Genomic DNA, 141637 nt, shown 5'->3' on the forward strand with positions numbered 1-141637 from the left:
CTTTAATGGGAAATAAAATAATTTGTCTCATGTAGGTCCTAAAACCATCTCTCATAAACAGAGCTTAAATCTCAATAATGTACAGCTGTTGGTCACAATAACAATAAACAATGAAACTGCTTAAAATGAATTACTATATATTTTTATAACATAGTGACCCTTATAAGAAACATCACATGCCACAAGTGCAGATAATAGTACCTCAGAACAGATTAAGACCAACTACAGTTACAAAGTACTTTCACATGAAAATATAGGTGAAATAGAATAAGGTTAACCGACCCCTGCTCTTGAGCAGCACATGGGGATGGGGAAAAGGGAAGATCTCTTATAATAATTTAGTTCAGTTAATATAGGAACAGCTCCAAAACCAGACCCTACATTTGCTGTTGGCTAGCTCTGAACAGCATACAGACAGAAGCAGCAGTTCACAACAAGTGACTCATGGTAGTCTTTGTAAGGTAAGCCCTACAATATGAGAGCAATAACCTCAGGGATCATATCATCCCATGTGGTAAAATACTTGGCAAAAATAGGGAGGACAAACATCCTTTTAACAGGAATACACATCCAAGAGAAATAGACGCCTGCTACGACTAGCTAGGATGCTACAGAACAGTGAGACGCAGCAATGAAGAGCAAAGGAAAACCCAGACAACACACGATACACAAAGAAGACTGGGGGTTGGACTGAAGTGAGAAACAAGTAAACAAACAAATAACAAACCCTACAAAAACCACAAATCAAAAACATATACCTCCAGAGCCCGAGATACCTGACAAGGCAAACAACTGCCTTGGTGGAGCTGAAAAGGTGATCTTTAACACAAATCTTAAAAATAAAGAGTCTGTCTATGTGCCAATAAAATAAATCATTCATTTACAGTTACAGTGGTGAATAATCATATTTAATATTTACAAAGTTTCAAATATTGAGGGCATTATGTGTGAAAGTCATCTCTATGAGCCAGTGCTCAAACTGTTTTTTGTTGTTGCTCATTTCCATATTATGTCAATGACAACTGATATCATTGATATGGCCATCTCATGGCACACGTCTATGGCTGTGAGTTCAGAAGAAGCCCCACCCAAACGCTGTTCAAAGCTTTTGCATGCTAGAGGCAGCCAGTCCAAAGGAAATTAATTTCAAGGGAGGGGGAAGGGAACTGAAATTTCTTGTTGCAGACAGGAAATGAACTTGAGAGGTGCACCAAGACCACTATAATAAAAATAAGGATTTTAAACTGCATCATGCAAAGCTACTCTAGTAATCCACAAATAAAGATGGAACTAGAAATTAGCAAAATAGTCTTCTTTGTTTTGGTCTTATATGGCCTGCAGTTACTTCATAAATGGTGGTTAATGTGAAAAGTGGAGCTGTAATGCATAGCTGTTAGTCTTTCACATGGAGCTGAGGACATAAAGTCAAGAGTAGAAAGGATTGTGGATTTGTAAATGCTGTTAACACCTGTGTGGGAGTGTCTGCAAATCATTGACGATAAACTGTTGCATGTTCATTTGACATGCTAGTTACAGAAATCACAGCATTCATCTGTGCTACAAGTTTGTGTAGAGGAGCGTTATTAAAACTTGATTTATTGGCCACATGGGGGGGTGGGAAGCATAATATAAAGCAGCAGGCTTGTCCTATAGTGTTTATACTCAGATGCAGCAACATCATGCAATACAAATGTTCATGTTTTATGCCAACAGAATCTGAAATTTGCAAGCCAGTTACATGCCATAGATTTTTACATTTCCTCACTTTAAGACCTGAAAAGGAACTACTGTATGGCAAACTAGTAAAGTGAATTCTGTGTAGTCTCACTCCCAACATGACAGATGTCTTAGTTATCTCAAGTGCTTTAATTTCTGTGGGAAATTAAATACCTAGAATTATTAGCTTGTCTTTATCATGCCAATTAGTTGATCAGGGTTTTAAAAAGTTGCCTAAATCTGCCCAAGTTTGGAAATCATTGGGGCCTTACACTAGGGTCTTGCTTTTTGTATCAGAGACCGAAGATATACTAGAAGCTATAGACTACTGAACCATTAAGTATCCAAGGCTGACTACAGCAATTGGCATTTATCCACAGACATATGAACAGGCACTAGAGCCTTGCCGGAGTAGCAAGGGAGGGTGGGTGTAAAGCTTCATTACCACTCACTACAGAGGAGACTGAAGTCACTGTTTCAAAACACTGAAAACCAAGTTTATTGTATCACATGGAGTCATTCACCAGTTCATTGTGTTGCCCAGTTCAGTAAGCCGATTGGATTCAGCTAGTATTTTATCTGAAAGACAAGAGGGAAGTGTAAGTACAATTACAACATGCAGTTGTGGTAAAATTTAGACATTAGGAAACATACCTGCGAAACACCTGTGTAGGAAGAAGCGGGTACCATTTGTGCTCCAACCTGGTAATAACCTCCCACCACTGGACTGCTCACATACAAGCTGGGAGTCTGAAGGCTCTGAGCTGCTCCAACAGCCCCCACTGACTGTGCAAAGCCGGGGTAGGGGTGGTCTTTCAGGTAGTGAGTGCTGTGAGAGTAGTCTCGTCCCTGCTCGTAGTCCTGGCTGAAGTGACTGACTGTGCCCGCAGGGTACTGGCCAGTCAGGAACAAGAAGTCAAAGGATGGATACGGACTACCCCACAGTCCACCCATTCCAAACTGTCCTGTGGCAAAGCCTGGGGATGCCAGTCCACCCGCAGCAGCAAAAGAGTCCATCGTAGCTGGGACAGTCCTGCGACCTAGTTCTTCTGTCTCCGACTGGTAGTCCCCAGCCTCAGCAGCCTTCTCATAGTGGGACAACTCTCCTGGTTGGTACGCAGGTACTGGTGGTAGAAGCGCACCAGGCTCAGCTGTGCCAGAGGCAAGGCTTTGAGGGTTGGGTGATGATTCCTCACCGAGCTTGGGAGGTGGGACAGCCCAGTTGATTTCTAAGGAAAGCAAAATTTAAGCCAAGGTTACCAAGGATTCGGGTCAGGAGATCCTAATGATTGCATTTATACTGCATCATCACACTAGGTACCAGCTGCAGGTTGAGAAGTTGCTCCAGTTTGTGCAGAGCCAGCTGTGCTTCCTCCTGCCTGAGCAGGAGCGGAGTAACTGGAGCCGGTGTATGGTGCTGCCACACTTTGAGCAGCATGTGAGAAACCAGGCTGCTGCACTGCAACACCTCCATATGGAGCACTATAAGGCACAGCTACAGAGGAGGGGTATGGATAAGGTCCTCCCTGGCTTAGGGCAACATTAGCACCAGTATTTGCGCTGCTTCCTCCAGTAGAAACACCAACATTTGAACCTTTTGAAAGAGAAAGCCACACAACACTTGCTGGTAATGTTCACAATAAATGTTTGTAGTGCATCATGAAATATTCCATTATTTACCAGCTGCAGGTCGAACAGCACCTCCACCCTGTGTGGAGCCAGTCGTGTATCCTCCAGCCTGGGCAGGACCAGAAGAACTGGAGCCAGTATATAATACTGGCACGCTCTGGGGAGCATATTGATAGACACCAGGCTGCTGCACTGCAACCCCTCCATACTGAGCATTATAAGGTACAACAACAAAGGATGGGTATGCATAAGGGCCACCCTGGCTTAAGGCAACATTACCTGCAGTGTTTGTGTTACCTCTCCGGTAAGGAGTGCCTGGATAATAGCCTGAGGGAGAAGGAAACATTAATAAAAGTTAAGCACTACAGTTTGTATATATGGAAAAGTTTCACCTACCTTTCTCAAGAGGAAGGCTGCATATATGCACAATCAGCAAGACAAGGACTGAACCCCTAAAACATTTGTAAAAGATCATTAACTATAATAGGCCAGAAGATCAGAAATTAAAATACACTTGCCACATACCCCAAGAAGTAGTCTGTTGTCATCATTCTGAAGGCTACCAGCAATAAAGTTGACTGAGGTGAAGGCTTATAAATGCTGCCAGAGAGCAGTCTTAACCAATCAGAGCCTAATGACTAAAAAAGAAACACCTGCCTGAAAAGTGAATCACGCTTCAGCGTAAACTGCTCGGGTGTTTGAATGAAGATAACACATTTTAATTTGTGTTTGTTCTTTTTCTTGTTGTTGTTGATGATGATTATATTTTTTGTTGAAAGCAAATGCAACTTTAATCCAACCATTAATGCACCTTTTTCTCCTCTCACTGTTCTGTTGATCTTTGTTGTGAATTGAGGCACAGCATCACCTTTGATCAGATTTCTAGTCTGTTTGAAAATTTCAGCGTCAATATAAAAAATGTAAAACAAAACACAAATAATGTATCACAGTATCACACCAATGTAGTACTGGTGATGGAGGGAGTGGAAGAAATCCCTTTCAATAACTATTCACTGAGAGGACCAGAGAATTGGAATTAGAGTGAGAATGATAAAAGAAGTAAACAACTACACGCAAACAAAAAGATTCACCAGTAAAAACATTCAGCTATGGAGCCGGAAACAGCTGGAGAACGGGGAGGAAAAGGACACATAAACACCAAGAGGATGTTTCAGCATCACAGTACATTACAATGTATGTCAGTGGAAGAAGTACTCAGCTATAGTTAGAGATAGAGGGGAAATGATCAAATGTGGTTTCAGGCAATCATCCGACTTGTTTTCTTAAGAGAAAGTAGGTCGTTCAAGAAGAAGTAAACATGTCAGTATCAAAAACGCAAGAAATGATTTGTTATTTTTGTTTTTATTCTTAATTTATGTATTCATATATCCAGTTTTCCCACACTTTTGATGACTCTCATGCAAACCAGTGAGGCTTTATTCTTATTTACATGTAATCCTATATCCTATAATCCTGCGGAACACAATATTGTTACGTTTTATTCAGCGCATTTTTTTCCTATGGTCACACGGTGGCGCAAAAGGACCGTAGGCACACTTCACGAGCTAGCGTATATCAAACACATAGCTATTAGTTCATCATGAGACAGATGAATAGTACAAGGAGTCGAATTTAGTGAAGACGAGCAAATGCAAGTTTTAATGAGTATTTAAAGTTATTCTAATTAAAATATTTGATTCTTTTTAAGAAATTAATTTTTGTAGAGGATTAAACCTGAGCAAAGACCAGAGCTGGGAGCAGCAAACCAGCTAGTACTCATATACTAAGAGGGTGTGTGAGAGCGCAGAAGCCTCCCGAGTCCTTTCTCCAGGCTGCTTTCATGTTACAGGACTAACAATGTGTGGATTTAATGGACAATGGGATCGCTGCAGGAGATCACAATATCACGTAAGTGTACATCCCCTCTTACAAAGACTTCAGACAAAGCTGCCGACTAAAAATAGACTCGAAGCTGTTTTCTAATGAGGGCAGGCCTGCCTGCAGTTTTGTGTGTGCACACAAACAGAGCATCAACATCATACGGGTCTGGCTGTGCAGACACTGCACCAAGCAAGATTACAGCTTAAAAAAAAACACACTGACGCCTCTTGTGTTTTTTAAGCGCATACAGCAAATAAAAAGAGTAAGAGCTGATTAGTAGAATCACATGCAACTACACTCATTGTTTTAAATGTAACGACTTTTAAAGTTGACCTAATCTAAAGATGTGGTCAGACTCATGTGATGTAAGTGCCTTTGGAGGTTGCGTGGTTGCTTGTGCCAGAGCACAAACAAACCATTAGCACTTTGTTGATGTCAGAGGTGAACGGTCATTCTGATGTGATGTGATTGGAGGGTAACAGTAATGCAAATAAACAGTGGTTATAAAGCAAGTTATGCAGAACCTTGAAGCAGGAGCAGAAGATCACAACAGGTACCACTCCTTTCACCTAAGAACCGAAAACTGAAGCTCAACAAAACTGAATGGTACTTATAGTAGATTGGAAAAACATTGCCTGGTCTGATGACTATCGATTTCTGCTGCAACATTTGGACTACCAAGTAAGCATTGTTTAAACACCTGGACGCTATTACTGACCATGTCCATCCCTCTACGACCATAGTGTTCCCATCAGAAGATGGGTACACTGTGGTCATAAAGGGATCCAGCAGGATAACTCACCATTTAAGAAATTCACTGTACTCAAATGGCCTATAAAGCCACCAAATCTTATCCAAAAGAGCATTTTTCAGATGTGGTTCAATGTAGGAGTGCATCATGGATGTGCAGCAGACAATTCTGCTGCCACTGTGTGATGCTGTGATGTAAATATGAACCAAAATCGCTGAGCAGGGATTCCAGCACCTTGTACCACAAAGAATTAAGGTAGTTCTGTAGGCAAAAGGTACTAGCATAGTGTAACTAATAAAGTGACGGTGTGTGAATGTATGTGTGCTTAAAGAATAGTTTCCTAATTTTGCAAGTCTGTCTTAAAACAACACCCATTTCCTGTTGTCACAAACAAAAAGGGCGACTATTGCTACTTTGCTCTTCCTGCTGTTATCGTTCTGGCTTTTAAGATAGAAGGCCGAGATATCTGTGTCCAAGTCTATATCAGTATTATTGATTGGGACAAAATCCACAGCTCCCTCTCTTTATTTTTGAACGTTTATCTGAAGAATGTGGTTGTGGTCTTAAAAGGAATTTTAAAAAATGAAATTAGAAGATTCTTTACCGTCCTATAAACTTCAAGTAACTGCATTTTTATGCATCAACTACATCATCGATCATGTGTGTGGAAGGGTTTTCTTGGTGTTCAGATATGTCCACCGAGTTAAACGAAAAATGATTATCATTAATTATGCATATATGAATGCTTTGTTGTCAGTAAACAGATTGTTATTTAGAGAGAAACTCAAATCTTTCATCTTTAGTGATTTATACTGAAGTGTGAAAATTCATCATTAAGGGTGGGCGGGGAAAGTTGTCAGATGTCATCTTTACGGGGGAAAGAGTTAAAAACGCCTGTTCTTTAACTTTTAAACATTAACTAGGTCTGTGTTTGTCCGTTTGCCAAAGGTCACATGGTCATTGATTCATTCATACCAGTGAACCTTCACATTCAGTCATAGGTACTCTCATTCACTTCAATTTTGACTCCCTTCGTATGCAATAACAAAGATTTGGTCTCTTGGTGTGAAAAAGTGAAGCTGTTTCAACTGTGCAGGAGTCTATGACAACATTACCCTGCTGCTCACTTGATTTACGAACTCAGTAGATACTTTCCTGATTGGTTATGGCTTCAGTTGATAGTTTTAAGTCTTATTTACTACAACATGATCATCATTTTGTTTTAGGTTCGAGCTCACTTGTTATTGAGAAGTTGCCGCCACATCAACAGTCAGATCCACCCCCTAACTCGTGACTGATGGCTCTTAAAAACATCCTGGTGGCAGGCAAAATGCCAAACTTCAGGTTTCAGAAGTCACAAACAAACGTCACACCTGTTCAGTTGAGGAGCTTCCTCATCCAACCTGACAGCCGCGCACTGTGCAAGCCAAAACTCGCCAGCATTTTTGAACAGTACACATAAGCTAAAGAATAAAACTGTAAATCTTGTGACAAAATCCTATGTTTAGAATTTTTGTCACCAGCTAATCTCATAAGTCACATGTGGCACTAACTTTTTCTCTTACCTAAACGTTTTCAGAAAGAGGAAGTAGTGAGTGTGATGTCCCGTGGTTTCTCTATTTGGGGATCGAATTTTAAAGAAATATAAATTCGATGACATGTGACAATTTCCTGTCCAACGGTTTGCTGATGTTGGCACTTATCAGACTGGCACGAATGAAGAGTGTGTCTGACTGCCCGTTATGCAATACAGCACACACACACAGATTTCCATCACTTCTGAGGATTGATCACAGTCATTTTCTGCAGAAGACTCACACTAAAATACTGATTTATGCATGTATGTATGTTTATGTCCAATCACATGAATAATCATATAGATGCATGTGTTTTCATATCAGAACACTCATTTACTTTTCCTAAAGCCCATAACCCTAAAGGCAACCATAATGACACCTGCACCTGGTTCGATTCATAATCAGACAAATTTCTAAGCTTCCAGATACACCCAAAAAGCTCCAGCATCACTTTTATGAAGCACATTATTACCAAAGTCCTCTTTGGTGATCTGATCTTATAGTGAAATGCATCCCTGTCTTTTTTTTTTTTTTTTTGCAGACTCAGATGAAAATCTAGCTTTGTTGTAGCCTAGCTTACAACAAAAACTGTAAGAAAATCCATTCATCAATACCTGTAAAGTTGTTGATTGGTGGGTGGTGGTCAAAGTTTGCAGTGACAGTAGGAGAGACCTTGACTCCCTATGAGGCCCCCACCTGACTCCAGTCACTCACGTTTTGCGATGTGCATGATCCTGTTTAAACAAACCAAAAGACAACAACAAAAACCAATGAGTGAAAAATTTGAGGATTTAAAGTTCTGTGAGTGAAAAAGAGGAAGAGGAGAAAAACGCTAGAGCAGACAGTGGTGAGTGGAGCAGATAATAATGAATAAATATAATGAAAAATAATTAAATGCTGCTGCCTTAACTTTTGGGGAGTGACACTTGAATAACATAACTTCTGGTCGCACAACATTGTTTCTTTTGTTTACTTTGCCAGTTAACATTAACTTAGCTGGCAGTCAGTCGACTCTTAACTCTTCCAGTCACTCTGGAGAGAGGAGCTTCTCATCTTTAAAACTCAAAAAAACCTCCAAAATCTGCCTCAGGTCAACCATGTTTTTGGGTCTTGAGAAAATAACAGTGGGCAGGCCAAAGGCTGTAAGCAGCACTGGTCGAATCAGCGCTCATTGCATGTTGATGTGGGTTTAGTTCTTTAAGAGAACTTTTTAATGTTAAGATTACTATGTGTATTTTTTGATGCTAATTAATATTTTTATTGCCAATCGAGTGTCAGCCTGTTATACTGTCCTGTGAACTCTGGCTGTTTTTAAGAAGAGCGCAGTTTACCTGCATAGGCCAGCCCGCCCAGTGTCATCCTCAGCCATGCTAGTTACCACGACTGCTGCAGAAGCACTAAACTACTTTTAACTGAATAATTATAACTGAGCTCACTTTTGTCAGCAATATGGATGTTTACGTTTTTCATTACCAAATTGTATTAATTATTGTAACTTAGTGTTAATGCGTATCAGTAGACTTCAGCTGAAGGGCCACAGTGACTTTACTGGGTGAACTTAGACCCATCCATAACTAAATAATAAAATTTCATCACTCCTCAAGACCTTTTGCTGATTTTCAGTCCAGTTCTTGTGTAATTTGGCATACCTCATCCTTTTTTCGACATTTCCCTTTTTTTAAAAATGGCTCTGTGACAGCTGCTCCTCCACTGAGACCATTTCTGATTACTATTTTATGCGCATCAAACTGTGTTCCCTTTGGCATTCCTCATAGATTTGACTAAAGGAATGGGAACAAAATATCTGTTTTGCATCAGTGCTTTAAGACCTTTGGTCATCTTTCCAGTGAGGCTATAGCTCCACTTGCATGCACATAGAAAGCTTTGGTTTCAGGAAGTGTGCTCAAGCTTGTTGTGTGTCAAGCCATGAGTGTGTGAGCTGTGTCTTGTGATGAGTAGTGATGATGATATATATGTGTTTTTATAGTAATACTTCCATTTACATCTCTGCCCTCTCATAACACCCTCTTTAACTTGTTGTAGCAGCAGAAACCCATTGATACAAAAACAATAAGGTAATAAGAATGACTTTAAACAGTTTGTTTTGTAACTGACATAGCTCACACAACAATATGTGCTGCGTTTTCTCGTTTGCTTTAGCAACAGTGACATCCTGGCATCCCACACCCAAAAATGCAAATACAAACAAATCACATGTTGGTGAAATTAAATTACTTTATTTGTTTGTTGTAATGTCACTGTCGCCATTTTCCATCCTTCCCAACAACCTCAAACTAAAGAAAACTGACAGAAAATCAATCACCATCTGGTTATAATCAATAATCTCTGGAGTCTGAGTGCAGGCTGTCTCAGTGACTGTAGGGGACCAAGCAGGCAAAGCTGTGCTGTTGAAAAAGTGGGTTTCATTTCAATCAAAATTAAATAAAAGCATTAAAAATAATATTTAATGCAAGACATATAAATTTAGCAAATAAATAGGGCGAACTAAATAAACACTGCTCATAAATTACTGCTTACAAAACCTCACTTTAACAAAGAGAGCTAAAACACACGAGAGCACCATGAACCTAGAGTAGTGGAGCAAACCATTATGGATGCAAAGGGGAAAAATCACAGGGATAACAACTAAACTCACCACAAAGAAAATCCATGAACCCCACAGGTATCACAACAAATGGTTTGGTCCATTAGCCTCTGTATTTCAAACAACTCAGCCACCTGCTTTGAGTAACCATGAAGACCTGGAGCAGTCGACGTTTAATGCCAGCAACAGAGAAAGAGTGATTAGTGCAATTTCTATAAAACTCATTGTGTCGAAAAATGGTTGAATCAAAATAATCAGGTAAGCTAGTTATCTCTTATAACTGCACATTAGCTTTAAAGTCGTAACAAGGCTGTGAAACCTCAAACCTGTATGAGGGATTTAGGTGAGTGCAGAGAATGAATGGATGTTACTGAACTTGTTCCAGTGGTGTGTTTTTTGAACTTTGATCATGCAAACATTTTTGATAGAGGGACCTAAAGAATATTTGGATGCTAAAAACAAAGGCCTATCCTTGAAGCTATAATATGGAATTTTGTCTCATGTGTTAGAAACCAACCACATATTTTGAAGGTTCACCTTCACTGTAGAAGATGAATTATTTAATAGGTGAAGGATATCAATCGAGCCATTATGTTCAGCTTGTCTAATTCAGGGTTGCACGGTGAATGGAACATATCTCTAGCACAGGGCAAGAGTCGGGGTACACCGCTCTAATCACAGGGCTAAGGCTCATTTACCAATTTAGAACTACCAGCAATATAATTAAAAAAAAAAAAAAAGCTAACGAGCAGCAGCTGGATCGAAATCCAGAACTGTCTTGCTGTGAGGCAATGGTGGTAACCACTGCTCCCCTGATACTAAGGATACTGTACAAAAACTGGGATGTGTAATGTGTGTTTTCTGGTGTTTTATGACTGCCTTTTGCAGTAAGCCGGAATATCTGCAAAATGGCACACTGTTGGACGAAAGCACTTCTGATTTGAAAGGAGCGTGACACTTACTTTTTTACCGTGCAATGTGGTCCACTCGCATATGCGTTGTGCCAGAGTTCACACTGAGGAATCGAGCACTGTGGAATATTTGGATGTAATGAACAGAATTATGTGAGACAGAAAGAACTCCAACAAACCTGAACTTGGTCAGAATCTTTGAATAGTCCTTTACAGCAGCGGTCCCCAACCTTTTTTGCGCCACGGAACCGTTTATGCCCGACAATATTTTCACGGACTGGCCTTTAAAGTGTCGCGGATAAATACAACAAAATAAAACTAGTACCGGTACCGAAAAAAAGATTTATTCATAACACACGTGAAAAGACCCAGGAAAACAGAGTTAATGACAAAAAAAAACGATAACAAAATAACGCTGAAAACCGACAAAAACCCTGAAAACCATACATTTCACACTCGAGCCTCAACTCTCGCGGCCCGGTACCGAACGTTTCACGTGGTCCAGGGATTGGGGAACGCTGCTTTACAGGACTGGGCACGTCTTATTCAGGTGAGTGAGTGGGTCAGGCAAGTTTTACAGGTTTTTCCCATGTTGTCTTCCTAAAAGGGGAAAATCAAATCCGAGCAAGGGATACTAAATAAGCAAGTTTGTAATATTTATGGTTTCTCAAGGGATGAAGCAGTGTTGCTTACACATAACGGACAACTTGGCATGAACCAGCTTTAAATTGTAGCTTTAAGCACTTTGTTTTTGGAACTGGCTGTTAGTAACACAATGTATTTCAGTTTCTATCTTTATAATCTATAAAAAGTGCCAAAGAGAACAGGTTGATAGAAAAAAAATAGTATTTTGACCTAACAGGATATTTCCAAAGTGCTATTAGCCAAAACCCTGGAATATTTCAACGTGGTGTGCAATCTTTAGAAACTAGACAAGCTGAAGATGGGTTTTTAAGTCTGCCAATAGCCTTCCATCTGTCACTAGTATCAACTTCTATTTTATTTATATAGAAGAACAGTAGTTTCTACAAAACTACAGAGAAAACCTCAATAATCGGATGACCCAACGAGGATGCACTTGGCGACAGTAGGAAGGAAAAACTCCCTCTTAACAGGAAGAAACCTCCAGCAGAATCAGGCTAGTGGAGGGGAAGTCATCTGCCGCGACCAGTTGGGTGTAAGGGAGGAAGACTGGATAAAAGACAGGCTGTGGAAGAGAGCCAGAGATGAATGACTGGGAATTCATCTCTGAGTGAGTGGGAAAGTTCCTTTTCCCACTCACTCTGGTGAGTGGGAAAAGGAACTTTTTAAGCCTAATCTTAAAAGTAGAGGTGTCTGTACCCTGAATTCAAACTGAGGGCCATCTACGAACATAGCAGAGGCTTTTGGCCTGGAATCTTTCAGTGTGGTGTGCAGCTTTCTTTGACTCTTCGTTTAATGAGTAAGACAGAATCAAACACTCCAGGCACTTTACTCTTGACTCATTTCACTCCATTGTAACAAGTTATTAGAGTAGTGAAATCTTTCTGTTCTGACTATCTGTGCTTTTTTTTTTTTTTTTTTTTTTTCTCTCTCTTCCCCCTCAGTGTCACCACTTGACTTTGCGTTCTTGTTGGATGACGTTTTTTGTGGGGGGGGGGAGTTGCATGCAAAGTTAATCCCTTATGTAGAAGCCTTATTCTAACCCTCTCCTTTTAATTTTAGTGAGGGGCTAATTATGCATTTTCTCATCAGCCTGGAGCACCGTGGAGAGTCATGAGTTACTGCAGCATCTTTTTTACAGCCTGTCAAGGAGAGAAAACCCATCACACATCCTTTTTTTTTTTTTTTTTTTTTTTTTTTTTTTCTCCACGTGCACCAGCTGTGACAAAGAGGGTTCCACACGCACTCACGTTTTTTTGTTTTTTTTCCCCCTCCCCTGTCTGAGTCACATGATCTTTTGGCTAAACTGTCTTAGCCTCCCAGCATCCACATCTGTCCTTTCTCCCACAGTGTATGTGGCTCTGCTATCTGGCCGGCTATACGTGCGCAAGTGTTTGTTTTCTTTAGCCACTAGCACCGCGAAGAATATTTTCTCTCCTATAGAGCAGAGAGGAGAAAAAACCGGAGGGAGGGAACTGATGAGGAAGAGGAAGGAAGAACTGTTCTATATAAAGCAAGCGCGAGAGGCTCAAGCTTGTGGTTTAAGAGCATTTGTAGAGACGCTTGGAGGCTGAACTGTGAGTACAAGACGGTAATGAACTGGAAATCATTGTAACTGAACAGCAGAGCGTTTTATGTGGAATACGAGGTTAATCTTAGTAAGAATAACTTCTTTTTGTGTAACCTATGAATTCATGCAATATGTGTCTCTGGAGGTGTGACCTAAACTTGAGCAGGGCATTTTATGTCCAGATGTTTTCAGTTACAGCTCTTACGCAGCTGAAAAGGTTTTGATTTAAGGCGTTCTGTTTTGGGTTTTTTCATTTTCTTGTAGTAGATTTCTTGTAGTCTTTCCCTTTCAATTTGGAAGGGATGGAGAAACAGGGAAGGTGGGTTAAGGAAGAGCTTGGCATGCAGCAACAGGCCTGAAATGGAAACAAACCACGACTGCTAGACAAAATAAATGACTGCTGTTATATGGTCACATCATTCTTATTTTTCTTTAAACATAAGAATAAAATGCAGTATTTTGGTTTGGTTCTTTTAGCAGGTGCTGTGAGTGAAGCCCCCTCTGACTGTGTACAAGTTTGTGACGTACTTGTGAGTGTGAGCTGAGCCTGTGCGACCATGCCAGGGTCTGGGAGCGGTTTATCGGTGCAGCGCTGCCTCACCTTCACCACAGGTCTGGTGGAGTGCCTGTGTTTCGCTGGAGCCGTGTTTGGTTGGGCTTCTCTTGTGTTTGTCCTCAAGGAAGAAGGCTACTTCAGCTCTCTGTGTGTCAACGGCACAGGAGTCAATGGAACACTCGTTTTAGGTCAGTGTGATGTTCTTACCTTCACAACTTTGAGCAACAATAAGCTTGAAAATGGCTGAAGGATGGAAATTAATCAATCACCTGTTCCTTCTGTCTTTTCTAACTTTTGTTTCTGCAGATTGCGCCGGACAGGATGAACAGTTCTCGCTTACTTTTACCATTGCGTCTTTTATGAACAACTTTCTGACGCTGCCGAATGGTTTCCTTTTTGATCGGTTTGGTACTACAGTGACTCGGCTCTACGGAATGTAAGTCCAGCACCTTAAATAGTCAATGAATAATTCTAATCAAGAACATTCATATGAAAAATGTACTCTTATGTGGCACTAAAAGCCCAACAATCATGTTAAGAGAAATGAAGTGGTAAACTATTAAAGAGCACCAATAAGATGTCATAACTTTTGAGCAACAACTGCACAGTGCAACTTTTAATTAGTTTTTCCTCGAGATGTGATGGTTTATTGAAATTCTGCAGGTAATTCTAATATATCCTGCCCACAAATAAAATGGACTTAAAAAAACCCACAAAAAAAAAAAACCCTCCTAACTGCAAAGATTGTCTGTTTTTTAGATAAACAGGCATATTTTGACTAAAATGTTATCCCAGATTTTCCTGACAATTCCAGAGGAAGGATCCACTCTGTAATAGGACTTTTGCAAAACTTCTGGTCCTTACTGTCATGTTGAATTTCAAGAGTTAAAGTTGGTGGTTAGATGTTTTTATAGCATCTGTTTTTGAGAGTCCACTTTTAAATTCCATCATCTAGAAAACTACTTGAGAATTTTCTTTTAGGGAAGATATCAGGAATTATTGCGCGGCAAATGTGGAATTTCAGGCACATAAATCGGATTACCACAGAATGATGGATGCATGACTTTCCTGAAATACTTGGATATCTGATCTGACAGCAGATTTGGAGGCTTGAGGAACCACAGTATTTCAGCTTCTCACAAGTTAGGGACGTAAATAAAACAGTCCAAATTAGGCGACTAGTGTCACAAATATTAATATCTGAATTTGACCCCATGACCTAAATCGAAATGAGCATTATTTTTCTATCTCTGTCTGATCTTTGAGTTTCCTCGTGATTTCTAACAAAAACTCACATTAATGTGCGATAGCCAAAGATTGTTTTGAAAGTAGAGTAAGGGGAAATATTTTCTTCTGCTGCCAGAGATGCCGTCTAAAGTTCAATTAAATGTCAGATTTAGCAGGGAAGGCAAGAAAATGGAAAGACGGTTAATCACAGAGTAATGTTTTCTTTTCTCCTCCAGATGCTCAGAATCCAACACTAAGCTGTCATCCCTCCTCAAAGTTAATCATGTAATGGAACACCAGACATACCTCTGCAGGGTTCTGCCCCAAATATCTAAATCCACAATAACAGACTGGCACTGAACAGATTCATGTTTCCAGTTATACAGGGTGGGGTGAAAATAAATAGCCAAGGAATGCTAGTAGTTGTAGAAGAGGCACCTAGTGCAGATGAGGATGCTTAGGCCAAGAAAAGGAAATTAAAGCTCTCCAAACGGCACCAGAAGCACATTTACTTGGTTGTGAGTGATGGTGTGTTAATGTAACGCATCTCAAAACAACCAGTTTGCCAAAGTGCTGCACAGTTATTAGGACACTAATGATCAAGAATTCATCAAATTGTTTTAGCAAATTGTGTGGCACAAATAACAAATGATACTTTTCAATTGCAGATTTCTTTACACCATAGGTACAGTGATGGTGGCCTTTTCTACTTCAGGTGAGAGTTCTCAAATAAAGATCAGAGTAAATAAATATCAACATGAACACAAATGTTACAGCTGTTATGTTTTTTTTTGTTTTTTCTTTCTCCTTTTTAGCTCTGGCCATCCTGCTCTTCCCAGCTCTCTCCCTCCTGGCTGTGGGTGGCATCTTATTTCTGATGACCAACATGCAGGTACTGGATCAGTTTAAGATTACTGCTGCGACATCAGGCAGTTTTAATAAATTTTATTATACATTTGACTATTTCTGTAAAAAAAACTCTTATATATTTTTCTAGAATGTCGGTTTGATCATTTTCCTGTTTGGGAAAGTAAAACCTTTTTTAGACCTGTCACATTTTAAACCTTTAAACCTCTCGACTTCTGAAATGCGCTTTTGCTTGTGAGCTCTGTGTGTAGATCACCAGAAAGAGCTGGAAAGACACATGATTATAACTTGCTAACTGACTCATCTATGGCCCACTTTGTCAGTAAAGCACTGTGTGAAGAAAGAGGTTCGACTGTGTGACCTTTTGTGATCTGTGTTCTGTGAATGTAAGACGTTCCACTCTTTCCTCAGGCTATCAGCAAACTGCAACAAAGCCAAAACACAGAAACCATCTTCACCACACTTTTTTTGCACAAATCCCTCTTGGGGAGGCCACGATGATTTATGAATTTGAACCACATTCTACATTCCCCCTCGAGCAAGACCTACAGCCAAGTGTTTGGACAGTGACAGGTTTTGTAGTTTTGCCTCTGTACACTGGATTTTTAAATCAAACAACTTGGGTGTCATTTGAAGTGCAGACTTTCAGCTCCAAACCTAACTGACAAACATTAAGCTGTCTCAAGGTTCAGGAGATGGATCGGTGTTCATGCTGTAGCTCACTGCTGTAAGGCAGCTGCATTTTTCACATTTGGTTTGACTTTGACACGATTTTCACTAAAATTACGTCGGCTCGAGCTGTTATCTACCATAGCACAGAACTTAAAAATAATCTTCAGCTGTGCACACTTGACTCCTAACTGAAAAACTGAACCAAGTTTATCTATTCTCCCCTCCCTTCGTGGGGAAAATAGATAAACTTGGTACAAATATTGAATTTGCATTTGGTCGCTGTTCACAGGAACTCTCAGTACAAGAGACGTAATCTCCTTCAGTTGTATCTATCAGTGATAGCAAAAACTTTAGGTATGCCCAATGTGTGTTTTTTGTCCAGAAACTTACAATAGACAACAGAAAGATGAATGCAGAGGGGACCAATATCAACTAAGAATTTTAAAGAGCCCCCACAATAACATTTAATTCAATTTTCCTAAAGGTAGGAAACCTGTTTGGCTCACGTCGCTCCACCATCATCACTCTTTATAACGGGGCCTTTGATTCTTCCTCGGCACTCTTCCTCGTCATCAAGGTGAGAAACATTTACACACAAAAGAATCAGCAGGATATATTGATGCTGTCTCGTGTAGCAATGATCACCACTACATCTCTTCTTCTCCTGCAGCTGTTGCATGAACGTGGCATCGCTCTTCGCTCCTCCTTCCTGTTTCTGTCCGCCTGCAGCGTCGTTCACCTGCTCAGGACTTTCTTCTTGCTGCCTCGGAAATTGATTCCATACCCGCTGCCGGATAACTACACATACGGGTATGAATCCACGGCAGACGTCTCAGACGAGTCTGCACTTAAAGTACAAAGTGTCCTTTTTCTAAAATGACAAAGGACCATAAGGAGAGGAGGGATGCGCAGTTTTAATCAGTGGGAATGCTGGATAGAAAGCACCTGGATGCAGAAAAAGTGTGACTGGGTGAATCAGAAATGTTATGTAGTGCATTTCTGCTTGAGCTTTATGCAAGGACCAGTCAGTTCACATTTACAATAGCACTAATGTGTTTGGAAAGTGCCAAATGTACCTTGCAGCGTGGTTGCTAAAATAAAAACTGCAGTGAAGATGCATGAAATGATCATGCATGAGTTTAATTTTACTTTGATTAGTTTGTCTTGTGTTTGTGTTGCTGCCAATGAACAAAACCTGGAGTGGACAAGGAGGGCAGAGTTAGTGCTAAAGGAGAGTGCCATAGCTAAATCAAAAAGAGGAATCAGTGTAGCACTGTGGTCAGAATAGTTTCCTCATAGAGAGTTCCTGTTTTCATAGGAAACAGATCAAACATGCATCCAGTGCTTACTGAGAAAGCTCTTACTCAGTAAGCTGAGTAAGAGAGCTCTTTACAGCCAATGATGACAAAGGCCCAATGATGAGGACATCAGTTGTATTAAAATCAACAGAACAGTTAAACCTCAGTATGAGGACAGCCTTTTTTTCTTTTTTTTTTTTAAATGCACTAGAGTCCCCGCCAATATAAACACAAAGTCTAAAACTGATCATAAGAGCAGAAATTTTATAATTGTGCATAATTTTCCTCACCTGTAGCTCAAAAGGTAGAAACGTTTGTCTGCTTATTGACATGCAGACTAGAGGTGCCAGGAATCAAACCACCAAACTTCCAAAGTATCCTTGAGAAATATACTGAACCCCAAATTGATGCATGTGTCTGAGAGTGAATGCTATGTTAAAGGACTTAGAGATAGGAAAACTGACTTGTGTGTATTTGTGTTAGTGGCTGAATGAGGTTTGTAATAAGAAAAAGCTTTGAATGCTCAACTTTTACCTCCCCCCCCCCCCCCCCCCCCCCCCCCCCCCCCCACATCTCCATGCAAACATCCTGCATAATTTAAAATTCCAATAAACTCAATTCATAAAGTAAATGTAAAACAACTCGCTCGGTCCATTCTGTGTGCCGTTAACCCCGCTGTGACTTTGACCTCAGGATAACCTGTGGTAAATCGGACAATCGTATTGGTGAGGTGGCGGTAAACGGAGATGCACAGAAGGTAGAGGAAGTGCCGCTCAACAAGGATGCATCTGCAAAGCAAGGTCTGTGCCCAACTTGGAAAGAAAAAGAATGAACCAATCATACACAGTGCACTTATCCACTGTGATTTTTTACCTATCTCTTTGCCTTCTTTCCTCATCTCTGTGATCTCCCGTCTCTCTCAGAGAAGAGTTTCCGTGACTGTTTGCTGTCCAGGTTCTTCATGTGGCATCTGCTTTGGCTGTCAGTGATGCAGCTCAGGCATTACCTGTTCATTGGCACCCTAAACCCCATGCTGCAGAGGCTCACAGCTGGAGAGTCCTCACTGGGTAATCGCACAAACACCACATCACTCAGTCTCAGCTCTAAGCACTTGAATGTAATTTTACTAAATCAACATGCGTTAGGTACTTTGAAAATGCATCAGTGTCTAAATTCTGCTTCATTAATAAACTGGCTTATCTTACACAGTAAGTGCAGTGATTTACAAACTAAAACTCCATGTTTTTGATGCCTTTTGAACCATCATGTCTCATATTTTGGTGGACTCTGCCTTTTATCCATTTTGTTTGTGTCCCTGCAGTGAGTCAGTACACCAATGCCTTTGCGATCACCCAGCTATGTGGCGTGCTGTGTGCTCCCTGGAACGGCCTCATTATGGACAGACACAAGGGCAAACCACGAGCTGAAGGTAACACCATGACTCTAATACTGATGTAGAATAAAAGACAACACCTCCCATCCCTGTGTGGATTGAATAATTTTCATGAATTCATTCAGTGATGGGTTTACATGAGATGCTGTCATGGTTTAGTTTTTGTGCATGCTATTTAAACTAGTCTTTTTATACCTTGTTTGAAGTTTTGTTTAAGTTTTACTTTATTTCAGACTAATGATAGGGGAGAAGAAAGGAAACTTGCATACAGTATATAAAGATTTGTCCACTTTAATCTTCAGTCTCATCTGAAGAGAGACCCTCAGGCTGGCTGCAGATTCATAAAGAGCGACATGCACACTTCAGTCATTATTGTGTTTGTAGGGGAGAGCGAGCAGGAGGTGGACCTGCGGGCGACGGTGCTTTCTCTCTTCCTGACGGCCCTGCAGTGCCTGTTGTTTTCCATTTGTGCCTCCACCCCATACCTGCCTCTTCAGTACCTCACCTTCATCCTGCAGGTGCTCAACCGCTCCTTCCTCTATGGCGGCAACGCGGCCTTCATCAGTGTGGCGTGAGTATCAAACATGCACGCTAATCAATGAATAGTTTACATTTCACAGCACTCTTTCAACACAACTGTAACTCCACGAAATATTTCTGATATTTAATGAAACACAAAAGATAAGAAATCTATGGTTTAAAAAAGATAACACATAAAACACATATCTTAGTGATGACTCATCCATCAAAACAGTGAAAAACAATAACAAAAGAGAAACTTATCAGAAAGAATTGTTTTTGATGAGGCATGTAATTTTTTTTTTTTTTGTTTGTTTTTAAATAAGCTAACCTCTATATACACATGTGCATAGAGGCAGGCAGGTTTACACACTGGTCTTTAAAAATGTTTAGAGGAGAGCATTACTCAGCATTTCCTCTTTAGATCACTAGATGGCAGTATATAACAGCTGTGTTTATAACATGAAGCATTTCATTCATCCAAATTTGGGATATGCTTTTGCTACAGCAGTTAAAATGAAGTCAAACACAGCAAATTAAAATAAATTATTTTAGTAAGTAGAGTAATGCCTAAAAGCGAAATCTTACAAAATAGCTAGTTTGTATTTTGGAAACTTCTGGGATTTTTTTTTTTTTTTTTTTTTTTTTTTTTTTTTTTTTTTTTTGGGGCAATCTTGTCTCTGGTTTACAAAGGTTGGTCAAAGAAAGGGAAAACATCCATTGTGCTGCAGTTCTCTGGGTGAAAATTAATAAAAAATTAGTAACCCCAGGTGTGTAAATAGATCTAGATCATAAGAGGAGAAAAGTAATTCAAATACCTCAAACCTCTTGCCACGGCCAAAGTACTCAGAAGAGCATCTCAGCAGCAGCAGAAGACCACGCAGTGGCCTCTCCTGTCAGCTAAGAACAGGAAGCTGAGGCTGCAGTTTACAATAGAAGAACACAAGACTGGAAAAACATTGAGTCTAAACTCTTGAAGTCAGAATTAGATGTAAACAACATGAAAGCATGGATCAGCAGTTCAGGCTGGTGGTGGATTTTCTTGGCAGACTTTGGGCCCATTAGTACCAGTTTAGCATAATTTAAATACCTTGTTAGTAGTATAAATCTAAATTTAAAAAATGAATGTATTTAAAAAAAACCAAATATATTAAATACTTAATCAACAAAAGTGAAGTCAGCAGAACAAATAATGCATTGTAGGAAGCTGCTGCATGAGTAATAAGTGCTCAGTCTGTACAGAGGGGGACCAGGATGGTCTATAAGTTTGTTCAGTGACATCATCTCTACCACAGCTTCATATTTTTAAATGCATCAAAGGGTCTTTAATGTTAGCTGCTGACAAGTAAATGTATACAAATGCTCTTAGACTGCATGTAAATATAGTATACTTGTAATAAGTAATTATTTCCACATTATTGCTGCCTGTCCTGGTTAAATAATTCTTGTGTGATCTCCTTCCTCCTTACTTTCTCGCTCTGTGTGTTTAGTTTCCCATCCTGCCACTTTGGGAAGCTGTATGGTCTGGTCATGGCTCTGTCTGCGGTGTTTTCGCTGCTGCAGTATCCCTGCTTTGCTCTGGTTAAAGTCTTGGATGGGGATCCATTATATGTAAATACATTTTTATGATCTATCCTTGCTCCTTATCTCATCCTTTCTCTCCTCACATCTTCATCATTTTTTTTTCTCCATTTTTTTTTCCAGGTGAACATTGGTCTGACACTGCTCAGCCTGCTGGCCTTCATCCACCCCCTCTCAGTCTACCTGCACTGTCGAAGTGTTTCCTCCCAGCGGGTCAAGAATAAAGCCATGACGCAGTCTTCTTAAAGTCTGTACAGTAACTCATTCTTATAAGTTTACTACCAGTGAGAATTACCTCTTCAACTTGTTTCATGTGGTTAAAGTGCTATTCCCACATTCCTGACAGGAAGTATTTGTTTGCTCTTTAGGCTCTGTACTGAAATAATGATAGAAGCTGATTTTTCTTAAAACTACAAATGGTCTTTTTCTTTGAGGATCACCAAAGTTTGCATCTTATATTAGTGAGATCTCCTCTTAATCAATGACTGTGCTTATATAATTATATGGGGCTTTACTTTCACCGCACCAATAATCTGCTTGTCTGCATTTTGGTTCTATTGCCTGTTTTTCCTTTGCAGACGTTCATTTTAATAATTTCCCCAGCTACTGATTTGCTCAAATTAATTGTGTGTTTTGTTTTGTTTTTTTCACACTCACATGATTCTCACTTTATATTAACACACACCTCCACAGCAGTGCAAATGTAGCTATAGACCAGCACTGAAACAGCAACCAAACCTTACACATCTGTCAAACACAGTTCTTTGAATATTCATAAAAATCATCTCAAATGTACTTAAAACAAAACTGCTGCTCGGCCCGTTTTATTAATATTTGCATCGTTTTGCTTTAGATTGAATCTACTGAAAGACAGAGCCTGAAGAACAACAAAGCATTCAGATACTAACTTTACTGGCTGTTCTTTTTTCTTTTCTTTTTTTTTACGTACCATAAGTTGGCTGTAAATGAATTTCAGATTGTAAAGTGTGCATTCGCAAAGCTTTGTGTATGCCCAGTGCAAAAATGACTATCTGTCATAGAAAAGATTCTGCTCTGCAGCTTTTTAACTCCCTTTTGCAATTTCAGAGTTTAAGCAGGCTCTGAGCTGCTGTCTCTGAAGCATGTAAACAAACCGATGGTGCTAATGTGTCCTTTTCTCTAATCCTGCTTTACCGTCCGTTTCTGTAATCATGCTGGCTGCCCTAATAATATATGTGCAAAAACTATGACATGTCTTGATTCTTGTTTTAATGCACTTTTATTATTACATCCTTTTTTTTTCTTTTCTTTCAAACAATTGCTAGATTGTTGGCAAGATACTGAAGGTATGCATGGATTTGCATAAAAACTAAATGAAGTTACAAAGTTTTCTATGAAGTTACTATAAAAGTAAGGATTCCATGAAATTGGGGGAGATTATAATTTTGCAAGTACACATCAGATTGAAACAAGGTGAAATATAATTTTTATTTTCCTGAGCAAATATGAAAGTAACTTGGGTCCAGATGAAGTCTTGGATCCAGGGGCTCTGTTCACACATTGTATGGAGGGAATTCCAGCCTTGGCAGAGAAATGCTTTCAACAAATACACTGCTTTTGTTTTTTGTTTTTAAATATTGTGTCATTGCTCCAGTGTGAACATCTTCAACTTCTCTCTCTGTGTTGTGTTTTATGTGTTTTTACCTCTAATGAGTAAAGGACCAACAGTGTGGCTATAGTGAGAACATAAGGGACATTTGGGAACAAAAGCAATAATTGTAAGCTCGTTCTTGGCTTTGAGCTATTTAAGGAATGTCTTGACAGTACGTCAAAAACATGGTTGATGAGGGAAGTGGAGAGTATAAAAACTACTTTGCCATCTGCTTGCTTCAGTGCACATGGTACAAACTGCACTGACATCATGACAATAATCAACAGTAAGGGATGCTTGTTTGCGTCCAGGATGTGAATTTTCAGGTGTTCAGTGTGGAGGAGCGTGGTTTCCTTTTTATTTTATTTTTATTTTTTTTAAATGTGTTGTACCTGGTAATGTTGACATGTGAAGGATGTTAAAGGGAATGTCTCCTATAGTATTTGTTTCAGACTCTAAGTATTTTTCTGAAGTGCCAAGTGTTAAGAGGTAGTAATAATATTGAAATTTGCATGTAAACAGTACTGTGCAAAAGTGTTTACCCATCGCTCGTTTCTTTATATTTTGCAAGCTCTTCTTTCAATATCGGCTGCCTTTTGCTCCTTTCTCTGTCAAGATGATCCCACACTGCCTCATAGTGAGGTTCAGGCTCTGGGAAGGTCAGTGACTGACAGTGCTCAACTGTGCCTTTTTTTTGTTTTTTCACTTTATCAGGTATGCTTTTACTGCACTGCCAGTGTGCTTGGAATCTTTGTTTGGCTGAAAAACGAAGCTGTTGACAAGATGTTTTCCAGATGTATCGCACGTAGGAATAAAATAGATTTACATTTTTCTATGGTCAAAATTTCACAAATCATGACAACACTTCACCATGCCGAGATGTGCCAAGTTTTTACATAGTAACGCTAGGGTTTCCTTGTTGGTGCAAATTAATTTTTTTTTATAAATATACCTTATCAAACCATTATCTTGGGCATTTTATTTGTAGGTTAGACTGCTCAAAGCCACCTTTAAAATAAATAAATCTGAGCTCTTGGAAGCAATCTAAAGAAACTACTCCAGACTTTGCACTGTCTTAACCTACAAACTTCTTTTTTTCAGCAACAAAGTCTTTTGATATTATCTATAGTATAGTAAAGGGAATTCATATTAGCCTTGAATGCAGTTTCAGTTTTTAACTGTGGTGAAACTGTTATATCCTCATGTGCAGGTGCCAAAGAGAAAGTGCAATTATGATGTAAAGAAACCTATGAGACATGTCCAGTATATGTATATTTTACATGCACATATCCAATACTATATTTCAATAAATGTGACAATTAGTGGCTTTTTGTCCTTGATTTATTGAATGTTTTGTCTGTTGCTTGAATACTTGACCAAATGATGTATTATTGCAATATGTTTCTAAAGGTGTGTGTGTGTGTGTGTGTGTGTGTGATATAATTATACATTATTTAGGATTTAAAGCAACAAATAAACCACTAGATATATTAAATGAATAATTGAAGACCATCACTGAAGATAATTGGCACCTGCTCAGCCAGGTTTGGTTTATTTATGGTGATGAAGACTGGGTCATTGTGTGACCTTAGTCTTTTTTTTTTTTTTTTTTTTTTTTTTTAAGTTTGAAAAACTAAACATGCTGCCATCATTGTGGGTGCGTTGTATGGGAGAAAGGACCATCTACCAGGATAGGAGGCTTCTGTTCCACATATTTTTCTCTTTTAATTTGACAGATGTTGCGTGCTCCCCATCTCTATGGCACTGAAAGGCTAAGGAGGTGGAATTGCCATGTGTAAAAACATGAAGTATTGAGGCTTTTCACATGCGATGGCTCTGTGGTTGCCTGACAGCAAAAAGATCATTGTGTTTTAGCTTCAAAGCATGCTACCTTAATTCGCTTGTCACTGCTGTGCACTTGAGGAAAGAGAGCTGCAAAGTTGCTGTTCTGTTTATAAAACTCATGATGCATTAAACAGCTTTATAAACTGAATATTAGATCTTCAGTTTGCTGCTGCAGAATTAAAGACTAACATTAGGAAATCAATCTCAAGACTACACACCTGGAAAGAATGCTGTTAGTCCAAACAGAAGACAAGTGAAGGGTTTTAACATGAAATGAGACAGATTCTTACAGTATATAGTAACCATTTGTACATAGTATAGGATTTTGGCTTTTTGTGCACAGTTTTCATTTATTTTTTCCATTTTTATTTTTAAATCTAATTCACTTTTTCTTCCTGTCCATGTGCTGCTGTATGTAACAAGTGAATTTCCCAGTTTGGGATTAAATAAAAGCTGCCTATTCTGCTAATTTAAAACATCAAAGCTAACAGGTGTGAACCAGTTTGTGTGTAAGAACTTTTATGAATCCTTGGTTTCAAACGGCCTCTGTTTGGATGAGATGCATCCAGAAATTTGGGACGTGCTCAAAATATGTGACCAGCACAATATGTGACAGAACAGCATAAAATAGAATTACAAATAGTGAGCTCATCAGACCTGTAAGGGTAGACCGTGCATTACCTGCTGCCAGCACACATCCTGAAGCCCCGAGGATACTGTCAGAGGTCAAACGACAGAGTGAGCAATGTAGTTGCCATCTTTAGAAGAAGGTGGTGCATGTTTGCATGAAACAAACCAGACAAGTCCTCAGATTCTATAAGCTGTATCATTTCATGTTCTTAAAACATTGTTGGATGTGAGTTTGTTAATGTCAGAGAAGTGTTGTGCTCAATCTGTTGAAAACAGATCTGATATCACTTCACACCTGCAGGATTCACGGCAGCCTTGGAGGACAGCATGACTTCTCCAGTCATACTCATACTGTTGGCAATCCGGGTGGCAGTTGCCATGTTTTTGTGGGAAGTGCTGAGATTTCAGATGGGGAAGAATACTTGGGGAAAATCTCTGGCACCTGAAATAACAGGGACACTCCCCCACACCTGCTGTGCCCTGAAATTAAAAATAAAACTTGATGCTACTGAACAAAGTCTTTCACATCAAGTGTGTGTGTGTGTGTGTGTGTGTGTGTGTGTACGCAGTGTGTATGCACATGGTGACAGGTTCTTCCCTTGCATCCATGCATCTGCGTCATTGATGATCACAACCTCAGCATCTCGCCAATTTAAAAATACAGACTTGCATAAATGAGTGACAGAAATAGGAGCGAGAGCGGGAGGAGTGGAAGATAAAAATAAGGTTGTCTGTTAATGAGGTGAATTGTGTGCACTAATCAATATGAATATGTTCTCGAGACAGAGGATGTCTTATATGAACACACAGATTTAATAGGCGACCTCAAGCTGTGCCAACTAAATTGTGTCGCTCTCTGTGATTGGTCCAACAAGAGAAAAACATGTTAAGGCCTCACATTGTCAGCCTTTATCTGCTGTCTCCCATCTGCTATGGCAGCTAATAGGAAAACAGTTTATGCCTGAAACTGAATGAATAAGTGTCTCATCAGGCTCCATCATCTACTCTGAGCTTAGAGTTGCAGCACTAAACAAACTGTTCAAGGCTGTGAGGTCCCTGGTCTCTTAATGGGACATCAGACATGGCCAAAAAATGATGGATGCCTCTGTTTATATACTCTTTATGGATGGAAAGTACATTTATTTAAGTGCTGTACTAAAAGTATTGAGGCTCTTGTGGCCAGGGGCGGATCTACAGGGATAGCATGGGGTGGCAAGTGCCATCATATAATGATCTCATGCCACCCTAGTTTTGCTTATCACAATGCTGTTTACTAAAAATAAGCTAGCATTAACACTTTGAGCCTGGCTACAATTAACACTGAATATAAATTCTAAAAGTGAATATACTGAATGACTGATGTAGGATGACATAGGAACAAGCTGCAGCCAGGCTGAGTCTTTTATTTTGTTTTTTAATTTTATTGATAGACCACTAATATATATATATGATTAAAAAATCTATATACATGATGATCTTTTTTGAATACTGTTGACATGTTTAGTGCAGGAAGAAACAATAAAAAGGGCATTTTCAGTTGTTTTGTTTTGTGTGCCAGTGAGGGTACCAGTGAATGTCACAGTACCTGCCAAAAAGCCACCAAAGGCAACGTAAACACTGTCTCGAGGTGGAAACCAGGAGGAGTGATACACCTCCTGTTGTTTAGGCCTCCGGTGTGCACCTCTGTCTTGTAGTGGACAAACTAATTTTGTGTGTCATGTGTGGCATCTTATTGTGACAGACGATTGTTCTCTAATTTTAGTTTTACCTTGTGACTTACCTTGTTTCCTTTTTTACTTTCTCACACTCGTTGACTCTGGAGTTTGTCCCTTAATTGAACTCACTTGGAACACATTATATAAGGACTGCACTCACGTTCAGCTCACTCTTTTCACTCCCAGGGGCAGCAGCTGAGGTGTGTTTGGTTTGTTCTTCTGAGTTTAAACCTTAAGTGAGTGACTTGACCGTGGTGCAGGAGGTTGGGAAGCGCATCTGTAACTGGAAGGTTGCCGGTTTGATCCCTGGGCTCTCTTTCCTGGTTGTTGCGTCCTTGGGCAAGACACTTTACCCTACCGCCTACTGGTGTTAGCCAGAGGGGCCGATGGCGCGTTATGGCAGCCTCACTTCTGTCAGTCTGCCCCAGAGCAGCTGTGGGTACAACTGTAGTGTATGAATGTGAGAGTAAATGAATAATGGAATTGCGCTTTGGGTGCCTTGAAAAGCGCTATATAAATCCAATCCATTATTATTATATTTTGACACACCAGTCCAATCTGACATTCCATTTGGTGCTCAATTGATCTGTCAAATGTATAAATACATGCGACTGTGAGATTTGTATAGAATATTTGTATATGCCACTTAGTTCAGAGGGTCAATGTGAGATTAGAAATTCTATCAAAAATGAAATTATTCAAAAATTGTCTGAAATTCAGCCAGTTCCATTGATTTTAATTATAATGATCAACACATTTGGTAAAATGATGACCTCAGAAAAAGAGATTCAACAATGAAGCAAGTAACAAACTACAATATTAACAAGTTGGACAAAAGTAAGCAAACCCATATGGGGCATAAATTATTTTTACCACATATGTTGATGACGACAGCACAGTTTTCACAGAAAAAGGAGATCCAAGCCTCACTTTCCCCTCATAGGTTGTCCTGTCTCTCTTGTGATGTCACTGACAGCAGATGTCCTTAATATGGTCATATCAGGCGTACAGCGCTGGCAGTGAGCACAACAGCCCCACCCACCTGCTGTTCAAATCTTTTGTTTGTGAGAGGCATTCAGTCTACAGAAAGATTGGCTTACAGAAAGAGGAGCTTAAAAAGACTTGTTTCAAGACAGTTGTTGAATTGAAGAGCTTCAAAAAGACTGAGCATGAGATCAATTAGTTTTGTTATGAGGTTTAAATCATGCTTACTGCCATCCAAGGATAAAAATGTTGAGATAGAAATGAGTATAATGGTTCTATTTAATGTATATTTAATCTGAAGTTGCTGATCACTTGAATTGTATGCGTTTTCATTACATGCATTATATATTGTGCAGAATATGTATTTCCATGAACAGTATGCCTCTGTACAAAACTACAAAGGCATTTAAATCAAACACTCGAGGTGTGATTTGAAAGTGTTTGACTTCAATTTTTAGTAGGTCGCAACTAGGAACAAGCAAAGGCTCAACTAATCTCAGTGACCCCAACAAAAAAAAAAACCACACCCCAGTTTCAGTTTGCCACTAAGAATCATTTCTTGTTAGAAACTCTTGTTCCTTTTCCTGCAAAAAAGGAACAAAAAGATGGAAGGAGTCTGGGTCCAGCCACACCATGGGCCAAAGGATTTTGTCTCCCAAAATGAATGATGAACAAAAACTAAACTATCAAATAAAACTGCAAAAGATAAACAAAAACCAAGAGATATCAGTGCAAGTGAGGGAGGCAATCATTACAAACCTGCCAGAGACAGGAGTGGTCTACTCAACAATCTTGTTCAATAAATAAAGACAAGATCACTCGCTGGTCATCTCACTAAGATCCAAAGTTCTGAAAGGCCACAGAAGAGAACTAAAGTGCAGATGCACAAATGTATTTCCTTGCTTGAAAAAAATCAACTTCACAACATAGAGAGCAGTCTAGTAGAAGAAGGTGTATCATTATCAGAGTCTGCAATGAAGAGACTCCCACATGAATGTAAATACAGGTGGTCTACAAAAAGGTGCAAACCACTGGTTACACTCAAGAATAAGAGGGCCAGACTGGACTTGGCTAACAAATATCTCAAAAAGTGACTGCTGGTACATGTAGCAGGATGAATTGTGACGTATAAAGGGATGTACTCAGATTCAGCCAGTTGATGTAGAATTGATCTGACAGAGCTTTAGAGTGCAAAAGCATGTCTGAGTGCATATTACAAAAGCATTCCAAGAGCTTCTCAAGGTGAAGAAAGGTGATAGTTTTTGATAACCAAGTTATTCACCTGATCTCCTACAGAAGAGGCCTATTGCGTGCCACAGTTTGTGTCTGTCTTGTTTTAAACATAATCATTGTGGCCTAAACCTCATGCTTTTGGAACTAAAAGAGTGAGGGTGAGAAGTTATCACCTAACAGCTTTGTGAAGCTGAATGAAAACAAATTCCTTAAGATTTTCTGCAAAGGCTTAAACAGAGGTTTTTAAACCAGAGTAATAAAAGTAAAAGTAATTACTTATGTTTGTATGAGATGAAGTCATGATTTTGGCCTGTTCCATGTCCACATACTTTTAGTCCTAAAGAGGGCCACTTTCCACTTCAGTTATCAGTGACTAAAGCACACGTTACACAACTACACTTTAGATTTCTCTTATTTTGCATCTCCCAGTTTTGCAGTGAATTTGGTTTCAGATACATCACGTTAATTACACAACTAAACATGAACTTTACACGCTGAAGCTTCTCCACTGACACTGAAACAAAATATCAAATGATTCATTGTCTCGTTAGCTAAGTCTTGTCAGACCTTTTCTGTCCCAAAAGACACCCACATTTTGTCTGATTCATACATTTCTTTCAAGTTCACAGTGCATTAAAAGGCAGAGATTTGAAAACGATTCTTGGACTAGCTGTGCTGACCAATTCAAATGACTTTTTGCAATACCTCACAGGGTTTAGGTCCTCAGATGCCTTTAATGATAAGCTTAACCTCCCCCATACCAAGAGGTCGAGAAATACAAGGAGCCTGACGTAAATGAGACAAACTTTGAGAGAGCGAAGCCATGAAAGCAAAGTTTCTGGAGTTTTCTCCTTGAATTTCCACCCTGTGGGCAGAGATCCGCACTCAGTCCTCACACAAGGTCTTCAGCTGTGTGTGTATGTTTGTATGTGTGAGTGGGGGTTATGGACAGAGTCACCAACACTTTTTTTAGGATCAGGACAGATCCTTTGAACATGCTGTGTTTACACCAGTTCAAATGCCAGCGTTCCAGTGATTCACTTTGACACAGCAGGCAAGTGAGAGAATGTATCTGGGAATGGAGATAGATGTGTGCCTGTGTGTATGTCCTTGCATACATTTATCCACTTTAATATTTTGTTCTGATTAGATGGGCCATAGCTTTGGCATCTCACACACACATACTCAGGTAAGTCTCAGGTAAGCGCCGATGTAAACACACACACACAAGAATGAATCATAAATTGTCTCAGTCTGCATGGATACTAGATCATTATTGTAGAAGGGGCACCAAGAGCCGCCCACATGCAGGTGGGCAGACACACACTTGAAGGTGGACACTTGTTGGTGAGCTGGCTGCCTCCCCCACTCACCCTGAGGCCAAGAATACCCTGTGTGCATTACATGTGCACACACACACGCGACCTTATCTATTCCACAGACCCCCGCTGAGGCCACTAATGCCTCCTTGTTGAATTGCCTCCCCCAATCACTATACCGACGCCAAGAAATCGTGTGACTCCAGACGGTTTTTATTGCCTGCGCTTCGCTCACAGCTTGGAGTTACAAATGACCTTCAAGGAGCAGGTTTTGGTGAGCGTGTGTTCACTGGGGAACAGATGATGCGCATCATGCTGGACCTGGGCTTGACCCGTGCCACGAAGGAAGGACTCACTTGTGAGTAAACTCTGCCCACCCCTGCCCTGACACAGTTAATTTCACATGGAAAAAAACAAAACAAAGCTCCATGTCCCCTGTCATCCATCCCACGTCCCGCCCGTGCGCGCTGCTTCGCGCCTTTTCTAGCAAATCATTTGTTCTGCAGCCAAATTGGCTCAAGGATGCGACTTATGGGACCTATTCAGTCAAATGGGTACTCTGTGTCCCTGTGTCATTGTTACTGGTAGTCATCCCATCATCTTTATTCACATCCACAGCGCAAAGAAAATCCACATTTCATCAGTCCACTGGAGGATTAATAATGCATTGCTTTGGTAAATGTGACATTTGCAAAGAGGATTGGTGTGAATAAATGCAGCCTGATGTGCAGGTGTTGTACTACTACGATATGTCAGTGGTGTTATCTCTCCCTTTCACACACACTAATATAACCAGGTCATATGCTGTGGTAGATGATTTCGCTCCACCGCTGGGTTTCCCTTTCATGTTCATCTGTTATTCTGAACTGTAGGCGTCTATCGGCTTCTTTCTAGCCTGGCCTACACCGAAGAAGAGAAACGATAACTTGACTTTAAGGCCAGATGAGTTTTCCCACCTCCACCTCCCCAGAGTACATGTGCCACGAGGCTACACACGAATTCGTTTAATGTGCAGTAGTCATGCAGCAATAATTCTTACTTTTTTCTCAGTAATTAGTTTTTTGTCACCTCCATCCACCTCCAATCCTCCCACACTGCGAGTTGTCTTAAACGATGAACAAAGAAATTATTGCAATAGTTAAACTAAATACTGGATATTTGTATTAAACGTTGGGGAATGGTTAGAATATTTAATACATGCTCAGAAAGAAAATGTAACGAATTATAAAAACAAATTATAAAATTTCTAGTTTATGTTGTGTTTCATTATCACAGCATAATAAATGATTAATGTTGAATTATATTATTTTTCTTTTGACAGCCAGTGGAGGTCTGCCGCCAAGATGACAGTGGCAAGCTTTGCCATTGCCTTTCTAGTCGCTTCCTCCGGTAACTCCTCCTCCCAGGCTGACGTAGAGGATCCTCCGCTACCCACGGCAGTGGGCGAAGACCGGCCACGGGGATAAAAAGCTCCTCGGGACTCCGGTACGTCACTGCCTGAAGCAGCAGTGACTCGGTCACCAGAGCTGAATCTCAGCAGAGATAGCATCAAGCAGGCACTTCCACGCCGTGCAGGCTAACTCGCTTTCGGCTTTGGTTCGAGATGGAAACTCGTCGCACCGTGAGGGGCTCCAGCGCCCGCAACTACAAGGGTAAGTTCCTCACCATTTTGCATCTGCAGATTCTACAGGTGCATTCATGTGCTTATAGCTGACACCTTTTTACTTACCTTTGAACACGTTTCAGTTTTTTTAGTGTTTTCAGGGAATATTGTCGTGTCATTTTGGGTTTAAGCAGCCTTTGTTAGACAGAAAAACAAAGTGTAGACTTCGATTTACGCGCAGTCAGTCTGACTGTTTTCTAATCATTTTACTGTGAATATAAACTGTATATGTCAGCTACATATTATGAGAGTTAAAGAAACGTGTCAGGGATGCTCACTCTGGGGTACAGATTTTGTGATCTGCTTAAAAAGTTACTTGGTCAAAGCTTTTTCCTCTGCTCTCCATACTGTTTTACGCATGGAGAGATAAAAGCACGAGTTTTGCGCGCACAATTTGTTACTTTAACGTTAGTGTAAATATGAAAGACATATGCCCTATTTGACTCCAGAGCTCTGGTTCCAGCTGTCTCTCAGCGTCCAGCGCGGCTAATAGTCCAACTTGTTAAGAGGTCAGGGGTGAGACGCTGGAAAATCTTGCGCACAATAGATGAAAAGGAACCTCGTTAATATTTAACGCATGTACTTTTCCCGCCTTGCCCACTTTTTTGTGCACCGTAATCTGAGCGATGCCAAGAAGCTGCTAAATTAATCATAAGAACCGAAACTGATCCGGGTTTGGTTACTAGTTTTACGCGTGCCCTCCGCGTAGACAACCTTTCAGCGGAAACATCCTTTTGGTTGAAACAGCCTGAGAAGTAGAAAACGGGGTAAATGTAACAGGGAGGCAATATGCTTCTCGTTTCTGCCTCTTAAATATATTTTGATTCTTGATTTGTGGCTAATTTATAGTCTAAACTGCTGAAATCCACGGTTATGTAACCATGTCACAAAATCCACTGCTACTTAGGTAAAGTGATAAGGTGGATATGAATGGGTGATTGATTTTTGTAATGTAAGCTGCTGAATTATATATGAAACCTAAGGTTCTGAATCCATCAACAGGTCACGGGTAAGAGCACAGCGATGTTAAAAGGAATCACTAACAACAAAACAAAAGTTTTGACAGACAGACAAAAAGAAAAAGAAATGGTACCTAAAGCTGAATCCAATCTCTTTTTCTTTGCCAGTCACTCTTTCTCACACACAATGTGCACGTTTTTCCAAGCTGCTACTCCTGCAGCTTTCTCATGCTAACATTGCCTTTTTCTTCTCTTTCCAGGTGGACTAACCCTATGGCTGATTCTGTGGCTGGTGGTGGTGAAGCCGGGTGGGGTCACAGCATGCCCCAAGCTGTGTGTGTGTTACCCTACGCCCATGACGGTCAGCTGCCAGTCCCAGAACCTCACCATAGTGCCGGCCGGTGTGCCCTACAACTCACAACGTGTTTTCCTCCAGAACAACCGCATCACAGAGCTTCGCGCAGACTCTTTTGGCTTTGAGACACAAGTGAGCAGAGTGACAACACTATTTATAGAAATTATGTGCAGAAATGTATTTTTCCTCTCTCATGCCATTATTCTTATTTTTCTTTGCTGTCCTGTTGAATTCCTCTGCAGGTGCTTTGGCTATATGGCAACAACATCACATGGATTGAGGCCGGAGCCTTTAGTAACCTCAGGGTACTGGAAGAGCTGGATCTGGGTGACAACCCTTCACTGCGCCACTTGGAAGGTGGAGCCTTCAGGGGCTTGGAGAAGCTGCAGAGCCTGCATATGCATCGTTGCAAGCTGGCCACTCTCCCCCATGATCTCTTCCACAAGCTGTACAGCCTGCAATTTCTCTATCTGCAGGTAAAGACAACATTCACACACACACACCTAAAAGATGACCAGTACGTTCACAGTAAGATGTTGGATAGTAATACATGGGTATGATCAAGGGTATGCAAAATTACTACGTTTAGTTGTGTTGTAGAATTGATTTAAAGCTTGCACAGGCTGCACACCCACACGCACGTTGATGCTTTCATATTGCACGTGTTGAAGCGTGAGTTGCACACACCACAGGCATTTATATGCAAACAAAAATAAGTTGTAAAAATAAAAAGATGCAGAAATGTATATCTACAAAGAAAATTAGAACCATTGAGCAGTTAAAAAACACTGAAACTATCGTATAAGGATAGATTTACAATATGACAATAGATTTATTTAATTACTATAAACTCAATGCAGATAATGATCAATGTAAGCTAAGTGGGTAGTTGACAGATCTTCTAATAATATAAATTGTAAAAGAAAAAACAAAACACATGTCCACACATTTACTTTCAGCAAGTGTATCTACAAGTCAGAGGAAGTAATATCAATCCAAACTTAAAATACACATATAGATGGCAAGGATGGTGATACAATCACCACTTGTAGAAGGCAGGAAAATTACTACAACACTTCATATTCATCCTTAAGTTAATTTTATTTAAAATAAGTGAAAAAGAAAACCTAAAGTCATCTTTTTAAATCACTTCAAAACCAGTACAATAGATCCAAATAGTTGTTGTTTTTTTAAAGTAGAGATATAATATAACAGGCAGTGATTTGATTTTAATGCATTGAAAATTAGCTTGCAGAGATGCCATGTGCATTATTTTTTTGGTTGCTGTCAGCTTTTGGCAGCTAACAGTGAGATCTCATCTGTTCCTGAATTTAAACTCTCTTCCAATCAGACAATAACTGCCTGCCAAGAAGCCTTCTGAGGGAATTAAAGAGAACACATCCCACATTCAGTGTGACTCAGACAATGCAGGTCACTTCTCAGTGTTATAAAGCTACTTTCAAACAGATCACTTCTCACGTGTGCATAAATTATAACTGCAATCAGAGGGAGGTGAGATATTCTTTTATTTATTTATTTTTACTGCTCATATTGATCGCTGACTCAAAGAGAAATGTTGGATGTTCAGTAATTCGTTAAAGGCAGCTTTTGTGTCACACATTGTGTGAGCTTCCAATCATTTCTAGATTTCAGGATTCAAAATCAGCTTTGACCTTTTGTTGTAAGACTTGAATCTGTTGTATGCAGTCTTTAACAAAAACCACCATACCCAGCTTCTTTAGTCTTTCTCATAGACTGCATATTAAAGATAGATGTAAACATTATGATGTTAATCATTAGTTTCAAGTTTTTTAAGACAGCAACTTGCAATCACGAAGTAGCCTTTTTATATATATATATACAATCCATCATCATTTATTTTAGTCTTAGTGGGATTATAATTTGAGCTGAGAATTAAACCAGCAGTCGCCCCCTTCTGACAACTAAACAGATTGCAAGCTTAAGTCACTTCTGCATTGGAGACTATGTGTATCTTTTATATGCAGTCTATAGTTTTACTTTTCACTTTTTTCCCAGCACTAAATGTTGCATTTTGACTTTGCTGCAGGAAAATCAACTCCATTTTCTGCATGATGACCTTTTCTCTGATCTGGTCAACCTCACCCATCTGTTCCTGCATGGGAACCGTATCCGTACCCTCACTGAAAATGTGTTCAGGGGTCTGGTCAACCTGGACCGTCTCCTTCTGCATGACAATCGCATCAGGCAGGTCAACCGCAAGGCCTTTCGTGACCTTGGCCGTCTTACCATCCTCTACCTGTTCAACAACTCCCTGGCTGAGCTACCAGGACAGACCATGAAAGATGTCCAAGACATCCAGTTCCTCCGCCTCAATGGTAACCCCTGGTCCTGTGGCTGTGAGGCACGTCCCCTTTGGGAGTGGTTCCGCAAGGCCCGCATCTCCTCATCTGACCTTGTGTGCACTTCCCCATCTACACGTCGTGGTCAGGACCTCCGATTCCTCCGAGAAATGGATTTCGCTCTCTGCCCTCTTCCTGACCCCGGCTCTCTGGCTGGATCCACCACAACCACCTTCAGTACCAAGACCCGCTGGTGGTTCTCCAAGAACAAACCCGAATCCAAATCAAAGTCCTTGTACCAGAAGAGCTCAGAAACAGTGAAGTCATTCCCTTTCCCTGCGGTCAAGCCTCAGTTCCCCTCCAAGTATGAACTGTCAGCTGATGAGGCAGCCCTCCCCAAACTCGACCAAGAAGAATACTGGACCAACTATGGCAATGAAGATTCCTCTGTCCGCTGTGTTGAGCTGGACTGTGCTCCAAGCTATGACGACCAAGCCTTCCCCTCATTCTCCTCCCTAGCCATCACTCCACGCCCACTCCACCTCCTCACCCTCACCATACTCTTATTCTCCTTCCATTTCCTTTTCAGCTGAACTCCTTTCTCCTTTCTACCTGTTTCTTTCTCTGATTTCTCCCTCTCCTCTTTCTAATACTAACAAAAACCTGGATCTTGAGTCCTTTCAGTTGCCTCCTCAACATGCAAGGGGTGCTACACTGAAGCAGGAGACAGGCAAGGCAGCAGGGAGCTGCTTAAAAGTGCCAGGTCAGTTGAGCTGATGTAGAGCCAGACACAATTGATCGTGAAATACCTGATCTTTCATAGTACAGGCTTAGGATGACATCAGAGCTGAATGACAGTGACAACACAAAGGCAGAAAACTACGAAGTTAGCTGGTGGGGTCTCCAGATGTCTTTTTTTTTTTCTATCACAGCTGTAAACAGCGCAGGCGTTGTAAAACTATCCAGCTGTTTTCTATATTAACTAGTACTCACCATCCAATTATCACTAACATTATTAAAGGAAGATTATTTGGCATTACCAGAAGTAGGATAAAGATGTGGATTAACAAGAGAGATCTAGGAGGAGAGAAGTAAAGCAGTTTGAGGTGTTCACTTCAATGCAACCAGGAGTGACTAACCTCCCTCCTTCAGATTCAAAACCTTGTGTGATCCCAGAGATGCCAGCAAACCATCTGTACATACCACACACCATCACTGTACATATGCATCCAGCACACTGTATCTTAGACTAGATGGATTTGTACTTTGATCGTAGTAAACAGCTGTTTGTGAAGATAGAAGAGATGCTTAGACTGTAAAAGGATGGCAAGCAAATTAAATATGCACCTCTTGATTTCCACTATTATCACTTTGCCCTTTATAAATCTAAAAGTTTTCGATATCCCAGACATGGAGTTATAACTGATTTGTGTGTGGGTTTCAATTTTCTGTTGTGGTTGTGTGAGTGAAACTTAAGTGATGTAGATAAGAGAGTCTAGAAAAGTCTGGAAGAGACGGATCTTCATCTATCTTAGAAAAGTGAGTGCCTGTATGCATGTTGTGTGGAAGTCCAGAAGTCCTATTTTATTACACTTATACCTGATATTGTTTTTTATTATTTTACATGTCTGTATGTGCTTTTTTTCTAACCTGAAATCTGAAAAAAAAAATCCTTCATACACACAAAAAATGACCAAGAACTGTATTTTAAAACTGCATGCAGCATTTACACTCTGAACCATCTCTTCTCTTTATAAGCTGAACCTTTCTAACCCCAGTATGTGTTTATGGAAAAGTGTATGTGTGTTGTTTACGACCAATGAAGCCTAACTGTGACATACAGTCCACGTCGGCCCCACATGTTAAATCTGAAACCAAACCTCGATGATGACTGTGAGTTTCAGAACAGAACATGAGACATACTGTGACATTCGTTAGAGTCTGTTTTTTTTGATGAAAAATTAAAAAACTGTTATGGAAGTGCTTTGCTTTATTAAAAAAAATAAAGAAATAATTACACAGAAGTGAGTGGGAGTTTTCTTTGTTCTTGTCTTTGCTCTAATCTCACTCTAAGTGCTCTCTAAGGATGATGCAAAAGAACAAAAAAATCAATAATGAATTTACACGAACACTTAATCAGATGAAAGCAGAGAGCAGAAACCTGAGTAGCAAAGCATAAGACATACAGTTATATAATGCAACAAGTCTTTCAGCAAGTCTGAAATTGATAACCTATTGAATAAGGGCTTTGCATGGAATATTCCATCCAGTAAAATGAGGGAGTCGTGCAAAAGTGAGGATATTTGTTTATAGAAGGGAGGGGATATTTATTATCTGTATAACTGTGTGTAGTAGACGCAGTGTGTGTTCAAGGTATCCAGCCTTGGCTATGTTAAGCCAGTCACTTTTCTCAACATGTGCAGAAGGCAGCTATATCAGGTCGCATTACATATACAGTGAGATGGATGAATAAGCTCTCGAGATGTGCGTGTGTGTGTGCGGGGGTTTGGAGGGAGGGGCTGAGGTATGATTCAGGGCAGAACGGGGAGCACACCAGGGATGAATATGTGATGTGTCCCGGAATCAGCACACCCCCTCAACAGATACTCTCACCATGCTAATGATAATGATGATGATGATGCACACACTCACGCATCTGTTTGCTAGTGCAAGGACACGTGCACGTACATAAACAGCAACATGTGCACACAAAAAGAAGTTTAGCTGAGTTGCCTCCAACTTCACACTTCGTGGTTGGCCTCCATGTAAATAATTATTCACAACTTTCACAGATTGCCTTGTTTTTATTTTAATATTAAAATATGTGATTGTTGCTTCTGGTTGTAGTTCAGATTCACTGAAAAGTGACAAAAATCAGTTTTTTAAGAATTGCATTTTACACAACAAATACTGTCCTTTTTTATAACAAAAAAGGTACCACAAAAAAAATACTGAATATCTGAAAAATCTGCACAAGTCAAGTTAGTCCTGTGATCCTCACACATAAAAATGTAAGCCAATAACTGACATTTGATAACAAATAAATGAGTCATATGTTACAAATATGGTACAAATAATATAATATTAACATAAAACTATGCATCTTTCTAGAATGTGTTTATTGAGCCTAAAACAAACAAACTATGCTAGTTCCATCTTTCTGCTGGGAACACTGGATGTTTTCCACTTGTGAAGAATCTCTCTCATTGTTTCAAAATTGTTTAAAAGTAGCCTTAATACGTCTTTACTTTGTGATATTGACACCTGCTGACTCTAAAGGAAAACCATTTTATTATAATTGACTTTACCCACCAGGGACATAACCTATTCCCCGCGGTTCCCAGTGATCTGCGGGAATAGCTTCTCTGAACCTTAAAAGTACTGAGAAGTTTGTTTGAATCTTTTTCTCCACTAAATAAACAATTACTGACTACTTTACATGACACCTGGTGTTACCTGTCCTCCTTTCTCCACAGGTGTGCCAATGCTGGCTCATTTCCCATTGAGAACTTGCGCAAAAGCACGTACAAAAAAAGGAAGAATCTCCCCTTACTGGAATAAAAATTCTAAATATCAGCTGTGAAAAAGTTTGTTCTTGATCTGAAAGGAAGTTAGATGAGAACATTGACACTACTCCCAGATAGCTCTGTGAAATAGCTTAGCTCAAAGACTGAAAAGAGGGGGAAAGGTGTGTAATAATTTAAAAAGTTTGAGGAATAAAACCTGCACTTTTTAAGATCACTAGTAAGAACATCATATCTGGTATGTTTGATTCTTAGAAACACTGTATAAATGTGTGTTTACTGCTTTACAGAGCGATATATGTCAGAGTATTTTTTTGACTAGGCCCAGGCACTTCCTGGAGTCTACTTGTTGCCTGGCAACTGCTCAGAGGCGAAAACTCAGTAAAAACTCAAAAAATATCAACGAGCAATTTTCACATGCTTTTACATTTATTTAAAACAAATAATAGTATTAAATTATAGAGCTTCAGAGATGCTGGTAGGTGGATTTTGTTACTGGGTCATTCGTGGAAAAATCCTCAGAGTCAGCAAATTTGTTTCTTTACTAAAACTTTATAGATCAATGCGAAATTTTACTTCATACCATGAATATTTTCAAATAAATTTAGAGGCCTCCAAAGTGTTAATAGGTGAGTCAGACCTTTGGTTACTTTTCAATTAACATTTTTGTTTTCCCCAGACTTTTTAGCTAACAGAATCAAAACTTGTAGAAATTGCAAATGAACCTGTACTTTTAAGCACTTTTACTACACCCATCATTACAAACACTTTTTTCTATGTATTAGTCCCTTATCTAACATTCAGACACTCACTCACAGATATACATCAAGAAACTTCAACATGTAGATTTGAGGAGCCAGGGATTGTTGTTCTGATATATAGATGTCCCTGTCTTCCTACACCTCCACAGCCATAAACCTTGAAAAATATTGGACTTACTTCTATGTAGCTTAAGAGCCTGTAACTAGGAACATTTTATACTGTTTAGGTAAGATTCTACGTGGCTTCATAAATTAAAGTTGTTGTAAAATATTGTAAATAAAAAATAAATCATTTGAGATTTATTACAAGGTTGTTGTTTTTAATTCAATAACCTACTAATAGGCAGAGGTAGGGTTGGGTATCGTCACTGATTTCTAGAATCGATTCGATTCCGATTCACAAGGTCCCGAATTTATTCGATTCGATTCGAATCGGGGAAATTTTGCCTCAGACAGTCATAAATATTATAATTCTGATCACTTATCAGTACATTTCTATATTTTTATATCTATAAAAAGAAAGCTGACACTTGTGAGACTTTATCAAAGGTGTAACCATCACAGCTGATTCCTTTGTGTCAAAGTAACTGAGGATAAAACACAGAAAAACACGAAGGCGGTTCGCTGGGTTTTTATAGCAGATGACCTTAAATACATTGTGCAGTCAAAAACGAAGTGAAGCAAAGCAAAGTTACAGAGGTTTGATTAGAGACACAGCTAAGCATTTTTGCAATTTTGCATAATTTTAAAAAGTTTAAATTTGTTCAGTATTGAACAGCAGAAATTAAGCTTTCTTGTCGGAAGTAAGTTTAAAAAAAAAAAACACAAACAAACAAACAAACAGTGGCCGACACCATAGACTGGTGGGTAATAAGTAGGAGTGGGTGACGAAGTTTATGTGAAAAAAGTAGTTTGGATCATCTTTGGCTGCTGGTTCAGTCAATATTGTTTGGAGAGAGATAAAAACCTGCAGCTTCAGAATCTAGTGCAAAAAGGAGGTAAACAAAAAGCGCCCGCTGACGCTTCAAAATCAGTGAGCTGTCGGCTTTCAGCGCCCACGGCGTGTCTGCGTCTGCGTACAGGCCGTCGGGTGAGAAAGGCGACATCTCACTGATTTGGATGCCTTGGGTCCGCGTTTTGTGTTTACGTCTTTGTGCAGAATCCGTGTACCTGCTCTCACTGACTGTTTTAGCTGTTTGGTGGTTGTAGAAATTTCGTGAGGTTTAACCTGAGATTCTGGCATTTCGGGCAAAATAAATTTATATTTAAAAATCGATTTAGGATTTTAATGAATCGATATCACGTTATCCAAGCCAGAATCGATTTTAATCGATAAATAGATAATCAAAACCCACCCCTAGGCAGAGGCAATGTGGATATTTCACCTTGTTTTGGTTTCTTGTTTGTTTTTTAGGTTAGTTAGCTAGCTAGCTAGTTAAGCTAAGCTAATTCATTGCCAATGTGACATGGAAGAAAAACAGGAAAAAGTTACAGTAAATATTTGTGTCTTCTATTTGTAAATGTCTGTGTAAGACTTAAATGCCTCTTAATATAATCAATTCATGTAATCATCATCTTTCATATTTAATCATGCAGCATATATTTATAAGAATTAAGTATGAGTGAAAAAAACATTATGTGGTATAAGAAAATACAAAAGGCCCTGTTTTAATGAGTTAGTGAGTTATATGTATTCACCGGTGCCTTTTTTCAGGTATGCCTTTTCAACTGCTTGTCTAATCAGTCAATCACATGACAGCAGTTCAGTGTATTAATGCATGTAGAGCTCACAAATCTGCAGCAACTATGTGATGCTGTCGTGCGAATATGCACCAGAATCTCTGATGAATGTTTTAGCACCTTGTTGAATTTATGTCACAAAGAATTAAGGCCTTTCTGAAGTACCTAATAAAATCACTGGTGAATGTATGTCTCATTAAAATTTGCTGTTGAATACTGAACTGAGAAGTAATACTTTATACTTTTGAATGCAAGAAAGAGAGAAAATAAGGATTTTTTGTAAGTTTAAGGGGTTTTTTTTTAAACTCCATTTATAGAGTATTCATGTGTTTTCTTAATTACTTTCATTATTATAAGAAATGTCTCTGCTGTTATGTTCAAAGGAAATACATCTACAATATGTCTAGATGCAGTCAGTTACCAGGTCAGAAAGTATTTCACAGTATAACTGTGACAAAACTACTTTAAAGGCAGTTTTGAGCTTTGGTTATGTAAAAGGACTTTTTACTGTGTGTCACAGTTTCACGCTACTGTTAGAGGAGATGAGATAGCAGTATTAAATTACTCCCCTCAGCTTTTTCCTGCCACTGATAACCACCTGCAGAAAAACTTTCATCGTGACCAATGTAATTACCCTTCCCATATTCTCAAGTCCCAATTTCATGGCAGAACTGTGGGCGGTTGCCCTCCATGGCGGAAAGCAGCTGCCTGGGTGGTCATGGGACATATTTAGTGTTTTTCCGGTGCAGGAACCAAGCCATTAACAGCCAGAATTTCTCTGATCGTCAGACTTTGATGATGTGTGCCCACTCATTCTCCCCCAACTCTCTATCTAACTTCTGCTGCCTCTGCTTTTATTCCTCTCTTTTGTGTGTTTGCATCTTTTTAATTTGCTGTCACTCAGTCTTTGTCTGAAACCCATCGCTCCGGCACTTCTCTCTCCCTGACAGTATCCTCCACGTGGCTGTCTATGCTTGTCTTGAATAAGCCTGCGTGTTGGCCCGAATGAGTTGGCGTTTTAGTTTGCGTTTTGCCGTCGTGTTTGCTGACGTTCACCTTCACACGTGGTATTTGCAGAGGATGAACCGAGACTCACACCCTGACGTCAAAGGAGGCCGGAAGGAAATGAAATGTATGGGGGAAGAATTTCAGAAGGATGGAGCCGATTAATTTCCTCCCACTGCGTGCTGGATATTTACCCTGCAAAAGAATTCAGTCGAATGGTTGAGAGTGCAGGGCTGCAGTCAACAGGAAAGCAAACCTATCACATCCATAATTGACAAACATCATTTGCAGTGCTGCTACACAGCAGTGCCAGCTTCTATTAACCAGCACGTGAAAACCTGAGCCTGCTGGACGGCAAAGCCTTCCTCCTGAACAGAAAAGCAAGACTGAATGAATAAATCATTTTAAGTGGAAACAACGAAAGAGAGAGAGGCTGCCTATGAGTTCACACACTGAACATCAATGTTCCTACTGCCTGTGGGAGTTTCACTAGACGAAGAGCTGCCAAGCAGGAGGGAGTCAACTGGGAAACCTCCCAAACAATTACTAAATATCAAAAAAGAAAGCTTTCGATGAATTTTGAATTAAATATGTCTTCTTTTAACTTTTGCAGTTCTTTGAACAGTTGTCCATGTATTCGGGTTCCTGAGTCAAGTACCCAGTTCCAAGCTTTGGGCTTTTTAAAATAATGTTTCCTGATTGTGTTTCTTTGCATTTGGTTCTTCCCTCTAATTCTGTTCTTGGTTTTAGTTCATATTGTATTCCTTGCTTGGCTTATTTTCCCCTATCTGGTCAAATCCCATCTCTGTGTTTCATCTTATATCACTTTGTCAAGTTTAACTGCCCTCTCATTATCCCTGATTTATTCCTGCTGTGTCTCCCACTTATTTAACCCTCACCTCATTACCATGTGTGTAAACTGTTTACATCTTCCTCTGGTCCTTTGTCGCATCCTCGAACACTGCTGTGTGTTTCCTTGCTCCATGTTTCCTGAAGTTATGTGCTCCCTATCTATGTTACTGTACAAATAATATATTATTAACATAAAACTATGTTTCTAGAATATGTTTATTGGGGCTAAAACAAACAAACTATGCTTGTTCAGTCTTTTTTCTAAATTCTGCCTATAACTGATGCCTGTGGTGTCTCACATGTAACTATTGGGGGTTTTACAGTTTCTTTGGCTTTGGGGTGAGTTTGCTGGGACGTCCACTGCTGGATGTTTTCCACTTGTGAATAATCTCTCTCACTGTTTTAAAATTGTTTGAAAATAGCATTAATGTGTCTTTCCCCTCCGTGATTTACCCCAGATTTCTATTGTTTTGTATTCCTGACTCCAGTGCTTCCTTCAATTTGTATGTTTGAGATTTTGAAAAAGCTCCTGCATCAAAGCGGTTTTTGAGTTCACATTTTTCCCTCTCCTCCATACTGGGTCGAAAAGCTGCTGCACAGCACATGATTTTACTTTAAAAAAAGAAACAAACAAAACAAAAATACTACATAAGGTATAAAATCCATACTTTACTATAAATTCTTTCCCTTATCAAGTTCTGGATCATGGGTGCAAGAGGAGGAGTGCACCGCAAACAGGCTGCCAGTCCCATTAACACCAACAGAGAGAATGCACGAACTCCAACACAGAAATTTGAACCCAAGACCTTTTTGTTGATAACCTATACTAGCTTCTTGTGGATGTAAAATGTAAAGCATTGATAATTTTTTGTTAGACCCTGACCCTAACCCTTCAGAACTTGAGCACGATTACCTCAGCCAAGGACGTAATAGTTCTGTCCTTAAAACACGACAGCTCCAAAAGTTTTGAACGAATTCTCATAAAATTTGTTGGGGTGTGGAATAGGGTCATGGAAAACATTCTATTAAAATTTGGTTTACATCCACCAAAGTTTTTAAAGACAACTTAATGAGTTAATGGTCAGAAATGGACAGAAAGCCTTATATTTTAGAAACTAAGGCTTCTGTATATAGCAGTTTATCAAAATATTTCTTACTGCCTTTTTATTGACAACATATATTCTAAATATCATGTTATTATGATTTTAAATAAAGTCAAACATTCATAAAATGTCTTTTATATTTAAAACTTTACTTGAAATTCTGCTGCCTTTGACTGTATTGGAAACATTCAGGTATTGCATACTGGTATATGGGTACTCCAAACGTCCAAATGTCATTTTATATTTGACCTCTGATCTCAGTTTTACATTTCGCATTTGTCGTTGTTTCAGGTTGACCCCAAAACGTGTTATATCTTTAAAGGGAGTATTACCTAGTTAGTTAGAAATATACTACACTATATTATTATAGAACAAGCTCAGGTTATTCGTGCCCAGTTATTTACAAATAAATATCTATTATCCATTATCGACTCCTACATAATGTTTGTGTAATCAAAGTAAACATCTCTCATGCTACTCTTGTCTGAGTTTCTTAGCTGAGGTCATAATTACACATTACCAGTATAGTTAAACGCACTCGAGTGTTACGGTAGCTAATCAGTAGGCTGCCCAACTATTATTAAGTATTATTTATTTTTGGAAAACAAACTTGTTTTCACTTTATGTATTTTTATGTATGTTGCTAAACATCAAAATAATTTTTTACTAAACAATGTAATGCATGCTACATATGTAGTATATCCACATAAAAAAAAGGCGGTTTCATAAATAAATTTAATAACAGTCACCGCAGGCACATTTTGGGACCAGGCCTTATGTTTGGCACCCCTGCTCTTAGTTTTCATTAAACTTGAAACAAAGAAACTACAGAGAATTTTTGTCACAGTAAAGCCCTGTGTGCAAAGATAGAACTGATAAGTCATTTTCGTTTCTGACTGACTGTATCGATTTGTTGAATATCTTAGGTTCATCAAAGTTGTACTGTCTGCGTTTTGCAGTATAAAGAGACAGACACAGATTAGTTAAGTGCCATAATAGAGCTTTGACAGCTGAAGAGGTTAGAAGTCAGAACAATAAGATGCAGCCATAAATAAGAATTGGATTCATGAATGAAACGTCAACCTTCTGGCACTGCTCCTCTGCTTGTGTGTGCATGCACAGAAATATCCATGAACATGCATGAGAATTTATGCGATGAGGCTTGCTGCCCTGTGCGTCCGGCCTTGCGTCACTTAGAAGCAAAAAGAGGAGAGCGGGGTGACGACAGGGCACATCTGTCTGAAGATCTGTCCACTCTTCTGAACATTTACGCAGACAGCTAAAAATATACTGCGACAGGCTGCATAGAGAGCCTGCTGGGAGCCAAAGAAGCACTCGAGATTTGATGCCTGCTTCTTTTTTTCCCTCTGCCTTTCTGATTCAGAAAGAGTGAAAGATGTCATCGTATGACAAAGACAACAAGAGTAAAACCCAAGAAGTGTGAGCCTTGAGTTTGTTGTAAGTAGGAGAACAAAAGCACAGTGATTAGATGAGCAGTTGTCGTGAGTCAATCACTCTGCCTCCCACTGGGAGCCTGTATAGCCCATTTTTTTTGGCACAGACGCAACTTGTGACGTCCTTTTGACAATTGCTTTATATGTGCCCAAAAATATGACTTCCAGAGCCACTGTGAGAGACACTGCTATTCCGGTAACACCATATTTGCTCCTGACTTTGGAGTAGGCAAACACATCCGTCTGGTGCTCTGCAGGGTTTTTCCTCTCACTTTTCTTCTTGTTTGTTTTGGATGCCGTCTCTCAGCCATCCCGCACGAGTCCACATTTGGGAATCGTACAAAACTATTAGAGAATATGGGACACGAGCCCCTAGGACCCGCATTCATCTGTCTCCCTGTTTACAGAGGATAACAGGAAGCGCTTTCTCTGGAAGAGCCAGAAAAGCGGATTTAATAAAAAACTTTGCAGGTTTTAGCAGAACGGGATGACGCAAATACAAGTCCAAAAAGTTAATCAACTTGGGTCCCAACACTTTATCAACGGCTCAGACAGCTCAGTAGGCTGAGCCAGAGATCTGTAGCCATAGATTAGTTATTTAAATTTTTTCATTGCATGAAACAATTTAAAAGCTTTTATTTAATTAAAAAAAAAACAGCAAATCTGTTACATGTCTTAAGCCTCTTTGTCTTATCCACTGAGCAACTAGGCCTGCTGAGCCGCTCATTGCACATTGTATGGATCATTGTACATAAACAATGCTCTAATGACCAGCCAACTGTAGAAGATGTACTATTTGAACAAAGTCCAAAAAACATCACACAACTGAATTCAACCAGATTGCAGAAGATGTTTCACAGCTATCTCAGCTGACTTCCATTTTCTACACTGACATTATACTATTTATAGAGTGAATGATCATCATCATCATCTTAATTGTTAATTAGTCTATTACAGCTGATGTAAACCAACACTGACCATGGGCACCACAGATACTGTGCAGCAGTTCATTGCAGTTCTTTACAATAAATCCACCACAGTACGACAAGCTGACCTCTTTATCCCATACAAACTACCCAGGATTTTATACGTGACACTTGAATAACACAAAGTTAGTATATCTTTGTTTGTTTTGCAGAAATATCCAGTCTGTGATTGAAGTGATGACATCACACGCAAGCTTTAAATTTGCAGTTTATAAAGTATCACTGAACAGTTCTTACCTTTAAACCTAGCCTAACACTTGCACTCCTTCCCAAGTATAAATGCTACAGAGGAACCTTTAAGCATTTGTTTAAAAAAAAAAAATGTAAGCAGTAGGAAGTTCAGATATTGTCACGTGGCTGGGTGGCCGGTACCGAACAGGACTCAGGTGCAGAAACAATGATGCAACAATTTATTAGGTTTAAGTGCAAGAGAAAAACGTGGCAAAGCCAAAAAAACAGCGAGACGTGGAGTCTTGGTGCGGCGTGGCCTAGGGAACGTGGCTATGGCGAGGGAATGAGGCCTGAGATGCGGAACGGAGCTGAGTGGGGAACAGTCACACTGAAGGAAGAGGATATAGGAGTTAGGTAGGTAGTGAAGGCAGCTCTGCAGTGGCCAGTTGTAAGAGCAGCAATTCTTACTTGCAGTTAGGGACCTGGAGTGTTGAGAGGGGGGTGATGAAGATCCAGGGGAGGCTGAGTGGCGTGGAAAAGCTGGCCTGAGATCCGGGGCTTCAGATGGAGTGTGATGGCAGGAGGGCAGGCAGGTGAGGCACAGAGAGATTTCCAGAATGATTACTAGGTATCCTGAGTCCAGAGGTGGAGTGTGAGCCAAGGTGGATACAGCAACTGTAGCACAAGAGAGTCGTGTTAACAGGATGAATCACAGCAAGAACTTAACGTATACGGCCTGTTACCAACATGTGTTGATGACGAACTGGCAGTGAATGAACATCAACGTGTGGTTTAAATCCCTCTGGCTTGATTGCCTGCAATAGGCTCCAGGTGTGCGGGAGCTGGAGTTGGCCCTGCCCAGGGGCGGATCCCAGGTCAGTTCAGGAGCCTTATGGAAATTCCAGTCACCCACCGCAGACCATGACAGATATTTTCTGTTATGGTGGCAAAGTGAGGACCTGCTGATTTACAATATGAGAAGCTATTACAGAGTGAGTAGAGATAAACAAAATAACACAATGACAGGCAACACAAAAGGGCTCAGACATTTTAGTGCACGTTTGAGGTTTGGATAATAATAATAATATTTAACACAATTTAGTGGGCTACACACTGAACTTAGAGGGTAAAACAAAGTATCGACCCTGTTGCACTAGTATCGAGCCGATGCCAGTACCAGCACTGGTATCAATACGATCAAAATTTGGGTCGATCCACCCACCTCTAGCTAAAAGCTTTTGTAACAGCGATGGCGCCGAAAGCAGGTAGGTGTGTGAATCCTAAATGCTACACTGCACCACTGAGATAAGTTTGTTTCCAGATCTTACACACACACTGCACGCTGTCTTATACAGTCTATAGCTACAGCAGCTGTCCGGTTTGGATTGGAATTTATCTGCGGAGTTAAAATCAGCAGGAGAAAGTTGGTCAAATGTTTACATTATGCGCTTTTTTTTTACGTATTCACATGAAATGTCTGAGCATTTAATAATGTAGCAGGTTAAGTTCACTCCCCTGCCTTATCCAGCATTACATTCTGCAACACAATGCAAGCCCCTTTGTGTTATGAAACCATCACGTAACAGCACGTGCGCTGTTCAGGTCGTCGAGGGAGGAAGCGCAAAGCGGAGGCAGAGGAGCAGCAAACACCAGCAGGGAAGAAGAAGGAGCGAGCAGAGGAGGAAGGCAAAAGAGTGGTCATTGAACACTGGTGAATACACTAATCACATGATTATAAGCGGTGTAGTAAATACCCAGATCAACCACTGCTGTTGTCCACTCGCTACTTATTATATGGTTTTATTCATTTTTAGTTTTTCCTTCTGAAATTTCAGTTTAAAAAAATCAGATGCTGTTGACTAGGTCATATAATCGTAAGACATTAATATAAATCCATTTTACAATATAAAAAACATCCATCCATTCTCTTCTGCTTATCCTTGTCAGGGTCGTGAGGTGTGTGGGTGCTTGATTGAAAAAGATTACTTTTAACAATGACAAATGCAACTGAGTATTTCATCTACAAAGTGGTACTTAAACAGTAAATTGTCTGTTTAGATTCTACAACAGTATTCTATGTTATGCAATTATTTTACGACTAATTCATAAATAAAGTAAAATCAAGTATAATTCTTTACTATAAAGAAAGAAAGTATTCTCTCTTTTGCATTCAAAGTTGTCCTTGGGCTTAGTACTTCCTTAAATGTACTTTTCTAATAAAAGCATCTTATCCGCCTGCACAGATGGCTACCTTATAGTTTACCTGTTGTTTCCTGCAGTAAAAGCTGACGAGTGTATAGGCATAATGCTGAGGAGGTGAAATCTGCCCTCCTGGCTGCCTGTCCTGCACTGCCTGTGATCCTCAACCCTGAGAAACCCCGCAAGAAGAGCTTCGAAATCACTCTTATGGATGGAGACAAAGGTTAGGAAGATGAAAAGGAAAATCCAAGATTAATCCACCCCTTTTAGTGTTGCACAGGGAAAATATTAATGTTTATAGTGGCGATTGTGGCTCAATAGTTGGGAGTTCGCCTTGTAATCGGAAGGTTGCCAGTTCGAGCCCCGGCTTGGACAGTAATGGTCGTTGTGTCCTTGGGCAAGACACTTCACCCGCTGCCTACTGGTGGTGGTCAGAGGGCCCGGTGGCGCCAGTGTCCGGCAGCCTCGCCTCTGTCAGTGCGCCCCAGGGTGGCTGTGGCTACAATGTAGCTTGCCATCACCAGTGTGTGAATGTGTGGATGACTGGATGTGTAAAGCGCTTTGGGGTCCTTAGGGACTAGTAAAGCGCTATATAAATACAGGCCATTTACCATATAGTAGCTATATCGACTGTACAGAAATTGTTAAGCATGTGATTTGGTTTTTCACTCACTCTGTATTATCACAGGACTTGCTTTGGATTGCCATGTTCACATCAAAAATATTTCCTACTTGCAGTCTTCTAAATGACATTGTTCCTCTTTTCTCTGATTCCAAAAGAAACATGCCTGTGGACTGGAATAAAGAAGGGTCCGCCTGCTAGGCTGAAGTTTCCTCAGCCTGATGTAGTAGTTGCTGCTCTACAGGAGGCTCTGAAAGTTGAGCGGATGCCAAAGTTTGTCAAAGCTGTTGCACAGAAAACATCAGCTACAGATTAAGTAAGAGATGTACGTTCCCCATAATTTAATCTGGCTGTCAGTTGAAACAGGTTGTAGATATTTCTTCTTTTATAATTATTTTATTTTGAGGCAAACATCCATCCATATTATTTGTGGAAAATCTCAGGTTACGCTGAGCTGTTGATGATGCTTTGCTTGTGTTTATCGGAAAGAACTGACTATTCCTGTCCAATGTTTATGTTTTAGCCCAGCGTTCAGGAGATGTGACCAGTGGAAGCACAAAATGATGAGGAGTGACCAAGGAGATGTTCTCAGTCCCTCCTCTGATGAGTCAAGTGCCAACTGTTGTCATCTTCTGGACACATGAGGTCATCTGGTGGAGCATAATGATGCTAATGATGTTTTTATATGTGTTTTGGTAAATTAGAGATTTTCTTTGTTACTTTTTAGATTTTTTACTTACTCTAGCCAAACACTTAATTGTTTTGTGCAAGTTAATTTTGCTGTGTTCAACTGGATGACTTGATACAACAATAAATCATGTTTTTTTTTCTGTCCATCCACTTTCTTTATTATGGTCACAGGGGGTCTGAAGCCCATCCCAGTTGTCCTTGGTAGAGGCAGGGTACACCCTTCACAGATCGCCAATCTATTGCAGGGCTAAAATGGAGATACAATCAACCATTCATATTCACATTTATGCCTACAGCCAATTTAGAATCGCCAGTTAGTCTAATTAACTTAACCCAATGAATGTTTTTGGACTTTGGGAGGCTGGAGACTGCTCAATTCAAACACTGGACATTCTTTCTGCAAAGCAACAATGGTAACCATTACTGTGTTGCACTTTTGACCTTTTCCTAAATGTAAATCAGCAGGACCAAGATAAACACAAAAAATATGTTTAATTTACTCAGGCAGGAACACACATAACCCTTTAAATCAGGTAACACACGTTCACTGCTTTAACTTTATATGCTTAAGTGTGTTGTCACCATACAAACACCATGTATTCCTGTTCATGTATAGGTACATACAAAGATAATAAAAGAACACTTATGCTAATGCTGTATGTGTTTAACAAACGGTTTGCATTTTTACTTTAAATGCAGTTTTAGTTAAATTACAGTAATTATATTAACACATTAGAAATAATAACGATAGATCTCATTTTCATTCATGCTCAGAAAACTTCCTACTAATGGTTTCGCCCAGCCAAACTGAAACCCCCTTCCCAAATATATTGGTACAGTCGACATGCGCGCGCCAAAGTTTTGTAACAGCAATGGCGTCCAAAGCAGGTGGGTGTGTGTTATAGGAATGTAAACAATACCGTATTTTTTTTCTACAACAAAAGCTGTAACGGAGTTTGTCTGAGGAGGAAGACGGTTGTACCATTTTGATCCAGCGGTTATCATCTCCATGACTGTTTCAGCCTGTCTTTGTAGGTCATTTAGCTGAATGGCTACATGCACCGGAGCAAAGTAGTAACTGCGAAGATATTTACATTATTCACTTTCTAAACTCGTTAAATGTAGCAGGAGTCGGCGCGCTGACCTTTCTGACCATGTTTATTATGCAACGACTCATTAAATGGGTCATTATTATTACTATTCTGTTGGGTTATGAAACTTCTGAGCTTGCACGTGCCCGAGTCCTCCTCTACTCACTCTCCTCCCACCAAGGGCATGACAGGAGGAGTTGGAGCATTAGGCATTTATAAAACAGACTTCTTTACTTCATTTTATAAGGTTATACATTAAATATGACATGTAGCACAGCTGCATCCGAAATTATTTTGTACTCGAGTTCTGTGACAAACTGGCGATCACAGTGTAAACCCCATGTCGCCCTATTTAAGCTGGGAGTCTTACAGCCCAACTGCAATCCTGAACTGAATAAACAGAAGAAGATGGTGGATGGATGATTGCTTTATTTTTGGGCTTTTGTAAGACTCTACTAAGGCCAAAGACACCTCAGGCTAAATAAGTAGGTGGGTGGGCATAGGACCGGCATTCACCAGGAAGGGGCCTATGGTTTTATTTAACCATGGCAAGGGAAGCAACATGTGCCAGCTACTTGCAAAGGATCAAGTAAATCGATGAACTGCATGTATTTTTTCTTTTGGGAAACTGACTTCTTTTGCCTACATACTTCACTTGCACATTGTGCATCACTGGCCTTTTGATTGTGAATTTGAATTTCACTTTTTGACAAGCAGCCACGAAAGATACACCCTTGAGTCCTCAATTGTAGCTTCTTGTGCAGGCCACTGTCTCCTCTGTCTTATTGATGTTTTTAGAAATTTTCCATTCAGTATTGTGCGGCCTGATTGAATTCTGGGTCATGGACAAAAGGACAGAGGATAAATGAGATATGGAGGCACAAATTCAAGAAACAGCCAAACACAAAACTGCGCATGTGTGTTTGTAGGTCGTGGTGGGAAGAAGCGCAAAGCAGAAGTTCAAGCAGAGGAGGAGAAACCCTCAGTGGAGGAAAAGAAGGGCAGAGGAGAGGATGAAAGCAGCCAGGAAGGCCTCAGGGTGGTCATTGAACACTGGTAAAGAAAAAAAAATGTAATCACGTTATAATCAGTGGTGAAGGAAATGCTAATTGTGTTTATTTAAAGTGAGTAAATATAGCCCCCATTTTAAAATACTTAATTAAAAATAAAAATCAAAGTGTTTAAGTATCAGAAGTGAATGCATTGATTAGGTGGAAAAAAAACAATAGTTCTCATGAAATCTGTTTATATTATTATTGAACCAGAACCAAAATAGATAACATCACAGTTCACTGTGTAACTCAACTCTTAAAATCTGCAAAAAGATGTAATCTTGATGTGTCACTTCTGGCAGTAAAAGCTGACGAGTGTACGGGCGTAATGCTGAGGAGGTGAAATCCGCCCTCCTGGCTGCCCACCCTGAACTGACTGTGGTCCTCAACCCTGGGAAACCTCGCAGGAACAGCTTCGAGATCACTCTGCTGGACGGAGGCAAAGGTAAACAGGATTTACTCAGCAATGTGGATCTTTCATTGTAAAAAAAAGAAATGATACAAATGACATTTTCTTCCTGATTCCTAAAGAAACATCTCTGTGGACTGGAATAAAGAAAGGCCCACCTCGTAAGCTGAAGTTTCCACAGCCTGATGTGGTAGTTTCTACTCTGCAAGAGGCTCTGAAGGCTTAGACACCAAGTGAAGGTTTGGCAAAGCGGTTTGACTGAATAATGAATGCATAAAAAAACAGAAAATAAGAAAATCCAGCTTTACTTCTTATTCACAGTAAACTGGTAACTCATGTAGCTTTGTAAATAGAATCAAGTCAAAATGCCTTATGAATTGCAATGCAGCTGTTCAGTGAACAACAGTTGTGTATAAGTGTCTTTTTAACAAAACTTTTCCCATGTTATTTGCAGCCCAACATTCAGATGCAGCCAGTGGAAGCAAAAATGATGAGAAGTGACCAAGGAGACGTTCTCAGTCCCTCCTCTGATGAGCCATGCTCTAACTGCTGCCATCTTCTGGGTGCATGGTGACACCTAGTGGAGCTTAGTCGAGCCAAAGCATTTCTCTGACACATTACTGCTGTTTACTGTTGTGTTTCACAAACGTTCAGTTGTGGTTTTATGTCTGTTTTGTTTTTGGGGTTTTTTGATAAATAAAATCTTTTTTGGGGTAATTGTGTGTATTTTGTTACAACTATCCAAACACTCAGCTGTTATTGTGGAAAGGTTTTCTTATTTTTATTCAGGAACCAAGTGTGGAGAAGAAAACTAGAGATACAATTTGTGTGTTGAAACACATTAATGCTCACATGCATTCAGAAAGTGTAGCAATGTTTTTGATTGACTCAATACTATAAAACCCCTATTAGCATTTATATTTTTATTAACAACATATTGCAACTCTTGGCAAATAAAGTACATGTTACTAATTGATAGGATTAATAGTTTTAAACAGCTGGCAAAGCACCTTGTATCATATTTTAGAAGGTTGTGCAATTACATTCACCTAAGCAATGGCCTTAATTAGTAACTTGAGGGCTCTGATCTTAGTCTTGTGCAAAAAAGTCATCTTCCAAACGTGATCGCAAATATTTGCTAAAAACGGTTGCTGGTATTTAAAAAGTTTTAAATCACTCGTTGGCCTTAAGAAATGAGTATATCAGAAGAACAGCTGAGGTTAAGCAGTTTGGAGACAAAGTTAGAGAGGAAAGGAGATGGTTAGAACATGTGCAATGGGTACATTGGATAAAGTATGTTCAATGTGGAGTTTCCAAACAGGAGGAAAGAGGAAGACCACAGAGAAGGTAGTGAAGGAAGACACGCAGAGGGTTTGCGTGACAACGGGGATAGAGTGAGTTGGAGACGCGATCCGTTGTGGCGACCCCAAAAGGAAGCAGCCGAAAGAGGAAGATTTGTTAATCTGTCTGTAATCTATAATCTGTCAAATGTCTCTTGTGTGAATGATATCAAGCCATTTTGATCCCCCCAAAACATTCCTGTCACAAGGTAGAAGCTACAATGAATTTCGTGTCATATGCCAAGCTAATATAAACAAGTCGCGTTGTGAGGACGTCACACAATGACACCGAAAACGCGATCGTCTGCCAAGTGTTTGCGAAATGTTGCTTTGTTTTGTTTTTGCCTTAAATATAAACAAGGATAGCAGACACACAAAAAGGATTCAAAGTCTTCCGTTTTTGGCAGACGAACATTTTGTTTGAATAATTGCCAGGATGTGACGTCATTGTCCCGCGACCAGGCAAGTCGACTCAACGGTTCCTCATGAGCACGGGACCGATTTCCTTCTACAATAAGTCTTGAAATTGGTGCGTAACTTTTATATATTACAAATTAATACGTTTTAGACTTTTGCTTGACGTTGCGAGAATCGTCTGGGCGGGTTTGTAAGCAGTGATTCGACCTTTGCTAATCTTAGAAAGGTCGAATTAGCCGTGGCTCCGCTAGCTGGTTTGTTGATTTAAGGAGTTTCCCTCTTAACTTTACTTGAACCCATCATTGTACGTAATCAGTTGTGTTTTTATAATTTGACTTATCCGTTTCACTTTACAGGTAGCCAAGATTAATTACGCCGCCGTGGTTTTAGGACAAAATCACTGAAGTGTGTTTCCATTTCAGAATATCGTGGGCCTTCTGCTGGAAGGGCTGGAGTTGTGTTGTATTTTATGATTGCTTTTAGCATCGTATATAGAAAACATTTTTCAGAGAATAAATATGTTGAAAATATATGGACCAACTTTGGAGCATAACATTTTTAGGGAAGTCGAAAATGGTCGAGCAGAAAATGTTCAAAAAATGACTCATGATCTCAGATTGACTAATCCTGCAGATGGAAAACACCGATCACATCACAGTATTTAAACAATTCCATCTTTTACTCTGTGTGATTAAGTTTATCTTTTATGCATACAATGTTAAAACACCAAATTAAAAATAATGTGAGGGGTAATGCTAGAGTTACAATTAGTGTTATTAAAAAGTTGTAAAACTACAGTGGTTAGCTTGTGACTTTAAAATGCAAATACTTAATAAAGATCCATGTTAACACACTTTCCTTTAAGCATTGCTTTATTAGAGAAGCTATGTGGAATGTTTTGTTGTATTACTACGCTATGTATGCATGTAACTTTTTTCTTTTCAGCATGCTACTTCTGCCAAATTATTGCAACCTAAAGTTTCTCGTTGACAGTCATGGCAACAGAGGGGGTGGAAAAGACGAGTGAAGATGCTCCAGCAGCTGGAAAGGCCAGCACCAGGTATGACCTGGAAAAGGAGACTGAACTTCGCTTTGAGGTGGAGTCAGGGGAAGCAGCTGAACAAGTTGAGCTGGAGCTGCTCACAGGAATGGCTGAGGTGTTTGGCTCCGAGCTAAACCGAAACAAAAAGTATACATTTGGACCAGGCTCTAAGATTGCAGTTTTCACTTGGCAAGGCTGTAGTGTGAATCTTTATGGGAAGCCAGAGGTAAGCACGTGGATGAGAATACTTGCAGATTTAGGAGAGTTCAAATGTGTCTGTTGTGTTACATTTAGTCGCATCATTGTGTGTTTCACTTTGGGGGGAAAAAAGACAAAGCCACAAATACCATCATCTTGCTTTCATCACCGCAGGTTGCTTATGTGTCCAAGGATACGCCCATGCTGCTCTACCTAAACACACATGCAGCCCTTGAACAGATGAGAAAACAAGCAGAGCGTGACAATGAGAGGGGGCCAAGGGTATGTTTGAATGGGGAACTACTTCATATAGTAACTTATCAGATCCCATGAGTGCTTCTTGGATTAATGCTAAATTATAAATCGACCCTCAGGTGATGGTGGTGGGACCGACAGATGTTGGGAAGTCAACGGTGTGTCGGCTGCTTCTCAGCTATGCTGTGAGGGTTGGAAGGAGGCCAACATTTGTGGAACTGGATGTTGGACAGAGTGGGGTAAGATCAAGTGGAATTACCATTATAAATATCAAACAGTCGGCTGGTATTTAAAATATTGCATATCACAGCCTGCAGACTCAGCTGTCTTGATTTTGTGCAAAGTGATGCTAAAGCATGTACAGCATCTACTTTGTTTATTTAGCTTTATAGCTGTGATGATCCCCCTGTTGGTCTGCCCATGTGGCTTTTTCTGTTTTATCAGATGCACAAGTTCTGGAAAAAAAATCTTGACATCTGTTTTAATATCTGTACAAAGAAAAAGAACATTAGTCTTTCAGTTGTTTAGTCACTGGTGTTAATTCAAGTCATTGCAGTAAAGAACAAAGAATTCTACACAGGATTGAGAGCACTGAATTCCTCCTTTCATTTATTAAAGGGAAAAACTATCCAAACGTACCTGGTCCTGTGTGAAAAAAGTATTTGCCCCCTAAATCTAGTGACTGGTTATGCCATCATTTTCAGGAAAAAACTACAATCGGGTATTTGCGATATCTGGGAATAACTTTCAGATTACTTTGGAGGAATTGTGGACCACTTTTCTTTGCAGTAGTTTTAATTCAGCCACACTGGAGGGTTTCCAAGCATCTCAATTTGATTTAAGTCCAGGCTTTAAGTAGACCACACCAAAGTCTTCATTTTGTTTTCTTACGAGTCATTCAGAGGTGGACTTGGTGGCATGTTTTGGATCATTGTTATACTGCATAAGCTAAGTCCGCTTGAACTGATCGACACCCTCATTCAGGATTTTCTCATAGAGAGCATAGAGGTTCCATAAATTACAGCACCCTAGACTATCGTACTACCAGCACCATGTTTGCTGATTAAAATAGTTCCACTTTTCTCTCATTAGTCCACAAGTCTTGGGGATTATTAAGTTGTTTTTTGCCAAATGTGAGATGAGCCTTTGTGTTCTTTTTGGTTAGCAGTGGTTTTCTCATTTTAGCAGTGGTTTTCTTATTTTAGCAGTGGTTTTCTCATTTTAGCAGTGGTTTTCTTATTTTAGCAGTGGTTTTCTCATTTTAGCAGGGATTTTCTCATTTGATTTCTCCCATGGATGCCATTTTTGCCCAGACTTTCTTATTGTTAAGTCAAAAACACTGACCTTAACAGAGACAAATGAGGCCTGCAGTTCTTTAGATATTGTTCTGGGTTCTTTTGTGACCTCCTGGATGAGTCATCGATGCGCTCTTGAAGTAATTTTGGTTGGCCAGCCACTCCTGGCAAGGTTCACCAATATACCAAGTGTTCTCCATTTGTGGCTAATGGCTCTCACTGTGGTTTACTTTGCAGTCCCAAAGCCTTAAAAATGAATTTGACCCTTTCCAGACTCATAGAAGTCAGAGAGTTTGTTTCTCAACTGTTTCTTTAGATTGTAGCACAATGTATTTCTTTTAGCCCACTTCACATTGTCATACAGGATCTATATTTCTTGATTCAACAGGTCTTGTAGTAATCAGACCTGGGTGTGGCTAGTAAAATTGAGCTCAGGTTTCCAGAAAATGTGGTTAATCATAGTTGATGATTCAATAAGGGAGCAGATTACTTTTTCACACTGGTAAGTTTAGATAGCTTTTTCCCCTTAATAAATGAAATTGTCAATTTTTTTTTTTTCATTTACTCAGGTTACCTTTGTCTAATATTAAAATTTGTTTAATCTGAAACATGTAATTGTTTACAATTACAAGAAAAAATTGTCAATATACCAAGTATTTTTTTTAGGAATGGATCACCTAATAAGTATACTTATTGGAACAATAAGGGGATAGGTGTTCGTGCCTTTGTTGGTAATATAGCATATGAAGCAGTTTGGTCAAAGTTTGTAAATTACAGTATGTCTGTTAATAAAGTATCTGTGTTAGTCATTTGATTGCACTCTATGTTGACTGTAAAGATCTGAACAATGCTGAACAGGACATTTGTTTTATGTGGGACACAGACAAAGTGGCTTTCTTCATATGATGCAGCATGATTAGTGCTTCCACAGATGGTATCATGTATCTTGTTTTTTGTTGTTTTTTGGGGGGGTTGTTTGTTTGTTTGTTTTAATCTGCTTTGGGTTTTCTGTTTTTTTGTGGATAATCTAAAGACCTTAATTTTAATTTAAAAAAATGCAGTTGTTATCAGTTTGAGTAGTAAAAGAAAATTCTGCTCCTTCAGGTGTCTGTACCCGGCACAGTGTCAGCGCTCTGCATCGAGCGTCCAGCGGACGTAGAGGAGGGTTTCTCAGTCCAGGCTCCTTTGGTCTACCACTTTGGCTCTACTAGTCCAGGGACCAACATCAAACTTTACAACAAGGTAAAAAAAAGAATGAGTCTAGACCCTTCCTGACATAGTCTGGAGACAAAACTCTAAATTTTTCGTACGTTGTCTTTACCTGTTGAGCATTTAAATCTTTTTGTCACAACATGCAGCTGACATCGTGCCTGGCTGAGGTGTTTTCCCAGCGCTGTGAAGTGAACAGGAAAGCCAGTGTAGGAGGCTGCATCATCAACACCTGTGGCTGGGTGAAGGGCTCTGGATACCAGGCTCTGGTCCACTGTGCGTCAACCTTTCAGGTGGATGTGGTTCTGGTATTGGACCATGAAAGGCTCTACAATGAACTCAAAAGAGACCTCCCTCACTTTGTGCGGGTTGTGCTCCTACCCAAGTCCGGGGGAGTCGTGGAACGCTCCAAGGAGTGTCGGCGGGATACTCGGGATGAGAAGATCCGCGAGTATTTCTACGGCTTCCGTGGAGTCACCTTCTACCCCTTTTCTTACGAAGTGCGTTTCTCAGACGTTCGCATCTATAAAATTGGCGCTCCATCCATCCCGGACTCATGCCTGCCACTGGGAATGTCCCAGGATGACACACAGCTAAAACTGGTGCCTGTTACTCCAGGAAGAGACCTCACATACCACGTCCTAAGCGTGAGCAGTGCTGAAGACGGAGATGAAGGTGCTAGAAAGGGCATAGTGGAGAGTCCTGTGTGTGGCTTTATTGTGGTGACTCATGTAGATACTCAGACACAGGTGATGAAGGTGCTCTCCCCAGCACCTAGACCCCTGCCCAGGCATACTCTGCTCATCATGGACATTCGCTTCATGGATATGAAATGAAGCAGGCCCTCAGAGGAGAGGACTTGGATCGAAGACGTCCTGCTGGGTACCCTTTTTATTTTAAGGCTATCTTGTTTGTACTTTACAGAGAAAACATTTTAAGTGTTGAAATTTGGAATGCATCATTTTTTGTGGTTCATGTGAATCCAGTTTTCAGCCTGTTTCATACATTTTATGATTTAATTTCTACTTATTCAACAATAAGATGATGGGGAGCAGGGTTTTTTATACTGAAGATTTTTCGTCTCATTGCACAGAAGAGGGAATTAAATAAGAAAAAAACATTACTCTCTACACTAGCCGTTGGTCAATTTGTTGTGTTATCAATTTTAGCATGAGCTGGGAATTGGTGCATCCCTAATAGAAATTGAAAGCAGCTGTAAATTCTAGACCACACTGCACAGATGTCTGTAGAAAAGGATTTTTTTTTATCAAAGCAAAGATAAAATATTTTTCTTCATAATCTGTTTCATAGAGATTTTTTTCTCTTGAGTAATAAATTTTTTAAATGTAAAAAGTTGTGTGAGTTTGTTTTTAATTACACTATCTGACTATCTATCAGTATGTTTCCCTTACTAACAAACAATAATTTAATTATCTGCATACCCAATATGTAATGAGCTGAGGATGGAACACACTTAATGAACTTAATTCTAATCCAATCAAACCTGGGAATACTTTGCAGTTTTATAACCTTTCCTAAAGAAATTTGTTTTATTCAGTAGGTCTTCTGTTTTGACAAAAGAAAGGCAAATAATAATAACCTGTAGGCTTCATTAAAACACAGCATGCTAGTGATTGTTTGGGAGCACTACACTAGCAGGTCATTTAATATTTGTTCTGTAAACACTTACCAGCTTACCAAACCATACCAGATGCTCTTTTAATTTTTTAGAGTAACAGCGTTTCTATGTATGACAACATGACTTATAAGCATACACAAAAACAACACTGTGTGATGCATAATACGTGCAAATATCTCAAACTAAGTATATAATAAATAAGTGTAGATATTTAAATGTAAGCACGTGGTTCAAAAAAATAATATTGGATAGATTTGTTGTCTTTGAATCTTTTCTTGCTAATATTTTGTGTTGTTTTTTTTGTTTTTTTTTCTGAACCTTTTTGTTTTATTAAATTACTTAATTTTTCTTTTCTATTCCCTGCCTGCCATATGTAGTGTTTCTTTGCACCTACTTTATGCATGTCAGTGTTAACCATTTGTCATAACCAGCAGGGTGTGGATTAATCGTAGGTGGGTCTTTTGTGGAGGGTTGAGATGGCCATCTGGAACGTAGATTGTGAATTTTGTGGAAAAGAAACCGTGTAAAACCATTTCAAGTAGGTGTACCGTCAAAATATTTTCACAAACAGCTTATGGCAAATAAAACTCCTTATTAAAAAATATAGAAATCAGTATCTGGTGTGACTGCTGTTTTCTTTTTAAACAGCAGTTGTTCTCTTTGGTGTATAGCATTTTTTTCCCCTAAGGTATGTTCCAGGTGGGTTGTTTTAAGCATTTTCGGTGGATTTGCCACACTAATGTGAATTTAGGTTTTAAAGCTGTTTTCAAGCAAAACTGCCCTTTCTTTCTTTCTTGTTTGTGCTCCTTGCAGCTTCACTGTTACAGCTTTATTCCTCTCATTCATATGCATGTATTCTATCTTGCTTTGTTAACTTTCCTCTTCTCTCTCCAGGCTCTCTTCTATCTGCTTCATACTTTCACTACAGATCACAATGTTATCTGCAAACATTATAGTCCACAGATACTCCTGGCTTACCTCATATATCAAAATGTCCATCACAATTACAAACAAGAAGGGTCTCAGAGCAGATCCCTGATATAAACCCACCCCGACCATGAACCCAACCAACTGATTCACTAACTTTCCGCAAAGCTCTTAAACTCCTTCTATCATCTCAATACACTCTTTCACTGATAAGTATCTTTCCATCTCTATTCTTAACCATCCAAACTGCTGCACATCCTTTCCAGCTTAGTCTCCAGTCTCATAAGCATTTTCCTTTACCAACTAGCCACTAGGAACTCCTGTCTACTGTCTGTCTCCCACTTTTTCTTCGCTACCCTCTTCCATTTGTTGTGCCAAAAGTGATTGCGTGCCAAAAACTGATTTCCAGCGTTACTGTGTATTTTTACATGTAATATCTTTATGTATGTTGGTAAATAGACTTCGGTGAACACTGTTTATATAAAAAAAATTATAGAATTAAAAATATAGAATTAAAAAATTATCTGTGTTTCAAGTATCTTTATAACTCTATTTTATTGTACTTACTTTATAACCAATCTGGTCCTGTATCCCCACTTAAAGTATTTTTACAGAACTATTGTAATATTTGCTGCTATTTCTGGAGTCCTCTTGGCCAACTTACATTTTTAATGTTAATGAGATTTTTTTTAACTGCATAAATAAAGGTTATATAAAAGTCACTGCCAAAAACTGATTGCGGCTTCTACCTTCTTGCACGAATGTTGTTTGTGGCTCAAGATAACTTTACGTCATCCATGAGGGACGCATTTGACATATGTTTCACATATTATAGCCCAACAAGTTACTTAAAGCAGTTTAAATACGAGCAATCAGTTTTTGACAAATACCGGAAATCAGTTTTTGGTAGACTATCACTTTTTGGCACAACATTTTGAACACTTGCCAGTACTTCTTCATTCCACCATTCAAACGCAGCGCTTGTTTGTTTTGTTGCATACAAATAGTACCTTATTGTCTTTTAGAAAGTGTATGAAAGTACTCACATGTTCCTAGAACATAATACATAATCGTTTTAGGGTTAATCTATATAGAATTACTTCTAGTAACAAACAAACAAAAAAATACTGGCCCATCACGCACAGTGTTTTTCTTTTCCCAGAGTCGACGCCTTCCATGTCTGTGATTGGCTGGTTGCCCCACCTGAGGCCTGACGGGCTACTTCCGGGATTCCTACGTCGGCCTAGCAGGCGAGCTAAGTAGGTTGCTAGCGGCTAACTCAAGGAGGACCGAATCGACCCACACCCTACAAGCAAGACACCTCGTGTGTTCATGATTAGGTGTGTGTTTTACCTCTTCTTTTTAGCCATTTTTCAGGTGAAATTCGCCACAGTTGTTTCGTCAGTTGTTAATGAAAATCTATTTGCTACTGTACAGCTCTCATGCTAGCCAGATAACTAATGTTAAGCTAACTCTTATAGCTGTGGTAAAGGATCGTACAGTGTCGCAAAAAAACTTTAGGCTAGGTAAAAAGCTCACTGTATGATTACCTACTCAGTATCTTGTGATTTCCAAGTATGGGTCGTGTTTTAATCGGTTTTTGTAGGTCGCATGGGCTACTACTTCTCTGCGGCTTTTGGATTTAAAACAGTGGTGTGTGTATTTTTATGAGGTTCACGGTGTTGGCAGCTGATTATGATAACGTTAGCTGGTCTTGACTGAATCCTAGCACTGCCCTGGCCTGCTGTTTAACGGTTGGTATGTGTAACGTTTCATTTTGAGATGAAGTCAAAGTCTGTCTATGGGTGTAGATTTAAAGCAGACGGCAAAAATCAAGCGCGAGTATGTCACTGTTACAAGGAAAATGTATTAAATTTGCTTGACCGGTTGTAGCATGCGATGTGTAGATTGTTGCGGTGACATGATAAGCAATGCTCGACACGGAGATTTTAGGATTAACATGTATTACAGTGGTGGTGGTGGTGGTGGTGGTGGGGGGGGTAGTTTTGGGGCAAGTGCGATTATTACCTACTGACACCTCTCTCTGCCATTTGTTAGTACGGATGGTTGTTGACGAGAGAGGTGTGTCCAAACGATCAGATTACACTGTTGCTTCGGATCCGTTTTCAGTGTACTCACAGACTAGTTTTTCTACAAGAGTTAAGGAGTATGAGCGTGATTGTGTGTGTGAAAGGCGTGCACCTTTTCCACAGATCGTTGTGTCTGTGTGTTGTTTTCAGTTTCCCTTCGTGGAAGGTATTTCCATCTGACAACCTGAGGTCACTGAGGTGGTGACGGGGTTATGGTGAAATACCCACACTGCTTAAGGCAAGCTTGTAGAGAAAGGAGGAACTTGGTCAGTGAGTCTGGTTTGTTGTGAAATCAAACTAAGACCTTTGGCCTGTGATTTAACAAGGAAATACATTGAAGGCTACCTGCAAAACATTGTAGTATACATGTTTTCAAACATATTTGGTAATTCTATATTCCACGCTTATGGTATGAGATGTATTATGCATTGGCAGTCAGAGATGCAAAGATTTAATTTGCCACCACATAGGACAAAGATAATAAATGTAATGCAAATATAGTGGTTATCAAAAACCCATTACTCTAATCCCGGGTTTCCAAAATGGTATTCCTAAAGGCAGTTAGGACTTCACTTCAGCATTGCAAGGGGGCTAATTCAGAATTAGGAATCAACCTAATCTCATCCTTATCTTTGGACTGTGTGAGGAAGGCAGAGTATCTGGAAAGAGCCCACACAGACACGGGGAGAACATTCAAACTCCACACAGAAAGGTCTCAAACTGGATTTGAACCCAGGACCTTCTTGTCATGAGGCGGAAGTCATCACAAATATTGTTCTAGCGACACAAAAAAATAATAAGATTTTAATTTGCCATATTTCTACAGGTCAGAGGGTCTGATTGATAGCAGGAGGGGCAAAAAGATTACTTTCTGTGTGATTCAAACTGCTAAATTGTAGTTGGCATGCTGTGTTCCAATGAAGCAAAATTGCAGATAGAAGTGCCTTGCTATATAGACTTTGTGGGACTATTAATGTAGGTGTACTGTGGGAACAAACTGGTTGGACACTACTGATCTGAACCAAGGGCTCATTAAAGCTTCAATTATTTGAAACAAATTCGTTCTGGTCCTGTCTTTGTTCTGCTCATTGAGTTTTTGTGTGATTTATTTTTCTTACAGGGTTGTCCAGCAACTTGCACAAAGAACCCAAGTGTGAAAGAAGAAAAGGAGCCAAAGATCTTTTTGTTTTTTTTGGGGAGGTTTTGGTTTGTTTATTTGAGGGGGAAAAAGGTGTGAAATCCATCTAACCATGTGACATCCAAACTCTACGTGGCTTTCTTTAGGAGACGCAGTATGGGAAAAGAGCTCAACCTGCAGAGAATTTGGAGGTGGAAGACCCAATCCCAGCAAAAAGTGGTGACACCTCGGTGACATACACGGGACTTCCATGTGGAATGAGTTGGTTTTGTGCCCTTAATGACACAGACTGACAACAGGAGTCTCAGAAGATCCAGGGGACTCCACTTGGTTTTTTGAGTTATTTTCCTAGTAAATAAAAGGCTAGACATTTTTTTTTTTTTTTTTTTTTAATGATTTTTATTTTCTTTTTAATAGCAGCTTTTTTTTGAAAACAAATCCCAGCTGGACTTTAGTTTGATGTTAAACGGCTTCCCACAACTGGTTTAAAACTGAATTTGTTTGTTTAGTTGTTTTCCCCTGTGGACTAAGTTTGAAATGCTGGAACTCTCCCTCCTGCCACTATCCTCAGTTTCTTCCACCCACCCAGTGCCTAAATAAGCCTTCTCGGGAGGATCACAGAAGTCATCAGCAGCTGCTGCGCTCAATCCTCTGCCTGTTCTCCTCCATGTGCTTCTGCTCTTGGCCTGTTGACTGTACACCCACTACCTCTTTAATTTTTCTGGTCTTTTCATTTTCACTGAGCGGGATAATCAGAACTGAAGCCCAGTGATGGAGCATTAATGTAAACCCTGAGCTGTTCCAGTGTTTTGTGCGTGAGTGCTGGTCCTTTCGCGTATATGCACAGCAGTGTTACGTTTGCACTGGTGCCAGGGAGTAACAGTAGAAGATTAGATTTATTTATATTGTTGCACCAAATACAGTTCCATTAAAGCCATACAAAAATATTTATGAATTACCTATACATATTTTTGTATCACACTGCTCTTGTATAGTTTTGCTTTTATAAGCTTCTATTAAGATTATGCACACAAATATTTACAACAAGCTGTACACAGCAGTTTGTATATTGCTATGTAAAAAAAAATAAATCTGTTTTTAGTGATTATATTAGTACTGGGAGACATTTAGTTTCTGGACACAGAAAACCCCTAATGTTTCCCTTTATTTGCTGCTTTGCATAGTGTTGGTTTTCTTTTCCAGTCAGTAGCTATGGCCCCTCCTCCCAGACGAACGCCACATATGCCATTTTGACCTGGAAAGCACCCCTTTACAGCAGGTAGACAGTAGATAGCTACCTCTCTCTGTCTTCCTCCACCCTCTCTCTATCTCTGATGCCTGGCTTCAGCAGTGGGGGGGTTGGGGGAGGAGTAGGTGGCGTTGCTTCTGCTCCTCCCCGTCCATTTCGACCCAGCCGGTACGTCCCGGTGTCTGCAGCCACCACTTTCCTTGTCGGAGCCACAACGCTCTTCTTCTGCTTCACGTGAGTGTTTCTTGGTTTTGTTTCATATCAAACATGGGTTTTAAAGGGCCTACATGTGTGTACATACACATGTGTTTGTACATGCTGGAGCGATGTTTAAACATCCACATGCATTATGTTCAGTGTTAAAATAAGTAGGGTTTTTTTTTTTGCTGTTCTTTTAATGTTTTTTCAAAGTAAGTTGACAGCTTTTCAGGAACATTTGTTCATAGTTTATCGCAGCCACACCTGTCACCTCCCCAACACAAACACAGTCTCCTATTTCTGCCACTGAGCAACTTCTGTGGGCAGTTGTTTAGCTTGCACATAAGCTTATAAGAAGTTGATGGTGGAGTGTGAAATGTTACTTGGTTACTTTTTTTCCTTTCCACATCTTACCACTAAGTGTGGGGATTGGTGGAAGCTTGTCTAACTGTAATTTTGTTTCCATCCTCCTTAACACTCTCCAGGTGCCCATGGTTGTCAGAGCATTTCTCCTCTGTCATTCCTATATATAATGCCGTAATCTTCCTCTTCACCCTCGCCAACTTCTGCATGGCCACTTTTATGGATCCTGGAATCTTTCCCAGAGGTGAACTTCTAGAAAGTAAAATGTCACGTCCTAATGATGCATGTGCAATACTTTTAAAGTACATGCAAAATAAGACTATTTGTTCGAATACTCACTGCCTATAAAGTAATTTAGAGAGACCGTGTGAGATGGTTATTAGGTGATTATGATACAAGTTTAATCTCAGGTTGTCTGTGTCTGCAGCGGAGGAAGATGAGGACAAAGAGGATGACTTCCGCGCTCCACTCTATAAGACAGTGGAGATCAAAGGCATCCAGGTGCGCATGAAGTGGTGCTCAACATGCCGCTTCTACCGACCACCGCGCTGCTCGCACTGCTCAGTGTGCGACAACTGTGTGGAGGTACATAATTATACATTTATCCCTGCTTAATAATGTTGACTGGGTATTCTTGTGGCTCTAAATTAGAAATGAATTGGTTGTATCATACAGCAATGAGTGAACTTCATTAAAAATTGGATAATGTTTTGTAATTATGTATGCTAAAAATCTTTTAATTAAAATTTCTGTTGTTGCCTTGGTTATGCTATTTCTTTTTAACCCATAAACTAAATGGTAGGGAAACACAATCTTGGAAATCTGATGTTTCCATGAGTTTAAGCACTTAATGTAATAAAATGACCTAAATGACTGTTATATATTCATGTTAAAATGTCTTTCAGTTTTAATAGCAAGTCCTAATTTCACAGTGGGCTTCTATACACTCCTGTGTGGTTTCACTACACAGCCTAGATCTGTCCTATTCTTAGTTTTCATGTGTGAGTGTGGGAGGTGGAAATTGTGTGGACATGCAATATGATGTACTGTAGTTGTTGCTTATTCTTATCGTTTCCCTCTGAGAGATATCTTTTAATCTTTTTATTTATTCTTAGGATTTTGATCACCACTGTCCTTGGGTGAACAACTGCATTGGTCGGAGGAATTATCGTTATTTCTTCCTATTCTTACTTTCTCTCACAACCCACATCATGAACGTATTTGGCTTTGGCTTGGTTTATGTCCTGCACCACCAACAGGAGTTGGACACGCCAGGTGCTGCTGTTACGTATCCTTTACTTGGCATAAGTCTGTCATAGAAATGCACAACACATTATGGAACTCTCAAACACAAAACACATCATTGGAATAGATTTTCCTGTGTCTTATGACAGGGGTTTTTCTTTTTGTGATTTCCTTGACAACCCCCACCAGTATGGGTGTGATGTGTGTGGCTGGCCTGTTTTTTGTCCCAGTCGCTGGTCTGACTGGGTTTCACATAGTGCTGGTGGCTCGCGGTCGAACCACAAATGAACAGGTACATACCAGAGGTGGTTGTGCAAATCACGGTCTGCATCACTGAGATAAGTCAGGCATGCTTTACACTGGTTAATGTGTTTTTGTTAGGTATGCAACTGTTTTATCTCGCTTCCTCTCCGTAGGTGACAGGGAAGTTTCGGGGAGGCGTTAACCCTTTCACCAACGGCTGCTTGAGGAATATTACCCATGTACTCTGCAGCTCCCAAGCCCCCAGGTCAGCAATCTTTCTTCTCTGCACTCATCTATTTACTCCCCCCCGTTTAACACTCAGCTCTGCAGTTATTCCTTTTCCACTACCTCTTTCTTTCCATTGCTCTCTTTCCCCTTCCACTTTTCCACCCTACTCTTTTATAGTTCATTCTGGTCTGTTGAGGTAATTAAATATCTAATGCAGACCTTTGGAGTGAGTGAGTGGGTGAGGTGTTGGTCAACAGAGCTGGGTTGTATCTTTTTGAATACGTGTGTGTGTGTTATAGATACATAGGTCGTTGGCGGGGCCGGCAGATGGTGGAAGTTCAGCCACCTTTTCTTAGACCTGCTCTCACTGAAGCTCAACTAGAAGCCAAGGTCTTGGACAACGGCATCCAGAATGACCGACATAGCACTAGGGTGAGTTATAATGAATTGAACAAACACATGCAGTCTGTACAGAGAAGTCTGGATATAAATGGCCTGATAAATGGCCTGTATTTGTATAGCGCTTTATAACAGCTCCACAGATATGCTATATGTCTATATTATTACTGTGGTATGAGTTTTAGAGAAGAGAAATCTGGTGCACAAAATATTTCATCAATTTTAATTTCATGTTTAAATATTAAAAGGTCAGAAGCAACACAAACTCTGGTTGTTAGCAGTCAGCTAATGTAGTTTATATTGGTGCTGCAGCTGCTGGAAAGTAGCAGCAGGTGTAGTTTTTCAGACCATACTATTAGTAGAGATTAAATAACTTAATAGTAGTCTTCTTCTTCTTTGTGTTGTTTTGTCAGTATTTTCCAACAAGAGTGGTTCAAGAGTTGTTGATCACCACTAGCTGAAATGCATGTGAATGGTTTAGGGCTGCATTTCAGCTAGTGGTATTGGAGATTTTGTTATAATTAATGGAATTATGATTGCAGAAAAGAATTGCACGATATTGAGCCACATTGAGCTACTTGTGGAAAGCATCTTAATGGTAGTGGCTTTGTCTGTGATAGTACTCCCAAAAACACTGCAAATACAGTAAAAAATATCTGGATTTAAAAGGAAACAAAAAAAACAAAAAAACAGCAGTGTGATACTATGAGTCATGGATTGGTCTCCCCAAAGCCTGGAACACTCTACATGTGTTCGGGATGAGTGGGATCATCTTGACAGAGAACAGATCAAAATGCAGCTAACATGCAAAGAAGAGTCCTTCAAGAAGCCTGGAGAAGTGCTCCTGAAGACTACTTGAAGAACATAGTAGAAAGCTGCCTGTGTTGAAGAATAAAGGTCATTGTATCAAATATTAACTTGTTAGTATTACCATGTATCACCATCTATGTTGTGAAACTGTGTGTTTTGAGAGAGGTGTGTGTCTGTCGTGACTCAATAGCATGGAGGGCAAAACTCAGAACATTCAAGAGTTTGTGTGATGGAAGATGCTTTTTTTTTTTTTAAATTAATTAATTATTTTACATTTTCCCCTCAGTCATTGGGTGTCAAACTTTCTTTTCTTTTTTTAATGTTTGGTTATGAGAAAAGATAATTCACTCCCACAGGATCCTGAAATTGTCTGCAACATTAATCAGATATCAAAACCTGGAAAACGTTACAGATGTAGCCCTCTGTTCCAGGCAGTCTGATTTCACTGAATGGCTTTTTGTTTTCGGTCCTCATCCTTTCCAGTCCAAGAGTAGTCTAGATCAGATGGAGAGCCAGTCAGCGGATGCAGAGGCTCCACCTCCTCCAAAGCCAGAGCTTCGTTACCCTGGCCTTCCCCGTGCTGACACAGAGGGTGAGATGCACATACAAATGCATAATTGAACCTAGGATTCCACTTTGTATGACAGAATATGCAGAGAGAGTTCTTAGCTTTTGTGTAAATAGATGAATATTTGTTTTCTAATCATAAACAGACCTTGTTCAAATGTCACTTTTGGTTTCTTGTCACTCAGAGAGCAGCTTGCTGACTGAAGCACCACCTACGCCATCAATGTATAAGTACCGGCCAACCTTCAACAGCCCAGGGAGAAACCACACTGCACTCACACATCCCAACAAGGTAGATCTTAGTTTACAGACACCTTAAAGTGCTCTGTGTAAACCATGTACGAAAAGGAAAAAATAGCTGAAGTTAATTACATTTAAAACGCAGACATAATCAAATCAAAATACCATCTGCACACAGCCTTGTTGATTTATACATAGCTTAATGAGGAAAAACTCACAGATGTGCTCAAGCTTAATGCGTGAAACAGGGGAAGCGTTGGTGGCTTATATGCCCTGCCCCTCTAAATCCTTAATGGTTAATACATGCCCCTTTTTTTTTTCTTTTTTTTTTACTTTAAATTGTTCATTCAGTGGCCATCGGTTGATCAGTAAGTCTCAGTACGTGTGTATACCTGTATCCCTTTGGCTGTCTCTGTGTGTTTGAATGGATCTGTCCTTTTCCCCTGAGACTGCATTGACTGCAATGTATAGTTCATGTTCCATATGTTTTTGTATTTCCATTCATTTGTTGACACACACAGTCTTTGACATGCAGTGTTAGTGCTTGTTGAAACCAGTCAATATTCCCAATCCAGTAGTGTGATGATTGAGTAGCACACCGGTCAAGCATCCAGTTCTCCCCACCACTCTTTTATTTATTTTTTTCCCTGTTTAAAAATCTCTACAAAATTGCTTTCTGTTCTCTGCTTTCTATTCCCACGGCAAGGTGGTAATTTTCATCTTTCTCCCTCCCCTCTTTACTCCTGCTTTCATCTTCATCACACTTTTCCTTACCCTCTCCCCTTTGGTCTGTTTCTCCTCCTCTCTCCTCTTCAGATGATCCGTGGAGAGAGTCTTGACTCTCCATCTCCTTCCATCCTGCAGTCCAGCCGCCAACCTAGCTACCGCTCTGAGCCGAGCAGCTTGGATGGAACCACAGTGGTGGGGGGAGGTGTAGGGGTGCGCAGAGGGGGAGGGGAAAGGGGCGAGGGCCCCGGAGGCCCTGGCGGGACTGCTGGTGGGGTGTTAGGGGGCATGTCAGGTTACTCCCTGACTGGGCGCTCCTACACCTCCTACCCATCCTCTCTGGTTCTGTCCACTGGTGGCTCACACTCCTCCAGCCTGCGCTCAGCACACACTGCACATAACCCGCTGGCCACGCTCCATTCAGAGGGCACCACAGACACCAGCTACAAAAGCCTGGCCAATCAGACACCTCGGAATGGCAGCCTGTCCTATGATAGCCTGCTGACACCATCCGAGAGCCCAGAGTTCGAGTCAGCCGCCCACGAGCTGTCACCACAGAAGCCTCATGCTCCATTTCTCTCTTCAGCTGTAAGGGGCCAGACTGAGGTGGTGTCACCCAGTACTCCGCTGCAGGGCTACACGTCGCCCTTTCTCTCAGCTCAGATTGCCCAGCAGAGGGAGGGGCAGCTGCTCCAGGGCTCTGCCACTTTCTCCTCCCCCCACAAGGCCTACCTGCGTGCTGTCAGCCCTCCCCTTCCCTCCTCCGCTGGGCCACTTGAGACCCACCACCTGCTTCAGCATAACCAGGACTTCTCTTCCCGTCCCCCTCGTAACCCTTCCTCCTCATCCTCTTCTCCTGGGGCTCGATTGCTCGAGCCCCCTGTCTCCCCGCCTCCTCGTGGCCTCTCCCTAGGCAAGTCCCTGCCTTACAATATGGAGGCAGGGCCTCAGCACAAGCCTCGACTTGCAGGAGGAGGCGCTGTGCTGGGAGGGGGAGGAGGGCAACAGGCTACACAGTGAGTAGTGATCCGTCGCCAGATCCGTCAGCCTGCTACTCTTCTTCCTCCTTTTCCTACTACTCTTCCTTCCTGGTTTGTGTCAGCCCTCCTCTTCTTCCATGATCTGTGTGAGTCTTCCTTTTCCTCCTTCATGTTTTACTTACAGTCTTTACCTGTTTAGTGCTTGAATAGTAAACTGTGTCTGTGTAAGTCTTTTTGGTTTAGTTGTTGGAATGTGACATGTCTGCCCATGCTGCTGTGTTTTGCCTTGTAGCCTTTTGTGTCTTTCCCCTGTCCTCACTCAGTGTAGTTACCGAATGCCTTACAAGATCTCGTGTAAAGAAACTTCTGCGGTTAGTGCTTTATTTTCGAAAAAGAACCACTCACCTGCATCTCCCTCTCTTCTCTCTCCTCTACCCTGATGTGGCTCCTCCCCTCCCGATGGCTGTCCAATCAGATCCACCTCTCGCCCAGTCTTGGCTAATCACACCACATCCAAACCAGGGGGAGGGGTGAAGAAGGTAACCGGTGTCGGAGGGACCACATATGAGATATCAGTTTAAGTGACAAACATCCCACATGATCTGCCACAAGGATGGGAGAAAGTCACTGGACAACTTCCACTTGTCTTTTACCCGAGCTGGATATTATTCATGACTACAGGCTCCTGCTGCGCTGGACTAAGGGAGCAGGCCTGTTTGGTACTCACTTTATTATCTTTGTAATGCCACTGGCCAGTCTTATCTGCCAGCCTTTCAGATTTGAACAAACAATTAGCCACTTTGTGAGCCATAGACTGATGCGACTGTATCATCACAGCTGGGTACAGATTTGTCTATAGAGCACGCATAGCTAGTCAATGATTTGCCATTTTACTTTGGTACATTAGCACAGAGTACTGACAACAGTGTCTGACACTCATAGAAAGGATGGCCTTTATCCAGTGGATGTAAAACTTTAAGAGGGAGGATTTCGGACTGTTGACCAATAATAATGTCTGAACGGACCACACAATCTGTATATTGATAAGAATCATGGAGTAAAGAGTCCAATCTATAAAGACAGTATCATTTTAGTTTTATAAGTCTTTTTTTAAATATTGTTTTATATAAATGTATACAGATTATTATTGGGTGAAATTGTCAGGTATTGGAGATGACTATTGATAACGGTGGCAGTTATACTGTATGTAATTATTCATGAAAGCGATTTAAAAATCAGTTGCCTGTTGAGAAATGATGGCTGCATCAGCTATTCAAAGTTTTTGCTGGAGTTTTCACTGTCCAAAGAAGATGATGATGATGATCCTTTGGTGGACACCTGAAGTGGCAAAAAATTACAGGTTGTTTTTTTTTCTATTCTTTCTTAAAAGCCACAAAGAAATGTTAATTCTCACAATCGCAGCACAAGCATCTTTGTGGAATGTACGCTTGTAATGTTTATGCTAGAGACATTATGCAAAATCTGTTTGTAGCTTTAAGATCATCGTATGTCTTTTTGGTGTTTTTATTCTCTTTTCTTTCTGAGAGGTTTTTGTCTGTCAGTCAGTCAAGATGCTAGCAACCTTATACCTTTAACAGATGGCCAGCCAAATAGGAGCAGCGGGGAAGGGCTTATTTATTTCACCAGTGGAAAGAAACTTTGTAGTTCTGTACATGATTTCAAACCAGTCCCAGATAGTTTGTTTGTTTTTTTTAAAGAGAAAATAGAAACTATGGTTATATTTCATTAAATTTTAATGCCATGCCACTGAATATGTAAGAGGGACTGGTTTGAAATTGGCCAGTGTGTTCGTTGGGGTTTGTTTATTTTCCTTGCCTTGAGACCATTCGTAGTGAAGCATGTTTTTATTTTTTCTAATTTAATTTTTTTTACACTTTTCTTTAAGTATTTAGAATTTCTTGCTTCATTTGCTTTTTTTTTTCTTGTTAAAAGGAACACTTCTCACTTTGATACCCACAGCCATGTTAAGAAAGGGATTAATCAGAAGAGGAGTGTGTTTGTTTTTCACGATTGGGCATTACAGAAAGCTTATTTATTTATTTTTTTTCTGTAAAGGCCCACAGCAGTGTTTGCAGAATGTTAAAGGGAACATGGCACATCATTTTGGGGGAGAAAGTACATGCTTGAAGCACACAAATATCACTGTTCAGTACGAGTTTTATACCCTACCAGGCTGTGTCTTCAGTGTGCATGTGACTCTTTAAAAAAAACTTTATTTTTCGGTTCATTGCTGCTTCTCTGGCGTGCATTCTTGTGAGATTATTGTCAAACGCCCATCCGGTTTCTGTGCGAGTGGCATCCAGAAAAAAAAAAAAAATCACAAATGGCACAAAGCAGCCGTCGTACAGAGAAATAAAGAGAACCTGTGTTGACTTTTTTTTTTTTTCTTCCCGCTCTGGCCAAGGGATGGTGGCCACTGAACAACCTGAACCTATGTGAGTATAGCAAGTAACTTCTATGTGAGATAAAATATTGCTGTTGTTGGCTGTGATGAATGGAACGAGTTTCAACTATCTGTAATGAGAACATTTAAAAAAAAAAAAATTCCAAAATGGCCTTATAAAGAATTTTTAAAAAGATGTCGTGTCAGAATAAAAAGGTCAAACTGTTGAAAGAGAATGTGTCTTGGATTTTATCATTGCACGCAGTCTTACTTTGTTTCACCTCAAGCTTTTACTTTGGCTTTTCTGACACAAAAGTAAACAAACCAGTCAATAAATACAGGCAGCAAAAGAACCAATGACACGTTGACAAAAGTGGAAAAAAAATTAGCAAAAATCTTTTTTTGTTCGTCAATAACTTAGTGTAATAAAATGCTCCAAAATCGCTGCTGCTTCAATCTGCATCACACACAGATCGTTTAAATAAGATCAGCGGTTATGGGTATTTCCCCACAATAAAGACTTACAGTGTAGAGACTATTTCTTGTGGTAGTGGAGCCTGTTTTCTTCCCTTAAACTAAAAATATTTGGCTGTTACAATAAGGAAAGTAACAGAAATGTTAAGAGCAAAGCAAAGACTTGATGCAGCCCCTCTCCTCTTCACTGGTCTTTCTTGCTCTCTTTTGGCTGCTCCATATTGTCGGTGTCAGGAGGAAGCTCCTCGCCACCCTCTTGTGGCTGAGAGCCATTCTGCTCCTCTTCCTTCGAACCATGGCTTTTGTTCAGCTTCTTGGATTTCTGGAAGAGCTCGTTGAGGTTAAACTCTCGGATGATGTTCTCCTGTGGGTGATATAAAATGTATTTATACTGTCTGCATGTGTAAGCAAGCAGCATCTACTCAGGTCTTATTTCATGTGTTTTCTTACAATCTGAATAGACGTACCTCGTTCATGGTCCAAGATACAGCTCTACCTTTGCTGTCCACCATTGGACGCCTCATAACTTCCCGTCCTCCTTGAAAAAGCAGAACTGAAGGTAGCTGCTTGGCCAGAGGAGAAGTACTAACCCTGTACCTGTTCAGAAAGACAGTTAATACCAGTCAATAGAATTCTAGAAAGAATCGAGCAATACTGGATAATTAAAGACCATTTATTAAAGGCAAAAAAGCCCCCCAAAACTGACTTCTTTGAAACCTCTTCATAGCGACCAATGTCTATCTTCCCAAAGCGGAGTCCAGCACAGTTGTAGCTGCAGAATATAAAGGACGACACATGAGACATTTGAGACAAATATACAGCTGTTTCTCTAACATGAAGTAAATTACATTATCTTGCATTTGAAGTGACTCTACAACAGGGACACCAGCAACAATCAGGCATAATGTATCTGCAAGGGTATTGTTTCAAAATGTTAACTAACATCTTGGATCTTTTTTTTTTTTTTACTTAGTGTCATTTCTGTTTTCAAATAAGAAACCCTGACTGAGATTAAATATCATCTAGACTCTTCTTTTCTATATCAGCACATAATTAAAAAATAATTTGGTCCTTAGCAAGTCTTAAAATTTAGGTAAATGTTACCTCATATGAACAATACCACATGACGTGTTTTACCGTGTCATTAACAAAAATGCAGAAGCAGTGTGTGATAAACTAAGCACATCCTTACAGCTTCCATAAGAAATTAAGAGGGTAAGTAGCAGTTGGGTAGCAGATCCATAAAAACAGATGTTTTGGCAGCTTTTCTGGTCCGAAGCGTTCAGGTGCGTATCAACACACACCTGTCTTTCCTGCTAAGGAAAGTCTTCACTCAGGGGCTGCTGCTTAGGACTGAACATGCAGTTTGCCCTTCGTGCCTCCCTCTTTGAACTTTTTGTTAAACCCTGTTCATAGTGTTGAACTTTGCTTGTTAACCTTGGTATATGGGTGAACTTAGTTTGATTGGAGTTTTGTGATGCGAATTTGCCTTAGTTAAACCTTAACTTTTACCCTCGTCTGTGTTATCGTATTATATGTTAACTGGTTGCACAGTGTCCTGCAGAATGCAGCCCTGTCGGTTTTCAGTTTGAATTTCTGCAATTAAACCTTTTCTTCATTTAGTTTCCTGTGTATGTATGCTTATGTATGTTATTCCTCCCTGTCCCCTAGCAGTGGGGGTCGTAACAGGCCATAACATGCATCGCCATGTCTGGAGACACCCAAACAAAGCTTATAAGCCACAAACACCTCAAAGCAACTGTCAAGCACGGTAGTGGAGTGCTGATGATTTGGGCTTGTTTTGCAGCCACAGGACTTGGATACTCCACTGAGTGGACCATGAACTCTTCCACATGTATACCCATCTCTCCAAAAAACTAAAACTTGGTCAAAAAAAGGGTCATGTAGCGGGACAATGATCCCAAGCACAGCAGCAAATCTACAACAGAATGACTGCAAAGTGTTCAAAGTGTTCCGATGGCCCAGTCGAATCCAGACCTCAATGCTGTGCATAACTGCCTCACTGCAAACCTCAATGAACTGAAGCAATGCTGTGAAGAACAGTGGTCCAAGCAAAATTCCTGCACAATTTTTATTAAGTATTTAATGACATGGTGTATTATGACACGTGTCTATCTGAAACTGTATTCAAATCATTTTAAACTTGGTAGGAACCAGGTGATTTAAAAAAAATTATGTTCTGAAATATTTAACCTTAGAAAACCTGAATGCGACTGAAGTAAAGAGTGTGATTTCTTACTTGAGAGAAAGGTTTGCAAAGATGGGAGCAAACGACTGACAATCAGAGGACCAGTTGGCGTAGAATTCAACGAGCCATGTGACACGACTGTCCCGCTGCAGCTCCTCCTAATGAGTGAAGAACACAAAGTTACACTCAAACCAACCCACCCCTCTGAGCAGGGCATGATCAGTTAGAGAGTTCACTTTTTTTTGGTATTTTAGTTTAGGAATTTTTAAATGTCAGACATACAATTAATATAATATCATATAACTGGATTTCAGTGTTTGATGGAAACTGCTCTAATTTCAAACAAAATGATTAATAGACTCAATCACTCCATGAACTTTCAAATAAAATAACACTCCCAACTGATGTAACTGTAAGTAATTCCCACCTCTTTTGTTTTTATCTATCATTACAAAGACCAGTGGCACTACTATACATGCAAATGGTCAGCTGATATTAGACAGGACTCACGTCGATGGTCTTGTCACTGAAGTACTTGATGTACTCTGGGCCCATGTAGAGAGGTGGCTGACAGGTCATGACAAATGCTGCAGAAAATACACAGATAAACAGACTGATGAGCTTAAAAAGGATAAAAACAATGTACATTTTACAGTTTATCCAGTGGTAGTCTCTGTTCACCTATGATACTTTGGTAAAAAAACATTTTTATTTGTGTTTTTTCTTATTTAAGTTTTCTCATTTTATGTTTCCTTTCTTAAATTCTGCCATCTTGTCCTATGTTTTTATGTAATTTGATTATTTTAGGTGTACACTTTGGTCAACAGCTGTTTTTAAATGTGCTATAAAGATAAATTTGACTTTGAATGAATTCTTCTTTTGTTGGGGGGTGGGGGGTTGTAAAGGACACCGTTTTTATAAATTACACAATGGCACCACCTGTAGGCCAGTTAATAAAAAGTTCTGATTGCAGAAAGCTCAGAGAAGTTTCTAAACAGGGCTCAGATTGCTGCTTTACCAGGAGAACACTTCACAGAGAAGATGTGAAGCTTTTTCTTAAAATAAATACATAAATCTTTGCCAGATGAAAAATTCAGGACTTCAGAGTAAAAATACTCATTGCACCTCACCTGCATTGGAAAATAATCTAAATATATACAAGAAAACTGGTGATGTCACTTTTCTGTACAGTGATAACACCGACTTCCCACTGGATGGTATTCAGATGAAGAAAAATTTGTCAAAAGTGTGAGGACTTTTATCAGTGGAATGAGCTTCAAGTACATTAGATTAATGATCATTTTTTACAGCAGTAACAGAAATGGGAACTAATTGCTGTTGCACATTATGTCTCAGAAACACTGGCTCAAGGAGAAACCCCTTGATGAGCTTTAGATATCAGTACAAGGTGAATACAGAGGGCTGATTAATTTGGCATGTCAAAACAAAACAAAAGACCACTCCTATTCTCATTAACATATCTCTTTAACTAATGAATGAGTGCAGCATCACTGCCTTAAGACTGGGGATGGTTAATGCAGTAGAGTTGTGCTTTTCTAATTAAGAACCACTGGTAGACACAGTTTACACTACACAATTTTAAAGGTGGTTGTGACAGACCACTGACCGAGGCACAGTGCAAGGTAGAGGATGCCAAACCGAATGTCCATCCTGAAGAAGAGGATACAGTTGGCCACTTTGCTGAACATTAACAAGTTCCCAATGTGCTGCTCCACTGTGACTGAGGAAACAAAGAGCAGGGAACAATGAATGAACAGCAGAGGAACACCTTCATACTGTTGACCTTGCAGTGTGTAAGTGAACCCCTCCCACTCCCTTAATGTTTACACAACAAACCCAAAGTTTACAGTGAATCACTTTACAGATGTGTGTTCTCAGTAGAGTGGGGGTTCCTCTCAAATGGCTTATCAGATCAAGGAGTGGAAACAGTTAAACATCAGACTGTGTGGTTAAAGATTAACAGCAGCATGTAATAAAGACACAAACAAAGCGACCTTCCTGACTTTATCTAAAAAGTTAAGGTCAACAAATAAATCACAACATATCCCGGTGCTTCCTATGATTCGCTGAGTGGTTTGGATCATTGGCCACATGGTTGATTGGGCCACTTTTTGTGATGTGACAGTTTATAGTGTAAACACACTTTCATCAGTAGGTTTACACATAAGACAGTGTGTGTGTGTGTGTGTGTGGGGGGGGGGGGGGGGGGGTAGACTACTCACTAGCTCTCCTGTTCTTCATCATCACTATTGCACTGAGAAACATGAGGATCTCCAGCTCTCTCTGTAAAACAAAAGGAGCAAAATCATTAAAACAAACAAACAACAACTTTGTGTCAAGTTTATTTACTACTTCTATTTATTTCATATTTCAGAGGCTTAATTAGCCCCACCAAAGGTAACCGCAGCTCCCCCACCACCACTATGCTCACCCAGTCAAAGTCACAGGAGTTGCCGTCCTCGCGCTGGGTCACCAGGTGCTCGCAAAGACCTGGAGTCTTTCGCACCACCACGAAGGAGATGGTCAAGAGGAAGGACGTGATATAGTACGGCTTGAGCAGCCATTTGTAAATCTGAGGTAAGTGATACAAGAAAGCGCAGAGTCCCGTGAGTAAACCCATGCTGACGGAGAAGACGAACCACCGCGACAGAGTGTTGGAGGAGAAATGACAGCTGGAGCTGTTGAGCTACGGTGTTACAGTGCGCATGTGCCAAATGGGGGCGGCGGCGTCGTTTCTGGGTCCGGCGGCTCGCCGTAGATTTGGCGGGCGCTGCAAAACATAAACAGAGGCAGCTGAAAAATGGAGGAAAGTAAGTCAGCAACAGAAGTGCACAGTGCAGTTAAAACTGGTGCGGAAGATTCAGCTGAAAGCCAGGCTAATGAAGCGACAGGAGAAGCTTCCTCACAGATGCCGAATAAACCGACAGCGGAGGCGGAGGCTCGGTACAAGAGGATGAAGCTTTTTGACAAAGTCATGCAGAAGAGCCTGAACAGGTTTATCGAAGATGTCAGGTAACGTGTTGGGTGTTGTGTTTATTACCTTGTTTTTACGGTGAACTACACGTATGTCATGATATTACCTCTGCACGAAGGATATAAACAGGGGTGAGAGCTGGTTTGAACGTTTCTCATCAAATAGTTACAAAGGTGGTGGTCATTAAATAAACAGTAAACCAAGTGTGAAGATCTCATTATTAGAACACAAACAGTCTTAATTTATCTCAAGTGAGCCAATAAAACTCCAGTATAATAACCTAGAATACCCCAAGAGTATATATAAGATATTTCCTCAATCTAGCCCTAAATTTAGGGGACTCATTGTGTCACAACACCGAAGCATTAAAAACAACATAAAACTTAATAGCTTAAAAACCCTGGAATAGCGAGATTAATTTTAAAAAGTAATACAATAAGGGACTTAAAAAGTAAAACTAACAACTAAGTGTGTTAAAAGCTTCATATTTAATGAACCTCAGCTTTAAAAAAACATTCGATGAACAGCTTACTTGCAGTTTGTGTAGTCTGTTGTCGTTTCTGGGGTAAAACAGAGGGAAGCTTGTTGGGAATTGTGCAAAATCATAGGGTTATTATTATTATTATTTTTAACAAATAAATAAAAATAAGGGATGGAGGTTGGGCTGTTTAAGAGCCCTAGCATTTTTTTTCATTTTACATTCTTTGTTATCTAGAAGACTACTTATGATCACTTATGATAAATATTGGACTTGAATTTGACATATTTCTTTTTAAGAAGTGTATCTTTCCCATACAGATTTTTTGTCCTTGCACATGTGAGATAGTGAGATAAATTGACAAAGGAATGATCCTGTGGTGTTTGTTAGCAAGAAATCTATAATACGATTATTCAGAACTCTGGTTTGGACAAATCTAACACTTCAGACAGGCACTCTGTTATGATTATTTTTTAAATGTATATTATTTTACTTACAGATGAAAACCAAACAATTCCACTGCCCTCCTGTCCTCCAAAAAAGAAGGCCTATCCAAACGTACTTTTAACATAGCAGTAGTGTCTTATAATGTTAATGATCTACTTATTCCTTAGCTATCATTTTCAGGAAAGGTCATAGTTTACTTTACTTTGTTCACACTGTTCTCTCACAGTTTTAACAGATTCGCCAGCATGTTTCGTCCACTGTACAGTAAGAACCCTCAGAGAATGGAGAGCATTCACAAGCAGTTCATAGAGGAGCTGCGGAGCACCATACAGGTCTGTAGCATTTTACATTAAAACCCTGTATTTAAAAACAAACAAATGGGAGGACTTCTGCCTCCTTTGCATTGTGTATTGCTTAGGCTGTATGTGTGGTACACCTTTTTTTTATACATTGTATATATGACATTTATTACATTTATGACATTTATTGTCAATTTCCTTGCTGATAGCAGTAAAATTAGTATTACAAATGCATTTTGTCATTCAACAGGACAAACCAAATAACTTTCCTGGGCAAAACCAACATTTGTATAGCTGTCCAAATACTCATTGTATGCCATATTCACTGATCTACTACTGGTCTTTATTTAAACTTGTTTACATAAAAGTTTGTGTTTTCCTTCTCATGAAGGAAGATATCAACAGACTGATTGAAGAAGGCCAGCTAGAGTTAAAACTGAATGAGCTGGACAAACTAGAGAGAGCCACCAAGGACAGTCCAGACCCTGCATGGTCAGTAAACCGCTTTGAAAACACTTGAACTTCTGAAATCTTGAGTATTTAATTATATATGCTTTGTGCATTTTCTTACCAAACTGCTGAAATTCTCTCTTTTCTTATTTTTTATCTAATTAAATAGTGAAACGTAACTAAGTGGAAATATTTTTTCATTAAATGTACTAACTGTATATTTAAGAATTTCATTTAGTCAGTGAATCAGATTGAAAAGGTAACTTTGCATCTTGTATTATAGTTATATTGCCTTCCTTTACTATACTGCATATCACCACTGTGTTATTTCAGCTTTTTAACAATCAAAGCATTTTAATCCCTCATCATCTCAAATGTTGTCTTAGGCGACCAAGCGGGGTCCCTGAGCAGGACTTTTGCAGCTTTTTGATGCCGTACTATCAAAAGCAGGAGGCCTACATGCGACGGGAGCTGAAAAAGATTCAAGCAGAGAATTCTGCTCTAGCACAGAAGGTTCAGGGTGGAAGAGAGAGCATCAGTCAGACTGAACACCGAATTTCTGCTGCTGTTGATGAGTGGAAGGTGAGAGAGAGAGAGAGAGAGAGAGAGAGAGAGAGAGAGAGAGAGAGAGAGAGAGAGAGAGAGAGAGAGAGAAGATAATTGGCAGAATAGATATGACTTGTCCATAATAAGATCCATGAAAAAACCATATTCAGCATGTATGGAAGTATAAACTGTGTCATTTCGATTTTTATATACAAAATATTCTTTGTACAGTACATTTATTTTGATGATCACATACAGTCTTTTTTTTAGCTGTTACATGTATATAGACCTTTTTTCTCATATTCTTACATTTGTGTGTATATACATCTTAGGTCCTTTTTTAAGATTTATTTGTTATATTATTATTAAAAGCGAGTCAATGCACTGAAAATGCATTCTAATGCGCACTAACTGATGATCTGAATAACAATAAAGTAGCTATTCTATTGTATTCTATGTTTCTATCATTCCTAATGAGGATGTTCAGTATATTTAGTCTCAGTGTAGCTTTAATGGTTTTATTTGGTAACTTGTTATAGAACTTTTCTACTTGTAACATAAATAAATTGAGTACTAATAGTTTTGTTATGTGTGTTCTTATCTCTCATTTTTAGGTATCAGTGACAGAGTTTGAAAGGCTGGCGTCATCTCTTTGCCCCGCTGATGTTTTTGATGTGTGATTTTCCAAATTACACAATATGTCCACTAACTTAATTGTACATAATGAGTTTGTTTGCTGTGCCTGTTTGTTTGAAAATAAACACGACGTTTTGGAAATTGTTAGTGATTATAGTCCTGTTTACACCGACAGTTACGGTACAGTGCGTGTTTGTTGCCTGCATTACGGTAAGTGGCCATGAAAAGAAGTGAGGAGCAGAGCGCTTGACACTCGAATTCACGGAGAACAGCTTCCTCGCAGATAGCAGGCCATAAGCTTGAAGAGCCCGGCATTTTCTTTCCATATAAATGTATTATTCAAGGTAGATATGACGGAAATGTTTTCAACTCTTTTCGGGTCAAATGAAGCTCAGGGACCACCTGGTTCTTCGTCTCTGGGTTTTGGACCGGGGAAGCCTCCACCGCCAATGCCGCAAAACCAAGTTGCCATGGCGGGTCAGATACCACCGCAGCTCGGGGATGAAGGGCCTGCTCTACGGAAGCCTGGAGCTATGAATGAACCTTTCTATTTACTGCGGGAGCTGCCTGGTACTGGTGAATTCTTGTAACTGTTGGGTGCTTCGTGTTTAATTTGTCCTTTATTTTTAAACTTTAGCCGAAATCTAAAGCTGCTTAAATAGTTTGTAAACAATACTAGCTCACGTAGGTTGACTAGCTGGTTGTGGGCTAACATTGAGTTAGCTGATTGTAGTTAGTAGCGATGTGTTTTTCAGTGAAGCGTTTATATTCAGTGGGTAACACAAATGCTGTAGATTTAACACCTTTTTGTGGCTTAAAAATATGTTGTGTAACTACGGTTATTATGGGAATGAACATCCCTGAAGTAGCCCAGGTTCCCTTTGGAAATGGCCATCTATTTCACAAACATTTATGTACAGATTGGTTACAAATGATATGAATTTGGTGTGTGTGCTTAGTGGGGAACGAGTTAACGGGAAACACCAACCTCATCACGCACTACAACCTGGAGCACGCTTACAATAAGTTCTGCGGGAAGAAGGTGAAGGAGAAGCTCAGCAACTTTCTGCCAGAGTTACCAGGTGGGTGCTACAGTCACAGATGTGGTCAGATAACTGTTTAGTAACAATCTTATAATGATCAGTGTTGGACAGTAGCCGTAAAGCTTTACTTTGATAGCTGTGAAATGCAATATTATAAAAATATTTTAAAACCTGGGTTCTCACTGTCCGTTGGATACCGCTGACTGAGGAAAAAGTCTTTAAACTGAGTTTTACTAAAGGACACATTGACAACTGAGAGTTATCAGAACTTGTTCGTATGAGCAACCACTTGGAGAAAGTGGGAAAGGATAACTCCCTTTTAAGTGGACTGACACAAGTGTCAGTGTCAGTTATACAAGTAGTCTATCCTCCACACCAGCCTGTTTCACAAGTTCTGATATCTTAATTGTTTGTCATTTTGGGTCATTTAATAATGCAAAATTAGTTCTGAAATAATAAATTCTAAGTGTAGGTGTCATTCATGGGCCTGAAGATCCCAATTATATTATTGTGTGTTTTGGTTATCTAGTTTTAAGTGTACTATACAGGCCACCTTTTGTTATGAAACTGGCTGCAAAATAAACTCATATTGGAAAAACACTTTGTAGTTTATCTTCAGCCATTTCTTCTGCTACGGCACAGGACATAAACAATGTGATGTGATAGTAAAGATGATTGTAATACTCCAATCACATCTCTTGTTTTGGATCTTTATGAGTACTCAGATAATGGAGCTGTTAAACCATGATCCACAACTAGTTAATACAGATATAACATATTAGTGGGAATCAGTGGGAATTTTATGCGAAGCTACATCATAACTGCAAACTTCTCTTAAAACGTTATGACATAACCTGACATGCACCTCCCATAGAAATTTAACTACATGTCAGGTCGAAGCAGTCCGAAACTATTGTGATTCTGAAACTATTGTGATTCGTCCTGTGCATTTCCAGCTACTTTTCTGCTGCACAATTTATCAGTGAGAGAATCATCATATCGATATAAGGAATAATAATCATAACATCAGTAGAAGGACTCACAAATGTCAGCAAATTCCTGGAGGGATATTGTTGAAACTATCAGAATGGAGTGAATCTACAAAAAAGTGGAAAAACTAGAGGGGTGCATGTGAAAAAAGAACTGATCACACCAAAGAGTGGGTGGGGACCCAGGGGGGAAAAAGTTGCAGCAGTTTATTTGTTTCTTTCTCTTTTGATTTGAATATTTAATTAAATTTACCTGTGAACACAGCTGAGCACTTATGCTTTGACCTTTTCTGCTTCTCTGCAGGTATGATTGACTGTCCGGGCACACAGGACGGCAGCTCATTACGCTCTCTGATTGATAAGCCTCCAGTGTGTGGAAACTCCTTCAGCCCACTGACTGGCGCTCTGCTAACAGGCTTCAGACTACACACAGGACCGGTACATACTACAAAATACAATGCAGTATAAAGTTCACGCAGACATTTTCAACGTCCTGACTGACACTGATTATTCAAATTTAACTGACATTTAAATGATCTTAATTCTCATATTTGCATATTAAGTACGCAACTAATTTTTCATCACATCTTTGCAGCTCCCAGAACAGTACAGACTGATGCACATACAGCCTCCAAAGAAGAAGAGCAAGCACAAGCACAAACACCATCGACCGCAGGATCCATTACCACAAGGTATGATATAAGTTTATCCACATGCATGTCTGCAAAAAGGTACAAATATTATCATTTCAATAACCTTTCTTATTTTGATGTTTGATGTCACAGAAACGCCGTCAGACTCTGATCCCAAGAAAAAGAAGAAAAAGAGAGATGATGATCCCGATCGCAAGAAAAAGAAGAAAGACAAGAAAAAGAAGAAGGTAAGATCATTTGTCAAACTTTACCTGAACTAGTTAGACGGATCTCATTATTATAGTAAATTCAGGTTTATTTTAATTTCTGTATTTAATTTCTTTTATTTTTTTAAAGGCTACTTTTGTCTGATCTCTTATTAACAAGGGATCGACACTTCAAGTAGCTCCTCGTATTTGAGTCGGCAGATATATTTATTTATTTATTTTTAAACCAAAAACCCTTCCTCACACAAAAACAAAGGGATGTGTGTCTCTTATCAAAAGTGAGGATCTTTCACTTTTTAGGCAAATACGTAAACCGTTACATGTTTGCAAATGCATCATTTGATCTTAATTCAGTGGAAAACACCAAATGTGCAAAAAGTCGAGGGATCTGAATGCTTTAACTACATGACCATGATGATACCTGTATGTACACTGCTCAACCAAAAGAAAAAATTGAAATCGCACTATTTTAAAATTTTATTTAACTGGAGCTTTAATGACTAAATTAACTTCCAGAGTTGCGCAGGCTTTTCACCAATGCAGTGGTGGCCAATCCAAGTGTAGAAACGATTTCTCATACAAAGTTTGAGCCCATTGAATCCTGGCATTTTCATCTTGGAACAAGAGCCTCCCATCAAAAAATTAATTGGTGGAAAATCCAGTCATTAAGTATATCCAGGTTTTTGGCTGACTTTTTTTTTTTTTTTTTTTTTTAGAAACTTAAAGTTGCTACATAACATTTGTCAACCTGACCAACTGAACCAACCCCAGATCATAACACTGTCCCCACAGGATTGTGCATTAGGCACCAGGCGTGATTTATGCATCACTTCATCTGCCTCTCTTCTTACACCTGTAAGATGTGCCCATCACTCTGGAACAGATTAAATTTCGGCTCATCACACCACATCACCTTTTTTTCCCACTCCTTCAGATTTTGGTCTTTATTCCTTCCTAGCAAGTTATTTTCTTTCCAGTTAACCTCACCGATAAGTGATTTTCTTAAGGCTACACAGCTGTTTAGCCCCATTCCCTTGAGTTCTCTTAAAAATTGTGCATGTGGAAATGTTCTTAGGTTAAATAAAAAACATAACCATGACTTCTACTGCTGATTTTTGTTTATTAGATTTCATCAAACATTGTGAGTAATCCCTGATCGAAATAATTAAGCTTTTTTGCAATAAAGCATTGACAAGTTCTTAATCTCCTCTGCTTTAACCTGCTAAAACAGTTAACATTAAACAATATTCTGCAAAAACCAGATCCATATTTTCTCCACAGTTTTAGTCCTTTCTGAGACACCAAATCTCTAAACAAGGTCTTTAATTGTGTGTGTGAACCTCAATAATTTTAAAACCATCTGGGGTCCCACTGCAGATGTAGCCTCTCTAAACTCCTGCTTCATGTCACTCAGCAGCAGTGAAGACCACACCTGTATTCATCCTATAAGTGTGACAACTCTGTTTCTGCCCCCCCCACAGAACCGCCACAGTCCAGACCACCCCGGCCTCGCTGGATCACAACCCAACAGCAACAGCCTCAGATAGACAGCCCACTGTGTGCATGCCTGTGTTTGAATGCGTGACTTTTGTAAGAGGATGTGTGTGTATTTTACAAGTAATTGTATTATTAAGTGGTGTATTATGGGGCGATCGTGGCTCAAGAGTTGGGAGTTCGCCTTGTAATCGGAAGGTTGCCGGTTCGAGCCCCGGCTTGGACAGTCTCGGTTGTTGTGTCCTTGGGCAAGACACTTCACCCGTTGCCTACTGGTGGTGGTCAGAGGGCCCGGTGGCGCCAGTGTCCGGCAGCCTCGCCTCTGTCAGTGCGCCCCAGGGTGGCTGTGGCTACATTGTAGCTTGCCATCACCAGTGTGTGAATGTGTGTGTGAATGGGTGGATGACAGGTTGTGTAAAGCGCTTTGGGGTCCTTAGGGACTAGAAAAGCGCTATACAAATACAGGCCATTTACCATTTACCATGTTTAAAGAGAGAAATAAATGTATGGTGTGCGAAAGAGTGAGCTGTGACAGGATGTGATGGAAAGATTGATTTCAGTACAGTGTAAAAGGCAGATAAGCTGTGTGGTGCTGTGGATGACAACGTGTGTGTGTGTGTCTCTCTCTTTAAAAATGTTGTAATATCTTTTGACCGTAATGCCAAAATTAAATAAACTTTGGTTACTATCTTGTGTCTTGGTCTGTCTTAGATTACGATCAGGTTTAAAATAATGATCACTCTGGCAATGTCTTGGCATTTGATCATTTATTCATATATCAAATGCACATGCTGGTTATAGTGATGCAAGATTTAATTTAGCTAAGCAGCATTTCAACACTAATCATAGAGGCAGTTCATCTAACAGTCTTTACAGATACAGCAAAGGAGGTTTTCAAGACTGTCAAAGGCACAGATTAAATTCAAGGTGGCAACTACTAATCAAATATAAAGACAAAAGCAGAAGCCATTAGCTTTTCAGACAGCTACTTACACGGAACTATAATACAACAGATGGTTGTTAAATATTTTAACATGACAAGAAGGACATAAAGAAATGGCATAAAGTAGAACCTCAAACTTTCAAATGCTAATCTATACAAAGTAATAAAAATTTCACCCTCTATGAAGATTAAAGGTGAGTTTACAACAAATTGGACTTTACTGCAGAGCTAGTGCATAGTTTATATTAAGGCATTCCTGGTTTACGTTCCTATACTAGCAACTGTTATCACAGTCCCTAAAGATGTCTTTGGTTAAGAGTAGGGTGTGGGGAACGTCAAGCCTGAAGAGCCGGTGTCCTGCAGGTTTTTGATGTGTCGTTGATCCAACACGGATGATTTAAATGAGTAGTTCATTACCAGGCCACTGGAAAAGTTCAAGCCATGTTGAATTTAGCCATTTAAGTCAGCCGTGATGGATCAAGGACACATCTAAAACCTGCAGGACACTGGCCCTTGAGGCCTGGAGTTCCCCCGCCCCTGGTATAGAGTAAGCTGTTTGCTAGAGGCGTTAATCTTGCCTTCACTTCCATTGCAAAGATAGCAGCACAGGCACAAAGCTGAAATAAAAACCTCACGTCTAAGCAAGCGTGCAAAGAGTCAAGCAGCTGAACACGTCCTATGACCAGGAAAATGGTGTATAAATAAAATGACAAAACATAACAGAAAATCTACGGAAAGCTGCCCAGGCATTGAAATGGATTGAATTAAAACAATTAAAAATATACATTAAAGCTGATTTGTGCTGTAATTTGTGGACACTTGTGCAGAACAAACATGTACACAACACAATGACACAAGGTCATGTAGATCATGTACATAACACTTTGGAATAAAAATACATTTTGTTTTTGCCAGCCATTGGCTGAGACTACGTGCTGCAGCTAGATGTGTTTTTATCAAGTTAAAAATCACATTTACAACAAACAAGTTTGACCCCAGCCACTTCCTCCTCAGTCTTCACTTAATATACTGTACACAAAAATGTTAAGCAAGCGGCAGATCATAAAATACAAGTCACACCTCACACTTATTTACAAGACAATTTGCTGGAGGACGTTTTCTTTACCTGCAATACAAAACTGAGCAGAATAAACATTAAATCACCCGAGCTTTCTTTAGAATAGGCCCGCTACAAAATAACATTAGCTGATAATGAAGCGCTTCCCTTTTTAATGCTACAGAAATTATAAAAACTACACTTCAATACACATTTTATACACACACTAGTTCATTTCTGTGCATAAAGTAGTATAAAGTAGTCCCCAACACTGACACACTGTGCGTCACAATTACCAAAACCCATCCCGTTCTTTCTTTGTAAAAGTTACAAAATGTGTTCCTATAGATGTTTATATTTATAAAAGAGTTCAGAATGTGAGGGGAAAATAAGCTGGTTAAACTTCATCTCTGAATCACACAAATGCACGAGGAGAAATCTCTCTGTTCAGCTCGGGTATTTTAATTTAAATGAAAATGCTGGATAGGGTGTGTTAAATGCTGGATAGGCAAAGGAGTCTGTTAAAGAGTGACAGTACAAAAAAAAAGAAAAAGTAAATGGAGGTAGATGTGGTGTCCGCCTGTGTGTTTCAATCAGAGAACGTTTGTGAAGAGCTGAAGTTCTCATAAATATTGAAATGTTCAAATCGTCTAGGTCTTTAGGATTTTTTTTTTCACATGCATTAACAGTGTCTTACTGTGTGTGTTTTTTTGTTTTGTTTTTTTGTTAAGAGTTTGTTGGAGACTACAGTAGAAAAAGCACTATTAATCTACACTTTAGACCACCTACACAATACACTTACAGGAGCTTCTTGGCCTGCCACAAAGCTCCTGGCGTACAGTTTTTGTGCTGATGTTAATGCGACAGGAGGTTTGGAACTCCAGAGTTATCAAGTCAGCTTGTTGGCAACATTTACACATTATGCGCCTCAGCACTCAATAGCCCCACTCTATAACTTTATTTGGTTTACCATTTATTAACTGAATTAACTGTGGTTCCTTAACGCTTCTGCTTTGCAATAACCCCTTTTACAACTAATCATGGAATATCTAAGTGAAGAAATCCCACTAACTGACTGGTGGTAACAAAGGCATCCTATTACAGCACTGTGCTTAAATTCAGTGAATTCCATAAAGCGACCCATTATTTCACAAATGTTGGTAAAGGCAGGCAGCTGGTGAGGCACGTAACTTTATACACCTGTGGCAATGGGACTGGAAACACCTGAATTCAATTATTGAAATGAGTCACTTATTACTTTTGTCCATATAGAGAACTAAATGGTTGAGTCCTAAAATACTGAACTGGAAGTCCATCCATCCATCCATCCATCCATCCATCCATTCGCTTCCGCTTATCCTTTTCAGGGTCGCGGGGGATGCTGGAGCCTATCCCAGCTGTCATAGGGCGAGAGGCAGGGTACACCTTGGACAGGTCGCCAGTCTGTCACAGGGCCAACACACAGGGACAGAAAACCATTCACACTCACATTCATTCGCACATTCACACCTAGTGACAATTTGGATTATCCAATTAACCTATCCCCACAAGCTTGTGAACTGGAAGTGTAACTTAATATCTTCAAGCAGTTCTTTGGTGTTAACTAGTATTGTCATGATTATAAGTCTTAGAAAACTATATCATAGTATTTCAAGTACTGTGATATCAAATGAAATCCATGGCTTTTTAAACACACGAACTTGATCCTTGACCTAGACCAAAATAAATAAAAAAACAAAACAAGTGATGACAAATCTCCCTAAAATACAAACATGTGGGATATCATATTCTTTCTGATGTGGTTTGTTACGAGAACTAGCACCAGCTTAAAAAAACAAAACAAAACAAAACAAAAAACAAAACTTAACATAACTTTATGGTTGCTTATTTCATAGCTAATCCTACTGTCCCCCCCTATCCTAAGCTGTTGTGTTCTCTAAGCATCTATAGCAGCGAAGCCATTAGTGTGAGGTTTGCAGCCATTGGCGTTGGTGTGGTTGAGCGCCTCCATCTCCTGATTGGCAGCCAGCTTTTCTCTGGCCTTCTTTTCCCTCGTCAGCTGTCTGCAGTGGTAGAACAGGTAACCCGGCAACAGGAAGCCAGTAAACGAGAAGATCAGCAGGCCGAGGTTGATCTGCAGGAAAGAAAGATCAGGAAGATGGACAGTTGTAATTATGATTCACATTGTCAGGCCATAATTAAAATTGACAGTTTCAACTGTGACTATTTTTAAACTACAGGAAGAAAACTTTAAAACTGTTTGAAACCAACTGAGACAATAACCCATATAAATCAAATTACATTTAACATGTAGCAAGAACCGATCAACTGAAAACAACAACAACAGTTTAAATCTCAAACTTTCTCGCGTCCTATTCTGGCCAATTATGCAGCTTGTTCTTTGAAAACAGCCCTTCTAACTCTTAGTTTGTATTTTTTTTAGGGGGGCATTCCTAAAAGCCTACTTTTTTCTGATTGGCTGGCCCCTCATCTGGCTTCCATAAACAGAACCCTAGGCTTGTAAGCCCCTCCTCTTTATCTCAGGCATGTAGAGAGCTTTAACACAATAACCTTAAGGAAAATTCCCTGTTAAGACCAGCCTGAAGCCAGAAGATTTGGCTAAATTTTACTTACCAATGTAAGCAAACACTGCGACAGTAGTGTCTCCTTTAAGCATAGTCATGGTTTGTGCTAAAATGCTAATGTTACAGTGCTAACATTCTCGAAATAACAGTGTTTAATATGTTCACAGGCTAGGTTAGCTGCAGTAAACAAAAGAAGCAGAAGGGAATGTCTTCAGATTTGTAACTCATGTGACACCCAAACTCAGTACAATTCATCCCGAGGGAAGCTCAAATATTTTTGCTATATTATATATATTTTTGCTATATTCATATTATACTTGCTGAATGTCAACCTACTATGTGGCTCTAGATAAAACATTTGCAGGTGATCAGAGTGATTAGGACTCATTATGTTTGAAACCTGAATGATTGTTTTAACATACACTGAGTGGTCATGTGGACATTTCGAGGACATGATGATCCAATTTAGGATTACCATTTGGCCTCTTCAGTCTTCACTTAGTGCACTCATTACCTAATGAAATTAATGTGTATAAAACTGTAGCTAACAAATGCAAATTCATTTCATTTACAATTTCAGTTATCCCATGGATAGTTGGTGGCGCAATAAACAATGCTGAGAGCTTTTTATGGGCGTCTCATTGTGAAGTTCGCAGGCATGCAGAGAAAATGTGTTTTCTCACATAGTAGGGGTCTCCTTTCAATGGTCCAACCATGGCGATGAAGAGTGGCTGCTGCAGCAGGGCGATCACAGCGCTAATCATGGACTGGAGGCCTGTCAGCGTGCCAAAGTGGTTGGACGGGTAGCTGTGGGAAAGATTTAGTGGTTAGCGTGAAATACCAAGTGACAATAGGCTGACAATACATAAAATAAAAACAGCTGATTTAGTGTTGGAGACATAACATCTATGTTGAAATGCAGGATTTAGTGCCAGAGAGAGCTTGTTTTCATGCTGATGTGGCTCTGGAGGGCACTCATAACCAACAAGTTGAATGTTTGCCCACACGATGTTGGGTGATAATGAACAATCAGATATGTACCAATCCTACAATGACATAATTATGCATGTCATACTGAATAAGTATAAAATGTATAAAGCAATGCATAAGCTGAAAGGTTGCAGTTTGTGGTCTCCGGGCACACAATACAGGATCCCCCCTCCTTTTGTTACCACATCTGGTTGCTTTTATCACACTGTAAAGCCGCGCTTTTTGGTGTTTATATGGTGTTAGATAATCACACTAAATGGGTCAGAAAAGAGTTCATTGTCTCATTTCCAAGATTAAGTGATATCCCAGTTGTCGTATTAATGAACTGGAAACTCAACATATGTTCACTTTGATGAGCACTTCTTCCAGTTATTACGTCACTTAAATGCCATGTGATTTAAAAATTAGGTTTTTGTGAAACTTTGCATGTAATTGTGTTGTACAAAGATTTATCAGCACTTACACAGCAGCATAAAGTCCTCCACAGCAGGAGTGGATGAAGCCTCGGACCATAGTGTGGAGGATGAAGGTCAAGATCTAAGGTTGAAAAGAGATGGAAAAAGTCAGGGAATTAATGCATCACACTAATTACTGTTGTATCGTTGTTGTCACAGAATAAGGCATTACCTGTAGAGGCAGGTTGTCGATGAGGCAGCAGACTCCAAATGCAATTAGCAGCAGGTTAGTGAGGATGAACGCCCTCATTGCATTTGTCACCTTCTGAATCTTACGGTCTCTTTTGGGTCCACTGGTGAGCCTGTTGAGGACACAGGCAAAGAAGTTCCCATCACAACATACAGTGTGTGCTTCTCATATATAAATGGCCTCGTCAGTCTAGTCAGTCCTTCTCCATCATCCTATATTCATGTCTTTACTGTCAAACTACCCAATAAAGGCGAAAAATAAATGAATGTTTATTCCCAAATCTGTCAAGTTTCTCTGCACATACCTCTCTTGTCTGCCTGAGGGGACTGTCTGATCCTCTTCACACTCCTTCATCTTCCAGTCCATGATGTAGCCAATCAGAGGACATGTGGCCAGACACAACAGCTGTAGCATGCCAAAGGTGGACGAGTAGAAACCCACTGAAAGACAAAACATTAAATTAAGAGAAGACAAAATAACAAAGATAACAAGTTTCAGTTTAAAGCCTTATTACTACAGTGCTCACCATTGTCTTCTGCCTCCTTGGCTAGCTTGCCAGACGCTGGAAGATACATATAATAAAGAGCATTTCTGTCAGTACTGCTCAAAGGTTTTTCACAGTACTGTAAATACTGACTGTGTTTGAGGGTTGGACACTCACGGTGCTCTTCTCCATGGGTGATCAGGAACTCCAGCATCTTGTTCATTGCCCCCATATAAAAGATGATTCTCAACTGGGACATCCCCATGGTAACCAGACTCCAGAGGAAGATGGGAGAAAACACAGACCGACGGAAAGGAACCGCATCTGTGAGAGGACGAGTGTTTTTATTTTCCTGTAATGATTGTGATGGAAATTCAGGAGAAGTGGTTCAGATTTCTAACTTTTACCGTAAACCTTGCGGGAGATCCAGTCTCTCAGTAATATCACACAAAATAAATCAGTGGTTCTCAGCCTGACATGTGCAAGACGTGAGGCACTTTTCTAGTTTGTCTACAATTTTATAATTTGAGGGGTTGCAAGATGATTAATGGGACAGAATTTTATTGTGGCCACAATACAAAAGGTGCATGACTGCGAGCATTGTGGCTGTGTGTGTGGGTACACTTGCATTACTCATTTTGGGGGACCTATATCCGTACAGTCACACATGTGTGGGGACTCTGTATCTTTTGGGGTCAAAAAGCAAGACCCCATAAGACAAATCTTAAAATTTTACAGTATGTAAAACATACAGTATGTTTAGTAGATGACTTGCTCTATATCCAATCTATTTACCTCAATATAGATTGGCACTTGTATAGTGCACCATTCACATTCACACAAACTGCAGAAGGAAAAGAGGACAGATTTGTTGACCTACTGGGTGCAACCTCATGTCCATTAGCAAGCTTCTCTGTGGAGCGTCGGATGTCTCCGTTTTGGTGGCTCAGTCTCTCACCAACAACCTTCTGCTCAGATGAAGGTGGCTCTTGAACATGGAGGATCTTACTGTTATCAATAAACAGGAGGGTTTCAATTACGGAGTTACGGTTGTCATCAACAGTTACTGTATCAATATTAAAAAACAAAAACAAACAGACCTGTAGTCCACCTCTTCGGGTGTTGGAAAACCTTCTTTGGGCCAGTTAACAAAACAATTTATGAAGACACATGTGGCAAGACCCGCCCACGTCCACATGATCACCGTGAACGACACGCCTGCGTCGTAGATGGCCTGGGAGGGAAAAGAAGTTATGTTTTTACACTCATGTTTCACTTGTGTTTAAAGGTGTGCTCGCTCACTGTTTTTTTTTTTTTAAAACCACATGGCGGAAACAGAACAAGCTGTAAACACAACACAGACATTATCACCTTGTAAAGTTTTTACGGTGAGCGTGCTTAGAAACCATCCAGACACATTTATGCATTTATTTACAGTGGCGTACCTCAATGTTTATGCCTTATAACTCCATCCATAACATTTCTAACATTTCAAAGGCACTCTGAAGTAGACTCACAGTTACAACTCCACCCGGTTTATGTGAGAAATTCATCTAAGCGTGTAACTTTAACGATGTATTTGTTAACATATCCTTAATTTACCTTGACTCCAGGGAAGGTGACTGCAGAGGAAGCGTAGGAGCCGATCATCAGAGACATTATGGTGGAGCTCAGGGCACCAAACATGTTGGGGAGCTGCAGGCACAGGGACATGTAGACAAAACAGACATGGTCACATATAAAAACATTCACAGTGGTCCATGGACTACCCGGAGTTCATCATTTATTCTAGTGAAGGTTCACTATGTTATTTTGCCAGCAGAGGGCAGTGGTCTGCTTTGTGTTAGCAGGACGAAATACTGAACACTGATGAGGTTGCTCCTAACAGCAACGGTTCACTGCTCTAGCCTGCAGCGTTTGCACCCAGTAACACTTCTCTCTTCCTGCAGAGCAGACTCATTAAAAATATTAGTTTCCATGTCAAAACAAAGAAGAAATGAAGACATGGCCCCATGGCTCATTAATGGATTATGCTATACTTAGAAACATTGTTATCCTTGCAATTAAAACAAAGAAATAAAATTCAAACTAGTTCAGACTTGACTAGTTTCCTCTGACCTAGCATGAGGGGGGAAAGGTGGTGGGCATTAGGCACTAGGACACCATATATTAGGTCAACCTATTTACAGTGACAAGGAGCTTAGCAAACACAACAGTGACCTATTGTGCTTGTAGCACAGTAAGTGTCCTTTTAATTAGAGTTTTAAATGGGTTAATCGTGATTATAAAAATCACATGTGTAGGATTTTAATTGTGCTGGATGACAAGCTTACTATTCTCTCTCTCTCTCTCTTTCTCTTTCTCCCAATGACCAGTTTTCCAAAACTCCTGCAAACGTCACCTAATCTCCCTACGCCGTCAGTGCCACTGTTGTCTCCCAGACAGTTTCCACACCCTTACACTGACGTTATCGAGGCAGAGAGCATTTATTAAACATAAAGGAGCACAACGTTGACCTCCTAACATTTTTATTGGGAGATGATGTATAGAGATATAGAATTTTTTTATGCGAAAAATCATTATCTATTTAAGTTATTTAAACCTCTATTAATTAAGAATGAGCTGAAAACAACACCAGCTTAGGCTACTTAGAAAGTTGATACGGCTGACTTGGATGCAACTTGCTTCAGTTTGCACAACCAGTCAACATGGTGCAACATCAGCATTTTATTTGGAGTCCTGTGTTACAAGCCTATACGTTTAAATGCAATATTCACTCTACTTTCCCTACCCTCTCCACCAAATCCTTAGTGAAATATCAAGCGATGTTTGCTAGTGTAACTTCGCTTTGTATTTGCTAGCGTATCAGCAAGTGTACACAAGTCTTTTCATTGGAAACAGCTGCACCGAGATAGCGGTGAGAACCAAAGCAGTAAAGTTGTGGGTTGGGAAAACCTAAAATAATTTGTAAGAAGAGTATAAACCTCTGTAGAGCTAAGAAAACCGCAGTTTGTTTAATCTTACATTATACATAGTTATTTGAGCAAATGTTGGTTAAAAATATTAATTATAGTACCTTTAACGGATTACAGATCCCTTCTAATTACTATAAATATTTCTTATAGCACATTCTGCAGTCCTTAATTTTCCCATCACTTAGACACACTGGGATTCAGAGCTGCATAGAAAAGGGTTTCCAGGAGTGTTATTACCAAATATCAAAATTCCTACAAACATTTTTGGCCTTTGTGCCAAACAAGATGTAAGGTGGAAGGTGTGGGTGAGAGGTGTGCTTTTTCATCCATGTATGAATTTTGTCTGCTGTCCTGAGATTACATAACTGTGACGATGTGCAAGCTGTGGTGCCTGCGCTTTATCGAGGAAGCATGAGGTCACTTCAGTTGCTGACACTGAAGTGAGATGTTGGCAGGTAAACAGGAAAGAAAAGCTTTCCTGAGGATGTTCGAGGAGAGAGTCTGCCTGTCTGAGTGAGAGGAGAAAAACAACCGCAAGAACACCCGTCCTCATTCAGCACTTCTGAGAACTGAATTACAGCTCGTCTATGAACATAAGGTCTGCAGTGCTGTGGAAGTTTATGGAATGTGGGAAACGGGGCCCTCCGAGCTTGCATCTCATGTTGTAAGATGTCAGGTTACCAAATATGGAAAGTGCAAATGTCTATCCTCTACCTCTGTGTTCTGTCAGATCCTATTAAATAAATATTTTTTTACAGGGCCTTGCAACACTTATGCATGCGAATGCTGCTAGGGGGATGTGGACACAAACGCATGACTGTATGGACGCACACACAGGGTCAAAATCACACACATAAAAAAAAGGATTTAGCCATTCACTTGCCACAGCTAATGAGTTCAGGCTCTACTCCTGCCGTGCTCACTCACTTGGGTGTTGTAAGGCTTTGGCACTGAGTTTAATTAAGACTTTCACTGGGAGAATGGGCCAAATAGCAGATTAATGAGCAGTGAAATTTTGAAAGACAGGACGCAAGAAGGGAAAGTGGGAAAGGAAAAAAAGGAGAGGAAGAAAGACAGATAGGAGTATAAAATCAGCAAGGACATCTGTGACAAAGACACGGGCATTCTCACACTCACACACACTATAAGAAGATTGTTGGCTTATGTATCTGTGTATTTTCTCATTTTTGTGTTCCAGGTTCTGTATGTTTGTTTTGTCTTTTGTGTCTTACAGGTGCGGCAGTTGTGCATTCACCCCCCACCTGTCTTGCCTCTGCATTGTCATACCAAACCACATATAATGTAATTCACATGAAGAAGAGCTGTTCTTTCACCACTGTACATTCAGATCACAATTCTGATTGCAAAATCTGCCAGACAGGACAAGCCACAAGAAAAAAATAAATAAATAAAAAATCAGCAAGGTAAGAAAAAAAAAAGACAGGTAGCAGGAGTAAAACTTTTTGTGTTTGATCTCCCAACGCTACATTTGCAGAGCCTCCCTCTGTGGAGATCCCAGCAGGAAACCCTAAACTGGAGCCGATTAGCACAGACTTCTTTTTGCTCCCTCCCTCAGTGTTCGCAGTTTGGTCAAACTGTCAACTTCAGAGTGTTAGCAAAGCCGTCAAAAGCCTGCTGTAGTGGACTTGTATAAAGACTAGGGACTTTTTAATATTAGGGTATGTACGATAATTACCTTTCCCCCCCAATTCCCTGAAGTTGCTTCTATTCACTGAGTAAATTTAAAAGTAGGTCAGAAGCAGACTGACAACTTTCACAGTCATTACAAGGAACATGATTAACAGAAGTAGCTGCATTGTCTAATCGCATGCCAGTGGTAAAGTATTTGCATTGTCAGTTGCAGGCCAGGCTTCATTCCTTTAAAAATGACATGATACTGGGAGCAGAAAAACTTTCATTCTGTACATAGAGAACATAGGGCGTTCAAAGGACCTCATGCATTCCTAACAATGTGACTCACTGGAAAAGAAGGTGTCTGTGAATCACCTTGTTGTCATTTAAGGCTTTAATTAGTTGGTAAAACCAAATAAACTAAAGGTGTGTTTGCATATTGAGCACAGTAATGAGTCAAACTAAATAAATAAAAATAATAAAAATAATAAAAATAAAAATAAAATAATTTCCCCCAGGGATCAATAAAGTATTCTGATTCTGATTCTGATTAAATATTTAATGAAGGAAAGAAATCAGAAAACGGAAAACTACAGGGCGTCACAATTGCAGCTTTTGGCGCCTGTTGTTGTTCTTTTACATCACCCACACAGGATCTCAGCTCATTGTGCAAGATACTGCACCTCAAATGTCCCAGTGTTCAGTTGTTTTTATTTAATATTCAACCAAACTCAATTATGTCACTCCTCCTTGAAATAAAACCCACAATCTTTTAACCTGTTGTTGTAATTGACAGCATCTCTTCAAACGATTTTACAATTTTCTGCCAATCTTGTGTTATTGTTGGCAACATGAATGTATTATTACAAAATAACACTGAACATGTACGGACATCACAGGGGGACCAAGAGTACCTGTGAAAGTGAGGCAGAGTTAATTACCCTGATCAAGGTTATGGAGTTAAAAATGTTAAAACTTTCATCAACGTCAAACGTCCAGTCCACTTTTGGAAAATGTGAAAACTGTAAAGAATGAGGATAAAATGTGGACGTTCATCAGTGCTTCTGTCAGCTTTACAGTCTTCTTACTGACAAAGACATCAGCGGTTCCTACAGACATTTCTATAGGAAATCCATCCATAGAATTTCCATCCCAATTAGGACCGGCCCGCCAAGGGAGTCTGATATTCCCAGTTTAAAGAATCTGAAGTTATAATGTCTGTCTAAATGAATTACTATATTTATGTATTGTATAAAAATCCAATGATGGGCTTTGTATTGGGAGTTTCCCCCCAGTAACTGACTCATAGAGCACAATACCGCAAAACGACTGAGATGGTCTTGTTTAACTCTCGACCACATGGTATAAATTATGATGGCATTTGTGAATTTACGTCTGTGTGTGTCTGCCCTTGCACTCTTTAGAAAAGCAGCAGCATTGAGGTCACTCGGTGTTGGTAAACCTCACCCTGATTAGAAGTGTCGACAGAGGGAAGGAACGAGGGACACGGAGGTCAGTCAGGGACAAACAACAGGGGGCAGCTGATCATTACTCAACAGTGTGTGTGTGTGTGTGTGTGTGTGTGTGTGTGTGTGTGTGTGTGTGTGTGTGTGTGTGTGTGTGTGTGTGTGCGTTATTAACCGTGTTTGTCTGATAGGCTTGAAAGAACATTCTGTGTCGGCGTGAGCTAACACTAAAAGGAGCTCCACGTTCCTGCATGTGTTATGCCTGTTTCCTTAATGCAATGTTAGCCATGCGAGTATTAAAGGTAGCTACATTCTTAATTTTGCATTCATTTCTGCTTTTAAAATTAGTGTTGTTTTTGTACACCTCTACCTGGGGGGGAAGAAGTGCTAATTAAACATCTTTCACTGTTGTGTAAAAAAAAAAAAAAAGATGAGTCAGCATCTGTAAAAACCTGAACGAACGAACCACTCTGTCGATGTGCTGCTGCACTACTTCCAAAACATTTCATCAAAATTCAAAGCTGCGATTTTGTTCACTGTAGAAACAAGAAAAAAGTCTACCTGCTGAGTCACCACCAACAGGTCCCTGCAAGTTACACTTTTTTTTTTAAACATCTGCACTGTTTGTCTGGTTTATATCACCCTAAACATCTTTCATACCCAATGGCATCCAGTTTCATAATAGACTCCTCTAACGCTTTTCTTTCTGTAAAAACACCCACGTAAGCAGTTTGCAAGCTTAAAGAGAAAAAGGTCCCAGGATAAGGTCATCTGTCCACAGTCAGTCTTTAACTTCAGCATTTAAACAGCTGTTTCTTGTTCATCTCCCCGTGCGCGCACATTTGCGCATCCGCATGTGTGCACAGTCATGCAGAGTTTAAAAGGTTGTGTAGTGATTATTCTGCTGACTGCTGAGCGGAGAAACTGAAGAGAGCAGGAAGAAGGTCGCGAGGAAGAGCTCAATGTGTGCTCAATGTGTCCTTGAGTATCTTTGATTAGAGGTAAAGGGGCCGAGCACTAGGGAGGGTGTGTAGTCACCCTTGGGCTGCAATTGGTGGAAACTTTCCATGTGGTAGAAGTCATGTGCACTCTGACGAAAACACTGTACCAAGACTAAGCACCAACCTAAATACTTGCCAGGACAATGATTTTTTTAAAAACACACTTGCTGATAGAGCACACGCCTGATGTGGACATCACACACCGTACCACCACCACCCCTTACCCCCACCCAGTCAGAACAACACATGCCATTTTGTCAGCTGAGAGACCAACCATGCTACTAAAATGTTTCTGCTCATTTGTTCCAGGAAGAATAAAAAAATAAAACCCTGTCACTACTTTCTTAGAAAGAGTTATGTAAATAGATGGTGTTAAATTATATTATAGGACATAGAGTTACTGACTGACTACCAGATGACTAATAGCATTTAATGTTACTGATTGTACTGCACAGGATTACCAGTCATACTACTATCAACTGTTAAGAAATACAAGATATGGTGTCCATGCAAAGGCTCCCTTCTTTTAATTTAGGGGTTTTGTAAAGTGGGTGGCAAAGGTCTTATTCCATGTGGTCAACATGGAATAAGACCTTTGCCACCCAAAAATAAATCCAAACTGGTACTGAGAGGAGTGATTGTCTTGTTCTAACAACATCACAAAAGACACAACGATACCAGTAAATGAGATGTGAACATGAAACCAACTGCACTGGAACTGGCCGTTGACAAGACAAGACAAGCTTTATTAGTCCCACACGTGGGAAATTTGTTTTGTCACAGCAGAAAGAACTGAACTGAAACAACTGATGAGGGCTCTGGATAGGTTATATATTGAGTTGCCTGTGCCGTATATATATATATATATATATATATATATATATATATATATATATATATATATATATATATATATATATATATATATATATATATATATATCACACTGTGTGTCTTACCGTGATGGAGGTGAAGGTCAGGCAGATGCCTCCGAAGCCATTCAGAGAAAGAGCCAGGAAGATGAGCGCTGAGAGGACTGCAGAGAAAGCAAGAGAAACATTAAAACTCGCTTTGGTAAACTGGAGGACTTCATTTTACAAGAAGTCAGTTTAAGTTAACATTTCAGGAGACCGCCTTCAAAAACCAGCAAATTACCATGGGCCTTAAAATTTAACCGCAGCAGATATTCACTAAAGCAGTTGGCTTTTAACTTGTGAAGTGGTGTAAAGATGAGGGTGTGGTGAAACACATTGATGCAGCTGCAACTCCGTCACTTTCTCTGTGGTTTAAGTGTAACATTGAGCAACACAGACAGCAGCTTAAATAAACAAGCTGGTACATAAAATGGTTCCAGCCAGTGTGACAGACACTTTCATATAACCCTAAAATTAATCTAAATTTTAATTAGGCTTAAAATTATAAGTTATGAGTGACAGGTAGGAACAATTTTTTTTAAATAACTCATTTGTCATGCAAATAGATAGATACTTTATTGATCAGTGATAAAAATCAGTTTGTTTGTTTTTACAGTGATTAAAAAAAATCCAGGTATACAGACTTCTGTAAAGCCTGTGTGCCATTTTGCATCGATTATCTCATTAATATCTTGTCTGTTTTTACTCACCGTCGGTCTTGTAGGCAGAGGTGGCCATCATAATACAGGACAGACCAAAGCATGAGCTGCAACAAAGAGAGAGAAAAATAATGAAACCTCCAAGTAGCTAGCTGCTGGTGACATCGTCGGCAGTAATAAAAAGCTACTTTCTGCTGCCATCTTATCCACAAGGGGTCGCCACAGTGGGTAGCTTGGTGACTTGGAGAGATTGTTGATTCGTTCCAGCTAGAGACACAAAACCCCTTTGAAGTTGCGACAGGAACTCAGGTGTAAAATCTGTCATCTGCCAAATCAAATTTTATCAGTTTCCATCGAGGCTGACACATAAAACTGACAACGGTGTCAGCCACTTATGGAGGTTATGTTGAAACGTCTACAAAGACTAAGACCAGAAGTCTAAATCAGCTATAAAAAGTCTGGTTTATAAAACAGTTGGTCAATGATTTAACAGCCTGAATGCTTTTTGAATCAGATACGTTCAAATCCGATAAGTGTCACGCTTGACTTTTAAAAGTCAAGTAAAGTCAAACTGTGGATGAGAAAGGCAGAAACCATGTGTGTTTGTTTACGTAACGTGACTTTTTACCCTTCTGTTTTGAAGATAACCCAACCTCTAACTGAAGTTTTCCAGTGAACATCTAAATGATTCTGAGTATGCTTTGGAGAAAGAGTGCTGTTGTCAGGTATAACCAAAAATTCAGCCCTCTGGGACCAACTCGATCTGTCGTGTTTGGAGCAAGAAAATTGCTGAATATGACCCACAAAATACCATCCCTACAGACAAGCAGGAAATGAAAACATGCTTGGGGGTTGTTTTTCTGCTAAGCGTGCAGGACGACTTCATAGGACTGAGAGGCCAATGGATGGGACCATGTACCCTAAAATCATGAGAATCTCCTTTCCCGCAGCCAGAAGACTGAAGGTGGATCACAGATGGGTCTTTAGGCAATGACCAATAACCCCCCAAAAATACAGACAATACAACACAACAAAGGAGCAGCTAGCCAACCCCCAGACCTCTACCCTATTAAAAAAAAAGTACCTATGGAGGGAGCTTAAGCTTCGAGTTGCTGAGCAGCCAAGAAACCTCAAGCATTCCTGTAAAGAGGAGTGGGTCATAATCCCTCCTGAGACGTATGCAAATGTGGTACCAAACTACAGGAAACATCTTATGCACAAATGCACTTGCCAAAAAGGGTTTCTCCACCAAGTACAAAGTCATGTTTTACTTGAGGATCAAACGTTTATTTCATGCAAGTATAACTTTTATGTAATGTGTTGTTGTTTTTTTATCTTATGTCTCTCGATTAAACTGAAACTACCATAAAAACATGAGACTGTTCTTCTCAAAGTTAAAAATTTAGCAGATCATCAAATAATTATTTCTTCTACTGTATCTCTAAGAGTCTGGCTCTGAAGTCAGTCCAAGCTCTACCTTACAGAACACATCCTGTAATTACATGAACGGTTGTAGACTAACTACACGTGTACTGAGAAAAGGTGCACACATACAAACGAGGACTGCCTACTCAGTAATTTGCAGAAACTGGATCAACTTCTCGTTCCTGCTGTGGGAATGTGATCCATCTACTTTTTGTACTAGAACACAATTACCAGTAAATGAATTGATTGAATATCAAGTTTTCCTTCCTCGTCTCCACATGTGCCAAGGAAGATTTTTTTTATGATTAAGCCAAACATACAAGGATCATTTATGAGCCACACATACAAATACATTCTCAAATGTTACAATATTACCTTCCAACCAGTCGAATGGGACGTGGTCCAAACTTATCCATCAGGATACCAAGCGGGAGGGTGGTGGCACTAAGCAAGAAGGAACCGATGGTGAAGCCCAGATTCAGCATCTCTTCCTGGTCCACACAGCTGACCCACTCCTCAACCTTCTGGCCAGAGGAGTTACCCAAAGACGCGTGCGCTGTGTCATTTTCTGTGGGAACAAGTGTGTAGGCTTGATGAGAGATCGCTCAAGAACTATTTGAGTCTTTCAGGTTTTTTGTGGGCTCTGACTTGACTCCAAAACTAAGCATTATTTTCCCCATTTTCTAAACTTGTCTTAAAGGTGACTTTTCTGCAATTTCCAAAACAAGACAATCTCATGCTTTATAGATTGCAATGACACATTTGAACACAATACATATGTTTCCCGAAAAGTAATTCCAAGTGATGAGGCCTTAAAACCTGCAGTTCCTCAAATGGCCACTCAAGGGACGTTTCTAAAATGAGTCAGTCCTCATGGACTCCAATGTTAAAATGTACTTGAGCATTGTCTCTATGCCTTCATAGGAACTGTTGATGGGGTGAACTGTTAGGATTTAATCAGGGCTTAAAGTTAGAAGCCTCCCAAAACAAAAAACTGTAGCAAGCTTGCGAACACATAATTTGGCTGCTGGTATTTTGGGTACGTCTATCTTCTATTTACAATCTATGCAAATGTCTAATAGATGTGTTATCTCCATATCAAGGTTCAGAGATTCTGATCTTACCTGAGCACAGGTGAGAGTAGAAGCCTTCCCTCTTTAACATGATGAGCAAGGAGCCCCATCCCAGCAGCACAGCCGAACACAGCAGGTTTTCAATTACCGCTGTCACCGCCATCCACCAGCGCCTCCTGTAGGCCTGGACGAGAGTGGGCGCCATCGCTGCTGCTCTGTGATTGAGGAGCAACAAAGAGGGAGGGGGAGGATAAATTGAAATGACTTTAGGCAAACATGGAGGTTATTTTTTTTATTTTTTCTAACAAGTAAAAAAGATAGTTGATGCATCCAATGTAAATGCGAAGGGTTTTCCATTTGTTTAACACCTTTGAAAAACTTCCAGACACACTAAATAAGCTGAACAGATTTTATTAAATAATATTACACACTGATGTGAGTCATTACTGATGCTAAACCACCTCCTCCAAAGGTTTGATTACCCGGTGTCTTAGTTTGAAGTAACAACATTAATTACTTGAAGCCCTTATTTAGTTTTAGCTCAAAAACATTCAGTAATGTTTTCCCAATGTTCCCATATTTATTAAGGACCAGGAAATTCTTTAGCGACGTGAATGTTAGGATTTTTGCTAAACCAGTTTGTTGTTTCAGGGAAGAAAAAAAAAAGGCACAAACTGTAACCATAAGTCTGAGTGACTCACACCACTTTCCATGACTTTGGGTTTGTGAAATTATTCCAGTCCGGATTTACTTCCTGTGAACTTAAGCTTTCATTCACATTGACATTTGAAACCTGATGAGTACATCTAATAAGTGTCCATGTGGAGAGTCACTGTTTTGTAAATCCTAGGCCAGATAGCTTCAGATGTAACATGGAGTGAACCACCACTCACAACCACTAGCACTTTATATAGCCTCTGTAGAAACTATCTACACCCTCACTTATCTTAACTGCACTACTGTATAGCTCTGTGTAAATAATCATTCTGTACATTCAATAATCTTTAATCCTACAACTGTTTACAACTTGCATAGTTCCCATTTCTGTATAGCTGTATATCTCAGATTTCTGTAAAGTTATTTATTTCATATTCTGTATAGTTTTTCATATTTATATCCTGTTCATAGCTTGTACTCACTACAGCCTGTACATACTTAGTTATAGAATATTCACAACATACTTCATACCGTGTACATTATAACATACCATAATAGACCCATTTCTGTAATATACTTACATATCTATACTATTGCTAATATATATTGTAATATACCTATATCACTAAAGCACTTCTGGATGGATGCAAACTGCATTTCGTTGCCCTGTACCTGTGCATGTGCAATGACAATAAAGTTGAATTCTATTCTATTCTATTCTATTCTATGTTCACCTACTGTGCTGTGAACAAAGCACTTGAGTTTGACTCCCAGAAACACTGCAGAGTGCTGAATTGGTCTGCTTTCCTTATGGAAATTGGGGTGGCACCTTAAAGTGCTGCTGTTTCCATCTAAAAGCAAAAGGGAGTGGGATTAAATGAGTATGGAAACCAAATGGAACTACAGCTTGGCTTTGGTTTTAAGTCACAGGATAATCAGGCTGCTTTTACATAAACACACATGGGCAAAAACACAGCAGCTGTGATTTGACTGACTAAATAAAGTCATCTTAGTCACGGCCACCTGAAAAGTACACACAGACACAGACATACACACACATAGACACACAAAGTACAGGTCACTGGTCACAATGATCTGCAACATGAGCGCCCAACACAGTCATGAATCTGATAACACACATATGAAAAACATCTAAACAAGAAGCAATGATCCAAATATGACCAGCTATTCCATTTGGCAGCCAAACCACAAAAGGGGGCAGAGGGGAACAGCGAGAGAAGAGGCCTACAGTCAAGGCCTCAAATAGGAAATCAGTTTCAGTGCTTCTTAATGGCGGCATCCTTTAAGCATGTGTCATACAGGAGAACCAGAGAGGCCCTAATGGGACAGATTTGTCTCCGCTTGTGCTCACAAGCTTGCGTGTGCCTTCACGAGGCGTGTGTGTAATGCGATTATCCACTGCCCGCTGAACCACCTTTGTGCTGAAAAGAGTGTTTGAAAAGCGGGATTTCGTTGTAACTGACACCCCACGACAAAAACCCCTTCAACACACACTCACTCAACAATGAGGTGACAGCAGAAGACGGTGCTTATTCACGCTGTCGTGTAAATGCCCAATCCACACATTAACCCGTTAATTAAGTCTGAGCACACAAACAGTAAAGAGGCTAACTTTTAGCCAAACTTCTACAAACACTTGAGTTACAACCATTCATATCATCTTTAAGTTAGGAATTTTGTTGTCGATCCATTACCATTTTCAAACCGATTGTTTTATCCACCCAGCACGCCAGAGAGAACCAAAGTTATTAGATCCACTGTTACAAAGGCCTAAGATGTTCATATTTGAGCTTTTAAAATGTGTCAGAGATCCACCTGCTTACAAAAACGGACTCCAGCTATCAATCAAAGGGCAAAATGATAACCAAATTTTCTGTCCATAGAGTTTATTATCATTTACAACCAAATTTATAAATGATAATAAAAACAGACTCCAGCTATCAATCACAGGGCAAAAATGAAGGAAGGAGTTCATTTCCCCTTTGGATCCTGCATGATGTGTCATATATGCTTTGTATTTTATTTTTAGCCTGGAGGAAAAAAACAAACAAAAAAACCCCAACCATTACAGTTATCCCATGTGTCCTTGTACATAAGAGATAACTGTACACAGATAAAAATTTGTTGCTTAGCTGTTGCTACAGTCAACAACTGAACTGCTATTTTGATGATCCTGATAGGGTGTCTGTCGATATGCACACATTACTTCTTTAATCTAGCGTAAATCTAAATCTTGTTAATTTCAGCCAAAGCTGATGTGAAGTAAGGACAGCCTAACCTAGTTAGTATCTCGCTGAGGAAATCTGTCGTTTAATTAACCTCAATGTGCACTTTTAAAAAAATCTTTTATCAGAATCAGAATCAGAATACTTTATTGATCCCTGGGGGAAATTATTTTAGCGTATATCATTAACTTCAAAGGTCAAATGAGTACAAGGAGTTGAACATACAAGTTTTCATTGTTGCGCTTATGACTTTCCTACTTTCAGCTGCTTCCTTGTCAGAACAGGTCACCACAGCAGGTAGCAAATGTAACTCTGCCAAGTCAAACATGATTGATTTGGCTAATCTTTACACCTGCTGCCCTTCATGACACGGCCCCTGAAAGGATTTGTGTCTCTGGCTAGAATTGAGCCAGCAACCTTTTGCTTGTCAAGCACATATATACACCACTACACTATGCACAAAATTTAACTCTAAAAAACAGCCACTTAAAGTCCATAAAAGTCATTAACTTAAAATTTTTTAAATTATTTAAAAAAATCAGTAACTCCTAAGTAGTGTCAGAGTTTCCACATATACAAACTAAAATGTTAAAGTAACACAGAGACCATTAAAGGTCTAAGTATACAAGTTACAGTGACATGTATTTGATTTACCGCGGGGGCTGAATTAGGGGCATCAACACACACATGGTGAAATATGTGTGTGCATGAAAATATCGTGCACACACATCGCTCAGGAGGCAAAGCAGTAAATGAAAATGGGAGTTCATGGCTTCTTGGTATCACAAACACATGTCTGTTACTGTAAAAAAAGGCTGTGGTGTCATCTGCTTCGCTTTCACACAAACTGATGCAGGGCACGGATCCATTCGGACTAACTACTACTTATCACACATCCCTCGTCACCGTTTTTCCGCCCATTTCCAGGTGCCTGTTACTACTGCAGTAAACTGCACGCTGTCAATAAAGGGAACAGGAGTGCTACTGTGTTACCGTGCAGGAAGGTCAACACATGACAGACATGTGGCAACAACTTAAAACATGAATGCCCGGCTTTTTGTGTTGTTGGCAGGCAGTTGTGAGTCCCTGTCACAACACTGTGAAGTGTGTGCTTTTAAAGTTAAAGCAGGTGAAGCTTGCTTTGGGATAAATCCCACAAAAGGAGGGTGTTTCCTGAAATACCGGAGCAGTAGCAGCTGAATGATGCAATAACTTCAGGACTTACTCTACTCCTCTTTGCCACTGGCAGCCTGGATAAGCGGATGGGGTTTTAATGGGTTTTGAATTATTGAACAGGGCCTTCCTTCTCAATCAACAACTGAGTGAACATATAGGCTCAATTATCCCTATCATGCTTACTTTCAAGTCTCCCTGTTGCTGCTTACTTCCAGCCATGCTCTTTTTTTCCCTGCTGGGGATATAGATGACCTTGACCAGACGTGTTTATCAAACTCTGCGGGACTAAAAGAACCGCAGGAAAAATGTTTCCAAATAAAATAAACCACAAAGCCCTGGGCCTCTCTGTTCCCCAAAGAGTCCAAAAGTTGCCCGGCCGGCGAGCAGCTGTCTCTCCATGGGTGTGACAGTCAGCCTCCGCTTACCAGGCAGGGCAGAAGAGGAGACGCGTTCATGTGCTGCTCCAAATGTCAAAATCTGGAGTTCTCCCCTGGCCTCCAGATCCCATCAAAGCGTGACACAATTAAGAAATAAATGAAGAAGGCAAACGAGCAATAAATACATAAAATATAGGCATACTGGCTGGATAAAGGGAAACAAATATATAATTAGGCTGTTTAAAGATCAAGATTATTTTTAATCTGCTTTTCAAAGGTTTTGTGACCATTAATCACCCAAAAACATCCACTGATTATGAACGCCAGCGCCCCAGTTCTGAGAGAAATGGGGAGCTCTGCTCTATTTGATGCTTTAGACTGGGTGTTAGAGGCTACACCCAGTGACTTGGGGACATGCTGCATTTAAAATCCACACGTATTAAACATACAGTTGCTTCAGCCATCGTTCTCCCCATTTTTCTTATATTCTTTAATTTAAGGGGTTGTCATTTTATTTTGTTTTATTTGATTCCTCATCAATGAAACCAACCAACTTTTGGTTTTTCAAGATGCAAACAAGATTTTCATCATGTCATCCCAGCAAGTTTTCACTGACTGACATAAACCAACTTAATAACTCATACATTAAATGCACAACAAATTCATCAGACTACTACCCAATGTAAAGTTTCTTCCAGGTGTTACATATGGTTAAAAAGATTCAAATGCAGTAAGTATACATGTTTCATATAAATATCGTCTATAGCCTACTTATTTTCTTTAGCCCACATAATTAAACATTTCAGTTACATAAAACGTGATTTTGATTTGATGTACTGTATAGCATGTGACACAAGGCAATACAGTCTCTGGCACAATCATAAGCATCGGTTGCTACTGAAAACAAGAAAAATTTTGTGTGTTAATGGTGGGGGAGGGGTACACTATGCAATATATTCAGTTTTAGAATTTATATTTAGTGTTAACTGTAGCTAGGTTATCTGTAGCTAGGCTCAAAGTGTTAATGCAATCTTATTTTAATATGCAATACTGTCATATGCAAAACTAGGGTGGCATTAGGGGTCTATGCCAGCACATTCCACCACATGCCACCGCTCTAGATCCGCCCCTGTTATGCTGTAATTGGGCTATAATAAAACAAACGCCTAACTTAAGACATTTGTGCGCATTTATGGCTTCCCAGGGGTTTTATAAATATTATAAATGAGTCATAACAGGCAGGACTCCGATGCTCCGTGAAATGAAGGCTCAGGTTTCACTGAGCGTATTGTACACATTTTAATCATCACTTCCGAAACTTTCTCAACATCTGCCGCTCGCGCCGATTCTCACATTTTTACTCTCCCTTTGTGAGCGCCCGTACTTTGCGCCATTTCTCCCCTCACCAGGCCACGGACGCACAAACACACGTGGACACACACACATATTGTGAGTTTAATACGCAGCGTTTGGTCTGTATCGTGAAAGCTGACACTGTCCATCTCATGCCACGTGTATCAGAGGTCGATTGTTCCTCCTGCTGTTTCAAGCCGCCGCTTACGTCTTTTATTTTTTTTTTTTTTTTTTTTTACATATAACACTAAACTCGTGAACACAACAGCGGCAAAACGTGGAAATGTAAGTAAACATCATATACTTACTTCAGTTGTGTGTCCTCTCACAGGGGCTCGAAATAAAGGTTCCTTATTGAATAACAAAATAAGAATTTAAGCTCAACTTTAACTAATTGTTGTCCTAATAGCAAAGTTGAGCCCGAGTCCCCTAAATAAAACTTTTCCCCCTCCCTCTGTCCTCTCCCTTTCTTCCTGGTTGAAGACTGATGTTCCTTGCCTGTAAGTCCACGTTTTTTCTCCCTTTCTCTCTTCGGTTACACCACACACTTCCCCCTTCAATTTGACTTCTCCCTCCCATCTAGTTTACCGCCTGTTGAGGGGAGGAGAAAAGTCACTACGCCACACACATTCATGCTGGTCTTTCCTTCCATGCAAATGTCCTCCAGCATGGCGCATGGAAGTTTTAAAGAGCCCTTGACCTCGTAGGACCTGGGGTCCACATATGTGGACATCACATTTTGAGTTGTCCAGACCAAAATACTAAATTTTGCTCTTCAGGGGCCTGATATCCACTTACAAGGAATTTATACTACCACTGTGAATTTCCTCATATGTGGATTGCATTTTTCGCAGAAACAAAAATCAGGTAAAAAATAAAATAAAATAAAAAAAATCAGGTAATTCTTTTTCTTCTTTTTCTTTTTACAGTCATCAGGTCCCAATCAGGCCAAACAGCAAAGAGAAATTAAAAATGCATGCCATGAAAGAGTCCGGGTCTTGGGAGGTTAAAGGAAAGTCACTGCAATACGGGATCACATAGAATAACTGATTCAGCACATATGTGGTTAATGTTTCATACCAAGCTGAAAATACATTTAATAGGACAACAGTTTATCAGCTCAAACATCAAACGACATGAGTGCTTTAAAAGCATCTCTGACAGCATGGTGGGAGTTCCTAAAAATGACGGAGTCTTCATTAATCCCATGCAAACATACACCTATCTGGAACAACCCTGACATATTACAAAACAATAATATGATTAACTTCCCTGATTGGAGTGGAATCAAATACTTGGAACATATATTAGAAGGAACAGACTTCATTCCGTTTGACAGAATAGTTGTATTCAGGCCCATCCTGGTCCGGATGGGCCTGGGCCTCCTGGTCTTGGTGGATTCCAGAGAGTATTGGTGCCTACTGGGGTCAGCGGAGGAGCTGGCCCTTCCTTCCCTCCCCATCCCCAGCTGCCTCCCTCTTCCCGCTACACTAACATAAACACACACACCCGCCCTCTCACATCATCTACAATTGACTGAGTCAGGACTCTTCCAGACGCTAAACCAAGGCACAATGTACATTTCAATTCCTTTAATTTTAAATATGTTTATATTGTCTATCCTGTAAAATAGTCAGATGTCTATTCATATTAATGTACAGAATTCACCTGCTTGCTGCTACTACTGCACATTCACCCAATGTATATACTACATATATATATATATATATATATATATATATATATATATATGATGTTTTTCCTCTACACCCCCCCCCCCCCCAATTTTTTTTTTTTTTTTTTTTTGCACATGTCGAGGAGCGTGTCAGGCTACATTTCACTGTGTGTTATACTTGTATAACTATGCATGTGACAAATAAAGAACCTTGAACCTTGAACCTTGAACATTCAATATTTAGTATTTACTGTTATTTATACTTAGCTAGATTATTGTGATGGCGTTGTGTTTATTATGTTGCTCTTTTTTTGCTTGTTTTCTTCTCTCAACAGGTGATCCAGATGAATCAAATGGACCACTTAGTAAAGTTAATCCACTGGGTATTTTTCTTGGCCTTCAGACAATAATTCTGATGGCTAAAGAACCAAATGGGCTAGGCAAGAAGGCAGCACGGTGGCACGGTGGTTAGCACTGTTGCCGCACAGCAAGAAGGTCCTGAGTTCAATTCCACCATCAGGCCGGGATCTTTCTGTGTGGAGTTTGCATGTTCTCCCCGTGTTTGCGTGGGTTCTCTCCGGGTACTCCGGCTTCCTCCCACCGTCCAAAGACATGCAGTTTGTGGGGATAGGTTAATTGGAAAATCCAAATTGCCACTAGGTGTGAATGTGAGTGTGAATGGTTGTCTGTCCCTGTGTGTTGGCCCTGCGACAGACTGGCGACCTGTCCAGGGTGTACCCTGCCTTTCGCCCTATGACAGCTGGGATAGGCTCCAGCGCCCCCCGCGACCCTGAAAAGGATAAGCGAATGGATGGATGGATGGGATAGGCAAGAAAAAAAAAGACAAACAAAAGAAAATTAATTTGGCAATGAAGGACTTCACCACATAATGTGGAGATGTCTCACATTTAAGGTAATTTAACAGAGAAAGTCATAACTATTAAAAGACTGAAAGAGTGTTTCCGAAGGTTGTTGTAACAATCCAACTCTTTTGGCGTCTGAAACTGTGAAATGTAGGTTGTTCTCATACAGTTTTGTTTATAAATTGCAAACATTTCCCCAGATACATCATGTCTGAAGACAAAGAAGACAAAAATGAAAACTAACAAAGTCTGACAGAGTCAAATCTGAAAGCTTAAAAATATACCTCAAACATGCACTATGAAACATATCTGAATCTTTTTTGTTCACTGTCATGTCTTTTATTTATAGTCGGTGTCATATTTAAACAATAGAACTCGCCCCACAGTGCTTTAGAGTCGGGGACATTTAAATTCCAGGTCTCCAAGAAGCTCAGTTTCAAAATACATGATTTGCTAAAAGGTTTCTTTTATTATGTTAACAAATTATTGTAAAAATGAAAATCACAGGGATTTAGTTTTCAAACTGATGATGATTCATCATATAAATTATTACACATTGCTCTCCCCTGCTGCCTTTATAAAGTAAACATGTCAGTGCTGGTAATTGTATCTGCAATACTGGCCCTGTATTTACTTGGTATTGAAACAATAGAAAATCATGTCCTCAAGAAATAGGAAAAAATTGAGCAAAGACCTGACACAGGACCTGAGAGAGTCATCTGGTCCTTTAGTTGATTCATTTACTATTTGCTGAAGTCTCATCAGAAATGATCTCAGTGTAAGGGTGGATGTCGAGAGGCTATTCTTAAGGAACTGAAACAGGAAAAAAGGTATGTGGAATACCAAGAACTGGACTGATAATCACTGTCAACATGGAGTGATGAATTCAAATTTGACATTTTTGGTTCAAAATATCATCAGTATGTATCGAGGAGGTCAGCAGAGAGGTACAGCAGTGAGTGTCCACTGTTCATCCATCCGTGAAGCTTGGTCGAGGCTCTGTCATGGTTTTGGTCTTTTCAAAAACAAAAAGGTACTGTCAGCTTTGAGCCACCATGGCATACCATCTGAAAAGCATCTGATTGGTATCACTCTTGTCAGCAATGATCCCAAACACACTGCGAATGAGGAAGTTTCAGAGGGCTGGCCAATCAGAAGCACGCTAGCTTAACGGTAGAGGAACTACACAGCCACACACAGCTGTATTTGGCACATTATGCCGTGGCTACTATAGTTGAGGCCAAGAATTAAAACAGGGAGCTAATTTATATAGCGCCATATCACAACAGCAGTTGCTTCAAGGGCCTTTATTTTGGAAGGTAAAGACCCTACAATAATTAATTATAAATTAACCACCAGCAATAAATATAACGTGAAACTAATATTCTTCAAACAGGAGTTACTTGCATAGAAGAAAGTCATTTTGGACACACAGATCAGATCAACCCTCCTGTATATAGAAAACCAAGCATTATTAATATCTTGCAGTGAGCCAAAATCTGGTAATTCCCTATTAATTCTGGCTCCAGCACAAAAGCATTAGTTCTGCTTAGTCATGAGTCTGACAGGGCTCACGTCGCAAAGCAAATCTGCACCCCGCAGGGCTCCACAGGGAACTGTCCAGTTTTCCATTTCAGATATATAGCAAGTGTAGTCTGATTAGTCACAGCTTTACAGCCAATTGCCAAACATTTGTTCCAACTGCAGGTGTAAATCTAAGAACTCTGCCCCTCCAGTTTCTTAATAAAATAATCCCATTGGAATTTGAGTGAGCTCTCTCCAGCTGTGGACACCCGGAAATGTCACCTTTAACCCCACCTGCAAAGTCCAGGGCCTGTGTGAACAAGATAAAAGTGAGGTCGGACTGTGCTTCACAGCAGGGAAGTCTATATGTTGCTGAGGGATTAGACATAAAGTGGAAACAACGCAGAAAATGTGCAGTTTTCGACACTGAAACAGATTAAAAACTAAATCTAAATATTTTGAATACAATAAAGTAAAACAAGGAAACCCACTATGGAAACTTTCTGAAACTAAGCCAAAATTTACCTAATTAGAAAACATAAAACTATAATAACTATAATAAAACTGGAAAGTTTTTTAATGAAGCAAATTTTACCACGTTGCAGTCTGGAGAATCCTGATAGAGGACTCCACCTGCTGGACGTCCCGCAATCGTGGCAAACGATGTCATTTTTAAAAGAGAGAGAGAGAAAAGAAAAAAGGAAGTTGAAGTTTAGTTTAGAGACAGCAGCACTGAAAAAAGACAGGAGACTGAGCTGAAGATAATAAGATTTTCATTGGGACTGACCCAGATGGACAAGTTTAGAAATGAGCGCATCGGAGGGACGGCTAAGGACATAAAGTTATAGAGACAAGGCTGAGATGGCTCGGGCATGTGCAGAGGAGATTTTTCAAATGGAGCTGCCAGGAAGGAGGAAAAAAAGGAAGACCTCAGCATATTTAGCAAAAAAACCAAAAAAAACCCCCATAATATTATTGCAGTATTTATTGTAATATGTTTCAGTTTATATTTTTCTACATTTCATATTCGCACTGAGCACCTGTCCAGATGCAGCTTCCCCTGTGACTGATAAAGTATCCTGATTCTGATTGGATCAAAAATCTTTGCCTTTTTTCTCATGTCTCAGCGACTGGAGGGTACTCTTTGCTCGCCGTGTCACCTTAACCAAAGCAGAACGTTAAGTGGCGCATGTATTGCATTACCGAATGGGTGACACATTAAGGATCAACATAAGGAAACAGTCAGCGGCTAAATAGACTAATAAAACTTTGCTGTGCAGCCACAAGTCAGCGTGATCTCAGGCTTTAAAAAGGGCGGATTAGGTTCTGTAGCTCCTATTAAAAAGTGACAGTCCACTCTCACAACAGCCAATTACAATGGATCATCAAAGAAGCTTCTTTACTGCAGATTACTGGTAGTTTACTTGCTTGGAGGAGGAAAGCACATTTTGATCCTTCCCAGCAGATGTTTCAGTGAAAGAAACTGAACAAACAGTACAGAGTCTGAGTTAAACGACGTTATCTGACCTGTAAATAGAGTGAACAACTCTACAGATTTCACAGATTCAGTGAATAAATATCCATGTTTAAACTAAGGAATTATAGAATAAGAAGAAAGGAATACAGCTTGAATGTGCTGCATCAAAGAATCTAAAACCTGCTTTTAGTTTGTCAAAGGTTGAGTCGTGTATGGAGGTTCCAGTGAGCCAAAGTTTAAATAATACTGCCTCATGCTCAAAAAATGAAACACTTGATCATCACAGTATGACACAGTTAAATTTCAGGGATATCAATCTGTCCACTTAGGAAGCGTAAATTGCAGTGGATCAGTTTCGGCTGCTTTGGGGAAACTTAAAGTGACAACGGGTGAACAGGAGAGAAAACAAGTCAAACTCCACAAAGCGAATGGTTCTGCAGGTGGTGGCCACGGACCATTGTTATCCCATCATCGCCCCTGACTGATTTTTATCTACTTTTTCCTCTTGCTAGTGTGCTCGTCATGCTGGTATCATGAGACAGAACCAGGAGCCCATTCAGGCTGCATTGATAGATCAGCACCTCCAGGACTTCACGTGTGCCGTCACAAAAAGCGTGTGGAGTAAGATGTGCTGTAAAGAGCTGAAAAGAGCCAGAGAAGGGTATGAACGTAGAAGCAGAGATGATATCTGCTTCTTTGTGCTGGAGGAACATGAGGAAGACTCCTAGAGCTCTACAAACTGACCGCCAGCAGGCTACTCACATGCATGTTTCTGAACAAACTGTCGGAACCATTTAATACACATACTATATGTATTCATTATTCTCTCCACATTACATCCCTCATCTGCCCATCTGTCCCACAACACCCCTCCGCCACCCGCATGTGGTGCACGATTTCTCCAATTGTTCAGTAGTAGGAGCTAAAATGGTTGTCTTCATGTTGAAGGTTGTCGAACCTTCGTCTAGACGTATCAGGATGATAAAGATGCCTGCCTGCAACATCATCAAGCATGGCCGATTTAGTAGTGTGCCAGTAATGATTTGGGAAGGTATATCCTTTGAGGGTTGCAGAGATCTACAGCACTGCTGATAAAAACCTCAGACTCTTTGGTATATGTTATGTTGTTACAGTGGGCCCTAGGATCCTCTTGGTGCAGGACAATGTCTGCCCTGATATGGACGGAGCATGCAGGCATTTCCTGGATGACAAAGCCATTGATATCACTGACTGACCCTCACATTCTCAAGACCTGAATTCATTTGAGAACCTTTGGGATAGTATATAGCTGTACATCCAATGCTGCCAGCTGCACTACAGAGAATCCAGGAACTCTGATGCTCTGATCTGGGTCTGGGAAGAGATCCTCCCAGGATAGCATGCATTGTCTCTTCAGGAATGTGCCCCTTGTCTCTTTCTATGAGCAGTGACAAAGATGCTAATAAAAATCCAAGCTAGAGAAATATCAGCATGGAGGGATAAAGAGAGAGCAGTGATCTGTGGCCACCACCTGCTAAACCATTCGTCAACCCGTCTCGGGGTTGTCTTGTTGTTTCCTCTCTGGTGCACCTGTTCTCGCTTTGATTTGCACCAAAGCAACTGAAACTGATCTACAATGGCTTATGCTTCCTAACTTTATACTTAACTTTACATATTGTGTTCCTTTAATTTTTTGAGTAGTGTAGTTTGCAGCAACATTGTATTTAGCTTTCTGGCCCAGCATTCCTGTAACCTCATTCAGCATTGTATGTTCTTGTTCTTCTTATTTTTGGAAGAAAATCCACCTGTAGACTATTGATCCACACTGACATTCTCACCTTTAATACCTAACCTACTACCATATTTATATGGGGATATTACATTTGGCTTTTCTACACGTTATCATTGTTCTGCTCAACACGAACAAGAGCTTGGATCTCAGGAAGTTAAGTTAATCTCAGTGTTAAACACATTGGCTGGAATATATGTACAACATGCACGTCTGATGTCCGTATGCAATAATGAAATGTAGGCTATGCACAGTTGTAACTTTGTGTGCTAACACGTGAAATTTAAAAGACTGCAATAAGATGAGGGTGTTCCAATGCAGCTTAGGCTTAGTGCTGTAGAAGGAAGCATTTAGTAAGACAGATTTGTCGGTTTAAGAGACACATTTCTTAAATGGCTCAGGCAGTTAGTGTCAGCTCTAACAGGAATAAAGTCAGTCTGTAAAACAAAAGAAGTATCCGAACTGCTAACCACAATTCATTACCTAATTATGCTGCAAACAATTTACTCGTTACCAAAACATTGTTTCTCTTGCCTTAGCCAGGATCTCATGCTTTTTACATAACGAAAAATAAAATTCCTGCTGTTGTCAGGATTTTTAGGCTGAAGCCGTGAGAAAAGAAGCTGTTTTGCTTAAGGTCTCACAGCGAGCTATATCTGAAACAGAGCAGAAAAATGTGTGTCAGTGATGTCACAGACCAGATGTACATTTACATCTGAAACCCAAACAGAAAACTAAGAGTTTCTGAGCAACTCACACAGGTTGTTTATGTCAAAACAGCTAAAGCTTTGAATTCTACACATCATAAATGCATTTCAGCTTTAGGTGTCTTTCTTATTGCATGTTGACCTTTCCACCACAGTCTCCTCTCCACTGGCCATTCTTGTAATTAGCATAAATTTGTTTTGAAGCTGTCATTGAGAGTTTTGAGAAATCATATGTGGAGAAATAGATTCCAGATTTAACTTTCTGCCCTGCCTTTCTCAAGCAACTTCATGTAACTTTAAGTGAAGAAACAGAGCTGGTTGTGAATTCCTCTTTTCATTTCAGATGGCAATATTTCTGCAAGATGGTAACGTTGACTACTTTGGAATATACCCAAAAGCCCCATTAAATCAGAAAGTCACATTAACCCCTTAAACCCTAGACCAGTCATTCTCAAACTCATCCCAGTCTGGAATATTAAAAACACACCCAGACCTTCACTCACATTTCTGATCATTACACAAGCAGGAAATGAAGACACAAAGTATTTCCTTTTTGTTTCCTTCCGTCTTTTTGATCTTCTGATGATTTACTTTTGTAACTTGATTCCCCATCAACAGCTTAATGCCCAAGTTAAGATCTTACCCACTAACAACCCGACATAAGAGTCCAGAGATCTGTCATGGCATTCAAAGGTAAAACCAGTCTGCAGACTCAGAAACTGGATAGCTTATAATTCAAAGGCTTTATTTGTTTGAGGTTTGGGAATGATGAAACTCGCAACTGGGGTGACTCAGGAGAACTGGTCAGCAACTCCAGGAGATGGAAGACAAAAAGTCCAAACAAAGTTATGAGTCAACAGCTGTTATAAGGTGCTGGTGAGTATTTTTACTTGGGAGCAGCGTGACGGGAGGACCAACCGGTCAGGCTTCTGTGAGGAGTTTGTGCTGTAGGCGAGTTAGAGAGGTGAGTGTTTGTCCAGAATCTTCCAGAAACGAACCAGCTTGGTGGAAACAAGTAAGAAGTTTTTGCAAGAAGCATATTTTTCAGCCAAACAGAAATCTGTGGACAGCAAGAGATTGAGGGCAGTAGTACTAGATAGTACGGTAGTAATAGATAATAACTAGTACTAAAGCCATAAATGAGCCTGACTATCAATCTACAATCCATGGCAATCTAGCGGAGACTGGCTGCTGGAGCTTCTCCTTAAATGCAGGTAGAGGATGAGTCTGATTGGAAGCCAATGGGATGGGTTCTTGCCGATCCAACCCATCATTAAACTGCAGTGTTAGAACAGGGCAACTACCAACCAGGATAAAGACTAACAGCAGGTAATGTTAAGTAATTTTTAAATCCAATGGTTTTGTTTCGTGAATTCAGTTTCTTTTTAAAATGTAAATATTTGATTGCATTTTTAAGATAAACTGATAGAAATCAGAGTCAAAAAGTCCTGCAGAATCCCAAAAGAAGGTTTTAATAGAAAACTAGGATTTTTGGAAAGGACTGGTTCCTGTGATTAATTTACCCTATAATCCCATTTTATTCTAAAGTATTATCCTACAGAATTAACTTGTACCAAAGTTTAAATCTATTTTTATCTAAATAACTTATCTCTGCTCAACTGCAGTACATTCACAGCCCGTTAGAGGGCTGCAGCCCACACTTTGGGAATCACTGCCCTGGGCTATTTTTTGAAAGAAGAAAACTATATGCAATCTGTAGTTTCTACACAATAGTAAGGCCAAGATGAAGAACCCTGGATATTATGGATAAGTAACATATAGGAGAATTTTGAAAAAGAATAATTCTCATTTTGTCCTAACACTGGGCCGGAATGAGATTTCAAACTCACTAACTCCAAAAGAAATAAAAAAATTTAACTTCTATAATATCATTTTGATCGTCCTAGGGGTCAAAATTATCTCTTTGGCCCACTGCCAAATGGGTTATTGTAACCCTAAGACAATTTAAGTCAGTGAGGACTCGTGCTGTGGTGGCCTGGATTTAAAAAAGCAAATTAGTTGTTGTCACTGCATCACACCCATATCAGTGAGATTGTTTTAAAACAGTTTACAAACCTCTGCAAGACAAAGTATAGAGCTTAATGTTTTGTGTGGTAACTATTTAAAAAATGATCTGCTCTGAATATTCACATGAATACCACAAGGCAGTCTTTAGGGGGCAAACACTAAAAAACATTCTCGAAAACCACAAAGCACTTACTGCACTTCAGCAGTGGAATTGCAGCTCTTCCTGCTTTCAAGTCGTGTTTTCAGTGAAAAACACTGACAACAAACATAGGGGGGGGGGGGGGGGGGGGGGGGGGGGGGAGACAAAGAATGCGACAGCTCTTGGCAGCTAAACATAAACTGATGCTTTTCGCAGGCACTTTGACCTGCTCTTAAAGCCATCCAGCCCCAGAGAAGTTTGTGGTTTTCACTTCCTTCCAACTTTTTGGTGCATAATATAGCCTCCTTTTTCCACTGATAATGTGTTGGCATGTCACAGAGGGAAAAGTGCAGGCGAAACATATTTCCTTAACAATCATTCAGATCCATTAATCTATGACAGTGTCTCAGTGGTTTGGCATCAGGACCAAAAAGTGCCTAAAAGTGTAATGCAATAATTGTACGTGTAACAGAAATGGGAAATATTCCAATGATATGGTGAGAATTGACTTCCTGCTCTTTTTATATTTAATATAAATGAAAATATAAATGAAATTTTGTTGTAACATCTCGTATTGGTAACACTTCCATGTTAGTCTCAACAGATGCTGTCACAGATTGATTGATGTAACCGCTCTTTACAAGTTTGAAACGTGTAATTAACTACAGTATGACATAAATACTGCTACAACATGCCAAACTGTCTGCTTTCTAAAAAGGCTTGTTGTGTTAGTGGTGTGGTACATTTCTATGTGACTTCAAACGCTTTTGCTTTTGTAGCTGTCAGAATGAAAAACATCAGGCCTGATAAAAAGGAACAAAAATAACTGAGCTTATCGTGCGTCCAGATTTATTACGAAAGTTCTTGGCTTAAGTAGGATCATTTACAGGCTTTCACATTGGCGTTATGTGCAGGGAAGCTTAATTAAATCCTGATGCATCCAGATCCACTGACAAAACAGAAACAACAACAATGCAACTCATATTGTGTTTGACTGTTCATGTACAGTCATGTTCTCACAGGACTCCGAAAGTCCAGTAAAAAACTAAGTGCACCCCATGATTCAGTAGCCTGTAGACTCACCTTTTGCAGCAATAACTTAAATTGTTTTCTGTATGATTTCATGAGTCTCTCACGTCGTTATGGAGGAATTTTGGCCCATTATTCTTTACAGCATTGCTCCAGTTCTTTGATTTTTATGGGCATTTGTTTATGCACAGCACTCTTAAGGTCCTACCACAGCAATTCATTCAGACTAAAGTCAGGACTTCTTTTCTGGAATTCTATTGCAGATTTGCTGCTATGCTTGGGATTATTGTCCTGTTACATGACTCAGTCTGGGCCATGCATTAACTGTTGGACAGATGGCTTCACATCTCACTCTAGAGTACTTTGGAATAGAGAGGAGGTCATAGCTGATTCAGTGACTGAAAGGCGCTCAAGTCCTGTAGCTGCAAAACAAGCTGGACTCATCACCCCTCCACCGCCATGCTTGACACTTGGCATGAAGTGTTTGTGCTGATATGCTGATCTGATGAATGTGGAGCTGTGTATTATGTTCCAACATAATTTGGTCTTACTTTGGTCACATCTGTCCAAAGGACGTTGTTCCAGAAGTCTTGTGGTTTATTCAGATACAGCTTTGCAAACTTAAGGTGCGCTGCCATGTTCTCTTTAGAGAGAAGAGGATTTCGCCTGGCAGTCCTTCCAAAGAAACCATCCTTTTTCAGGGTTTTTCTATTTGTACTCTCATGAACTTTAACATTTAAGATGCCAATCGAGGCCTGTAAAATCTGAATGTAGCTTTTTGCAGTTTCTCTGAGGATCTCACAGTCTGACCTTGGGGTGAATTTGATGGGACGTCCACTCGTGGGACTCCTTGGCATCTGTCTTTAATGTTTTCCACTTGTGACTATTTCTTACTATACAAATTGGTTTTTAAATTGTTTGGAAAATGATCTTAACCCTTCCCATCCCAACAACTGACTGAATGTCCTCTTTGGCCTTGGTGCTAACACACACCTGAATGCTTCAGACCTGTACTTAACTTCTGCTTTTATAGCATGCTGATGATCATTAATTAAGCACATCTGATCATTAGCACCTGGCTGCAACTTAGCATCTTAATTCATCTGGAAGCAATGTGAAAAAAGCCTTTTTCATATTGTTGCACATGTGAGATGAATGTCCTCCTTGTTTTTGAGTGATATGGAACAGGTCAAAGGTCAAGCCCAAGTCCAACTTGTTCTAAATTTTATTGAATGCATGATGCCAAAAAAGAAGGTTTCTGTCCTGAGGATCACATACTAGGTGATATTTGGCAAACCACAGAGAATGAATTTTTCTTGCTAGTGACCAGTGGACTCTGTCTTGGCATCTCGCCATAGATCTCACTTTACTTCAGCCTCTTTCTGGCCTCATGATACTCATGATGACTGACTGAAGCCAAGGACAAAAAGAAGCCAGCAGACCTCTGGATGCTGAAAAGAGGGATTCTTTTAACTTCCTCTGATTCTTCAGTTCTTGGAGAGGTTTAGGCAGGACCACTTCTTGGCAGATTCAGTGCTGTCCCAGACTTTTTCCCGCTTGTAGTTGGCTGATATTCAGTGGAGCCCCGTAGTTTTTGAGAATGACTCTGGAAACATTTCCAGACTGATAGGCGTCAACATCATCCCGCAGGACATGCTGATGTATTAACTTTGATTGTGATATAATGTGAAATATGTGTGATGATATTTTTTCTCTCTTGGTGAAGGTTGTCACATGTTTAATGCTTTCACCCTAATGGTCTCACAAAAGATCTTGTGAAGTTGAAGAGTAAAAAGTCTGTGTAGAAACAATTTAGTGGCCAGGTAGATTTACCTTAAGAAGAAACAGTTTAGTGTAGAGTAAAGTCCAGTTTTTGTATAGCTGCTGCTACAATTTCACACCCAACAGCTGTCAGGACAGTGTTGATGTTGATGTTAATGTCTCACATTAACATCAGCATTAAAACTGTGCACCAGGTGCTTCACAGCATGGCCCAGCAGCTCCTGTAGGTGTAATGTATAGGTTTATGTAGGAGACAGAGTATGACAAAATGTTGAATCATTGCCTCAAGATTATAGTCATTTTTCAATTCTTTATTTTTTTGTAAATAAGCAGAAAATTTATAGGTGTCATATTACTCTTGTGTATACGAGTGTGTGGTTCCAACTGACCTGAAGCCCTTTTAAAAAAAATCAACTCTGATACAACTGCCGTTTGACATAGTCAGGGAAATTCCATCTTATTAGCCCTAATTATCATTCTTCAATCTGTTTCTAGTTAAATAAGGTCCAGACAGTAATCAGTGAATGCACACACACACACACACACACACACACACACACACACACACACACACACACACACACACACACACACACACACACGCACACAAATTCAATGTGGTCTTAATTTTCATTAACAAGAGGATGGTTGGTGGGTTGGCAGGGGAGAGGGCGAGTCGCACGGTACTTGAAACATAAAACATTTAATCCTGTGATTCCATTAGAAGAAGATCATAACACATCATTTTTCTCAGTTTAAAACTACACACAGGTGGTCAAACACACTCACAACTCCTGAGAAGGCATGAACTGATAATAGTAACGTCTACTGCTCGCCACAGGGAGGCATTAGAGGCATATAAAAAACTTTTACAAGAGAAGTCTATTTAACCTCTTTAACAACTGGCCAATCATTTAGGAAACAGTGCTGTTGGCTGAAGCAAAACAGTTTCCAGTGGGCTTATTTACCTCCGGCAAGATCTGGAGCAGGAGCTCTAGCCTTAATGTAATCCAGCGCTCTCCTGTAACACAGAAAACAAAGCAGGAGTGCTTTTTTGACACATCTATTTGATTCGAGCCAAGCTTGGAGGCATTTCTACTGCTTCTCAATCCTGAACCTCAATAATGCTATAACTCTTATCCAACTTGGAAAGTAGGTTCCCATTATTCAACACACCAATTCTGCAGAGCTTCATATATCTTCCTTAAGTGGGTGCGGCCCTCTGGTCCTGTAACAGTAGTATCAAAAGAATGAACCCCAAGAACAGCCAGGACATGTGTTTTTCAACAGGCGTGCAGTGTAATGTACCATGCATAGAAGCACAAATGTCCATATAACATGAAAACTATACAAAGAACATATATTTAATGAGTCTAGATGAAATTAAAGTGATTTTTTTTATTTAAAAAATCCCCATATATTTTACTAAGGATTGCACTTTTTAAAATGTTGGTCTAAATTTTGTGTAACTTTTGAAAATACCATCAATCACAAATCATTAAATTTCTGCAGCTGCGTACTGGTTTATAGTATCACAAACACACGTGCAGAAAATCAGCTGCAGCGGATCCCTTTGTGTTTCAAAAAGACAGCAAAGCCATAACGGCTGTAGTTAAACCGGCATGAAATACCAGGTTGAATTCTCAATTTGCTTAAATGAATAGGGGGCATATACTATCTATATATAATAATTTGATTGCTGATTTTGAATATGTGTTTTACTACATCTATAAAAAAGAGCCAGCCGACCCTTGATGGTGAGAATCAGGATTACGTGTTTTCCAGAGGGAAAGTGGGAAAGTCAGTTTGGTGTTTAATACTCAAATAAACAGAAAACTTCAAAAGCTAAAGGTTCAACCAAATCCTGTGAGCTGCTACATTTGGATAACTCGTGAGATGTTGCTTTTGACACTAGCGTTGGGTGAATTTCTGACTTCACCATTCACAAAACTTGAGAACCAGCTTGTTGTCAGCCTGACCGATCGTCAATGAGGATAATCACAAGTGGCATGAATGCGATCTCTTTCAGGAGCATGAACAGGTGCAAATTAGGTTTTTAAGACATGAATTCATCCCTGGGGTTACTGTGTCAACATACAGAGCTTTTGCTTGAAGAGACCTGAGGAGCGTGACACTTTTTCAGCGACCACACCACTTACACTCATCCCCAGTATGATATTGAAAGGTTGCTGTTACCAAGGAAAAGATCCAGGATGTATTTCAAATGTGCACTTCCAGGCACCATTCTAAAAATTTCTGGAGATCAGGTAAGGTTTTTGATTTGGTAGATATTTTGGAGTCGTGGAGCTTGCAGACCTATGCAAAGCTCCAGTCTGTTATCCACCACTGAAGTTCATGCTGCCCATAAGATGTCATTCGGAGATACTTAAATTAGTTCCTGCAGATTAAGAACAGTTTCCTCAAAAATGTGCAGAATAGCAGCATTATACTTTGAATTTTCTTTCAGAAAAAGTAAAAAAAACAAAAAACAAAACATTCACACATTCATTGCACTCTAAATGTTTTGCATTATCTGCCATTAGAGATGAAGAAAAGCCTGGAGGTTGTTTGTTGGAACAAGGAGCCCGGCATGTTGGCAAGAATACATGGTCTACATGAGATGAGTTATTTTTTTATATATCTAATAAGACTTTGTTTAGAATTGAAAGAAGATGTGAAAATGGAGTCCAGATCAAACATTGACTGATTTATCCTCGGGAGGGCATTAAGACTTTGAGGGCATTGTGTGTAGGTAGTAATTACCCTCCCTGCTGTTTCTCCGCACGCTCCTGCTCTGAAGTTCAATGGGCAGAGCATGGCGTGGCCATTCTGTGGTTAGGGGTTAGACTCCCGCTGTGGCTCCACAAATCGAAACTGCATGTTTGCACAGCACTGAAACACCAGTAATAAGAAGGATCCTTCAAATTGCTTATGGTGCATTTGTACCCTGTGAGGCAAGTAGGTGCCTAAAAGTAATTAGCACATTCAGTTTTTTTTCCACAAGGACTCCTGCTGTCTTAAAATGGTTTGCTACTCCTGAAGTCGGCGAATAATCAAAGAGATCCCGCTGTGCAGTTGAGCCCATGGGCCAATCAAAAGTCTACTCCTGGCTTGAGTTATGACATGAAGCTCTTGAAACTAGACGCATTGGGCTGAAAGGAGCCCTGAGTGTGCATTAAACCAACGCGGCAGTAGCTCAGGACAAGCATATTCGCATAAATATGAGATAATTACACGACAGCGTTACAACCGCCGGCGACAGCACATGATGGATGAGCCAGGGAAAGAAAACATGAACAGGGCGAGCAGAGAAAGAGACAGGGCTACTGGTGTAACACTAACTCTCGATGGAGGGATGGGAACGAAAGCCAAAACAAAAGCTAGATTGAAGGACGGACAGGGAATGGCGGAGGTCTTAGTGGCTCAGGCCTCAAGTATTACCCGCTCCTCTTGCCCTTCTTCTATTTCTGCCTTTTAAGGAGCTCCATAACTTCAAGTAGATAATGAGTGCCTTCAAGCAGGCGGAGTAAATCAGACAGAGCACGACGAAGGGTAAGTGAAAAGGTGAGTGTGTGTTAAGGCGGGAGGGGGATGAGGGTGGATTGAGAGAAGCAGTGGGAGACAGTGGAAGGAAGAAGAAGATTAGAAGTGATAACAAATAGAGCGAGAGAGGCAGAGAGAGGAGCTGAGCTGAATGGAGATGCACGATAAGATCATGCATTAACTTAAAAGCATACTTTAATGAAACTCCAACGAGAGCTTAAGAGAGGGAGATGCGAGGATGGGTTTTTGCGTAGGTTAGGAAAACACACGATCTCTCTAGATGTTTTGAGATCCCCGATTTTGTGTTTGACCCCAAATCCCTCTTCTTGCTATTCTTCACGCTCATCACGTTACTCTATTTACAGTCTGAACAGGCCATACGCGGATTCCTGTCTTTCTTCACTCATTCACTCCAAAACTTCAGGTTCTTGGTAGGAATGTTGTGACTTTGAAGGAACCTCGAGTGCACTGCGGCAGCTTCACATTTCAGACTGCCACCTGGTTTCAAATTAGCAGCAACCCAGTCAACTTTAAACTTTCACCCTTACTTTAACCGAAAAGGTCTGATCAGAGTAATGAAGTCAGCGTGCTTTAGAAAGACAGCTCGTCAGGTTGTCTTTTTCAATCTTTTTCACGTCCTCAACAGCACAGGACATCTATCGAACACCCTTCGGCTTGGACGCTGAAAAATACCAAAAAAACCTCCACCTTTAATGGATTAGCACAGGTGAGACCCCTCTTACAAACAAACATATCGATGTTTCGACATAATGTCATCACGTTTCTGAGCACAAAAGGGGACTTTAAGAAAAGAGTGTTTGAATTCGCTTGCTGTTATCGTACCTTTCGTACCTTTCACCAAGTCGAGACACGTGAAATACGCAGAATACGGGAGATAGGGAGGCATTGCGATGCAGCCAGATAGAGGCTATGATGACAGACTTTCTTTCGTGTTTAGTGATACAAATAGCTACACGTTTGTCCTTAGACGCCATCGAGCGGCTCCTCGCACAGCCTAGGCTGGTTTAAGCCAACCGAACCCTTAAAGATGCTCTCGACAGATGACTGCGGGTAATGTGATAGGGACACTTGAAGCAAACCCCAATCATCACCCAACTTCATTTCGCTCGCATCTACAGACTTTCCCACGTATTTGTTGTTGTGGTTGTTGTGGTCTGTAACTTTACCTTTCTGACTCGACACATGAACTCTGCACAGAGTTGGAAGATTCGGGTCCAAAGTTTCTCGGATGTTACATGCCACAAGACGCTGCTGGAATCACTCTGTTTGGTTTAGGCGAGGTGCAACTCCTGGAATGAACATGCAAGAGACAGCATGACACTTACTGTGAACTTTAGTGTAACCTGCATATTCCTACATGGGTGCAACTGAATATTACACTGGCTTTGTACTAGGGAGCTGTCTCATCTGACTGAGTTGAACATTTGTGATTTCACATGCAGCTCCATTGGGGAATGTTTAGAAAGGATCATTGCTGCAGTGCGTGTATAAAAACAGCTGTAGTATTATTTTCCGCTCACTGGGTTGAGCAGGTAACCCATGTGCCATAAGGCTTGCGCAGAGACCTCTCCCAGCTATCAAAATAAAAGCTTAAAAAACCCATAAAGAATACTTTTTAAAAATTGTGACTAGAAGGTGGGTGGAGATGTTTTTAAAAAAGTACTAGTAATGTATTGCGTTACTAGTTTACTCCTTCTAAAAAGTAATTCACAACCTAACACAACTCATTACATAACCTATGTGTTACCCTGGAACATGCCCCGAGATGTACTGTCACATATTTACTGTTTAACAATAAAATCCAGAGGCTACATTCCCACCCCACTGGCATAAATCCCAGACCTAATGAGGACACTCACAAGATCTTTCTTTTAGTGTTTAAGTTTAAACACAAAGAGGACAGCAAAATTGGAAACCAGCCCAAAGAGCACTTCGGAGAAAAATGTTTTGGCCTCAGCGACTCTACTGTAGAAACAGGTACGGGTAGAAAAAAAGGCTCCTTTTCTCACCTGTTAAAAATCAAGCTGCTGGTCTGTGATTGGCTTACACTCAGTTTTAACCTCATTCTGGGTCCAGTTATCTTTAAACTCAGTTGTTTTTATGTAGCATCAATCGAAGAGTCCTGCAGGAGTCTGAGCCAATAGCAGCACAACTAAGCGATGGTTCAGCATCATCTGATCCAGCCTCGACTTGAGCTTTACCAGAAAGAAAAGTTTTAAGTCTAATCTTAAAAGTAGAGAGGCCAACTATATCCTGAATCCTAAGTGCAAGCAGGCTCCAGAGCAGAGGGGCCTGATAGCTGAAGGCGTCCCATTCACCTTCGCATGTTGTCTTTGCAGATTTTGGAAAAAGTTGATGTGGTGTTAGCAGCAGTGCACAGCTGTTTCTGGCCTGAGTTTGCACTTGATAGTCGTGTTCTGTACCTTTCAAGCAGAAAAAAATAAAGTATGTCCATATGTCCAGGTTTCTCGAAAACTGCTTATGGGGATGTTTAGCAGAGAAAGAGCTTTTATTTTATTGATCTTAGTGGATAGCCAAGAGCAAAACAAAGATAAATAAAGGATAAAAAAAAGAGGAAGATTGAGATGTGATGCATGAGTCCAAGTTAATGTGAATAGGCAACTGTCTGCTAACATGTTTATCAAATAATCCTTACAGGGTGTCAAAATGTTGTGTTGTCTCCAAGTGGCTAAAAATCAAAGTAGCTCTAAAGCTGCCCTAAGTGAAACTTCAGTCCAATGCATTCATCTTAAACTAATTAGAACATCAATATTTCATTAATAACAGCTTTCCTGCCAGCTTCTCTGACTGTATTTGTAGAATGTGAAACTATATCTGAGCATCTCTGCGGTAAGTTCAATTTCTCACATTTCTGCCTCCCATACTGGTCAAAAATAACAACCATCAGTTTAATAGAAAACAAATATTGCCCAAGAAAACCCATTCTTTACCCACATTTCTCCATTTTCCTCTGTTTCTCTGGATTTTGCTTTGCCATCCGTTCATCTTTGTGTCTCTAAACCACAACCGTTTGTGGAAATCAGTCCCAGCTGTCAGCACTTTGATCTGATTGTAGAACGTGTCAATCAAGCCGGGCCGCATTGAACAAAATCTAATTCTAGTCACTCGTTATTTTAGCTCCCACTGAGGTCTTTGAGGAGGAATTAACTCTGACTGTCACACAGAACTAAGAAAGCCGTGGGCAAAACTGACCAGTGCATCTGATCTTTGTTCCATCTGCCAAGCAAACTGTAGATGAAAGCACAAACTTATTCAAAACAACTTGTTCTGGATTTCTTTGAATGTTCTTGCTCCTAGCACTAAATAGCTTCATGGCGGGGTTGCACGGCAGATGTGAAATTATTCCTTTTTTGTAAGCATAAAAAAATACAAATCTGCCAGCATTAATAGAAACTGGGGATCAGCCCTGCTACACATCGTGGGAATCATTCCTCTGGATAGGTAAAGTGATGTTTTTGCAGGTTCGAGATGAAAAGTTCAGATTTTAAACAAGGCGTCAAAAAGAGGATGTGAATTCCCCCCCTCCGCTTTTCATTCATCTGGTCAGGACTCCCGCTCTTTCCCTAAACTTTTTCCTACTCGCTCATCCTTGTCCGCACTTTCAGGCAGACACAAGCATGCCCAGCTTGAGTTTGCTTTGGTCCATTCTTGTCTTTATATGCTCAAATGGTAAAACACCACAAAGCAATTAAAGAAAACTCAGACAGCGTGACGGAATGAAGAAACAGCATCATGTTACGGTGAGGTTTGTAAGAGGCCCTGTGTACTCTCCAGGCCTGGACCACTATTCGGTTCTGCCTTTAGAAATGGTGCATGGTGGGGGAGAAAAAAAAAGTTCAGGGTCAGTGAGAATGTAAGAAAGCAAAAGAGGAAGCCACGAACAGGTGTGTGAGGAAATGTGTTGTGTCTGTGAAGCAGGAGTTAAATGAGGTAGCAAAGTGGGAACCAAGAACCACTTGAACCAAGGACACTTAAAAATTGTTGGTTATTCAGATGTCAGTATAAGATTTAATAAATAAGCATAAATAAAAGTAATTACAACACTTGGAAAAACAATTTTAAAAGACAGTCAAAAAAATTAAGTATGACATCATATAAAAGGAAGGTCTATAAACAGGAATGATTTAAGGGAAATCACTGATTCTGCGAGCCTTATCTCCTCAGACTGGTCGTTCTAGAGTTGAGGGGCCCTGATGGGGTGTGATCTCCTTTTGATTTAAACCTGGATTTTTTTTAAAGCCAAAAGAAAGCCAATAAAATGAAGCCTGGATTAAGGGGATGTGATGCTGCCTGCTCAAGCCAGCAAGAAACCGAGGTGCTACCTTCTGAACCAGATGCAAGAGCGACTTCTGATTTATTCCAGAAAAAAAAGGTCTTGCAGTCAAATCTAGAGAAAAGAAAGACATCCTGTGTGCTACATCAGGTTTCAGCTGGATGAGGAAGGCTAAATTTGGTGTCTTTTGTGTGTTTCACGAGACTTGTTTGCATTTAAAAACACAGTATAAACACAGTAATTTTAAAGGTTAAAGGCAGGGATGTAGCATGGACTTGTTAGGACTAAAGTTGGGGTAAGTCTCCAGGGCATGAATGTAATGTCTCCCCTTGAGTGACAAAAAACAAGTGTGCGACGTTGTGTGTATCTGTGAGGGAGTCTGTAGTTCTTCCATAATCTCCTGTCTTTTTGTGTCATGCAGACAGTTTAAAAGCCTTCTATTTACCTTTAGCACCATTCTCCCATTTTCAAGTCACAGGATAGAGATGTGTGTGTGGGTGTGTGTGTGTGTGTGTGTGTAAGAGAGAGACAGAGAGAGCACTGTAAGTCTTCTTTGCGTGGGTGGACAGCCGGTCCAAAACAGGCGTTTTAGTCTCTAACAAACCGTGACACGTCAAACATGTAACGTAGACCGCGACACAGCAACATGTAAAACGCCTCATTGACTCTCACCCAAACCCTCGAGGGAAAGAAAAGAGAAAAAAAACTTTTTGCTCAAACACTCCCAACTGTAGCCATTAATCATAAATGAGATTTTACGAGGGATGGGGAGGAATATGATTGTCATAAAATGAGCAAAACAAATGCACAGAGGGAAGTTCCTGGCTGTGGTTGCTGGAATCACCTCAGGATAGCTTGGCTCTGGGAACAAAGGTGCATACCTTGTCATACCTTGGGTTTGGATGCATGTGTCTACCTCCCCCACCCGTCCGTCCCGCTGCTGCTGCTGCTGCACCCTCTGTTTTGCATTTGTTCATCTCTGCTTTTTGCCAGGATGGATGTCAGTTATCGGACTTATTAGACGCCATCAAACGTCTCTTTTATCATCTGTTTGTCATCTGGCTCCTTCTGCTTTCCCCCAGTCTTTTCTCTCTAAAGTAGCTTTCGCTTGTTTTCCCTTTTCATCACTCTCTCACCACATACGCACACAAACATACATTAAATGTAAACCCCCAGAAAGACGGACAAGCAGAAGGAAAAACACAGAGAGAGTTGGGGGGGAGAGCAAAGAAAATACACAACACTACGTGGAAACATGCAAAGGTTCTCTGAAGCTGAAATCTGCTGATAAAAAGCAACATCCTGTGGGTAGGAGGACATCTAAACACCGTTTCTGATTGGCCAGGTGTTCAGATCATGTTGCTTGACACCTTGTTCTGGTATAACTGCTCTTCTTAATGATTGTTTAATCTGTAACCATTAAAACATAACCTCAGCTTAACTACAGTACTTTCTGCTTTGGTGTTACAACGTCTGAAAAATGGGGACTTTACCATCACTTTTCTGCTGGACTTGCTGGACATGGAGGTGCATGGGTTTGTTACTTTTACACAGCTGACTTTGTGCTCTTGTGATGATTTTCTTGGAGCAAAAATGAGGCACTGGTAGGATACAGTTCCTACTGCATTGTCAGTCACATTAGATATTACTTAACCGACATGCTTATTCATAATCCATGAGATTATCAACAAACAGTTTCAGGATCTGATTCAAGTCATTGTTTACTTGCCGCACTCCATTTCCATCTTCACATCTTCGATATTACCTGAGGCAGGGATTTTGTCCTCCCTCATGAATCACTAGAGACCCTTATATCCATAGACTGTATGTAAAAGATGGACACAGCCACCATTCAGTTGTAAAATCCCAACTTGAAGCCTTAAGCGGAGGCCATTATCTCCACTACTGTAGCGCTCTCTAACAAGACATGCGAGGAGACGTGCAGATCAACGCGGTTAATAATTATTATTGATTAATAACAATTATTAAGGTCAGGTTTATTTATATAGCACATCATAACAACAGCATTGACCAAAGTACCGTACATTAAAAGTATATAGCCTCAAGAAAAATGACACGAAAATCCAGAAAGGTTGAGCTCAATATACACCATTAAAAGACAAATCAAATCAAATAAAAACAATAAATAAATAATGAACACTTTTTACAGGGGAGTTTCCTGAACAACCTACTAACACCTCAGTCAAGGTAGCAGAAATGAGACTGAGTGAGAGACCCTAAAAAATCTGGAGAGACAAAAACCTTTTACCATTTTTACCTCCAGATATATTCACTAAATGTTCTGTTCTGTCTTCTCTGCATCTTGTTTTGGTATAATTATACCTAATAATTACTATAATTACTGTTCGAGTTCGAGCTGAACAAACCTGTTGAAAAGCAAAAGGGTGTGTTTGAGGTAATATGTCCTGAATTTAAAGAATTAATTTTTTTTAATGTAACTTAATGTAAATTTAATATAAATACATTTTGTGATTGTTAAATGTCACATTTATGACTGAAAATATGTTAGCAACTTGCCAATTAATTAATTAATTAAAAGATAAATATAACACTGTATTTAATAAGAATGACATTTAAACTAATGGGAAAATAAAATAATGGGGAAAATGTTTACAGAGGCCTGAGGTCAGGTGAGCTCAAGGGTCCCATCCACTTCTATGCATCCAGAGTCACACCCTAATGGTAATTTTTGATGCTTTGTGTGCATTTTTTTTAAATATTAAATTCAATTGGATTTTATTTTTTACAGCTCCAGATCACAAGGTGCCACCTCAAGGTGCATTATATTGTAAGGTAAAGACCCTACAATAATATATGGAGTCTGTTGAGGAAGATTTCGATGGATCGTGCTTTGCCATGCCAGCATACTGCCACAAAGTAAAAATAGTTTTACATTAGCCTCAATTTCATCAAGTGCAGAAGAGCACTGGCTTGAAATTGGCTGTGAGGATTATAAAAATGGCAGTAACTGGCTAATCTAGCATTGGAGTTACTGTTTTAACTAAGAAACCATTATATTACATCACAGAGCAGTCAACTCGTTCAAAGATTTCGACCCGGGCAAAACAAGAATGCATTATTTTTAAACTGTATATGATTTTAGTTTTCCACTCAAGAGGAGTCGAGTGTTCAGGTCACTCCTATTATCAGTCCTTAGGGCATCAACTCCCAGCTTATAAGCTCCCATGAGCTAAATTCATGCAGCTTGTATGACAGACAGATGATGTAAAGGAGTGATGACTCTTTCCACCACTCCTTTACACTCCTTTAAACCAGCTCTCATCATCTATCAAGTGACAAAGTCAAAGGTCGTTTTCTTTCACAAACCAAAGTAGAGTAAAAGTGGATTCAGAGATAAGCAAATGTCCTGGATCAGCTGCTTAGATGTCTTTAAATTAGTACACTGTCTGAAAAAATCTGTGAGCAGTTGTGAATCTGAACAATGGAGCTGAATGGCAGCTGTGTAAGCTGCTCACAATTGATGAGACAGTATAAACACAACTTTCTGTGATCTCTGCCTTCTTGTCAGATCAGTCATCTAAAGCTGAACAAGCAGAACCGCTGTTGTCATTGATCTGTTTTTGTGTTTATTTTGGCACATGACATTCACACCATAAAATAACGATTCGGACAGAATTCTCCCCGCCGATGCACAAACGTGATGTCAGGGCTTTTCACGGTCAGGTGAGGCTTCTGTAAGACCTTAACACCATACACCAACATCCACACAGACGAGGCATTCAACCATCAAGGTGAATGAAAACCCAGCCCCATTTCTCCGTAATTGCTTTTGAAAACATGTCGAGGAGCTGAACAACATGGGGAGTGACAGCTCCTGCTGTTTTCCTAAGGGACTGAGTCAACAAGCACAGACAGTAACATGAAAGAGCTCACACACCTCTGCGGTTTTACTCACTCACACGGACGACCGATTGATTAACTCATAAATCAACCTCTTCCCAGGCCCCAGGCCCTGAAGCGCCCCCTCCATCTTCCACCCCCACCAACCCCTAAACAGCAGTGAGAACCTGCAGCCCAACCCAACGCCCTCCAGCTAAGTAAGTGGAGGCGTGATGTTCCAGGTCATGGAAGAAACCCAGCAGGAGGGAGAGGCTAGGTGTAGCAGGTAGAGTGGGTGCTCCAGAGGAGAAAAAGAAAGGGTGTGGTCGTGGAATCAACAGGTATAGGATTAGTATGTGTTAAAGACAGGAAGGGATGGAGAAAGAAAGCACAGATGGACTTAAAGAGGGATATAAATGTGTTAAAAAGACAAAGGACAAGATAGGCTGAATCCACTGCTGTGTTGTGCTGCCAAAACAGAGAGAAACAAGGGGAGACAGATATGGAGACAAAGAGGGAGCAAAAGCATAGAGGAATGCAGTAAATCCCACAGTGACTGAACTATCCTCTGGAGAAAGAAAAGAGGAATTTTTATGTGCTGCAGGTGAGCAGAAGAGAGAGGGAGGGAGAGGGAAGAGACTGAGAGAAGAAGAAGAAGAAGAAGAAGAAGAAGAAGAAGAAGAATTAGCATAACAGTGAGGTGATCAGAGGTGCCGATGTGGGGGAGGGGGATGGCTTTGTATGCTCCTTTTTCCTGTGTGTAGACCAAGTCCAATATGTTCCAACAAGGGGAGACAACATATTGGACTTGGTCTACACACAGGAAAAAGGAGCATACAAAGCCATCCCCCTCCCCCACATCGGCACCTCTGATCACCTCACTGTTATGCTAATGCCAGCATACAGACAGAGAGTGAAGGTCATCAAACCTGTTATGAAAGAGGTAAGAGTGTGGCCACAGGAGGCCACCTCTGCTCTTCAAGACTGCTTTGGGTCAACTGATTGGGACATATTCAAGGAATATTGACACATGACTGCACACCAACCTACAGCTCCAACCACCTTGTGAAGTTTGCGGACGACACAACGCTGGTGGGGCTCATCACCAAGGGCGATGAGACCCACTACAGGAAAGAGGTTGAGCTCCTGACCACGTGGTGCAGAGACAACAACCTCCTGCTAAATGTCAGTAAGACCAAGGAGATTATTGTCAACTTCCAGAGAGGCCACACCTGTCACCCCCCATTGACCATCGACGGCGCTGCGGTGGAGAGGGTGAGCAGCACCAAGTTCCTGGGGGTGCACATCAGTGAGGACCTCTCTTGGACCACCAACACAGCATCACTGGCCAAGAAAGCACAACAGCGCCTCTACTTCCTGCGCAAACTCAAGCAGGCAAGTGCTCCACCACCCATCCTGACTACATTCTACAGAGGAACTATTGAAAGTATCCTCTCCAGCTGCATCACTGTGTGGGGCGGTAGCTGCACTGACTATAACAGAAAAGCTCTACAACGCATTGTGAGAACAGCTGAGAGGATAGTTGGTGTACCACTCCCCTCCCTGCAAGACATTTACACCACTCGCCTCACCCGCAAAGCCATCACAATTGTCAACGATGCAACCCACCCCGCGCACTGTCTGTTCAGCCTCCTGCCCTCTGGAAAGAGATACAGAAGTCTCCACTCCCGCACTACCAGGCTCACCAACAGCTTCATCCACCAGGCTGTGAGACTGCTGAACTCTCTTCCCTCCCGGCTCCCAGCCAGCAGAATCACCAGATTGGCAGAAGTATAGTAGACAGATTGGACTCTACCCCCCCACACTCTCCAACAAGGAAACACTCTCTGAACCAAGAACTGAAAACATTCCTGACTTGCATTGCAATTGCACACACCTGCTGCTATATATATTTTTTTAGTATTCTTTTAGCACTATTTATATTATTATATTACTATTTATTATCTTATTGTTAGGGCTGTTTTTGTTTTTGTTGTGCATCTGCACCTTATTGTTGTCAATGCCTACGCATGGGACAGTGTGAAACGTAATTTCAATTCCTTTGTATGGCAAGTACATTTGAAGAAATTGACAAATAAAAGTATTCTATTCTATTCTATTCTATTCTATTCTAAGAAGAAGAAGAGGAAGGAGATAGACAGATGGAAAAAGGCGGAGAGAACGCGGGGGTGGCCGAGGGAATTTGAGGGAAGGGTGAAAGGGTTTGATTGTAGCCGAGAAAAGTGGGACACATGGGGAGAAAATGAAACAAAACTGACATGAAATGACACAAAATGGCTTCTGGTGTGGTTAGAGAGGATGCCATACGGATGGACGCTGCAAAGGGAGGCAGTGGGACATATGGAAAAAAGATTAGGAAACAAAAAAAGCATGGCGAGCAAACACGAGAACTACAGACAGAGGGGGGGGGGGGAGATGAGAACCGTGAAGAGCTTGAAAAATGCATGTATATAATTTACAGGGATACACTGGATTTCTTGGAGACTTTAGCCTTTATTTCACACACTGTTGATGGTTTACGATTAGCTAGTAATATCTTGGAGAGGAGGATGTACTCTGGTTGTATTTTACAACATTCAAACCACCACAAGTGACTTTCTGATGCCAGTAATGTATTTTGAATTTGACACACCACACACACACATTTGGATCTAGCATGTCCACAGAGGAACCTCACCTCTTAAGGGCAAAGAGGAATTGCACTCTCTTCTACATCCAAGCACTCAGGAAGTAACCAGGACTGCATTTATCACCATTTAAAGTATTATTGTCCTGAACAAAAGATGTGACAAATTTATTTTTGAGGAAGATCTTAGGAGTATTTTTACTGCTGCAAAGATCCTTTGACAATTTTCTTTCACGATTCTGATCCTAAAAATAATAAAGTCACACGTATAAAGACTAAAAATAGGTCCATTGCAGGGTGGCTTCTGTTGTCTCTGACATTAAATAAAAGTTTTAGTATTTAGTATTTAGTATTGATTTATTTATTGTCATTGTCAAGAACAATGAAATTGCGTTTGGGGCTTCCATACAACCCAAAAAAAAGAAGAAAATAATAAATACCCCTTAAAACCCAAGTGTACACATTTAACCCAGTGTAACTTTTTATAAGTGCATATAAGTTAAACTCGTCATTTTAGGCTTGCTAAGTGGTTGCTAGGCAACAAGATGACATCATAAAATCTGATATAGATAAGTACCTTCAGGGGACTAAGATGTACCTGTGCGTCAAGTTTGGTTGCTCAACTCCTGATTGTGTAGGAGTTCACAGACAAAGAAACAAAGAAACACCCAGACAGACAGAGATTATATGTATTACAGTAAGATAACAATGGAAAAAATAAACACCGCAAATGGCAAAGTTCTTCAAAGAATTTGAAACGTGTTCATGGGAATCGGGCCTTAGTGAAAAATTTATGTGTTTACAGGCTTAACGCTGTGTAATCCTCACTGCCAGGATTTTGGAAAAATGTATCCAATCAACAAATGTTTAGTCTTTTGTCAAAATGAAGGTAAACAACATAAATATGCTGTTCTTGTTACAATGTAATCTTTCAGGATGTGCGGTTACCTAGATTTGAATGAACACACTAGTGGATGACGTCATCGTTATTTACCTCAGCAGTTGGACCTGATCCAACCTTTTTTTCTCCTCTGGGGTGACCCTGCATTGTTTTGCTGCAGTCCCGTTTCTTTGGCACACATCAGCAGGGAGGTTATTTTCAAATGAAACTGTTTAACTCTGCATTAAGCTGGGATTTCAAGCATGTGGCCTGGGAGCCTGAATCGGACTCCCAAAGATGGCCGACTGGATGACTTTGCAAAAAATGACAAAGAAAGACATAAATCCTGGGCTGTATGTTTCACCAGAAATTATTGACGGTCGCCCTTAAAGAAAAAAACTGTTTCCCACTCCTTTCTTTCTTTATATATTGTCTGGTATACTACTGCAAAGTAAGGAGGTAAAAGGTTAAAAAGGTAAAAAACGGAGACAACTTACTTTTCTTATGCCTCATTCACACAGGCTCAGTGTTGGGAAAGTTACTTTTAAAATGTATTCCACAACAGATTACAGAATACATGCCCCAAAATGTATTTTGTAACGTATTCCGTTACGTTACTCAATGACAGTAACGTATTCTGAATACTTTGGATTACTTAATATATTATCATGCTTTTTACAACTACATGAATGTACTATTGCTGTGTGATTTATTACTATTACGGGAGGTCCGCGGCTCTGAACGCAGTAAAGGACCTCTGGCTAATACGTCAGGTTCGTGTCGGGCTCGTAGCTGAAAACTAGCTTTACTTTGTTGTCTGGGTCAACTTTACTAGCGAGAGGCAGAGAGAGGCTTTGAAAGGCTGCTCCAACGGAACTTATTGTTTCGGAGGAAAACATGAACACAGTGTACAGTCGAGTCTTAGTAGCGTACTTACAACTGGGCTCGTCAGGCACTCTTCTTGGCTGCAGTAGTTATTATTATATTTACATGCTTCCAGCTCCCGTTTCTGCTCGATGACAGCTCGTACTTTTCTACTCTCCTTTTTCTTCCTCCTCGCGCTCACAGACACATAACGAGTATGGCAGTCCATTCTCCCTGCAGCACGGACTACACTGCCCATGAGGCTAAATTCTTTAGGGCTATGCCTGTAGCATTCTGCCTATTAGCTTAGCACAACAACAACAACAAAAAGGCGCTCTGTCACCCAGGAAACACACAGTTCCAGAGAGAGCGTCACCCTGTAACCATGACAACCATGACACCCATAACGCTGCCGCCCCGCCTGGAATAACAGCATTATTTCAACAAAGTAACTGTATTCTAAATACCACCGTTTTAAACGGTAACTGTAACGGAATACAGTTACTCATATTTTGTATTTTAAATACGTAACGGCGGTACATGTATTCCGTTACTCCCCAACACTGCGCAGGCCTAAAGACTGATCAGCAACCCGCCCGTGACCACCAGTCACTGGGGGAAAATGTGTATTCGCTGACTGGTAATCACACGGAAAAATTTGTCACAAAGAGGTCTGCAATACTACACTGGCAAATGTCTTCAGTAGTCCGTAGTTTGGAAGACAACAACTTATCTGCACTCGCTAAGTATTCTCCAAGTAGTAGCAAAAGTGTGAAAATTGCAACACAAACCAGAAACAGATAAACTATGTGTGACCCTGGCAATCAACCAGCAACTACAGCAACTGCAAGGGGGTCTTCTTGCTTTTGAAATGGTTGCTTCCAAGGTAGGGACCAGGTCTGCAACCAGTCACAGGCGGTTGCTGTCCTTGAAGCAAGTTTGAGGACAGCAATAAAATGGCAATTTGTCTTCCCGCCAGGTGACCCATGCAATGGTCTTCTGATTGAAAGTTGGTCCAACAAATGTGAAAAAATCAATACAATAACTG

The 141637-nt window shown here is 40.1% G+C and overlaps 11 protein-coding genes across 22 annotated transcripts; 8 read left to right on the plus strand and 3 right to left on the minus strand.

Annotated features, from left to right (window-relative positions):
- Window positions 1-2212: 2212 nt before the first annotated feature.
- Window positions 2213-3893, minus strand: LOC308408799 (uncharacterized protein; the record flags this gene model as incomplete). The annotated part of the gene is made up of 7 exons (XM_080901207.1): window positions 2213-2295; window positions 2371-2945; window positions 3038-3310; window positions 3397-3537; window positions 3625-3672; window positions 3742-3797; window positions 3871-3893. 7 exons carry the CDS (start codon window positions 3891-3893, stop codon window positions 2284-2286), a joined length of 1128 nt encoding a protein of 375 aa, XP_080757333.1. The 3' UTR covers window positions 2213-2283.
- Window positions 3894-4942: 1049 nt separating this feature from the next.
- On the plus strand, window positions 4943-24342 carry slc43a3b (solute carrier family 43 member 3b). 8 transcript variants are annotated; one of them, XM_080901823.1, is made up of 14 exons: window positions 10302-10417; window positions 13156-13289; window positions 13760-14026; window positions 14145-14274; window positions 15734-15780; window positions 15881-15957; window positions 17089-17181; window positions 17275-17414; window positions 18596-18702; window positions 18826-18969; window positions 19224-19331; window positions 19680-19866; window positions 21305-21425; window positions 21519-24342. In XM_080901823.1, exons 3-14 carry the CDS (start codon window positions 13840-13842, stop codon window positions 21639-21641), a joined length of 1464 nt encoding a protein of 487 aa, XP_080757949.1. In that variant the 5' UTR covers window positions 10302-10417; window positions 13156-13289; window positions 13760-13839; the 3' UTR covers window positions 21642-24342. The 8 variants fall into 8 exon arrangements, with proteins under 8 accessions (XP_080757948.1, XP_080757952.1, XP_080757954.1 ...); XM_080901825.1 differs by having other exon boundaries at window positions 13763-14026; XM_080901827.1 differs by lacking the exon at window positions 13156-13289 and adding an exon at window positions 12082-12356 and having other exon boundaries at window positions 10315-10417.
- A 6660-nt stretch (window positions 24343-31002) lies between these two features.
- Window positions 31003-38045, plus strand: rtn4rl2b (reticulon 4 receptor-like 2b). Its single transcript, XM_080901418.1, has 5 exons — window positions 31003-31109; window positions 32073-32403; window positions 33634-33860; window positions 33971-34204; window positions 35797-38045. Exons 2-5 carry the CDS (start codon window positions 32355-32357, stop codon window positions 36640-36642), a joined length of 1356 nt encoding a protein of 451 aa, XP_080757544.1. The 5' UTR covers window positions 31003-31109; window positions 32073-32354; the 3' UTR covers window positions 36643-38045.
- A 10780-nt stretch (window positions 38046-48825) lies between these two features.
- Window positions 48826-51319, plus strand: LOC308408911 (selenoprotein H-like). Of its 2 annotated transcripts, none has more exons than XM_080901378.1 (5): window positions 48826-48910; window positions 49248-49356; window positions 49925-50067; window positions 50625-50782; window positions 50990-51319. In XM_080901378.1, the coding sequence occupies exons 1-4, from the start codon at window positions 48895-48897 to the stop codon at window positions 50780-50782; spliced, it is 426 nt and encodes a 141-aa protein (XP_080757504.1). In that variant the 5' UTR covers window positions 48826-48894; the 3' UTR covers window positions 50990-51319. The 2 variants fall into 2 exon arrangements, with proteins under 2 accessions (XP_080757504.1, XP_080757503.1); XM_080901377.1 differs by having other exon boundaries at window positions 48833-48910; window positions 50625-50791; window positions 50990-51316.
- Window positions 51320-52008: 689 nt separating this feature from the next.
- LOC308408912 (selenoprotein H-like) lies at window positions 52009-54425 on the plus strand. 2 transcript variants are annotated; one of them, XM_080901380.1, is made up of 5 exons: window positions 52009-52044; window positions 53177-53303; window positions 53602-53744; window positions 53831-53947; window positions 54163-54425. In XM_080901380.1, the coding sequence occupies exons 1-4, from the start codon at window positions 52029-52031 to the stop codon at window positions 53932-53934; spliced, it is 390 nt and encodes a 129-aa protein (XP_080757506.1). In that variant the 5' UTR covers window positions 52009-52028; the 3' UTR covers window positions 53935-53947; window positions 54163-54425. The 2 variants fall into 2 exon arrangements, with proteins under 2 accessions (XP_080757506.1, XP_080757505.1); XM_080901379.1 differs by lacking the exon at window positions 52009-52044 and adding an exon at window positions 52058-52187.
- Window positions 54426-55423: 998 nt separating this feature from the next.
- Window positions 55424-62386, plus strand: clp1 (cleavage factor polyribonucleotide kinase subunit 1). Of its 2 annotated transcripts, XM_080900598.1 has the most exons (6): window positions 55424-55577; window positions 56459-56733; window positions 56880-56987; window positions 57080-57199; window positions 59360-59497; window positions 59614-62384. In XM_080900598.1, exons 2-6 carry the CDS (start codon window positions 56461-56463, stop codon window positions 60298-60300), a joined length of 1326 nt encoding a protein of 441 aa, XP_080756724.1. In that variant the 5' UTR covers window positions 55424-55577; window positions 56459-56460; the 3' UTR covers window positions 60301-62384. The 2 variants fall into 2 exon arrangements, with proteins under 2 accessions (XP_080756724.1, XP_080756725.1); XM_080900599.1 differs by lacking the exon at window positions 55424-55577 and having other exon boundaries at window positions 55589-56733; window positions 59614-62386.
- An 839-nt stretch (window positions 62387-63225) lies between these two features.
- zdhhc5b (zDHHC palmitoyltransferase 5b) lies at window positions 63226-75146 on the plus strand. Its single transcript, XM_080900684.1, has 12 exons — window positions 63226-63370; window positions 65241-66741; window positions 67191-67312; window positions 67496-67653; window positions 68184-68356; window positions 68503-68605; window positions 68730-68821; window positions 69084-69216; window positions 70477-70585; window positions 70746-70852; window positions 71617-72542; window positions 72982-75146. The coding sequence occupies exons 2-12, from the start codon at window positions 66593-66595 to the stop codon at window positions 73085-73087; spliced, it is 2178 nt and encodes a 725-aa protein (XP_080756810.1). The 5' UTR covers window positions 63226-63370; window positions 65241-66592; the 3' UTR covers window positions 73088-75146.
- Window positions 74525-80300, minus strand: tmx2a (thioredoxin-related transmembrane protein 2a). The gene is made up of 8 exons (XM_080900685.1): window positions 80046-80300; window positions 79837-79897; window positions 79221-79334; window positions 78104-78180; window positions 77645-77751; window positions 76091-76156; window positions 75852-75981; window positions 74525-75748 (listed from the first exon to the last, which is right to left on the minus strand). Exons 1-8 carry the CDS (start codon window positions 80232-80234, stop codon window positions 75569-75571), a joined length of 924 nt encoding a protein of 307 aa, XP_080756811.1. The 5' UTR covers window positions 80235-80300; the 3' UTR covers window positions 74525-75568.
- Window positions 80301-80360: 60 nt separating this feature from the next.
- pmf1 (polyamine modulated factor 1) lies at window positions 80361-83585 on the plus strand. Its single transcript, XM_080900689.1, has 5 exons — window positions 80361-80626; window positions 81740-81845; window positions 82204-82304; window positions 82649-82844; window positions 83423-83585. The coding sequence occupies exons 1-5, from the start codon at window positions 80415-80417 to the stop codon at window positions 83486-83488; spliced, it is 681 nt and encodes a 226-aa protein (XP_080756815.1). The 5' UTR covers window positions 80361-80414; the 3' UTR covers window positions 83489-83585.
- A 60-nt stretch (window positions 83586-83645) lies between these two features.
- Window positions 83646-87885, plus strand: med19a (mediator complex subunit 19a). 2 transcript variants are annotated; one of them, XM_080900686.1, is made up of 6 exons: window positions 83646-84020; window positions 84404-84526; window positions 85781-85914; window positions 86072-86168; window positions 86262-86356; window positions 87817-87885. In XM_080900686.1, exons 1-6 carry the CDS (start codon window positions 83795-83797, stop codon window positions 87880-87882), a joined length of 741 nt encoding a protein of 246 aa, XP_080756812.1. In that variant the 5' UTR covers window positions 83646-83794; the 3' UTR covers window positions 87883-87885. The 2 variants fall into 2 exon arrangements, with proteins under 2 accessions (XP_080756812.1, XP_080756813.1); XM_080900687.1 differs by having other exon boundaries at window positions 83646-84014.
- A 696-nt stretch (window positions 87886-88581) lies between these two features.
- slc43a1a (solute carrier family 43 member 1a) lies at window positions 88582-112029 on the minus strand. The gene is made up of 15 exons (XM_080900850.1): window positions 111796-112029; window positions 105730-105893; window positions 104981-105173; window positions 103232-103287; window positions 102567-102643; window positions 96136-96228; window positions 95634-95767; window positions 95414-95541; window positions 94711-94857; window positions 94576-94611; window positions 94354-94489; window positions 94032-94161; window positions 93868-93941; window positions 93098-93221; window positions 88582-91963 (listed from the first exon to the last, which is right to left on the minus strand). Exons 2-15 carry the CDS (start codon window positions 105881-105883, stop codon window positions 91766-91768), a joined length of 1680 nt encoding a protein of 559 aa, XP_080756976.1. The 5' UTR covers window positions 105884-105893; window positions 111796-112029; the 3' UTR covers window positions 88582-91765.
- Window positions 112030-141637: the final 29608 nt, after the last annotated feature.

Source organism: Rhamphochromis sp. 'chilingali' (genome assembly GCF_963969265.1).
Source record: "Rhamphochromis sp. 'chilingali' genome assembly, chromosome: 13".
Lineage (NCBI taxonomy): Eukaryota > Metazoa > Chordata > Actinopteri > Cichliformes > Cichlidae > Rhamphochromis > Rhamphochromis sp. 'chilingali'.

Excerpts from the sequence above, each read along its gene's own strand:
- slc43a3b (XM_080901822.1), top strand. The coding sequence starts at position 13,840 with ATGCCAGGGTCTGGGAGCGGTTTATCGGTGCAGCGCTGCCTCACCTTC. Across the intron at positions 14,027-14,144 it reads CAATGGAACACTCGTTTTAG|ATTGCGCCGGACAGGATGAA; the intron begins GTCAGTGTGATG and ends TTGTTTCTGCAG. Across the intron at positions 17,182-17,274 it reads CACTCTTCCTCGTCATCAAG|CTGTTGCATGAACGTGGCAT; the intron begins GTGAGAAACATT and ends CTTCTCCTGCAG.
- rtn4rl2b (XM_080901418.1), top strand. The coding sequence starts at position 32,355 with ATGGAAACTCGTCGCACCGTGAGGGGCTCCAGCGCCCGCAACTACAAG. Across the intron at positions 32,404-33,633 it reads CAGCGCCCGCAACTACAAGG|GTGGACTAACCCTATGGCTG; the intron begins GTAAGTTCCTCA and ends TTCTCTTTCCAG. Across the intron at positions 34,205-35,796 it reads TGCAATTTCTCTATCTGCAG|GAAAATCAACTCCATTTTCT; the intron begins GTAAAGACAACA and ends ACTTTGCTGCAG.
- clp1 (XM_080900598.1), top strand. The coding sequence starts at position 56,461 with ATGGCAACAGAGGGGGTGGAAAAGACGAGTGAAGATGCTCCAGCAGCT. Across the intron at positions 57,200-59,359 it reads TGGATGTTGGACAGAGTGGG|GTGTCTGTACCCGGCACAGT; the intron begins GTAAGATCAAGT and ends CTGCTCCTTCAG. Across the intron at positions 59,498-59,613 it reads ACATCAAACTTTACAACAAG|CTGACATCGTGCCTGGCTGA; the intron begins GTAAAAAAAAGA and ends CACAACATGCAG.
- zdhhc5b (XM_080900684.1), top strand. The coding sequence starts at position 66,593 with ATGCCTGGCTTCAGCAGTGGGGGGGTTGGGGGAGGAGTAGGTGGCGTT. Across the intron at positions 68,357-68,502 it reads ACGCCAGGTGCTGCTGTTAC|TATGGGTGTGATGTGTGTGG; the intron begins GTATCCTTTACT and ends AACCCCCACCAG. Across the intron at positions 68,606-68,729 it reads GTCGAACCACAAATGAACAG|GTGACAGGGAAGTTTCGGGG; the intron begins GTACATACCAGA and ends TCCTCTCCGTAG.
- tmx2a (XM_080900685.1), bottom strand. The coding sequence starts at position 80,234 with ATGGGTTTACTCACGGGACTCTGCGCTTTCTTGTATCACTTACCTCAG. Across the intron at positions 78,181-79,220 it reads CTACCTTGCACTGTGCCTCG|CATTTGTCATGACCTGTCAG; the intron begins GTCAGTGGTCTG and ends TATTTTCTGCAG. Across the intron at positions 76,157-77,644 it reads TTTGCAAACCTTTCTCTCAA|CTACAACTGTGCTGGACTCC; the intron begins GTAAGAAATCAC and ends TATATTCTGCAG.
- pmf1 (XM_080900689.1), top strand. The coding sequence starts at position 80,415 with ATGGAGGAAAGTAAGTCAGCAACAGAAGTGCACAGTGCAGTTAAAACT. Across the intron at positions 81,846-82,203 it reads AGCTGCGGAGCACCATACAG|GAAGATATCAACAGACTGAT; the intron begins GTCTGTAGCATT and ends CTTCTCATGAAG. Across the intron at positions 82,305-82,648 it reads GACAGTCCAGACCCTGCATG|GCGACCAAGCGGGGTCCCTG; the intron begins GTCAGTAAACCG and ends ATGTTGTCTTAG.
- med19a (XM_080900686.1), top strand. The coding sequence starts at position 83,795 with ATGACGGAAATGTTTTCAACTCTTTTCGGGTCAAATGAAGCTCAGGGA. Across the intron at positions 86,169-86,261 it reads GCAGGATCCATTACCACAAG|AAACGCCGTCAGACTCTGAT; the intron begins GTATGATATAAG and ends TTGATGTCACAG. Across the intron at positions 86,357-87,816 it reads AAGACAAGAAAAAGAAGAAG|AACCGCCACAGTCCAGACCA; the intron begins GTAAGATCATTT and ends CCCCCCCCACAG.
- slc43a1a (XM_080900850.1), bottom strand. The coding sequence starts at position 105,883 with ATGGCGCCCACTCTCGTCCAGGCCTACAGGAGGCGCTGGTGGATGGCG. Across the intron at positions 96,229-102,566 it reads TGACCTTCACCTCCATCACG|CTCCCCAACATGTTTGGTGC; the intron begins GTAAGACACACA and ends CTGTGCCTGCAG. Across the intron at positions 94,612-94,710 it reads CACCCATGGAGAAGAGCACC|CGTCTGGCAAGCTAGCCAAG; the intron begins GTGAGTGTCCAA and ends TGTATCTTCCAG.